Source organism: Callospermophilus lateralis, chromosome 9 (assembly GCF_048772815.1).
Source record: "Callospermophilus lateralis isolate mCalLat2 chromosome 9, mCalLat2.hap1, whole genome shotgun sequence".
NCBI lineage: Eukaryota > Metazoa > Chordata > Mammalia > Rodentia > Sciuridae > Callospermophilus > Callospermophilus lateralis.
The window spans coordinates 21,675,300-21,814,332 of NC_135313.1; the positions used below are offsets into that span (position 1 = coordinate 21,675,300).

The 139,033-nt window shown below is 35.6% G+C and overlaps 1 protein-coding gene across 1 annotated transcript; it reads left to right on the forward strand.

The window, feature by feature from the left end:
- The first annotated feature begins 38,711 nt into the window (after positions 1–38,711).
- Positions 38,712–107,943, forward strand: Bard1 (BRCA1 associated RING domain 1). The gene is made up of 11 exons (XM_076865773.1): positions 38,712–38,898; positions 48,744–48,800; positions 54,071–54,219; positions 64,566–65,527; positions 74,402–74,482; positions 75,895–76,067; positions 84,528–84,636; positions 89,733–89,865; positions 90,414–90,506; positions 104,191–104,288; positions 105,272–107,943. The coding sequence occupies exons 1-11, from the start codon at positions 38,756–38,758 to the stop codon at positions 105,602–105,604; spliced, it is 2,331 nt and encodes a 776-aa protein (XP_076721888.1). The 5' UTR covers positions 38,712–38,755; the 3' UTR covers positions 105,605–107,943.
- The last annotated feature ends 31,090 nt before the right edge of the window (positions 107,944–139,033 follow it).

Genomic DNA, 139,033 nt, shown 5'->3' on the forward strand with positions numbered 1-139,033 from the left:
GGATCTCAGTAAGTTTTCCAGGCTGGCATTGAACTTGGGATCCTCCTGCCTCAATCTCTAGAGTAGCTAGGATTATAGGCATGTGCAACTACACCTCATTGGTCCAAAGTTCTGAGGCAAGACATCACTTCAATGAAAAGGACAAATTATTTACCACAATCTTCCACCGTAAAGAAGACGTGGTGCTTTAGCCTCCTTGAATTTGGAGATATTCAATCATTTGGGTTCACTATCTTTTTTTCATTTTTTATTGATTTTTTTTAATTAAAAGAGAGTGGAATGAATTACAATTCTTATTACATATATACATATCTCTGGTTGTATATAAAGTATGTTGACACCAATTCCTGTCTTCATACTTTGGATGATGATGTCTATCACATTCCACCATCCTTGCTAATCCCTTCCCCACTCCCTTTCCCTCCCACCCCTCTGCCCTATCTAGAGTTCATCTATTCCTCCCATGTTCCCCCTCGCTAACCCACTATGAGTCAACCCCCTTATCTTACATTTCTTGCTCCTTAGGTTGTACAATTTGGAGGTGTATTCTTCTCAGTCTCTCAAAGGATCCTGACTAAAATGGAGCCCTGGGTGTCTATAAGAGCAACCAACTCACTAACTCTGAATCTCAGATGGACTTTTCTCCTTACTTTTTTTCTCTGCACTATGCCCTACGATGCATTCTGGTGACCTCCTCAATAAGCTATCTCTAAATCCTTGTTCTGCTATTGGAGGAGCCTAAACCAAGATAGTTGATAAAGGCAGAAACAAGAAAATTAGTTACACAATCATTAGAGTAATCCAGACAGGAGATAATGATAGCTAAGACTGGTAGCATTTGTAAAAAATAATGCTAAGTGAAGCTAGCCAATCCCTTAAAAACAAATGCCAAATGTCTTCTTTGATATAAGGAGAGTAACTAAGAACAGAGTAGGGAGGAAGAGCATGAGAAGAAGATTAACATGAAACAGGGATGAGAGGTGGGAGGGAAAGGGAGAGAGGAGGGAAATTGCATGTAAATGGAAGGAGACCCTCAGGGGTATACAAAATTACATACAAGAGGAAGTGAGGGGAAAGGGGGAAAAATATAAGGGGGAGAAATGAATTACAGTAGAGGGGGTAGAGAGAGAAGAGGGGAGGGGATGGGGGAGGGGGGATAGTAGAGGATAGGAAAGGCAGCAGAATACAACAGACTCTAGTATGGCAATATGTAAATCAATGGATGTGCAACTGATGTGATTCTGCAATCTGTATATGGGGTAAAAATGGGAGTTCATATCCCACTTGAATCAAAGTGTGAAATATGATATATCAAGAACTATGAATGTTTTGAACAACCAACAATAAAAATTAATTTAAAAAAAAGAAATGGATCAACATAGATTAAAAAAAATAATAATAATTAATTGAGAGATCAACAGGCTGGGGCAAAATCCAAAACCCAGGACTTCCCTATTCCACTTTCAAAGCCCTCCCTTCTTGTCCTTTTTGTGGAGCCGTGAACTTGTAGTCTGGAGCTGCCCAATTCATGAATCACTGTTTGCTCAAATAAATTCTTTAAAACTCTAATGTGACAATATTTATCTTTTAATTCAATGGAGGTGATAGGACGTTGTCACGAATTACTCAATTCTGGATATATTTTGAAGTTAGGTGTATGAAGTTTGGTGTATGATAATAGAAAGAAGTCTGGGGTGTCTCCAAAAATTTTGACTGGATTAGTTGGAATGATCAAGCTTCTTTCAAGTGAGTTAGAAAATTTTCAGGAACAGCATATTTTGTGGGGAAGACATGGAGTTCAATTTTAGTCAGCTCCAGTTTGATATACCTACTAAATATTCAAAGGAGGCTTTTAAGTAGGCAACAATTTACATGAACCTAGGGTTCAGAAAGAAGACCCATACAACAGATACATATATCGGAGTCATTGACATATTAATGATATTTCCAACAATGAAGCTGAAATGACATCATCAAGAGAGTGAAGATGGAGAGAAAGAGAAGACCTGGGCCTGAGCAGGGGAACCCTCCAATGTTAAAATTTGGAAAGAAGAGACACAGATGAAGGTTGAAAGGAGGTTATCAATGGGAGGAGGAAAACCAGGAAGCAGGATGTCCAAGAATTGAGGGGTTGGAAGAAAAAAAAAATAATAATGAGGAAAAACTGATCTGTCTCAAATGCTGTCAATAAGTCAGGTCAAATAAGGACCTATCACTTAGCATTAGTCTTAGCAATGGCAAGATCAGCTCAAGCCTGATGACAACTTTTAGTATCTAAAGATATCTTATGAGGCATTACTTCTAGAGTCCAGAGAGTTTAATATATATCTTGGTATTTGAGAGACTGAATATGATTCAGCCTTTCTAAAAACAATGGCACATGTATGCAGAAACAGATGGTAAGACTTTTACTCTGGCTTGTTTGTAGTTGTTGCCTGAGGTCAGCCATGTCTTTAACAACAAACATTGGGAATAGTATGAATGGCAGATGAACAAATTCCTCTGGGTGCTCTGGAGGAGATAATACAATAACACTAGGCTCTGCTTATCGTGGAACCAGATTAATTTACTGAATGCTTTTATAGTGAATTTTGCTATAAAATAAATTGGATAGTAGATCCTACAGAAAAATACTACCTGAATACCTAACTGCAGAGTGTTTTGGCTTATTATAATCAATGGGAATCTCCTAGATACCCTGGAAATGATGGCTAGATTCAAGATGTGCAGCCACTGGATAATAATGCCAGAAGGCAGTCATCTGGCAGTAAGCACTAATCATCCAATGAGAACCCCAGAGGAATAAAGCCTCCCCCCACACTCAAAAAAAAAAAAAAAAAAAAGCCTCTTACACAAAAAGCAACTGCCCTTCCCAAATAGGAGGCAATATCAGTCCATGTAATCATTTCATCCATTCTCTATTTAGTAAGAAGTTGTGTTAGGCCTAGTTTTAACTTTGGTACAAGTTATAACTTTTTTTTCCTTCTTATGATAGCATTTGATTTAGGTCGAGGAATTTTATATTTCTCCATCAATGCCTAATGACATTGGAAAATGTTGTCTACTTGGTGCTTGCTTATTTTTATTCACCTTCCTTTTTCTTGACAATCACCATACTCAGAATAAAATTGTAATATAATCTATAGGGTTATTACAAAGATAATGTAATATCTTAAATCACTTAGGACATTACTTGGTAAAGAGCTTGTGCTGTGTGAATAAGTGTTACCTCTTCTTTTTAATCTTTACCGGCTAAAGGTTTGTAGGGAAGAAAATATTTCTTTTTTTCACCCATTGCTAGATTCATGTCTGAGGCTCCTATAACAAAAGACAGATTTAAAAAAGAGAAAAACATTCAAATTTTATGTAAACTATGTGACATAGGAAATTTCATAATGAAATAAAGACCCAAGGAATTAGGTTCACTTGTGCATTTTTATGCTTAGGTTTGATGAACTGTAACAGGCAAATACAACGAAAGACCAAAGGGTCTGGTCTGATGTCGTAAGCAGGGGGAACTTAGTGAGTCTAGTTGTTCAGATTCCTCTTAGAGTGCGTGTGTCTTCAGAAATAAGGATATTTCTTTCTTCTAGGTACTGGAAGGGCATCTCTCCAATGAGGACCTTGTGACTTGCTTCAGTGAAGAAGTAAAAGAAGGTGAGCAATGACCTTCCTGCCTTTGTTGGTTTCTTAAATACCAAGGTTTCATATTTTAGGGAGAGACATGCTGACCCCATTGAATTCTACTTTTGAATAGCCTATGTTTACTTGGGTCTCTGCTTCTTGGGACCATGACAATTATAAAATAAAGAACTTATTAAATCATTGTGAGAATGAATATTTTTAATTCTTGGTTCATGGATGTGCACAAATGATGATCCTGAAACCTTCAAACACCTCACAAATTTGTAGACAAAAGTCAGCATAAACCCTGGATCAGACCAGATAAGTAAATCTAAGGCCCTGGATCAGACTTGGGAGTCTTAAAATCTCCACATCTAAGCAAAACAATTGATATCTCCTGAGTATTTGTAGCAATTTCACACTTTTAAGGAAACTAAAACTATATATCTCCCTGCCAATCCCACCCCATCTTTCTCAGATTCATCAGGTCTTATTTTTTAGCCCACACAGATCACAACGTAAAGTCTAAACCTGGATTTTCTTTAGAAGGAGGCTTTTCCATTGAAGGAAACCAGACTATGTCATCCCCATATACATCTCTTACATAGAAATTATTTAGAGCTAGCAAGGATGGTGGAATGTGATGGACATCATTATACAAAGAACATGTATAAAGACTTGAATTGGGTGTCAGCATACTTTTTTTAACATACTTTATATACAAACAGAAATATAAAAAAATTATGGTATATATGTATATTAAGAGTTGTAATGCAAAAAAAACATAGCACATGTATAAAGGCATAAATTGGTGTGAACATACTTTATATACAGAGAAACGAAAAATTGTGCTCTATATGTGTAATAAGAATTGTAATGCATTCCACTGCTGTCGTGTATTTAAAAAAATAAATAAAATTAATAAAAGATAAAAAAGAAATTATTTTGAGCTAAAGGCAATTAAGAAAGAACAAATGCAAGAAGAATTTTCTCTACCCTCCCTTTCCTGCCCCCAAACAGGAGATAATGACTCCTTTGCTAGAGACTACTCTAGACCCATCGGGCCAAACCTGGCTCCAGAGGAATCTGCAAATAAATCTTGCTCCATTTGCTTCCTCCTATATGTTTACCTTCTTCACAATTTGCCACCCTTGGAAGCCTGAAACTACTTTCCTTTTTGTCGTCATTTCTTTGCAAATTTGTTTTTCTTTGTTAAAGATGCTCTCTATGCCAGAGTTCTAATCTGCAGGGTTCAATTACTCTTCAAATTTTCTCGTATGTGACGTGTTGCTTGTATTAATAAACTATTTTTCTCTAGTTAATCTGTCTTTTTTGTTAAAGAACACCAAAAGACAAAATTACAACAGTTAGTTTAAAGATATTAATTGGTTTTATTTGCAAGTCTAGATTCAGGCAACACTTTGTTTCATAAAATAGATTGAGTGTTCCAAGAGCTGAGCAGAGCAGGTTGGTTTCATAGCTAGAAAAGAGCTGAAGAAAGCAGAAACACAAACAAGCAGATTGGTCATTTCAAAATTACTTTCCTTATAAGCTTATAACAAGGAAACAAAACAATAGAAAATAACTGATTAGTTAATATCAGATAACTCTGGGTTATTTATTTTTATTTTGGTAAGGAATAAAACAGAGAAATTATTTAGTTCTGATCATGCCAATTAAAACTAGCCTGTTTCGAAATTTTGGCTATTATCTCTCTCCTGATTTCTTGAAGGTCAGATAACAACTTAGTTTTGGTTTGGTGATGTGGAACCTTAGCAGGAGTGACTCCATTTTTGTTTTTAGTCTGATCTGTTGGGTCCTACTCCAGCAGCTTGTTCTAAAACAACAGCCTCCTGTAATTTTATTTAATAAGAGTCCTCAGCTGAAAAATCTAAGAAAGGTGTAAAGGTAAAGTTTTGCCTCCCCTGAACTGTTAACACCTGGACACTGAGATCTTTGTGGTGTCTGGGAGCCTTGCTAACTGGAGTCGGTCTTTATTCTTGGAGGTGCTGCATATACCAGGATGCTGTGAGTACAAGGAATAAAGTCCTGCTACTTCCAAATCCCTGATTACCAAACTCTTTCTTGGTTTATTGTCTTTTACAAAACAAAACTTTCTTAACACTGCAATACAAACCTCAGGTCCTCATTCAATCTAAAGTCCACCTATGACAGAAAAGGGTGTGAGAGAGCAGGGGGGAAAGCTCTTGGGCTTCTGATCCATATATATATAACTGTAACGATTAATCTGAATTGTGGACTTGATTGGATTAGGAGATGTTGAAGATTAGAGGCTTCTAACTGTGTCCAGTGTGTATAAGAATGATTGGCAGGTGGGATAGTGAATTGAAATAGAAACCCTCCCTAAGTGTGGGCAGGAACACCCAATAAGATGGTGGCTTGAATGGAATAACAGAAGAACAAGGAAGGAAACTGCAGATGCAAGCTCAATTCTTCTTGAATGGGTTCTTGAGTGCTATTGTAATAGCCTAAGGCTATCAGACTCCTCACTCCTTCACTCTTCCAAAGCAGACTCTGCCAGTGATTCTCCAGGGAGTTTCCAGAAGCCTTCCCTCTCAGACTGGGGTAACACCATTGATCTCTCTTGTTCTGAGGCTGAAGCTCTTGGACTGCGCAGCTACTGGTTCCTCCAGCTCTCCAGTCTGCAGAAGGCCATTGTGGACTATCCAGCTTCTGGTCATGTAAGCCAATTTAATAAATTCCCTTTTTATAATTGTACTTCCTGTTGATTCTGTTCCTCTAGAGAACTCTAATACAGTAACTGTGTAAATAAAACAGAAATTAATATCTCAATAGATGATTCTGGCACACAGTAATGAAATGAACCATATCATCTCTTGTCTCTGACCTTCACATGTGCAGCCTCTTCTGCCAGGAACCTATAGCTTCCCCCTCCTTTTTAGCTAGCTAACTCCTACTCACTCTTTACATCTTAGTTTAAACCTTGCTTAGCAAATTTAAACTATGGCTTGATTCATTACTTCAAAGAATCAATACAGATTAGAAATGTTAAGAACATAAGTAAACTTTCTCATAGATGATATTCATTATTACAGTGAGGATAGATGGCCTCCATGGACCTATGAATGAGGAAAAGTTTCTATCAAGGGCTCCTGCTTCCCTCCAGCAACCTCCTCCACCATCCACTTTTTTAGGAGCTGTGGGCTCCACCCTATCCTTCACCCTGTCCCAAGGTCTTTCCCCAGAAAAGAATCTCTGATCTTTCATTTTCATTTAAGTGAAATGTAACTGGATGTGCTAAGTCTCCCAGGGCTGAAGGAGATACTCTGGCGGAGTAAGAGACTTTGTTTCCAAATATAATGGTGTTAAACTGTAAGGAGAAGGATTTTACTTATTTCAGTTCAGTACTGAGTGACTTTGAGCCTGCCCTCACCTCCAACAGTAAAATAATACTGAATATGATTTTCCCAAGGGTTATTTTTAAAAACCAAATGAGATAATATTTTTGAAAATGTCCATAAGTATGAAGTATTACACAAACATGAGTGCTATTATTAGTAAATTTTATGAATTTAACATTCATTGGCATTCAAGACAAATCGGGAGATTTCTTATTCATAACTCCCAGATCTCAAAGTTGCTTTATTCTGTTCTGCATTCAGTAGAAGTTGTAATTCCATGTAGATTTAACAACAGGTTCAGACTAGCTTCATAAAGCAAGAAAACATTTTTCTTTAAGAATAAAACAATACATGTGTCTTGCAAAGATGTTTTTTGTAATCTTTTTGAATTTTCTTTTCTGTCTCAGTGGAAATCTTCTGAGCCTTCCTTTCTTTTGCACCAGAGAGCATTCTATTTTCCTGTATGACTTGAAATATTTCTTTCCTGTCCTACCTATAAACCAAACTTTGATATTTATTAAAGTCATTTCTTCATTTTAAATAAAAATTGATTACCTCCTTCAGAAAAAAAAAGTATTTCTTATAGTCAAATTACACAGATCGCTAGGGTTTTATATTTTAAAAATACATTTTTCTGTCATATCAAACATATGCAGTTCCAATATTAGCATGCATTTCGTATTTCCTGCATATCACTAAGACACTATATTTTTTCTTTGATCAAATATTATGAATTTGCATGATTAAAAATAATCATTGCTAACCCATATTGAAAGTATATTCAAACATTTCCAAATACTTCAAGTTTTCCTTTTAGTAGTCCTTGTGAATCTCTTTTTCCCTGAAGTCAGAAAATATTTTTTAAAGTAGGAAGTAAATTATGCTAAATAAATAAATGAAAGGATATGTTAATTTATTTTCTGTTTTATATTTTCTTTTCCAGCGCTGGGGACCAAACCCAGGACCTCACACATGCTAGACAAATTCTTTACCACTGACTAATAACCCTGCCTCAATTTTCTGTTAAAAATGATATATACTAAGGAAGAGTGTGGCAGCTTTATGGCTAGGTGGTAAATAATACTCTCTGATCCAAAATTAAATGAGCCACTGAGTTTTTGTCACAATGATACACTTAAGCACAATCAATCAATTATTCCCTAAACTAAGCCAACCTATCTCACGGGATCATTTATGTTGTCCACAACTCTGGGTATCAGAAAAATGAGTCAGCATTTTTAGATCCCAAGAGTGTTGAGCATTATTTTCATTCATTTATTCACCCACTATGCATTCAGCAAATATTTTGGGCCACTCACGTTCCAGGTACCCGTTTAGGTGAACAAGTCTGAGCTAAGCCTTCAGGTAAACAAGACACAGCATCTCCTGCCTTCATGAAGATCAAGATCAAGTAAGAAGAGTGTAAGGATATAAAACAAGATAATCATGATGCAGGGTAAGGAGGGAGACTGATTGCAATAGGAAGGGGAAGGCAATTAATTTATATTAGAAGGCCAGGCAGTGTCTCTCTGAGGGCATGAAATTTGTTTCAAGATCTTAAGAATAAGAGACAACAAAGAACCAAGGGAAGAATGTTGCTGGCCTAAGGAACTGATAAGCAAGAACAGCCTTCAATTTCTTAGAGTTTCTGCAAGAAGCCAGTGTAGCTGCTACTGAGTAAGCAGAGGGGAGGGTAGTGAACATTTGAAGTTCAAGGCAGAATAGGGCTTCCTCACTAAGCTCATGAAAACCAAATAAAGAGTTTGGGTTTTACTTCAAGTGGGGGAAGCAGCCATAAGAGAGTTTATAGCAAAAGGAGCAAAAAAGGGACTGGGTCTGTTTGCCCTTACAAGATCACTCTGGCTGCTCTGTGGAGAATAAAGTATCAGAGTAGAAATTCAGAGAACTAAGAGTGAAGTTGTTGTTGTAGCCAAGGAGAAAAATGGTGGTAATTTGGACCAGGATAAGAGTGAGGTAGAAAGAGACAAGTTAATGGATTTTTGATACATTTGAATACAAAGGCAACAACTATGAAATAAAGGTTAGATATTAAGAGGGGATGAAAGAAAGGGAGTAAAAGGGAGAAATCAGAGATATCACTTAAAATTTTTAATCAAGGCGGTGTGTTGATGGTGTGCCACTTACTGAATTAGAAGGCCAAAGTAAGGATACATTTTTGATGGAAAATCAAGAGTTCCAAGAAAAGCATGGACCACAGGCTGGAGAAAGTAACACACTAAAATAATATAGCGATTGGATTATAGAATAAAACATATCAACCAGTGCTGGATGAACTGCAATTAAGCAGGCAAGAAATGTGGTTATTCCAGAGTATCTTTCCTATGCACAGAAGACCAATAAAGGAGCACAAGTAATTTAATGGGCTGTAGCTTAGGGAGTACAGTGATTATGTTTAGGTGGAAAAGTACAATGGAATCATGGCACATTTTACAGAATATTGTAAAACAATGATACATTTCATTTGGTCATATAAAGGAATATTTTGTTGGCAGAAAAACTATATATATATATATATATATATATATATATATATATATATATATATATATATATATATATATATAATCTTGAAAAGTACATTTCTCATAGTATATACTGAAGAAATATTTGCTGAATGCATACAGTATGTATAAAATAATTATGAGTACATGTGCTCATGAAAAAGGCAAGTAAGCATCATTAACTATTTATAGTTGTGTCTAATCTAACTTGATTGTTAGACAAATGGTAGCAAATAGCAAAGGTGAACATAACAGCAGGTTTCCAGAAAATATATAATATGAAAACCACTGGGATAATAGAATTCATTTTGAACTGGAGGAAAAACTAGATCCAGGTATCAGTTCTGCATAAATTATTTAATTTAGGACTCTCAAACATAAATGTCTACAGCCAGGCAGAAAGTAGGTGAACAAAAGGGACCAGAGGTATGTCCACTTATGGATAATTTTTCAGATTTTGGAAATCTTGCACATACATAATGAGATATGTTGGGGATGGAACCCCCCAGTCTGAACGTGAAATCCGATTGACTTATATATCTTATCTACCTAGCTTATAGGTAATTTTAGACATTTTTAATGTACCTGCATGTTGACTACATGTAAAGGGTCGGCCCTTCCCATGGTAAAATGTGGATTTTCCACTTCTGAGGTCATGTCCATACTTTTTTAGTCTGCTTTTGCATCACTGTGGACCAAATTCCCAATAAGAATAATCTAGAGGAGGGAGAGTTTATTTGGGACTCATAGTTTCAGAGACCTCTGTCCATACGCAAGTGACTCCTTTGCTCTGGGCATAAGGCACCCACTGGAGAAGGATGTGGCAGAAAGAAGCTGCTTCCTTGTTGGCAGCATGAAAACAGAGGGGAGAAGAGAAGCAGCCACAGGGAAGACACACCCTCTAGGACACCCCCAGCCAGTGACTCACCTTCTCAAGACACATACCAGTTGCCTAGAGTTACCACCTAGTCTATCCAAAGTAAAATGTACTAATTTGACTTTGGCTTTCATAATCTAATCACTTTACCTCTGAATAGTTCTGTGCCTCATAGTCAAACCATAATAATACTCAAAAAGATTTTGGATTTTGGAGCACTTTGGATTGTCAGATTAGAGATGCTCAACCTGTATTGGGAGTGGTGACCATGGGATAAACTGAGAGAGGCCACTTTCTTGGATCCAGGGGGCATACATTTCTCTGCTCTGGTAGATAGTTATTGCAATGCTATAACCTCATACTGCCGGATATTCCCATTTTTCAAAAACTTTTTTAAACACTCCAGTTTTTAGAAAATATATCAACTGTCTAAATCTATTCTTGGACTCTTAATTTTGACCTTGGAATTCATTTTGGGGGCTTTAGATTATGTAAATACATGACAGTGATGTACAAGCTAAATACTATTCCCCCCACCATGGTTCATAACACAAACTCCTTTACAAATTTGATGATATTATGGGCACTTTGCCCAAAAAAAAAAATCTCCAAATCGATGACATTTTGGATAAATTTTACAATGTTCATAGATTCACTGAAGATTGTTAATAAATTATTAAAAAATGTGGATGTGTAACCGATGTGATTCTGCAATCTTTGTAATGTTTTGAATAACCAATAAAAAAAAGAAATATATGACAGAGTAAAGAATGTCACAGAAAATAAAAGAACAAAGCGATATGAAATAAATAAAAATAAAGCAAAGGCATTGTACATATCTACAACTAAAAAAAAATTGGTAAGACATAATTACATTGGGTATCCACCTCAAAAAAAAAAAAAAAAAAAAAAAAAGAATTACATGGACTCATCTTAAGATTCCCTGGTTGAAAGAAATACAAAATCAAAGTATTACAATGATGTCTGTCTTTTTTTTTTTTCTTTAATTTCTGGGAAGCTCAGATCCAGTTCTGTAGCTTAAATATTATAATTTTATACAATCTTAAAATATCTGATTTTTGGTTTGACTTTGCTCCTTAGTCTTGGCCTTGTAAAAAAATTCTTTTATTACTTCTACTCTCTAAAATTATAAACTATGTTTCAAATATAGTTGTCTAGTTTATTGACTCAAATTTTGCTGCCCATCCTTACACAAGAAATAAATAAGAAATGATAGTGAATCACATTATAAGTAATGCTAGTTTAGTCATAAAATTTTGTATCAAAATTTTTTTAAAAATAAGAGTAACCATGAACTTGAGACAGTTTGTCTTGGCATCCTCAGGCCTTTCTTTTCTGCTCTCATTTTCCCTGTATTAGTATCCCTCTGCCTCTCTGAGTGTGGCCTCAACTGCTCAGAGTTCTCCACAGGGCTGCTGTCCCTTGGCAGTAGTCTAGGTCTCCGACTCTGTGGGGTGAACCCCCTTAGCCTCTGCTGATGTCGCTGTCATTCAGTAGAACTTCAGGAGCACTTTCTGATCCTATGTCTCAATCTTGACACTTCATTTCATTCTGCTTCACTGTGTTATTATATGTTCCACAACGCGATTGTGTCATAGGGCTGCTTAATGTTTGGTGTCTTGTCCCTCTTACAAGCTCCATAGAACTGAGCAACGGGTTCAGGATATGTAACAGCTTAGTAGTCACAGATTAAGTTTGATGGAACTGCTTCTGTTTCAAAGCTTCCTATTTTTCCACTTCTTTTTTCCAAATAGGGCAAATCACTCAACGAAAATGTCATTTTTAAAATAAGCTTTCACCTGCTGATGCAATGAAACCTGGATCCACAAGGGAACCTGAGGATTTGGGCAGATGAAGGATGTTCCTGTCTGGAAGCTGTAAGAACTCATGCTGCAATGGCTTTGACTGGATTCTAGGGATGATTAAGTGAACACAGATCACTGGGAGCCGAAGATTAACTAGAGAATATGTTCTTTGCTATAGAGTAATAAGCTGGGAGTTTATGGTTTCTGATAATTTATCAATCCATTTTACATTTTTATTAAACCTGTGTTATTGGAGTACAAGTTATTAGAATTTAGATGTAGCCTGTTATTCATTGCAAAACATAGCCTTCAAGTAAATGCTAATATGGCTTTTAAAGGTTAATGTTGCCAGTGTCAGATTTTTCTAGGCAGCAGTTTAAAAGGCTTGACATTTGCTGAGTAGCCCCTGAGAAAGTGCTTCTTATTAAAAGTGCACCTCCTCCCAGAAAGTGCAGTTCCAGGAGCTAAACTCAGTGCAGCAAAGAGTAAGTGCTATGGTACACAAGGCATCCTAGTGTGGGGAGAAAAAAAGTGCCTATATTTAAGAGAGTGGAGACAGAGATTAGATTTAAAAAAAAAAAAACAACAACTGTACTCTGCTCATTCCCCACTGTAAAGAACCCAATGTGGACAGGTAACAAGAGAGTGTAAAGAACAACCCCACACCCGCTATAAGGCCCTGGGAGGACCAAAAATCCTTCCTGAAGGAGGTTACAAAGCATCTAGTGTTTCAGAGACAAGTTAGACTTTTTGATTGATTGATTCATTGATTGATTGATAATGGTGTACTGGGGATCAAACCCAGACTCTGTGTGCTCTGTCACTGAGCTAAAGCCCAACCCCTGATGTTTACATTTCTGATATCTATCTATACCACATATGTATCGTCCATTGTTTCTTATTTAAAAAATATTTCTTTTAGTTATAGATGGACACAATACTTTTATTTTTTATTTGTTTTTATGTGGTGCTGAAGACCGAACCCAGTGCCTCACACATGTTAGATAAGCACTCTACCACTAAGCCACAACCCTAGCTCCTCCACTATTTCTTATATCTAAATTTGTATTGTGTTGCTGGACACATAGCACATGCCTGTGCCTGGAGCCACCCTGGAGATGAAGAAGAACATAAGTTTGAGGCCAGACTTGGCAACATAGCAAGACCCTGTCTCAAAATAAGAATTTAAAAAAAAAACAAAAACAGACTAGGAACATAGCTCAGTAGGAAAGTACCCTTGATGTTTTAGTCAGCTTTTTTGTCACTGTGACCAAAAGACCCAACAAGGATAACTTTAGAGGAGGAAAAGTTTATTTGGCGCTCTTGGTTTCAGAGGTCTCAGTTGGCCCCCACAGATGGCCAACTCCATTGCTCTGGACCTAAGGTGAGGCAGGTCATCATAGTGGAAAGGTGTGGAGGAGGAATGCCATTCAGAACACAGCCATCAGGAAGCAGAGAGAGCTCTTGCTCACTAGGGACAAAATATAAACCCTAAAGTCACCCCCAGCAACTCTCACCTCTTTCAGCCACACCCTACCTGCCTAAAGTTACCACTGTAGGATTAATACACTGATTAAATTGAGGCTCTCATAATCCAATCATCTCACCTCTGAATCTTGTAGTATTGTCTCATACATGAGCTTTTGTGGGATGTCTAATATCTAAACCTGAATACCTGGATTCAATACCCAGTAAAATATATATATATATTACATATATATGTAATACATATATTAAATATATATATATGTATTAATTTTCATCTAAGCATCTGAGGATGGATATCATCTTAACTGACCAACTTTATATATTCAAAACACTAGAGTTTTAATCAATTCTTAACTTACACAACTGAAATATTGTGCACTTCTCCAATTTTATGCCCAGAGCAAAGGCTTGTAGAAATACCTTTAAAGATGAGGTGTACCTGTGCACAGGTGCTGTGACATTCCTCAGACTTCAAGGAACATATTCTATTACTAGAAGTTTATTGAGTGCTATAGTTTGAACCTTCATTGTCCCACAAAGGCCCATTTGTTAAAGAATTGGTCACCAACCTGTGGGGTATTAGGAGATGGTGGAACCTTTGAGACATGGGCCTCATGGAAGGAAGTTAGGCCATTATATGTGTGCCCTTCAAGGGGACACTGAGACTCTTGCCCCTTCCTGTCTCTCTCTTTGTGTTCTGATTTTGAACAGTCATCCTTTACCACATGTTTCTGCCATGATATACTATGCTGCCACAGGCCCACCGCAGCAGGACTAAGCAACCAAGAGCCCAAATTAAACTTTCCTCATTTTAAGTTGATTATTTTAGCTATTTTGCCACAAGGAAAGAAAGATAACTAAAATATTGGGCAGGGGGTGTAAAATGGTACATGGGAAAGGATGGAGGAATATTGTTTAAGCCTCACAAAGACTCTGAATGTTTCTCAATCTAAAGATTTTAACATAGCTTTGAAAAGAAAAAAAAAAAAATGTTTCAGACTCTGATATTGACCTAAATTAGTACAAATATAAAACTAAACCTAAATTTCTTAGGTTCATAACTCTTATAAACTGAAAATAAATGCACAAATAAAAAATAGAATTTCAAATTAAATATAAAATGTACAATGAATGTAATTTCAATGAAAACATTAGTATATATACTATTTGTTTGCTAATACAAAAATTATGAAACACACTCAGATTTTACATTTATATGTACATTTTTGGTGGGGGGAGGGTAGTACCAAGGATTGAACCCAGGGGCCTTACTTTCTGTTATGATTTGGATGTAAAGTGTCTCCCAAAAGCTCACACGTGAGACAATGCAAGAAGGTTTAGAGGAGAAATGATTGGGTTGTGAGAGTCTTAACCCAATCAGTGATTAATCCCCGGCTAGGGATTCACTGAGTGGTAACTGAAGTGGTAGGGTGTGGCTGCAGGAGATAGGAATTTCAGGGTTGGCTTTGGGGTATATATTTGTATCTGGTGAGTGAAGTCTCTCTGTCTGTACTTCTTGATCATGTTGTGAGCTTCTTCCCTCTGCCACACTCTTCCACCTTGATGTTCAGCCTCACCTTGAGCCCCAAGGAATCGAGCCAGTCTTCTATGGACTAAGACTCTGAAACACGAGCCCTCAAATAAACTCTTCCTTCTCTACAGTTGTTCTGGTCAGATCTTTTAGTCACAGCAGTGAAATAGCTGACTGAAACACCTGCTGAGTCAGATCTCCAGTCCTTTTTATGTTTTATTTTTAGACAGGGTCTTGCTAAGTTGCTTAGGGCCTCATACTTTATTAAAATTTTGTATGAGGTCATACCTTGTTGTCATTTCATTAAATCTACTTTAAATAAGTACATAGAGCCAGTTATTGGGGAAGAAAAAACATCTATAAGGTGTGTCTCCTATTCACTAAGTTGCTGAGGCTGGCTTGAATTTAAAATCCTCTTGCCTCAGCCTCCCAAGTTGCTGAGATTACAGGCATGTACCACTATACTTGGCACAATTTTTAACCTCTGTAAAAATAATACAGAGAATGTCAATTCACTTTAGTATTAGTAATTTATTTTAAGTTATTTATTTTTATAGTATCTGATATTGACTCCAGGGGCTCTCTGAGCTACATCCCATTAATTTTTATTATTTATTTGGGATAGGGGCTCACTAAATTGCCCAGGCTGGCTTCAAACTTGCAACCCTCCTGCCTCAGCCTCTCAAGTCACCGGGCTCATAGATGTGCACCTCTGTACCCAGCTAGTATTAGTAATTTTAAGAATGTGCTTGCTATTTGAAAATAAAAAGACCTCATACTTTATTAAAATTTTGTATAAGGTCATTCTCGATTGCCATTTCATTAAATCTACTTTAAATAAGTATATAGAGCCAGTTATTGGGGAGGAAAAGAAAATATCTATAAGGTTATTTACTACATAGAAATGGGACATGCACCTTGCGTCTCTGTTAGTTTCCTACTACTGATGCCCAAATTGTCACAAATGTGGTGGCGTAAAACAACACATACTCATTCTCTTTCAATTCTTAAGGTCAAAAGTCCAAAATCAATTTTTTCAAGTTCCATTACTGAGAAGCTGGTATTAACTTTAGTTTGCCTTTAACTCAGTACATAAAATAAAAATACAACATAGAAACAGCATGAAATTGCATGACAGTACTCAACCGTAAGGTGGCCTTCCCAGTGATCCATAACATGCTTGTCTCAGTTGATTTTTCAGACTATAACGCTATTAGCAGTCTCCAAGGCCCAGTCTAGCAGCTATGGAATAAGCATCAACAAGTACAACTGTGAATAAAGGACTTCCGACAGAACTGCTTCTCAGAAGGCGGCTCTGGGCACTGCAGTTTCTCAGGGGTGTGCAGTGAAATTGCAAGTTTAATTGCATATTTTTTTCAGTAAAAGGAAAACACATTCCATGATTATGAGTCAATGGAATAATGAGGGTCACTAAGTAGTTACAATTGAAGAATACCCAATACCAAAGAAGAATACCCATATTCATTAAATCTTATTCATTATCAGTTAAGCTGTGTACAAGGTTAAACATATTGCTGAGCACTTATGACAGAGAGGGAGGTGAGCTGAACTTGAGAAAAATGTCCAGAAGCTTTTATATCTTTATTGATTTTATTGTATGCAGGAGGTTTCTTCTCCTTAGAAGAAAGGAAGGGAAAAATTGTTAAGGAAGGAATAAATGCAGAATCAGGTAAAAGTGAGAGAAGCCCATAGAAAAGACCAAGTTGCAATGTGTCTAACTTATGCAAACAAATTAAGTTGGAAAAAAGCAAAAGAGGAGATGCAATAAAAACTTAAAATTCATTAATGTTGTGACCTCTATAGTGAGCGGAAGTCCCATTTCAAGCCACAGCATTTACACCTACAGTTCAGGATTTTTTCCACGACAATTTTATACCTGTCATCTATATTGTTAAGAATTTGAAAGCTTTACAGAGATGGCATATGATGACCAAAGATGTTTTTAGTTCCATAGAGATTGTTTGGAAGAAAGATACAGTACTTACCATAGTTCAACATTTTCATATTTTTCGCCATGTACTTCTCATGCTAATGTGTAATTTTTAAATCCCCTTAGGAAATTTTAAATAATTTGATAATTTTATATATACTGCTAAGTTTCTAAGAACTTACTAAATTTTGATATGCATGAACTAACCCTACTGTGTAGTTGAGTTTACTGAGAAATTTAATTCAAAGACTAACAATCACTGAGATTAAGATAACATTTTTGTTTGTATTACTCCCCAAACTATAATTGCATTTTAGATTGTCATAATTTATAATTATTTTTCCTACATATATCAAAACTTAACAAAAGTTAAGATCAAACTTACAAGTTGACTAATGATTTTTACCAATTTAAATTATCTTAGCAAAACACAATTAAAATAGAAAATATTTTATTGTTGACAAAGTATAACTCATACTTAAAAGTAGATAAGCAATTTTTCTCTACTTTATCTTTTGTAAATATTAAGATGAATAATTGACTTACTAAAAACAAGGTATGTATTCCCAAAATTTGTTATTATGCCTTAAGAATAGCATAACAAGATTTCTAACGGTGAAATGATAACATGCTTCTAGGTTACATTTCCTTCCTATGAAAGTCTAGTCATTTATGTAGTATGTTTGGAATGACAGGTCATTCTTGATTACTCAGAGATCAGGATAGTCTTTCTCATGAGTTTTCATTATTGAATTTCTGGAATCGTACAAAATTGTGTAGGGAAGTAAAATACAAAATACATACAAAGACATAATACAAAACTAGCCACCAAAAAATTAGTTACCAATCAACACAGAATTCTCTCTGACAAACTGTAGCTTCTAGATTTCCCGTAGCTTAAAGCATCAGTAGCTGGACAGCAAAATGTAAAATCCAATTAAAAGTAAATAATGCAAACATTACAGGAGATGTAATTTCTTGAAGTCATCAAAAGTACAAATGGAGATCTGTGAAAATCACAAGCAAATGAGAGTAAACCACTCAACAACTGGAAAAGAGAAGGACACCGGTATGAGTATCCAAAGAGATTGATTTGAATATCAAAGGATTAAGACAAACCCTGAGAAAGATGTGGATTGAGAATGCCATTTTATACTATCAAAAACATTTTTAAAGTAAAATAGCTGTATTTTTTAAAATAAACTATTTTTTTAGAACAGTTTAAGATTTATAGAAAATTTGCAAAGATAATACAGTGAGTTCCTATATACCCCATACTCATTTTTCCTATTTTTTATATCTTATATTAATATGGTATATCAGTTCCTATTACTTAGCCAATGTTGATACATTATTGTTTAACTAAAGTCCATATAGATTTCCTTAGTTTCCTATCTAATGCCCTTTTTTTGTTACAGTATCTTTTCCCAGATACTACCAATATATTAAGTTACACTGTCTCCTTTGGTCCTCTCAATTGTGATAGTTTGGCAGAATTTCCTGTTCAAAATTATTTTTTTAAAAAACTGGGTATGGTAGCTTGGGAAGCCAAGGCAAGAAGATTGCATATTCTGGGGCTGGGGTAGTGGCTCAGTGGTAGAGCACTTGCCTAGCATGTGTGAGGCACTGGGTTTGACTCTCAGCACTGCATATAAATAAATAAAATAAAGGTCCATTGACAACTAAAAAAATTTTTTAAAAAAAGAAGTTTGCATATTCAAGGCTAACATAACAAGATCCTGTCTCAAAATTAAAACTAAAAAGGGCATGGGATAAAGCTCAGGGGTAGAGTAGTCCTGGGTTCTATCAGCAAACAAACAAAAAACATTTCTTTTGCAATGTTAGAGATACAAACCAATAAAATTTTAGCTTTATTTTTCATTCTAAAAACCATTTACTTGTAGTTATAAACTGAAGGTGAAATTTGATCATTTATTTTCACAATTTTTATTTTCTTTTCCATGCCAAAGATCCGTCAAATCTTTTTAATCTTCCTCCTCTTCTTTCTTCTCTTCCTTTTCCTTCTTCATATTTATTATGAAAATTTGGCCCACAGGTTAAGGAGGATCTACCTTAAGTGAACTTTTCTCAGAGCCAAATAGTGTCAGATGATGCAGACCATCTGCACAATCACAGAACAAACGTCGAGCCAAAGCCATCTTGAAGTTCAATGTTCTGAAAAAGAGGAAAGGGCAGGCACCTTTGGGACAAAGATGATAGCAACTGTTCAGGATTACCATCAAGTTTTTGGAAGAGTGTCCAAATCCTGTGTCCTGTTACCAATTCTCACTTCTCTTATCACTGGAGGAATGTCATTTAAAAAACAAATGTGACCAGTAATATATCCTTCCCTGCACCACCTTCTTCACTTAGAATTCTAAACACTTCTTCAAGGTATTTCAAGCCTAAATAATACATCCATTCAATCTTATGCATTAATGAAGTTTATTTTTTTCCCCTTTAACCTTCTGATAGCTTGCTTCTCTTAACTCCTAACTAACAGTAGATATTTCCAGAAGTGCTTGTCTCCTTTTCTCTGAGAACTATCTTCTTGAATGTCTTAGGAATCAGGAATCATGTTTTGAACTGCTTTATATTTCATCTGGTAGAAAGGTACATTTCAGAAATCTTTCAAAATACTTTCTGAACAAAACAAAGTTCATTTTCTACATGAAAATCAAGTTTTAACAAAGCAAACAGTTGTAACTCGAAAAATCTCAGGAGGCCCTTATTGTATTACTGTTTTGTTGTGTGTAGAATAAATCTCTTTTATTCTGAATTTGAACTTTAATCTTTTCCCTATCTGATATATTTTCTTTTAATTCTAAATATCAGAGAATCCCCTTGCCTGAATAAAATTTCAATCTCTTCCTGGACTGAGTAATTGAGAAAGAAGATCTGACTGAATAGCCTTGCTCACATGTTCTGGCTAAGGCCATCTGTACAAGTGAGGAACAAGAAATATTGGTACATTCCTTCCCAGTACATTCTAATGTACCATAGCTAATTAGTACTTGATATTTTGATCATATTTGGTTCTGGTATAGATGTATAATAGAAGTAAGTACTGGGCATAAATTTTAGTTTGAGTTCCAATATTAAGAGGCTATCTATAATTGCAAATCAGATTCTTTAACTACCTTAAAATTTAATCTCAACAGTCTATTTTAAAGAAAATTTGAGCAGTGATATGGCTCCACATTTAAAATGTGAAATTATAACGAATTTTGTTATATTTCACTTAAGTAATTAGGTAAAATTAAATAAAGTAATTAGGTAAATAATCATAATCTTTGATTATGATTATAAACTTTTATAAAATTTTCATGATACTCTTAATTTCACTGATGTAGAATGAATAGCATATTGTATGAGGAAGTTCCTATCCCTTCTAAATTCATGTTGGAAAGCAAAAAAAATGGTGTATTATTTTTAAAAACAATTCACGATTTAAGGTTATTCTTCCTATACTTCACTTCTGTGAGTTAAAATACTGCTTTTCACAAACTTTATTTTTTACTTTTATTATGTTAAAAAATAACAAACTTTGTTAAATAATGCAAAAACAACATTTTTATTCAAAATTATTTTTATTCAAAATATTTTTATTCAAAATTTATTCAAAATTCAAAATTCAGGCATGTTACCAGACCCAACTCCAACTGTTTACCACTCAAAAGCCAATACTCACAAGACAAAAGTAAAAAGGAAATTAATTTATTTAAGGGGTAGACATTCTGAGAAGATTAGGGGGAACTAATATCCCCAAAACAAAGACAAACTGAAGGAATTTGCATTCATGAAAGGGCTTTTATGGAAAGCTAAGAGTTTAGCCAGGTCATAGACAGGAGGCCATGTCCTAAGTTGCTCGCCCAGGTTCTATAACCAGCTCTGTCACTGAGGGCATGTTTCCCTTGGAATATCCTTGAGGTAACAACCAACTTTAAACTCATAGGCCAGTCCCTGTAAATCTTTAGACAAATACATTATTTCCCTGCAAGTGAAATCATCCCACTATTAATTAAAGAACAAGAGTAGAAAGTCCCTGGCCTCACTTGGATATTATCTGAAGAACATCAGTTACTCCAAGCTTGGAAAAATTAAAGATTGTTGATTAGGGGGTCTTGGGACCAGTGCTTATTTAGTTCCTTTTCCTGCAGTAGTTAACTCCACAGTTATTTTCTTAGTCATTTTTAAAATTTAATTTAATTTTATATTTTGGTATGGGGATTAAACCCAGGGGCAATTTGCCAGTAAGCCACATCCTGAGCTTTTTTTAATTTTTAATTTTTAAAATATTTATTTATATTTTAGTTGTAGTTGCACACAATATATTTACTTATATGTGGTGCTAAGATCGAACCCAGGGCCTCGAACATGCTAGGTAAACCTTCTACCACAGAGCCACAACCCTGGCTGCATAATTTCTAATTTAAACACAGGATCTCACTAAGTTGCTTAGGGCCTCACTAGGTTGCTGAAGCTGTCCTCGAAATTGCGATCATCCTTAAAAGCCTTCCAAGTTGCTGGGATTACAGATGTACGCCACTGTTCCTAGCTGTCTCAGTCATTAAATCAGTTTTCTTTAGAATTACAACATGAGACAAAGGGGGGAAATGAAGAATAACTTTACAAGGGGCAATTTGCAAATTTAGAACTAATCTAAATTGGGGTGAAATAAGATACAAGGATGTTGCCATTATTGTAGTTTCAGCCATTTTAATAAATAAACCATTTGTACTAAGTAGCATGAAAAACAAAGTATTACATTCCAAGTACATTCTACTTGGGAAATGAAAGGAATTTCCTTTCTTATCCAAAAAATATAGTGCCATTTTTCACCTTAAGTTTTTCCTTTAAGAAGTACATTACTTGGAATTCATATTGCTCTGTTACCAAGGCTGGGTTCTTTGCTGCCTTGACAGGATATGAAGGTCTTGATTCATGTGTGCATAGAACTAAGCTATCACAGTATATCATAGCACTAATGAACTATTTTACTGGCTTTCTGTCACATTACAAATTGATCTTAAAATATGTTTGCTGTATAAAGGCAAAGACTGCATTACTTGTGCTTCAACACTGCATAAACCATATTTAGTGATCTGGTTTTTTATTCATGTTTGCACGGATCACATTGCTTACACTTCAGAATAGCCAATTGTCTGCCATAATTTACTGCAGAATATTTTTTCCCTATATTTCTAGAATCTGTAACTCTTTCAACCATATGAATTTAAAAATAATGAGTCAGTTTAATCTTACATACTATAATAATATATGTATACACTGTTCAATTTATATACATTTGATCTTAATTTTGATATATAGTGGATTTGTTTTATGCTTACTTAGTTGTAAATTTAAGTGAAGTGCAACAGAGAAATGTATACTGATACTGATTTAGTAACTGCAGACACATTTCAGTTTGTGGGAAAGATGATGTATTTATCTATTTTATTGTCTTATAATGTCTATATGGGTATCCTTTTTTTTCAAAGTTAATAGCAACTGTATTTGGAAAATCAATGGATCAAATACCCATTAAAATGTCATTACCATTTCTGAAAATATGTGAATAAAATCAAAGTATTGGGCTGGGGCTGTAGCTCTATGGTAGAGCACATGCCTTGCAGGTGTGAGGCCCTGGTTTAATCCCCAGCACCACATAAAAATAAATAGAGAAATAAAGATTTTGTGTCCATCTGCAACTAAAAAATTTGAAAAAACAAAACAACAACAACAACAACAAAAAAAAAACCAAAGTGCTTTTGCTATTCTCTCACTCACCAATTAAAACAGAAGACTTCTGTGTCCCCCGTTACCAAAATTTATATGGGAACTTGTCCCTACCAGCAACTAATCAATCAGTTCTGTAGTGCACAGCAGCTAGCTGTCCTCTAATTCAATTCAGTTCTGACACTGTGTATCTGGAGGTACCAGTAGATCCCACAGATTGAGATCTCAATCCCTCAAGACTGCTCCCAACTTTAGGTACCAACTGCAAGCTTCCTCCCTTGGGTTTGACCAATTCATTAGTGTGACTCACATAACTCAAGGGAATACTTACATTTACAGTTTATTACAATGGGTATCACAAAGTTTACAGGTAAAGAGATGTATTGGGCAAGGTATGAAAAAGGGGTGTGCAGCTTCCTGCCATATCCAGGAACTCAGTCCCCCAAGAACATCCATTATCTAAACCTGTCCCTTTCATGTTATATGAAGTTTCCATTATGTAAGAATTATTGATAAAAATCACTGTCCATTAGTGACCAACCTAACCTTTAGCACCCTGTCCCTTCCCCAGAGGTCTATCAGGAGAGCTGTGAATTTTAACCCTGAGTACTTTTCTGGGTCCCCTGGCAGCCAGAGCTCAGGTCCTTTGGTTATGTAAAGACTTTTAAAAAATCACCTCATTATCATAAACTCAGGTGAGGTTGAAAGGGGGTTGTTATAATAACAAAAAAGCTCTTTTACCTTTGAGGCTATTCAGCAACTATCTTAGGAGCCAAGGACAAAAGACTACCATTTTAAGAAAAGATACTTAGTTTTCTAGTTATTTAGAAAAGAAAATAGTAGCCAGATGTGATGATGTCATGCCAGCTACTCCGGAGGCTGAGGCAGTCAGATCACAAGTTCCAAGCCAGCCTGGACAACTCAGTGAGACCTTGTCTCAAAATAAAAAATAGAAAGGGCTGAGTGGTAGAGCACTTGCCTACCATGTGCAAAGCCCTGGGTTCACTCTCTAGTACTGCATAAAACAAAAACAAACACAAGACAGACAACTACCAGATTATTCAAGCTATAATAATCCAAGAACTGGGGCAAAACCCCAAAATATCATCATAGCAAAACCCTATGTTACACCTGGTATGCTTGTCGACAATACTTAAAATATAATACTCATTTGAAGTAATATTTAATTTTTGAATTATGATAAAACATTTAGGAGAGCTGAGCTTATCAAGATTGCTTTCTCTGTGAGGATGTCAATCCTGTAATTTTATTTAAAGAAACAGAATATAAATAAGAACAGAAGAGGACATAGGGCTGTGGTTCTATTTGATTCAAAATTAATTTTTTTCTCTAAGAGAGAAGAGAAAATTATTGTTTTAATTTAATATTTTTTAAAAATTAGCCTTAGGTATGGATTTTTCACCATCTTGTGCTGATGTTGTATAATAAAAAAATTGCCTAACATCTGAGGATATTGCTATTAAAGTTACAGGTTTTTTTGGTTTTTCTCTTTTGTTTTTTTGTCTGCAGTTCACCAACCAAGATAGAACAAGTTATATTTTGTGATTCTTACTCAATACTTCAACTGTTTATTCTGGCACCCTATAATTCAAGAAAGGAAATTTAATTCCTACTTGGAAATGAAACATAGAAGCGAAATTTCAAAGCAAGCCACATTACCTATTGATCATAATGGGAATTGCACAAAATCTTGTGAGGTTTTTTAAAGGAAGGTTTTTATTCCCAAAGGCAATTGCGCACTGACAATTGAAGTTAATAATTTTGTTTTAACTTTAACAAATGTGGGGTTGGCTGAGTACTTATTCTAGTTTGAACAAAGGGAAGTATAATAATAATCTCTCACATGTATGGTTTACAAATTGCCTTTACATAATGTATCCTCATTTGATCTTCACAGCAATGCTATGAAAAGGCAATTATTATTTTCCTTACTTTAGAGTTAATTAAAGGGAAGCACAGGTTGTATACTCTATGAGGCTGTGAGGGTAGAGTTGGTCACTCATTTACCCCTGAGTTTCTAGAACCTAATAGTGACTGGCAGATGGGCAAGTGATAAGCTCTCCAAACCATTCGATGCATGAGATTATTTGGAAAAAATTAAGCATGAAATAGCTTAACAAAGGTTAAAAAAAATAGCAAATTGGAGTGTCTCGGCATTGACATATATTTTTCTAGCTTCAAGAACACCCTCCTGTTTTTTCTTTTCCCTCTGTCCGAGCTCCCTTTGATATTCATGTCTTCTTTTCTTAAAAAATATTTTTCCTCTTTACCATTAAAAATAGTTGGAAAACAAAGAGTGTTTTTATTTTTTCTGATCCTTCTTGGTTTTGATAATTACTGCTATCACAGCATCCACAATTACCTAGAGCAAAAAGCCAGAAAGATGTGAAAAATCTTTGACTTGAAGTTACTGACTGTGAAAACAGAACTCTATTGAGAGGATAATATGATCAGAAAAAAAAGAAAAACTCAGGTAATATGCTTTACCCGTCAGCATTGTCATTTCTTGCCTCTGGCAGGATGAGCCTGCATTTCACCGGCTGGTTGAAAAGTTTTAGAGTGAGACTGGAAAACGGAAACAGCTATTGGAACCTTTGCTTGTCTTAATCTGGTAGCAAAACATTTCCTGTTGTGGGCAGGAATTTGGTTGTTTTTTTTTTTTTGGTTTTTTTTTTTTAACAAATAATATATATCAATAGGTGCATACCTTGTTTATAAATCACCATGGTGTGACCAAAAGGGGCAGGGAGGGGTGGGAGGGAGGAGAGAGGGAGGGAAAAAGCGAGAAGAAGGGAGCATGGCTTCAAATATATATTATATATGATATACATTTATATGATATATATTAATATATATTTATATAATATATTTGATATATTAATATATAACAAATACATATTTATATATTAATATACAACAAATACATATATGTTAATATATAAATAAATAAACACCAACTAGTAAAAATACTAGAAGCCTGTGATACAGAACTCTATGAAGATTAAAAAGATTGGATTTCAGTTAAGACCCTCCTCCCTTCCTTCCTGTCCCCTCCCTTCTTCTTTTTCCCTCCCTTTCTCCCTTTTTTCACCCCTCCCTCTCTCCTCCCTTCCACCCCTCCCTGCCCCTTTTGGCCACACCATGGTGATTTATAAACAAGGTGTGCACCTACCTTTGCTTTCACAGAAGGAACCTGTTGGACATGTAGTTTCTTTACCTTTATACTCAGTTACGTAGCTTTTCCAGGACTCACAAATCTGCAGATTTCAGGTTTGTTTCCATAGCAATCTTGCATGCTGCTAAAACATTCCCTAATTGGCATTTCTTCTAAGGTCTCAGCCACTCAAATCCTGGAACTTTTCACTGGCTGCCTTTTCTTGTTTAAATATGATCTCATGACATCTTGCCTCCTTTGCCTCTTCTCTCTCTCCTTCCTTTCCTGGCCCTAAACCTAGTTTTTCTTTCCTTGCCTCATGAAAAACAGTGTATACATTGTCATGTTTCTACTTTGGGTTTGGCTAATAATTCTCATAGCCAAGGGTCTTATCAAGAATGGTCCCCAAACCATTCTATAAATTTGGTCTGAAATGTTAAGCAAGTAGATTTATTTATTTTTGGTACTGGGGATTGAACTCAGAGGCACTGAGCCACATCCCCAGCCCTATTTTGTATTTTATTTAGAGACAAGTTCTCACTGAGTTGCTTAGTTCCTTGCTTTTGCTGAGGCTGGCTTTGAACTCGTGATCCTCCTGCCTCAGCCTCCCAAGCTGCTGGGATTACAGGTTTGTACCATTGCACCCAGATAAGCAAGTGGATTTTTAAAAAAATTTTTAATTTTTATTATTGGTTGTTCAAAACATTACATAATTCTTGACATATCATATTTCATACATTTGATTCAAGTGGGTTATGAACTCCCATTTTTACCCCGTATACAGATTGCGAAATCACATCGGTTACACATCCGCTGTTTTACATATTGCCATACTAGTGTCTGATGTGTTCTGCTGCCTTTCCTATTCTCTACTATCCCCCCTCCCCTCCCCTCCCCTCCATCTTCTCTCTTTACCCCATGTACTGTAATTCATTTCTCTCCCTTGATTTTTTCCCCTCACATCCTCTTATATATAATTTTGTAAAACAATGAGGGTCTCCTTCCATTTCCATGCAATTTCCCTTCTCTCTCCCTTTCCCTCCCACCTCTTGTCCCTGTTTAATGTTAATCTTCTTCTCATGCTTTTCCTCCCTGCTCTGTTCTTAGTTGTTCTCCTTATATCAAAGAAGCCATTTGGCATTTGTTTTTTAGGGATTGACTAGCTTCACTTAGCATAATCTGCTCTAATGCCATCCATTTCCCTGCAAATTCCATGATTTTGTCATTTTTTAGTGCAGAGTATTACTCCATTGTGTATAAATGCCACATTTTTTTTTTTTTTTTTTTTTTTTTTTTTATCCAAGCAAGTGGATTTTTAAGAGAAAGTTTTTGTACTGGTCTGTAAGTTGGAGGTAGAGCACATGCTTATTTTTTTCTCTCAAGACAATGTCTTGCTAAGTTGCCCAGGCTGGCCTGAAACTTGCAATCCAAGGAACTGGGGTTACAGGCCACCGTGCCAGCCTCCTGGCTTGATCTTAGCAGCATATATACACAAAATTTTCAAATAGTCACATATATAGGTTGTATTATAATTGCTCCAATTACAACTTTATGTACGGTTAAAGGATGGCATGAAGAGAGAATGTAGACAGCAGCTATGCCACACCTATCAAGGAGCCAGAAGAACTGAGTCATTTTAGAAAACTCCTTGGCCACAAATGATCTAGGAATCTCCAGGGGCAATAAACATATGCTAAAGAGACAGGAAAGAGAGCAAGTTGGGTTCAGAAATAATGCCTTAGCATCAAAGAGCCAAGTTGATTTTGACCAATTTGTGAATTCCTGTTTTACCCCTGGTGCTTTTCTGGATACTGGGGATGTGGTAATGGATACATAAAAATCCCTATTCTCTTGGAGCATGGAATTCTATATAGGAAAACAGATAGCAAATTAGATAATCGGGATAAATATTTAATGATATGTGCTAGAAACAAAGGAAAAGTGGACAAGGAAGTGTTCCTCCACACCAGCCCCTGGTGGCTTTGTAGAAAGCACAACCAAACCAAAGAGTCAGTTTCATACCCCACTTCTGAGAGATAATGAAGGCAAAAGGCAATACTAAAAGTATTCTGAGTCGGCCCCAAATTGAGGAAAAAGCATTTCTCCTTATTTTAATAGAGCAGTGTTGATATGGCATTCTTTGAAAGTTAGCAGCTACAGACACTTTTGGACTGGAGGGGTTCTGGAATCCAAAGAAACAAGGAGCTTGCGATCTCGGGGCATGTCAAGCTTCTGAGCCTGGGCAACAAAAATCCTCACGGGGCTCAGAGAAAGCCTGAGAGGAGGGGGAAAAAATCAGGATGCCATGTTGTGAAGGTAGCCGCGTGTTTGTTAATAAATGTGAAACAGCCCAAGATTCCCACGGGATGGTAGTCATGAGAGACAGAAAACCTGACAGAATGGCTAGATGCACTGATGCACTAAATATTGAACAGTGAACTTTCTGTGTGAAGTTCCGACATACCTGTTGGTTGAAACTCGTGTTAAAATAATGGGCAAGACCAAAGTGAAATTTGTTCATCAGTGATGTGAGTGATCTGTTTGCTGAGCCAGTTTTAGATACTACAGATGATATCATCAATGTTTTGGGTCTGTTCACAATGCAACAGCTATAGACATTATAGTGTCTTGATTTAACATCTGAGCAGCCACCTTAGATGTTAACCACCGTCTTATGAGATGTTTCTCCTTCCTGTACTTCCTCTTACCCAAACCCCCCACCCCCATTAGTGACTTATCCCATGGTACCATCTACCTAAACCAATACCATACTGTTCTCTACCCACCTAGCTCTGATGTAAGCACCCCGAATCCTATCCCACAGCACCACAACTACAACTCTAAATCCCTACCCCACAAAAGCTGAACACCTGAACATCTTGGGGCCTTTCACTCCTATAGAGAGATGGCCTTCATTTGTCAGTTCTGACAAATAAACTCTTGTATGTATCTCTGCCTGGTCTCCATCTTTCATTTCTCGCTTACCTGTCTCTCATTCCTCACTTTCCCTTCAGACATGACATTGCTTTTTCTGTGCTGGGGATAGAACCCATGGTCTTTGAGATGCTAAGCAAGCACTCTACCACTAAGCTATGCCCCCAGCCTGGCATAACATGCATTTAAGTCTAATCTGTATTATCAACACTTTCTTCACCTAATTCTAGAGTCAACAATGAACAAAACTATATATGAAGTCCAAATTGATAGCATAAATACTCTTACCATGGCTGATTTCAGGCTACCAAAGTGGTGTCACTGAACATAGGGTTGGCAAGAGATATGCAAGAACAACCCTTCAAATACTATAGTATTTCTGCCACAAAGATTTTAAAGCATGCATATAACATCAAGAACATAGATAATAAGAAAATGTAGTATAATACTTAGAAAGTTATGTATTGCATATTTATAACCATTACTTTAAAAATGATTTAATTCTAAGCTCACATAATATGATTTTAAATGACTATTTTGAGTAAACAGATGGTAAAATTTCTAAAAATGTAATACATGATTCTAGTGAGTCCATACTTGTCAGCTACCACACACCACCAAATGCCGAAGCTATATAAATGTAGATTATTATTAATAAAGTGACAATGTTCAATCTCAAGCTCAAGTTGCCCTGAAAAGCAACTTGAGTTGCTTTAAAACATTTCAGTTCCTTTTTTTTTTTTTTTTTCTATTTCCTTTCATTAGATTAGGGATGTCTCTATCTAAGCACCACATTTTCAAATCTCTCTTCAGGTGAGCAGATAATTATTCAACCATTAGTTGATTCCTGCTAGCTTCCCTCTCCAATAGTGACTTTTCAAAAATTCCTAGTAGCTCCTTACTGCATTTGGCTATGTAATAACTGTAATCACTGCTACCAAATATGTATTAAATTGAGCCAAATGAAATTGCTATTGTCTGACCTTTTTTGACCTACGAAATCAGCAATTTCAAATGCTTAAATCTAATATCTTGGCTCTAGTAGAAACTAGTGCTGTTTCCCTGTCATGCGTATGTTCATATGACTTTTCCTGTCTGAAATAATCTTACCCCTCCCTTCTATTACTCAAAACCTATCTTCCAAAGACTTAATTCCTATTTTCACCTCTCCTACATAGCTATCCATGATCACTCCAATCTTCATTAAGCAATTTTAAGTATTCTCTCCCTTAACCTTTTTTGATACTTATATGTACACCTATGATTGAATATGTAATTATAGTCTTCTCATGTTATTTGTATTGTTTCTTCCATTCATCTTGTCGGGAAGTTGGCAGTCAATTCTCTGAGAGGAGAGACTACAATTTAAAACTTCTTTTGCTGAAAATTAGTATGCACCCTGGTATTTAAACTGATTTGCCTTAAACAAATTTCTTTGACATTGGACTTAATTAAAACTAGGTTATGTAGATACTGAAAGCTCAGACTTTAAGATCAAGCAAACCTGGATTTATTTTCTTCTCTGCTACTTATAAGCTGTGTGTCCTTGGGAAAGTCACTTAACAATTCGAAGCCCCTTTTCTTCTTCTGTCAAGTGGAATGATGATGATGTCTATACTTTTGGGTTATTGTTAGGATTATGTAATGAATCAGGATCATATATATTATTTTCTATAAATTAAAATAAATGGAATTTTTCTCAATGATTTATATAATTTAGAGAAAGGAGAGTTTATCATGTCTGGCTTAATGAAGACAAAGGTGCTGTCATGAAAGTTATTTTTTAAGATACTGTATTTTGGTTTGACTCAACTTCCCAATCTCCCTAAAAGTGGTGTATTTAATACTTAAAAATGATGCATATATGTTTATAGATAGATAGACAGGTGGATGCATATAGAAATAACTACATGCATACCCATGCATGGCTTTTGAGGGGCACAGATATTTTTAAAAGCTGAAATACACAGTGTTCCTGTTCAGTTAAGTATCCAGGAGGATATTGTGGTTACCTAAGAAAATTTTTCTTATCATTTTATTTTATTTTAATTATTTATTTTTTGAGATAGGATCTTGCTGTGTTGCCCAGGCTACTCTTGAACTCATAAGCTCAGGTGATTCTCTCCCTCAGCTTCCTGAATATAGTCATGTGCCTCGAGGCCCAATGTAATTTTATTATTACTCTTGAACCTAGAGTTTTTTGTAAAGTAGTACATACTCTCATTTATTAAGAATTTACTATGTTGCAAGTACTTTGCTAAGTGCATCTGCTTATTTTATCCATACAACAGCAATGAAGTAGTTTCTATTTTCTCTACTTCACTGATGAAAAAGACATGTAAGACATCTTTTGAGGTAGGGAGAAAAGTGACTATGTAAATGCATGTGCAGTAATATCAAGGAGAGATTTAATAAACTATCTCTCACAGAGAGTGATTTTACAATAGTAACTAAATTTTAATTCAGCCTTCTAAACTCTAAAATGTATTGTTGAAGGGCTATTACGGTTCCTCCAAATACTAATAAAGTGAGTCCAAAACAAACAAGGCATAATTTCCAAAATAATATATATGGATGGAAAAAATAAAGCTGAAATGCAATTTGTAATTGGTCACTGCTTTTATGGACAATGGCATATAATCATTCAGCATTTATGTCCATATTTATTGAACACTTATTGTGAACGAAATATACTTAAATGTATAGGTTACTTCTCAGTTGTCCTTTGAAAGAAATTTCAACTATTGCATGAATTTTGATTAAACTGATTACAAAATTTTGAAACACAATGAAGCCCAAACTAGGGCCAGTGCTCATTTCGTAAATGAACATTTTATGTGCAAACAAACAGCTGCTGGGATCCAACAGAATTTAAAACAAGCTGTTTGTAAATTTTACTGACAGCTGTTTTTGGTGATTTTTGTCAACAGAATTTTCCTGCTTTGCATCACAGCATTCTTTTATTACAGTGTCCCCTCGAAGAATAACTTGCTTGCTTTAATCACGTTTACAGAGATTTATGACTTGATGCTTATTCGGTGGTGGAGCTTCTCAACACAAAATGTCACTGAGCCTGTTATAAATTGCTTCTGGCATTCCCACTCTATCTTTTATTTGGCTGGGAGTATTTCCACCTGAAAGTGATAAATTCCTGCTATAACCGCTTTATGTGCTTCAGTAATTACACTGTACAGAAAAAGGGGGTTTCTACTGAGGTGTCTCCTTAAAAATAAGCAAGCAATAAAAGGCAGTGGAATGGGCTGAACTCTGAAGTCTATTGAACAAAAAACAATGACCAGTGAAATATCTGTGTCAGACCAAATTTGATAAATGATCAGGAAGTACAGAAGATACCAAAACCTTTACAACAATTGTTATAGGGACATATTAATGTAACTATGTCCTTAGACTAGTTGTTTTTGATCCTGTGACAGAAATTTGGCAGATGCTTACAAGAATGGAGTAAACATCCTTCCAAAAACCATCTCAAACATCTAGTAGATACTTCTAGAGGCTTGGGTAAATTTTCACTGAATACCAAGGCCTATGTGACATTGTGACTGAATTTGTATGTGGGAAGCAGAGACTGTGGCAGTTCAGAATGGTTCAGGACAGCCCATTGCAGCCAATAACTTGATCAATGTACATAAGCACAACTGAACCGATCAAGAGAAGGTCCGCATTAATCATGATACCTATGGGTGGTAAGTATAGATTGGTTTTGGATCTACGTGGTGTGTTTACATCATAAAAACTGTCTGTAGTACACAGGAGCAAAATAACTGTTTTTAATTACTGAGGTTTTTTTTTTCTCATTGAAGAAGCAAGAAAATGATTTTAATAAAAGATCTCCATGTTAATTAAACAAAAATTTTAAAGATTTTCATTATTAGGTCCTAATGTCATGCCAAGGATGGTGTTAGGAATATAGTAGCTGATGTATTTCAGATGATATTAAAAGTGATTATGATCATTAAATAGGATTTAAGCTTCCTTTCAGGGTTATTACATCATTTTACAAAGGAATTGCTACAGCAAGTATCTCTGTTCTAACAGTTACAAAATGAGAGGCTCCTTCTTGCGTAGAATATGTACTCTTTCATGAGAGAATTTTAAAGCAAATATATCTGGCTTAACTCAACAATGATAAAACCAATCCTAAAAATGGGAAAATATATTGAGTGCTTATTGTACGTTAAGCTTCAATATTATGCATTGAAGTTCAATGAGTTAGTTTATTGTAACCAGCACCTTTGCTTACTAACTGTATACCCAAACCACTGATGAGATTGGCAAATATTAATCCTAAATTTATAAAACATGAAATAAGTTCTCAGGTAGGTTAAACAAAAGATGAAAGACACAATCTTAGTAAATGGTAAGGCCTGGTTTATAACCTGGTTTTGCTTATCTCCACTCTGTACACTTAATCACTATGCCACATTGGATTTCAGGGGAAAAAAAATAGCACAGGGCATATCACTTTAACTTTAGCTAAAAGTATTTTCACACAGGGAGGCTATCTTAGATAATGCACAGAGCAACAGAGCAGACTCCATAGTCCTAGACTCTGGGGTGATTTGTTCCATTCTGTCAATTATTATATTTGATTACTCCTCATCAATTACTTTTGAACTGCATTATCTTTTTCCCCCTAAACTCTAGATTTCCTTTAAGTTCTTGCAAACAAAATTTGTATCTGACAAAGAAGATGAACTCAAAAGTATCAAAGTGCTTGATCCTACTGCATGATACCCTAATGAAAAGCCAGAAGAATTAGTATAAAGGCTGGAATTTGTAAAATATCTTCACGCTCCTTGGGAGGAGAGTCTGGGTATTATGATTATCCCATTTTTCTTGTTAGATAGGCTTAGCCAAGTGAATACAAGAAAGATTTATTACTTTGTAAAACCCTTCACAATACAACAGAAGAAAAAACATTAGTGATGAGACAGTTTTCAACAAACCATAATATTGAGCCTGAAGATTAGGAAAGAAATTCAGGCTGGAGATGCCTTTGTAGCAGAGCAGCACTACAGAGGATAATTGAAGCACTATGTGGAAGAGGGAGGAAGCATGGAGAGAATCCTCCAGGACCAGAGTGTTACTCTGGGGGAGGGTGAATAACTTTGAATCTAACACACTTGGGGCTACTGCTTAGTTGGAAAAAAATAGACCAGGAGAGAGATGGAGCAATAAACCTAAACTTTTATGTACACAGGAAGTCCTTGCAGAGAAAGTCTGAAAGGAATATAAGAGATATCATTAAGCCTTTTTTAAAGTGAGAAGATATTGTTAATGCTGTAAACTGAGCCTGTGCTAAGACTCTATTGATGGACTAAATTTCTTTGCAGAACTTTTTTCCTCTGGGAGAAGAATTTCAGGATTTTATTTATTTATATGTTGATGTCATGAATTGAACCTAAGGCATTCATGCATGTGTTGTATCTCTGAGCTACATCTCCGACTCAAGAATTCCAGGATTACATACAATGTGGTGTACCTGGAAGGGTTGCTGTTTTTTTTTTTTTTTTTTTTTTTTGAAGAGTTGCTGTTACGGTTTAGATATTAGGTGTCTCCCACAAGCTCCTGTATGAGACAATGCAAGAAAGCTTAGAATTGAAATAATGGATTATGACAGCCTCAACCTACTGGGTGCATTAGTCCACTGATAAGAATTAACTGGGTGGTTCCTGAAGGCAGGTAGGGTGTGGCTGGAGCTGCTGGGTTGCTGGAGGCGTATCTTTGGGGTATATATTTGGTCCTTGTTGAACAGAGCTCTCTGCTTCTTGGTGCCATATTCTCAGCTGCTTTCCTCTGCCAGTCTTCGGCCCTGGTGTTCTTCCTCATCCTAGGCCTTAAGGAATGGAGTTGCCTCTTCATGGACTAAGACCCCCGAAACCCTGAGCCCCCAAATAAGCTTTTCCTCCTCTAAAATTGTTCTTGTTGGGTCTTTTGATCACAGCAACAAAAAACTTGACTAAAACAATTGCTCATTTTTTACATACAAATGTACATGGACAAATGAGAAGGAATTGGTTCTTGAAATTCAGGATCTAGTGCTGAATGGATTAACTGGTTCAAAAACACAACCCATCTCCCCTGAAAGCAAAGCACTAGCAACTTGAGCTATAGCAGACTAAGGCTTGAAGGAAGACAAAGGGATAGGAATTTGCAGTGGGAGAGTAACCTTGCTAGTTCTCTTTATGAGTTTACTATGGTTGTCAAGAATGTCATGAGCCTTGAGGAGAGGTTAGAGGGCAATGTACAGGGAGGGAAAACAGGAAACTAACAGGAGAAAGAACTCATTGCACCCGTATAATAACTGATTTATAGTATTGTACAAACAAGCCAATTACAATTGTCTGGCCCCCAAAGTATTTTACCAAAATGTGATTTTTTTAATTTACTCTGCACAATTGTATCCTAACTTAAAAAAAAGAGTCTGAAAAAAATATAAAAGCATCTGATAAAAATACTCCATGGTATTTTTTTAGTAAGCAAAGCAGTAATGGTACTGATTATACATATACACACAAAATCATCTTCATATTAGATACCATTTATTAAGTATTTATGATATAGGTGATTTATATTTAATCTCACTTAGTAATTTCAAACATCTATATGGTAAGCATCATTTTCCCCCTTTTGCAGATAAAGAAACTAAATGCTCAGAGAGCTTGAGATTTGACTTAAATAGTTCCTTATGTGAGATCAGAAGTGGGACTGACTCATGATCCTCAGTTTACTCCATTAACACTGTAGTGTCTGTTCAAGTTTTAACATTTACATTTTCTAGAGCTTGACTTTCCCAGTCCCCAGAAGACTAATCAATGGCTTAACAGGGTTAATAATCAAGGAACAACTTCTTAGGTACCTCTGAGTTTTAAAAAGTTATTTGGCTGTTATAGGCTAGGCTATATGGACGATGGCCAAACAGACTCCATTTTACCTTGAAACTCCAGGTCATGTAAGAAATGCTTCTCCCATGAGAAAACTCTGCCTCTGCCATCCTGAGCCTGCTTAGCATACCCTGCTTAGAAATGCAAATGTTTCTGTTCTTCTTATACTATGTAAAATTGTTCTCTTTTTGGTTATCATTTTTCTTGGGCAATGTACTCTAACCACATAGAATGTTAATGTTTGTCTAGAAGTTAGTAACCATTCTTCGACTTTTACATATTTAGATTCCTTTTGACCCACCTCCCCTTTTGCTTATGATTTTAGATCTCATCATTTTTGTTTATGGTTTTGAATCATGACAACAGCCGCTTCTGGTTAATGTATTGATAGGCTTTACTTGTGGTTTTAAACTATAAAAGCTATGCTCTAACCCCTGGAAAGGGTCACAGAATGCAGGCTTGCAGCTTGCCCTCATCCTGCCAGCTCTGGTGAATAAAGATGGTTCCATCTCCTACTTTAAAATTGACTCAGATTTATTGCTATCTCACCATAACATGGCTAGTTTATATACATTCATAGGTCTAGTTAAAACATTTGTAAGACCTAATTTAGGAGCTGGGAGTATAGCTCAGTGGTGAAACACTTGTCCATAACATGGGTGGACTTGGGGTTTGATCCCTAGTACTGGGGAAAAAAAAAAAGACCTAATTTAGTTTTGTTCATTGAACCTGCACTAACAACTGGATGATTTCGATCCAGCCACTTAAACTTGTTGAAACTTCATAATTTAGTGAAGCTGTTGAAAATCAAAAAAGTCTGGGTAAAAATTCTGCCTCAAATCAATTAATATCTCTGAGCTACACCTGTATCCTCTTATAAAGGACCCTCCTTCCTTCCTTCCTTCCTTCCTTTCTGACATGGGGATTGAATCCAAGGGCACTTTACCATTGCACTACATTTCTGGTCATTTTTATTTTTTATTTTGAGACAGGGTCTTGCTAAGTTGCTGAGGGTCTCACTAAATTGCTGATGCTTAAACTTGTGTTCCTTCTGCCTCAGCCTGGCTGGGATTGCAGGCTGTGCCTGGCAAGTATGCTGTCTTGGTTGGGGCTATTATAACAAAATACCATAGTTTTGATGGCTTCCACAAAACAAACGTATTTCTTACAATTCTGGAGTCTGGATGTACACATGTAAATTTGAGGTAAATCCAAATATTCAATTCAAAACAGATACAATACTCACTCATAGTGTTCCTTGGAGGCTTAAAGCAGGTATTATGGTGGTGGCAGTGGTGGTGGTGATGGTGGAGCAAAGCAGACCTGCCGAAAATGTAGTCCAGTGGTTCTAATCTTTAAGACCTATTTAGAGTCATGCACTACATGTTACAGGCTGTTGCTAACTGGGGATCAGGTCAGACAACCAGTCTTTCGGGGGGGGGTTTGTACTGGAGGGGGAAACACATATACTCATATATGTGTCTATGTATGCAGATTATAATGATAGGAAGCACTTGAAAGAATCTATTTGAGTGGCCAGGAAAGCATCTGAAGGGCTGTGTTGGGAGCTGAGATGGGTAGAATGAGTCTTGGTCAACTTGGGGAAGAGGACAAATCCAGATTCCAAATTGAATCTTTGTGCAAAAGCCCAGAGGCAGCCAGGTCCTTATTTGAAGGAAAGCCCTGTAGGGGTGGGACACTATTAGGTGGGGAATGTTTTGAGAAGCATCATAGGTCATGTGAATCAAAGGGCAAGGAAATATCCTTAGAGTTTGAATAAAGTGCCAAGTTGAATTTTGCATTTGGAAATATTTTAGATATTTCCTAGGATAGGAGGGAACTTGGGTGGACAAGCAGATGCCAGTTGAAGTGTTATAGATCAGCACATGTGAGGATGAGACAACTGGGGCTGCAGAAGAGACACAGAAGTGGGTGCATTAAAGTGAAGGTTGGGGGAAAAAAACAAAAAACATGGACTTGGTGATGAATTGGGGTGGAGAATGGACAGGTGCTCCATTGGTGTTATTTGTAAAACATGACCCTTATGGAAAAGGTAAACACACTCTTTAATAAGCAAAATGCTTATTAAAATTTTATTTGTCATATTGTAAAGTCAGCCAGAACTTCTTAAACATGTATTTGAAGAGATTTTTGCAATTAGTTTAAAAAAATGAGGTAGAAACCTTCCTTGTTTTTAATTGGCTCTTATACTCCACATTGGGGTAGGGAGAAGGAGAAAAGAACAAGTTAGTTTCTTTGGGGAAAAAGAGAGTGCTATCTGCATTGTCACGGGCAAAGCTTTTCCAAGTTCAACAGTCGGCAAAACTTTTTTTTTCTTTGTGGTGCTGGGAATCAAGAGTGCTTCAAGTCCACGCTAGGCAAGCGCTCTACCTAGGCTACACCTCCCGTCCTAAGGGGCACTCTTTATAGTTAATGGCAACGAAAAGTTTCTCCATTGGTGATTTTCAAAGAGTCAAATTTGGGCGAGAGAACCATGGACTGGCAAAGTTCCTGGGCTCCACCTCTCCCAGCGGCCGGTACCACTTCCCGCCAACTCCAGGCGCGCCTCCGCGGCCCCTCCCACCCGGCCCACAGCGTGCCCTCGCGGCCCCTCCCCTTGGCCCCGCGCGCCGGGACTTGCAGCGCGATTGGGCCGCTCCGCCCCCCGGCGTCACGCCCGCCCGCCCAGACGCGGGAATAGGTCGACCCGGTCGGTTCTCCGGCCAGCAGTGTGCCCCACGTTGCTCGAGTCCGCCCGGCCCTTCGGCCCCCGAGGAGCCCTTCCCGCGACAGCGAGGCGATGCCGCGCAGCCGGCAGCCAAGGGTCCGCTCCGGGAACGAGCCTCGCCCCGCGCCCGACATGGAACCGGCGAGTGACGGGGCTTGGGCCCACAGCCGCGCCGCGCTCGACCGCCTGGAGAAGCTGCTGCGCTGCTCGCGCTGGTAAAGACGGAGCCTGGCTCAAGGGTGTGGCCGCGGGGGCAGTGGCTCGGGGCAGAGTCGACCCCCGAGCGTCCTCTCCCACTTCCCGTTTCCTCCTGAGGTTCCCGTGCGGCTTTCGGGCCGGCGTGCAGAGTTAGTCCTGCCCCAGCGATCTGGCGTTAGTCGTCCCCGCCCAGGTCCCCATTCCCATCCCGGCCGGCTTTCAAGCCTCTTGCTCCAAACCGAACTAAAACGGTAGTTCTGGAACTTTAGCGGGCTGCAGAAGTGCCTGGGGTTGTGGCCAAAATTGTGGGTCCCTGGCTCCACCTCCGGGGTTTGAACCTGTAGGACTGGGGTGGGGCTGAGACTCTGGCGCGTTTTAGGGTGCCAGGCACGGTTGGGACGCCCTTGAACCCGGAATGCCCAGGGCTGGGGCCGCAATGGAGGAACTTGAAGTTTGAAGGGTAGTTAGTCTTTGCTGAGCTGGCCTTTTTGACATTTTCCTCATAACAACTTTAGGGGAAGAGTGGAGTGTTGGAGACGCTTGTTAGGGCCTTATTGACAGTGACGATGTGATGGGCACCACTATTCTAATTTTCCTTTCCTTGGTTGGATCAAAGGCCTGGGATATCCTGTATCACCGAGCCACATTTCTAGCTCCCCTCTTAAGACTGTGTATTCGTTCCAAAGGCATCATTTAAACGACTGGTGTTTCTTGCTGCTGCTTTTCCTGTAGCCCTTTCTAGTATAGAATCCAAGAAGGTTTGTGAGTTCCAACAAGGGCTTTTTCATATCTTTAAAAGCATTTATTAAGCAACTGTTGTATGCACAGTTGAGTATTTCTGCATCAGGATCATCCTGGCATACTTTCTGCTTTTAACTGTCACAACAGTATTTCCTTTTGGACTTCGTTTTGAATTTTTTCCCCTTTGATTTCCAACTTGTAGAATTCAGTTATTGCTGTGTTACATGCACAGATATTTTTTCTTTAAAAATAAAAACGACTTAACTGTCACAGAAATTTTGCACTTAATATTTTGTTTTACAAAAACTTTATATCTAACAAAATGACATCATTAGACTCCTAAGAACAATGGCATTTTTGCTAGAATGAATATATGAGGATATTCTGAGTTGTGTGTCTTTGTTTTCCCTAAACATAGGGTCATTCATCTGAGAATAACAAATTTAAAAGTAGCATTTCTAGTTGCAATAATAGAAGCAGTTGTAGTTCACACCCTAATAGTCAGTACTCTAAGTTAAACATTTAGATGACCAGTTTCTGAATGGAAACATAGCATTTCACTTACTTAGACTGTAGACTGCCTGAGTTCATGTTCCAGCTTTGACACTATTGAATGACCCAAGAAGTTCATTCTCTGTGTGGAAGTAATGATGAGCTCATTCTCCTGCAAGAATTTATTAATAATAATTATAATAAATTTTATTGACCACCTGCAAGGTGCCAGATACTGCTCTGGGGACTTTGTAATAAACAAAGCAGACAAACAACTTTTATAGACCTTATATTCTGTGTGGAGAGGGGAGAAAATAGATTAAATTATACATGTAAATTGTTGAGTGGTGATTATCATAGAGTAAATGATAACTAATAAGTGTCATAAAAGTACAAAAAGATATCTCTGCTTCTGAATGAACTAAACAGGAAGAGCCAAAGGTCTGATGGTAGCCATCAGTACCTAGGCCCAGATTTTTTTTTTTTTTTTTTAACCATAGGTTTATTTAGGAAGGTAGATACACACTCAAGGGAGAATGAATAAATCTCATAAAAAGGAGAAGCCTTTGGGGTAAAGCAAGGAATACGCATTCCAGGGAGAATGTGGGCCATCTTCAGGGGGAGAGATAGCCCCAGATTTTTTAATATCTCTCATCTAGTTGGTGAGAGAATAATAACTGAATTCCGTTTTTTTTTTAATTTAATATTATAAACCACCAGTGGATGAACTGTAACTTTTTTAGAGTGTATATTCTCATAAGGCTCCACAGTTTTTTTCTGTAAAGTGTCAGTACATATTTTAGACTTTGAAGCCCTTTTTTCTATTCTTGTTTTTGTTTTTTTACATCCCTTAAAAATGTGAATACCATTCTTTGCTTGGGAGTTGTATGAAAACAGGCTGCTGGCTTGATTTGGCCCACAGGCAATATAGTTTGCCATCTCAGTTTTAACAGGAAAAATATCTTTAAATATAAAATTTTTTTTGATCCAAAATTTTATATCACATGGCACTTAATATTTAGAAATGATTTTGCTTTCCCCTCTTGAAAGTTTGGAACTACTTATAGTGAGCAAAGATGGCCTGTTGTACCTTACCTTAGGGGGAAAATATATTCTTCTTATCTCTGTCTTTGCCCTAGTAGCTGTGTGACATTATTGCTGGAAGGTAGTGACTCAGGGTGGCCTGCTTCTTTCTTGCTTTCATTTGCTACCATTCAAAGCAGTGTCATGTTATTTGAAATTGTGTCAGTATGTCCTTTTACAGAGTTTCAAAGTTCTATCCAGTGGGCTAGTGATTACCCCGATTACCCTCACATTCAGCTTGCAGCTGTCATCTGTCTGGTGTTCCCAGCTGTCACCTGTCTTGTGTAGCACATTGGATCTGTTTTGCAGCAAGCATTACTTGCTGGTGAGGGTGAATTGGCTACATTACAGGGCATCCTTTCTTGGCCTTTAACATGAGTATAGCTTCAAGGTGAAGCTGATGAAAGTGTTCAAGAGGCCAGATGTGACATTTGTGTTAGGGCCAAGTCTCACAACCAGATAGAAGCTATTTAAAGATTTGGAAAAATGAGGCAGGAAGACCTTATCATTTGAGAGGCTGGCAGAGAGCATAGTAATAATGTATTTCTACAGGAAGCAGGAAGTAGTAATAGGAGCTGCCCTATAAAAGCCCCAGGCATTATATGGTGGAGTTTTGTGAATTAATTAAGTACCTCTTGTCATAAATTGTGGGTAGGGTGGTTTGGACTTACGACCATTGTGTTTTGGGCCTTTGTTATTATTTTTTGCAGTGTTGGGATTGAACCTAGGGCCTCATGTGCTCTAGGCAAGCACTCTTAACACTGAACTTCATCCCCAACGCTATATTGGGCTTTAAAATTTTTTTTTTAGTAAAAAGCTAAAATGTGATTTTATAACTTTTAGAGTAGGTGGGTCTCCCCTCCCCCAAATCACCCTTGTCATTTAAAAGGCAATCAAAATTAATTTAGTATTGTTTTATATTTTGAGGCAGCCTAGCTCAATGGTTGTTTGAGCATGGATTCTAGAATCAGACTCTCTGATTTAAAATCCTTCAATGACTTTGGCCATGTTATTTGATCTTTGTATGCTTCCTTTTCTTTATCTGCAAAATGAGCTAGTAATTGTTTTTACCTTGCCAGGTTGTTATGGGAATTAAATGAATTAATACTCATAAATAAAGGATAGATTTCCTGACTCCAGCATTCAGCTTTTATCTTTCTTTAGGAGTTTTGAATGTTCAGAGGCATTCTTAACGGGCCAGTGATCCTTTAATGGAATGATTACTCCCCTTGGTTTGCTCTGGTGCTGGTTATTCATTAGAATAACAAGAAATCACTGAAGCAGTATATTAGTTAGCATTGATGAATTTTATACCCTTACAGGATGTATACTTAATTTTAAGGGGTAAAATGTACACACAGTTCAGGGTATATTGTGATGAAGGCCAAGGGGATGTGGAGAAGCATACTTTGGGTGGGGGTCCAGTGCAGGAAAGCTTCATGGACTTCTGAATTAGTCTTTGAGGTATGGACAGATTTCTATATATGGAGCCATTTCTAATAATGAGAGGGGGGATTATTAACAAATGACAGTGTGCTAAAAAGAATTGTAGGATAAATGGAGCTAAGACAGGATCAGATTGATACAGATTGTCCCATTTGTTCATGTAGTTAATTTCCTACAGAGAACAATTTACATAGCTTTCCTGGACTCTGTTGTCTGTCTCTATAATATGAAGAACAGGGACTAGCTACCTTTAAAACCTGCCTGCACTTTGCAGGTTTCATAATTATTAGTGTTATTGGGTGTAAAATATTGGTAAAACTTTTTATCAAAATTTAATGTAGGGCTGGGATTGTAGCTCAGTGGTAGAACATTTGCGTAGCATGTGGGAGGCACTGGGTTTGTTTCTCAGCACTGCAAATAAATTAAAATAAAGGTCCATTGACAACTAAAAAAATATTAATGTACACAAAAAAGGAGCACACACATTGTTGGTGTTCAGTTTGCATCATATCCTCCAAATTTGAATTTAATGTTTTGTGGGATTTATTTATTTATGTGATATTTTGATTGATGTTTGTCTCCTTCAATTATACTAAATATTTCATAAAGACAGGTTTACATTTTTGCCACAGTGCCAGACATGTAGTGTTTTAGTGTTTCTTAAATCATGAAAAAATTTAGATCAGGTAGGATCACAATTACAAAATGGTAATACCAGAATGACCTAGTTAATTCACCTGAATCTGCAGGAATCCTTTTGAGGTTTCTGGGGTTAATTACTCACACTGAGCAGAGACTTAGGCCTCAGGGCATTTGTAGATCTAGGTCTTTCTTTTGGGAGTTAGAGCTAAATCCACCATACCCACAGTTCTGTAATGGGTGAACACCCAGCTAGCATGACTGCTGGAGAAACATACAAGACATGTGGACACCCTTTCTTAAATTTTTTTTTTACTTTTTTTTTTAACAAATTATTTTGAGATAGGTCTTTTACTTTTTTTTTTTTTTAAACAAATTATTTTGAGATAGGTCTCCATGTGTTCCCTAGGCTGGTCTCAAACTCCTGAACTCGGGTGCATGCCACTGCACTCAGCTGATGACCCTTTATACTGTCCCCCATAGCATAGGAAATGACTTTACAAGTGAAGTTATTGTTAAGCAAGTCTGGGTTCAGGAGAGATTTTAGGATGGCAGTAGGAAGTTTGATGCATATAAATGCTGATTGAAGGACCACTTTAAGGGGGAGAAGGGAAGAGAGAAATGCCTAGGTGTGAGCCATGTACACTTAATATTTGAATGTCAGGTGGAAGAGATGGGGCTTTAAAAGATCAGGAAGAGGAGGAGTTACTTAGACATTGCTTTACTTTGGAGAAGAGAGAATAAAAGACAGAATAGCCAATACTGTTTAAGTCAGGCATACATAGTATTCTCTGAGACTGAAATAGTAGATTCTCCTATAGTAATTAGATTTTATATTAATTTCCTGTTAAAAGACAGACTTGTTGCCCATTTGACTTTTGGGATATTTGACTCTATCATTCAACATTTATTGACTATAAACAGTTTGATAAGATTTTGAATTTTGCCATGTGATTTACTTGAATCTTATGTAAAAAATAAGTATATTGAACAAGATGCTTCTATGTCATTATCCATCACTATACTTACTAAAGACTTTGTGTATTTATTCTCCTAAAGATAAATATAACAAATTATTTGATTGGTTTGGAGAGCCTGTACATTTTCATATAAAACACATTGGTCCATGACTTAAAAATACTTTGGGGATTCTCTAAAATGTAAGAGCACTGAGGTAATTGTCCTGCCTAATTTTAAATAGTATTTGATTTCTTATAGGAACTTAGGGAGCCATTCAGTTAAAAAATAATTCTCAGTCTTGTAATCTAAACTGAGTCTTTTTTTCTTTTCAAGGAAAATTTTATATCAGTAGGATCTTTTTTTTTTAATTATTTGTTCTTACAACTTAGTTCTTCCCTAAATTATAATCCACTGACTGCACTGATGTAGCCAAATCAACTTAAAAAGTTTAGAAGTATGACTGAAGATGGGAAGAAAGTAGTTTAGTTGAATTTTGAAGGTACAGAAATCCTGTTTCATGCAAGTAAATGTCTTACTCATTTGGATTTTTTTATTCTAATATTTGTTTATATAAAACAGAAAAATAGATAAAGGATAAAAAGGAATTGCTAATACAAACACATTTTTGTAGTCTTCTATTTGGTTTATTCATTAAGGATTTACTGAAATTTGCTTTCATGTAGCACCATGTTGGGCAGGTAATGTTGGGTTGGGGAGCTCAGATAAATGAAATTCAAGGTTTCTTGTCTGAAAGGCTATAGTCTATTTGGAGATAAGGAAAATAGAGAATCAGTTAAAATTTAAACAAACAAAAACCCAACAACTTAGTTGATAATTGATAATGACATGGAATGGAATGCTATTGCTCATATTTTTTGGAACCTTATGATGTTTTATTCCTTTCAAGTCATATATTAATTTGGTTTTTATAACCATCCAGCTAGATTACAATTTCCTTAGGAAAGAGTGACACATAGTCAACTTCATGATCTTTAAGTTTCTGGTGTCTGATGCGAATTTTGCATAAATGATGGCATGGAAACAAAACCCCAAGAATTCCTGTGCTTATTTGTTTAGCATCATTTTTATTAAGTGGGTAATGTGTTGGACTTGGATAGTTGCTTGGAAGATTGGAAGGTAGTCTGAGCCAAGTCCTGGGGCTGGAATTGAACATAAGATACTTGAGAATTGTTGCAGACACTGGTTTCACCAGAGTAGAACTTTTGTTAAGGAGCAGTGACAGAAAAGATGGCATGGGTAGAGTGTTGGTGATTATGAAGAAAATTTTAATGTTACATTATTTTTTCCCAGTACTGGAGATTGAACCCAGGAGTGCACTGAATTATACCCTCAGCCCCTCTTGATTTTTATTTTGTGACAGGGTCTCAGTTGCAGGACCTCCTAAGTAGCTGGGATTACAGGTGTGCACTGCCATGCCTGGCTTACTGTTAAATTTTTAAAAAGTGAAAATAACACACACATAAATTCCTAATGGAATTAGTTGAATTACATTTGGCCTGGGGTTGTAGCTCAGTGTTAGAGTGCTCAAGGCCAGTCCCCACCACTGCAGAAAAATAAAGTTGGTCGCATTTAAAATTTTGGTCAGTAACTCCTAGTTGTAAAAAAAAAAAAAAAAGTTCTTTTATTTCATGGCATCTTCTCAACTAAAAGCCCTAGCCATTCTCAAAAAGCCTGGCTTTGGTACAGATTGGTGCCACCTCTGTGCATTGTCTGCACTCTATCATCTTCTCTTGAACGCCATTGAGAATTGGCACTACCCAGTCTCTGCCTGGTCCCGAGCATACAGATATGCATATGCTTTTCATTCATATTTCCCTCATCTATTAACAACCTCAAAAAAGCCATCTAGCTCACTAATTAGAATAATTAGTTCTACTGATCAGTTATTCATAGATATTAAGTCACTGCTAATTACATGATAGCATCTTATTGCTAGGGTGAAGGGTAAGAACTATAGATAAAGGGTTCAGACTCATCTGAAGAAGTCAATTTAAAGTTTTGGAAGCAGAATCAAGGCACTGAATGAAGAATCAACAGAGAAAGCCAGGAGGCTGAGCCTGCATGGAGGTGGGTGTGCTGACATCCAGAGGTAGGAAAAGTAACAGCTAAGGAAAAGCTAAAATGGGAAGGAGATGGAGTCTGCTGGTGTAGAGTACTTACTTTAGAGCTTTTATTTGTTCAAAGACTGGGAGGAGCTGGGTCAGAAGGTAGAATGGGAGGCAGAGTCAAAAGGAAGTGGTTTTTAGGTAGGGGGAGAGATTACCTGTGCATATTTAGGTATGAGTGAAAGAAGAAGCATAACTAATGGTAATCAGTTCCTTTAGGACACATGGAAGATTTGGAAACTAGAGACAAAGTATTCCATCTGAAGAAGGAAGAATGAGTGAAGACCTTGGGGAAGGGGAAGATTACTAGTGAAGTCATAGAAATGTGTCTAGGTTGTCACAAGCTCATACCATTGAGTCCAGTAAGGTTAAGGAGGTTTGGAAGCATGGTGATTGTTTTAAATAGGTATCTATTGGTTTGTTTATTCAAGGATCATCTAATTCATCTAATACATCACTTTGGTGAGATACAAAGTTGAAGAAGATCCCTGTTTTTTAGGGATAAATTTGTGTATCTTTCTTTTTATCATGGTTCTTTATAGCCTGAGCAGGCAAGGAAGAAATAGATTCTAACTTGTCTAGCTTTGGAGACTGGTGTTCATCAGTGTTGAAGAGCTCAGCGGTATTAAAGTACTGGTAAAAATGGTTCTGAGGAGTTAAACCTGCAGCCTATGCTGGATAGGGAATGCAGGGAACTACTAGGCTGAACAGAATCTTCTCAGGTGGGGAGCAATTGGGATTGGCAAGGGTGATGAAATTAGAGAGAAAGAGGAAGGGTATTTTGATAGGAGAAAGTGTGATAATATCACACTTAGATTTTAAGAGGCAAAGCTTACAGTGAAGTAAAATTCAGCACACTCTATTGAAAAAAAGGGGTTAGTTTTCGTAGGTCAAATAATGAGCAAAAATTTTAGGGCAGTTTGAATATTGTATAAAAAAGATGATCTTAATTGCCAGAATCACAGAAGTCATATTTTTAAATGTATGTTCTATGTAGTGTGGCGGAAAAATCAGTTATTGTGAGTTTTTAAAAAGTAATGGGTTTTATAATGTCAGTGAGCACCCTTTTCAGTAGCCTGAGAAATAATATTGTGGCTGTGTACTCAGTTCTTTGTGTTCTTTCTGAAAGCTCAATTTCACTTTAATGTTTATATCTATTAAAATGTGCAGTGTGTTGCATTTGATCTTTCAGGAAATGGGCAGGACTATTTTTATTGATATGTGGTATGTGTGCAGAGGTAATTGAATAATGATGGTATAAATACCTGGAGATCCTGGGGTTGGCATTATAAACCTAGTGCACATGATGTCCATTCACGGCCTTACTTCTCTGGGTGCTCCTGCCGCATAATATGCACTCGCTGTAGTGATGTGTGTTTTTGATGTGTGTTTATTAGGTAGTACCGGCAGCTTCTTAGCACTATCAAAGTTAGCAGGTATTTGATGGGCAACATTGGGAATATTTTGTTTCTGTCTTCTCTAAATGAAGTGAATGTCTATGGACTGCCAGCTTGATGATTTCTGTTTGCAGTTGCTGAAAGAACAAAGCAATCAACTTGCTGTGAATTGAGAGTGACTGTTTTTTTGGGGGGCAAGACATCTGTGAGAAATAGATGGCTACTTAATTGTCAGAAATACATGTTTGTGGGGCTGGGGATTTGGGTCAAGCGGTAGCACGCTCGCCTGGCATGCGCGGGGCGGCGGGTTCGATCCTCAACACCACATAAAAATAAAGATGTGTCCACCGAAAACTAAAAAATAAATATTAAAAAATTTTTCTCTCTCTCTCTCTAAAAAAAGAAATACATGTTTGCTTAGGGGAATCTGTGGATTCTTATGGTCAAGGTGACTATATGTCCTAGTTTTCTTGGAACAGTCCTAGGTTGCATTTGTTGGTTACAGTTATCAACCACCCAAGAAATTTAATTATCAAGAAATTTCTCCGTTGGGCGATATATTATGTCATTGTGATTATTGGGTCACATTTTGAGATTTGTGGTCTTTACCATATTGTTTTTATTGTTTGGTGAAGATGGACCTTAGTAGGTGAAAGAAGATACCAATGGTTAGTTTTATCACCAAGAAGTTTAGAGGTTTAGTGATGATTAAGCAAGGTCATTCCTTTGACTTACATTATAAAAAATGTTACCACTTGCACTGGGTTTTGATAGTTTTCAATTTGAACTCAGCAGTCATACTATGAGCATATTTAACTAGGGGAGTAAAAGCTTTTTAAATGAATTTATTCTTAGTATTTTCTTTCTATTTGGTGAAAGGAAAAATGTGGTATTGGACCTTGTTTTTAATGAAATAAATGTTGGGCATGAAATGTTCATAATTTCTTAAGTCTTAACTATTTTCCTTTGTTCAAACAGCACTAATATTCTGAGGGAGCCCGTGTGTTTGGGAGGGTGTGAGCACATCTTCTGTAGGTAAGTAATTAGGCCTATATATATATATTTTTAAATAAATATATTTTTAAATAGCTAACCATTGTATAATCATGTTGATAATGGTACTTCATGTCTGTGTAACTTTCATAGCCTGCAAAGCAACTTACTGTGCATAATCTCATATGGATCCTTATAACTGACTTAATTTACAAATAAAAATTAAGCTCCAAGAGTATAACTTGTCCAAAGACACAAAGCTTAGTCCTTTGCTTTGCTACTTTTTGGGGAAGAATTAATGTCTTTTATATAATTCAAATGCCTTTTTTTTTAATCTAGACTTATAAATTATGAAAGTCTAATTCTTAGAATTTTTGTGTCAGTTTCCTGGGACTGCTGTAACACAGAACCAAGAATGGATTGGTTTAGAACAATAGAAATTTATTGTCTTCAGAGTTCTGGAGGCTGAAAGTACAAGATCAAGGTGTTGAGAGAGTTTATTCCTTCTGAAGGTTCTCAGAGTCTGTTCTTGACCCCTCCTTGTTTCTTCAAGGTTGCTCACAATCTTTGTAGTTTCTTGGCTTGTAGATGTATCTCTCTCTTCCTTCTTTGCTTTCCTGTTCATGGCATTCTCCCTTGTTGGCATGGCATATTTCTTTCCCTGGTCACATTTACCCTTTTCTAAGAATACCAGTTTTAGGGATTATGCCTCACCCTAGTAATTTCATCTTAATCATCTACAAAGACCTTGTTTCCAAACTATGTCATATTCACAGGTACTAGGGAGTTGACTTCAGCATCTTTTGAGGGAACACAGTTCATATAATTGTATGGAATCAAGTCCATGTTATAATGTGAAAGGCCCTGGTTTATAGGTTATAAGATTATATTTTTATCTCATTTTGTTTCTTTGTCAGGAGAAATTAGTTGCAGAGTTTAATGTCTTGACCTAAGCATATAATATAGGCTCCTTTGAATGAGTCTTTTAATTATTTCTAGTTATGTGAGTGACTGTCTAGCATGAACAAACTATATTCTGAAGTTTGAGTATGTATGAAAACAATTTAATATGTGAATTCAGTGATTTGAGGATACGTGGGAGGCAGTATGCTTGGGGGCTCATTTTCTTTCTAGAAATATATCCATATTACTTGAGGGTACATACAGTAGGAGGAGGGGTTAGGAGATGGTATTATTGCCTACCTGATATCTCCATTTGTATAATGAAACCGCATTTCAAACTTGTTATGTGCACAGCACATCTCTTGATAATCTTCCCTTCATCCTGTTCCTGCCTGGGCAGTCTTCATTGAAGACTGTCTTTGCTTAAGGCAGAAAACCGCAACTCATACCTGATTACTCATTCACCTTATCCCACATGATTAATTTCTATCAATTGCACCTTAAAATGTGCGCTGAATCATGAATTTTCCTACTTTTTTCTATATTTGCCACTGAAAATCTTTTTTGTTTTCCTTCTCCCCAGACTGTTGTAATAGTTTCATACCTGGATTTTCCTTTTTGGCATCATTACCTCTTCTCCATTTTCTACTTTATTTATTTATTTTTAGTACTAGGGATCTAACCCAGGGCTGCTTTACCACTGAGCTACATTGCTAGCCCTACTTATTTATTTATTTTTTTGAGACAGGACCCTGCCTCCAACTTGGGATCTTTCTGTCTCAGCCTTCCAAGTCACTGGGATTATAGGTGTGCTATGCCTGGCTATTTCTACTTTCTTGTCAAGTGTTCTTTTAAATGTGTAAATCATATCCATATTATTGCCCTCCTTAAAATCCTTCAGTGGCTTTCTATTACAATTAGAATAAAATCCAAACTCTGTATGCAGGTTCACAAGAGGCTGTATAGGAGCTATAATCCTGCCTGTCTGATGTGGACCTCATTTCCCTGTGACTCACATTATTCTAGCCACTTTCTCCTTAAACACTCTAAACTCGCCCCGGGGCTTTTGCACTTGTTATTTCTTCCTTCCATGTGGAATATACCTTGAGTCTGACTTTTCATGAGCTATGTTTCAGCTGAGCTGTCACTGCCTCCTAAAATACCTTCTGTGATCCCCTTAAGAATTCATCCACTCCCTGTCCCCACTCTGTAGCAAGCACATCTTGTTTCAGTTAATGCACCATGGGTTTGCTCACTGTGTACAATAGGTCACCAACAAAACTAGTAGAACATAATGAAATTATATGTAAAATGTGTGTGAGGAGAAATAATCCATACCTTTAATCAGATTCTAAGGGGTCTATAACTTAAAATGGCCAATAAAAGATTAAAAGAGAAATGAGAATATCTTGAAAGAGAAAATGATTCTGTGTATATAACATGAACAGAGGAAAGAATCCATTCTGTGCAGTTAGGATTTGTTGTGATTAGATTATTCCAAGCATTAGGGCAGGTGTTTAGATTCTTTGTAGATTTTTTAAGTTTCATAAAACTGATAACCAGTGAGTTTTAATAGATGATTTTGATATAATTCAACTGAAATAGAGGTAGGGCAGGGTGAAGAGGTACAGATTTTAATATTAAGTGTTGTGGTAATTTCAAAGTATGACTGACTCTGTCCACAGTTCTCTTTCTTACATTCAATCAAAAAGATCAAAATATTTAAAAAAAAATTCCATTCCTATTAAACATATACAGGATTTTTTTTCATTTTTCCTGAATAGTACAGTCTAATAATGACTATTTTATAACATTTACATTGTTTTAGGTGTTACAAATAATAGAGATGATCTAAAGTATATGGGAAAACTGAGTGGGTGGCATGCGGAGGAGTGCAAGTTCCAGGCCAGTGTCAGTACTCAGCAACTTAGCATGAAGAAAGAATGAATACAGGAGAATGTGTTAGGTTATATGCAAATATTATGCCATTTTATATAAGAAACCTGAGCATTCAGAGATTTTGGTATCCACAGGGTATAGGGGACTGCAGAAGTCCTGTAACCAATCCCCTGTGAATATTGAGGGATGGTTATATGCTTGTGCCAATCCCTGATAAAGTATTTCATGTGTTCTCTTTAAGGTATAATTAATTTAAAGCATGTGGCAAGAATACTCAAACTTTTGGTCTCAGATCATTTTATACTTTTCACAATTGAGAAGCATAAAAAGCTTTTGTTTGTGTGTATGTGTGTTTGTGTATGAATTGATTGTATAAAATGGAAACTTTTTTAAACATAATAATTCATTTAAAATAACAATAAGCCCATTATGTACTAACATAAATAACACTTTAAAAATAACTATTTTATAATCCAATTATTATACATTTTTGCAAATTTCTTTAATGTCTTGCTTAATAGATGACAACTAGATTCTCATGTTTGGTATAGTTTTTATTCTGTTCTGATGTGTGTCATTTTGATTCAAATATGTAGGGAATTCTCACCTTATGCATAGTTGTTGTTGGAAAAAGTCATGTTTTAATAGCTCTTTTAGGTAAACTATACCAAAACTTGACAAGTAGAATCTGAAGCTATATGTTTTTGGACTGTCTGCATTAAATTCCATTGGTTTCTCCAATACTTTGAATTGATCTTTTGGCTCACTGCATTAAGTAGATCTATTGAGAAATGATGTATTTTTCAGAATTCTGGATTGATGTTTATATAATAATTTGAGAAAGTTATAAAACAGAATACAATTGAACATTCCTAATCCAGAAATCTGATACCCAGAATGCTCTGAAATGTGAAACTTTTTGAGTGCTGACATGATTCTCAAAAAGTTTTGGATTTTCATATTAGGCATGTTAAACTGATAAAGTCTGTACAGATATTCCAAAAGTCCTAAAACTCCAAGCTCTGAAACACTTCTGGTTCCAAACAGTTCTGGTTTCAGATGAGGGATGCTTAACCTGTATCTAAAATATAAAATAGCCTGCTCTAAGTAGTATTGTAATGTTGGAAAGTGACTTAACTAACTGGATCTCATTTGCTTCATATGAAAACATGTCAGTGGTTCTTAAGGAATGGATTTCAGATTGTATTTTACTGTTATTCCTCAAATGTTGTACACAAAAATCTATTTAAATTGCTTGGGTGTGTTGGGATCAAAAGAGTTCTTTTTCTTTATTTTGTAAATTTGTTTTTTTTTTTTCTGTTCTGATTTGAGATAGTGTTCACTATGTAGCCCAGACTGGTACTGGGCTCAAATGATACTCCTGCCTTAGCCTCCTGAGTATCTAGGACTACAAGTCCACACTGCTGTACCAGGATCAAGTTAAGCAGTGTAAGCAAACAAACTTAAGGAGTTGCTTTGGTAAAGAATTTGGGCATTTATTGAATTAGATTATCTCAAAGGTCTCTTCCAGCTCCAGAATAGTTGTTACAGATTCATTTTTAAAGTTTTTTTTTTTTTTTTTTTTGTGGAGGGGGGAGGTGTTTTGTGTCAAAAATAATGCTAAGAACCAAGGATTAAAAAAAAAAAAAATTGAAATACCACAGGTTTTGTCTAAGGATAGTTCATATTGTAGTGATCCTTTGTGCCTATAAATGAATGGGTTACATGGCAGTATAGTGCTTGGGGAAGACCTGACTTTTACAGTTATTATACATCCATGTTAACTAACACCTATCTCTATCTGATGAGGCTAAAGAAGGAGTAGATTTATAGGATTCTGGAGTTCAAAAATGTGCCTCAGGGGGCATTGTCAAGCACCATTACTCTTTTTAAAAGTTTTTACAGGAATCTGTATTTATGTTCATAAAATTTCCAGAGGGTTTGTAATCCCAAAAGTTAGAAAAACACTTTTATCCTAATGTTGAGACTGTAACACTCAGACAATTGAGGTAATTGAATCTACAGATTAACTTATCTGAAAGAACCAAATATCTTTTCTCACAAACTAAAGCCTTAACATACTTGTCCAAAAATGAAACTAAAGATACTTTCCAGTCTCTTTGCACTAGTTTTAGGCATTTCCATGAAGTAGAGTGTTCAGCTTTAGGATAGGAGAGGTTGAGATGCATGGCTACATTGACTTAGATACTGGATCTGTTTATTTACATCTTCCCTTTACCTCATCCTTTAGCAGCTGTAGATTTATTTGCCTGATCAATGTCAGTCAAAGTCAAGTCTCTCATAGCAAATTACATCAACAGCTTTAGATTTAGATTTAGATTTTGTGTGTGTGTATGTGTGTTTGAAACTATCTAAAACACTAATTGAACAAATTGGCTGTTACATGTTAGAACAACCTCTGCTGTTTACTTCTGCTCAAAATCCACTGTTTTTTAATTTTGTTTTGTTGGAGTTCAGATTCTGATGTTTCTTTATTTTTTTAATTTAAGTGATTGTGTAAGTGACTGTATTGGAACTGGATGTCCAGTGTGTTACACTCCAGCCTGGATACTAGATGTCAAGATCAACAGACAGTTGGATAGCATGATCCAGCTTTGTAGTAAGCTTCGGAATTTGCTACATAACAATACGCTTTCAGGTGAGAAATCTCTCTCTTCCTTGGTTAATCAACTAATGAATTGGTATTACTCACATAAAGCATCTTACCAGAAATTATGAATGACATTTCAGACTTTATGATCTATAGTGATTGTTGTTGTTTTGTTTTTTGGGGACTCATTTTGATAATTGATAGGAAACATTGATCAATCTAAATCCCTTATTTAGATTTAGATGGGAAACCAAGGTCCAGAAAGGTTAAGTGATCTTGCTTTCAGTCACTTATGTAGTTGGTAAGAAAAGCAGGAAAGATAGAGTCCATTCCATTTGATTGTCAGTCCAGCAACTTTTTTTACTACTTCATATTGGCTGCTTTTTACAGTTATAATTTCTGTGGAATATATATAGAATAGTGATTTGGGCCTTAATAATGCCTAATTCACTTAAATATACTTTTGCAAGATAGAATACAGCTTTCTTCCGTGGATCACTTTTCTAGACTGAATTAATTAGATGAACACATTTTGAAAGAGCAAAAATCTAATATTCATTTTCTTTTCTATTTAAATGGGGGTTAATGTTTTTCAAATTGTTCTTAGTCTCTGTGTATTAACCATATATCTTTCCGTTGGGCTTTCTACTGAGAACTAATTAGCTGTGAAAAGAAAGGAAAGTGTTTTGAATCTTCATAATTGGATATTGGAGTTATCTTTTTATTGACCATATCATGTCATTTTAGTGTGTGTATATAGGAGAACCTTTTCTTGCTTGGCAGGATGCCATTACTGATTGATAATGTTCATATAAAATTATTAAATATCTGTTTTTCAGTCTTTCGTTCTTTGAATTCTGTCCTGATATGTTATTGTCAGTTAATAAAGGTGAAATTGGAGAAAATAAAGAAATGAGTTAAATAGGTAATGTTCATACTTTTAAGAAGAATTTAAATCATAGTCTACCTTTGACGAGTTTCATCTCATTATCTGGATCATTGTATTAGACTTCATTTTTTATGATGAAATATGCTATGATGATAAAGTTCTTATTTTCAGATACAGTTGTCCACAATTTTTTTCGAGGTGCTCTTTAAAAAAATAATATTATAGTTATAAACCTCTTTTAAGAATATAGAGGGGAAAAGTTTTGTCATTAGTTTTCTGGGCTCTTTTTCTCCTTATTCAAAGATGTGCTCGATGTGTTTATTTTCTAGTTGGAAAGATTGGTGTGTGATCTTGCCTCCCCCACCATAGGCACTATGGATTGATGCAGGGATTCTCAGGCAAGGGTCTGTGCATCTTAAGCAGTGTTTGGAGTTGGTCAGGAAGGATCAGTGAGCCCCTTGATTCAATTGTACAATATGAACAAATTTCATGTTAGTGTGAAAGTGGCTTCATAAGATTCTTAAGAGTGTGTAGTATGTTAAGATAATTTGCTGTGCATTCACATTTTGGGTTTTATCTTGAACTTTTTTTTTTTTTTAACTCTTTAAACATTTACTTCTTCAGTTTTAATACACATGGATGCTATTTGGGGCATGGGGAGGGGCTGAAGAGGGGCAGGTTATAGCCTCTATTGGGATCAGAATGTCAACAGTATTACTTATAAATTATATTACATCAATTTTATTTACTGATCTAGGCAGCCAGAGGATGGAAGGATATACAATGTGACGTAAACATATTCATACCAGGGGTGAGGGATGCTAGCAGGAGACTCAGCTTTTTAACATTAAAAAATGTATAAAGTATGTAGCAAAAGTTACAGAAAACAGACCAAACAAGCAAGTTTCTTTTGTTAGAAAATACTTTGAGACTCTTTGACAAAATTCTTCTAGTTACTGTGTAGTAATGTATCCATTTATTAGAGATACTGTAACAAAGTGTGACAGACTGGATGACTTAAAGAAGAGAAACTGGTTGTCTCAAGGATAGGAGAATGAGATCAAGGTATATGCAGAGTTGGTTACCTTTGAAGTCTGTGTGGGAGAATCTGTTCTGGGATTGACTCCTTGGCTCAGAAATGGCTGTCTTCCTGTTCACATGATGCTCTCCTCGTATGAATGTTTATCAAATTTCCCTTTTGTCAGATGTGGTGGCTCTTGCTAGTAATCCCATTGACTCAAGAGACTGAGGTGGGAGGATCACAATTTGAGGCCAGCCTGGGCAACTTAGTGAGATCCTGTTTCAAAATAAGAAATAAAAAGGACTGGAGATGTAGCTTATTGGTACAGCACCCTGGGTTCAATCTCTAGTACCAAAGGAAAGAAAAGAACTTTCCTTTTTTTTTTTTCCCCTGGAGTACCGGGGATTGAACTCAGGAACACTCAACCACTGAGCCACATCTCCAGCCCTATTTTGTATTTTATTTAGAGACAGGGTCTCACTGAGTTGCTTAGCACCTTACTCTTGCTGAGGCTGGCTTTGAACTTGCGATCCTCCTATCTCAGCCTCCCAAGCTACTGGGATTACAGGCTTAAACCACTGTGCCCAGCTGAATTTAACTAATTACATCTACAATGAACCTGTTTCCAACGAAGGTTATATTCTGAGACACTAGGGTATATGTCCTCAACAAAGAACTTAGGGGACAAGTAAGGGACAACAGTTTAACCCCTAACAAGTAACAATGACTTTTTTTTTTTTTTTTTTTTAAGAGAGAGTGAGAGAGGGAGAGAGAGAGAGAGAGAATTTTCATATTTATTTTTTAGTTATTGGTGGACACAACATCTTTGTTTGTATGTAGTGCTGAGGATCTAACCCGGGGGAGCGCGCTACCACTTGAGCCACATCCCCAGCCCATACAATGACATTTTTAATAATGATAAAATGAGACGAGGACCATGCAACCTTAACTGCCCTCAATTATGGCATACGGGGATCCTGGGGACCTTGGGGTACAAAAAAAAACAAGATCCACTCTTCCAGAAATTTTACTGTACTGAGTCGTTTGAGTCATTGGTATAATTTTCATATTTTATAGACTATGCAATATGAAATGCTCTAATATTTCATTATTAAAAAAAGGTTTAGGAAAATTGAGTTTAGAACAAGGTTCTAGGTGACATCTGAGGCCAAAAATACTATCTCATCTAAGTGTAGGTGAAGTTGGAAGAAAGAATTAATGGTAATTCTTTTTCTAAAGGCATTTTGTGTTTATTTTCCTTACTATGATGAGTGAAATGCAAGGCCCTGGGTTCCATTGCCAGCACCAAAAGGAAAAGGTAATAATCCCTTCAGTCCTCGATAGAACTTAATAATGCTGTCTTCAACATTATGTTATTTTAAGATGAATCAGAACTTCACTCTTTCAGATAAAGCATAACCAGTATTTTAGGAGAATAGGGAATCATCTTTAATTCTCTCATCCTGTAGGTGAGTAGACTCAAGATCATTTTTTTTCTTCCAATTAGTGCAATTTTTTGTTAGAACTTTTTGTTGAACTGAGTTGGGTGAAAAATGGCAGTGCTATTACTGATATCATAGAGACTAAACTTAAGTAAAATAATATTAAAACAAATTCTGATATTTTGGTTCACATGATTCCTTTTGTATAATGTAATACCCTTTTTTGCTATTTTGATAGATAGTAAACCCATAGAATAATTAAACTGAAATGTATCTATCCAGGTATGTTAATTCCATGTACAAAGCTTTTTAAAATTTTAATATAAATTGCATCATTACAAGTTTGTCTACTTAAAGTCCTCCCGGAATATACGGGCCTTTAGGAGTATGTGGGATTTTTTTTCTGGGAGTATATTCCTTTATTTCCTTGTAGTTTATCTCGTTGGTACATTTAATGCAGTCCTCTGTGTTAGTTTATCTAGTAAGTACTTTTAAAACTGAAATGGTAATAAGGTGTACCATATAGCAGCTAAAAGGAGACAGTAATTGCAAACAAATGATGTCAGTCCTCTTTATATGAAAATGATCTCATTATAAGATAAGGGTGTTAGATTAAGTGACTCTTAAGGTCTAGCTCCAAAATTGTATAATTCTGTTAAATCACGTGCTGAAGATGATGAATTAAGTGGAATAGTTAAACATTTCTCACTTTTTCTCTGTCTTTTTAAAAACCATGTAGTTCACAATTTATCATCCAAATGAACTTTGTTACTTGCATTTACTATTAAATATATAATTACTGTAATTAAGGTGGGTAATTAGGAAGAACTTGTCAAATCATGGACATAGTATATGGTATATTGAAGATAAAGAAGCCTGATTTATAGTAATACTTGCTTAAATGAGCTTCCAACAGATTTTTCTTGGTTCAGTGTACATTAAAGAGAAGAGGTTGTCTTTCATATTTTTCTGATGGCCATTTAGGGATAATTTTACCTTATTCTTTATAATATAATCTTCTTTGTACTAATAGAGTAAAATTTTAAAGTTTTTATTTTCCCTTGAGCCTTATCATATTAAATTAGACCTTGCAGGTGCTGGTTGAGTTTTATGAAACATGTTGGTGTTGGTAACATTAAAAAAAATGCTTTGATCAAGCTTTCATGGGTTCACAGTTTTCCAATTTAGAGAGAGATGCCAGTCTTTCTGGAGTGATTATATAATGTTTCATATGTGCAGTAACTTTTTATGATAGATGAAGATGAGGGCCTGAATAGCTGTGTTGCTGTTGTTTTTTAATAAATCTAAATACTTCTTATAAAATAATCATTCTTTGGTGAAGGTGTTAATGTTACACAGATGATAAGAAAAGTACTTTTCTTTGATTTTTTAATAAGGGACCAGTTAGTCAAAGAGATTTCTCAACTTTTGTTGTGAAACTTATAATAGAGAATAATTTGAAAGGCACACAATGTACATCATTATAATCCTTTGATGTGGATTAATGATAGTGAAATCACATTTTTCTAATTGCTTCTCTTTTCTATAGTTTTATTAAATTTTAAGAAAAAACTTGGCCAAGCAGCTCCTTAGTAACATGTGCATCTCTGTTCCTGTATATTTTGTGGTGTGCTCTGAAATATTTAAATTCAGAGAATAGAATTCTTTTAAATGTCATCATTAAGAAATTTGCTGTGTAGAGAAAGGAACAATATTTTTCTTTATGAAATTAATATGATAATTTATCATGCTTAGAATCCTTCACCCATAAAAACAGTTATAGCTGTTAATTGTATGATTTATATTCTGGTGGTAGTATTGTAGTTGCTTTTTACAGTTTTATCTTAGATATGCTGTGTAAAAGTCACCAATCTACGGTCATGTTAGCAGTTGTGGTCCTTGCATAGTTATACCAAATTAGGTAATTAAAATTTTTCGAGCAAAGTAATTATTACAAGATGATCAATAAAATTATTATGTTTGTATACATTGCAGAAATAGATACTCTTGTCATACATTTCTTTATAAGTTACGAAACATGTTCATCTGATAATGAAATTTGTTTCCTTTTTAGATTTAGTGTTTTTAGTCAGTTGAGTGTGTTAGTACACTTGTAAACCTTAATTTTCTTTTAAAAACTCAATTCTGCATTTTGTAAGATTATAAACATTGAGGACTTTGGGATTTGACTTATTTTTATTGAAAATGTCATCATCTGTGTTTAAAGAAACAAATTTTAAAAGACCAAATACAGGTTTTTACAGATTACCTGAAGGTTAACCTTTAAATTTTTGTAATCCTGAGTCTGTCTTTAAAAGTAGTCCTGGTAACATTTCCTTTTGACCTTTCCTCTAGTCTTGAGATTATATCAGAAGTGGCTTGTTTTTCAAATCGACTTAGTGGTGCAAAGAAAAGATCTTGTTGAATTTAGATGTAAAATCACATTGTGAATGGATGCCTCATTCTGATTGTTTTAGTTCCAAGATCCTGTCTTAGTAACACTTTGTGGATCATATGATGTTCAACTATGATATAAAAAAAAAATTTGAGCTGGCAAGTCAGTACAGTATGTACTGTGGTACATACTGTAATCGTAGCCACTCAGGAGGATTGCAAGTTCAAGGCCAGCCCTGTGCAACTTAAAACCCTGTCTCCAAAAAAAAAAAAAATATATATATATATATATATATATATATAGGCATGCAGTTCAGTCTAAAGTACCACTGGGGTCAATTCCTAGTACTGCAATCAATCAATCAGTAACCTGATAGAAAGGTTAGGAGAGTCTTTCCTTATTCGGATACATACTTCTGCATCTAGGTGAGTTATTGGTTTTCTGTCTTCAGTGAAATGCTTCCTTTTCACCAGAAGGAAGTAGTCATCTTTTGGGAGTATACTTGTTTTTTTTTTTTTTTTTTTCCCCTTCCGGTTAGGTAGGGATCAGGTTTGAAATTTCTACTGAGTTAAAGAGTAATCATCTATTTCTCAAAATCAAATATTTTTCATTTCTTACCTTTTACTTGGTAAGTCTGTCTATAAAGATGGAATTTTTGTACTCGTGGATTATGAAGTAAAAGACATAAGACAAAAGAAGTGACTTTGAACTTTATATAAATTGAAACAATCTTCTGATATGGTAATAATTTTTTTTTCATGGTATTGTGGATTGAACCCAGAGGCACTTTACCACTGAGCCACATCTACAGCCCTTTTAATTTTTTATTTTGATACAGTTTGTGTTACTAAGTTGCTTAGGGCCTTGCTAGGTTGCTGAGGCTGATCTTGAACTAGTGTTCCTGTTTTCTCAGTCTCCCACTTTGCTGGGATTACAGGCATGTGCCACTGTGCCTAGCTGGTGTATTAATAATTTTAAATTGGTAAACAATAAAACCATGGGGTTCTCTGAATAAAGAGTGACTGGAAGGAAATAAAAATATATGATAATGATAATATACTTTGTAGTATTTCTAGACATGATTGTTTATAGTTGTATTTTGTTTGTTTGTTTTCTGCAACTGTGACCAAAAGACCTAACAACAGCAATTTTAGAGGAAAAGTTTGTTTGGTACTCACAGTTTCAGAAGTCTCAGTTCATACAGCAACTGCACTGCTCTGGGCTTGAGGTGAGGCAGAACACCATGAAAGGGAAGGGTATGGAGGAGGAGAGCAGCTCAGGACATGACAATCAGGAATCCCAGAGAATTCTGCTTACCAGGGACAAACTACAAACCGCATGGCCACATTTTCAGCTACATACAACTTACCTACAGTCATCACCCAGTTAGTCCTATCAGTAGGTTAATGCGATAATTAGCTTAAGGCTCTCCTAACCAATCATTTTACCTCTGAACTCTCTCTCTCACACACACACACTCTCACACTCTCTCTCTCTCTCTCTCTCTCTCTCTCTCTCTCTCCCCCCCTCCCCCTCTCTACCTCTCCCCTTCCCCTCCCCCTTTTAATTTTAAATTTTTAAATTTTTGGTACTGGGATTGAACCCAGGGGCACTTAACTGCTGAGGTGTTTTGTTTTGTTTTGTTTTTGAGACACAGTCTCCCTAAATTGCTTAGGGCCTTGCTAAATTGCTGAGTCTGGACTTGAACTTGCAATCCCTTCTGGGATTACAGGCATGAGCCATCTTACCTGGTTGTGCATTTGCATTGAGCTTTGGGTGGATACCTCTTATATCTAAACCATAATAATGAGAACATTGAAGAGTTATTCCCAAAAAAAATTTAAAAATTAAAATTATTTTGTGTCTTTAAAGTAACGAAAGTTCTTAAGAATAAGCCCATTTGAAAATTTTACTTAGCACATTTCACACAGAGTGGCTGCTATTAGTCCTTAAGAATGAGGTGCACCAAGTATGGCTGTTAGCATTTTTCTTAAAGAATCTAATGTTTAGAACTCTGTTCTATTAATTTTTTTTTCTTTTTGGTTCTGTAATGTAGGAGTTTCTTTTTTGTTTGTTTGTTTACAAAATTCTTGGCTTGAATGAGAAATGACATCTGAGGAGGAAAACATGTCAAGTAGTTTCCTTTTAAAATTCTTAATAGGACACATAAAGCATATCCCAAATGCATGCTAAAAATATATGCTTTACCACTGAGTTGCAACTGCAGCCTTTAAATTAATTCTAATGTCTCTTATATAAATACTTTTCAATTTTGAAGAGGATATCAAATAATTTATTTATCAATATATACTGGGCATTATCCTTGTATTCACCACTGTGCTGCCTGACCTGGGTTGATTTTATGTATGTGAATATGGATAGGAGGGGCAGGAAGAGCGACTTCAAGGAAAAAAGAAATTCGCTGGGTTTTGTTTGTTTGTTTGTTTGTTTGTTTTTGTGATACTGGTCATTGAACACAGCACCTTGTGCATGCTAGGCAAACATTCTACCACTGAGCTATACCCCAGCCCCAAGAGATTTTTTTTTTTTTTAAAGAAAATGAATGGTATCAAAGGCAAAAACAAAATAAGACAAAAAGGAAGTTGGCTGTCAGAAAAGTGGGTGGTTTGTACAATTTGTTGGATAGGAAAAACTTTTACTATACTGTTTTAGGCACAAATTTATTCACTGAATTTATCACATTTTTTGAGACTTATCCCTAATACTCCAAACTTAACAGATTTTAACCCTGTCATTTTACATAGATTTCTATGTCTTTTCATTCTCTATTAGAACCATAAAGTGTATGAAGGAAAAATTTCCTCTCTTCTCTACTATATCCCTAGTGCCTAGAATAATGTCTGGCATATAGTAGATGCTCAAAATATTTAATGAATGAATGAATGTTTTTTTTTTTTTTCAATCTACGAGGCATTGTGGATCTCATTCCAACCCAGTGCAAAGAAAGGATATATTTTATGCTGTAGAAGCAGTTGAAGAAGTTCTATTACTAATTTGCTGAGTCTTTTTTATTAAAATTTTTTTAAACACTTTATTTTTGTAGAGCAGAGTTAGTTTACGGCAAAACTAAGAAGAAAGTGCAGAATCCTTATATCCCCTTTGCCCCCATTCATGCAGAGTCTCCCTTATTATCAACATCCACTAGAGTAGTGTAGTTGCTGTAATTGCTGAACTTATGTTGACTCATTATTCTCAACTAGTCTATAGTTTACATTAAGGTTTACTCCTTTTTTTTTTCATTCAAAATTATTTTACTTGTTAAAATTATACACATTTTGGTGGAACTGTGTGATAACTCAATATATGTTTACAATGTATAATTTTCCAATCAGGATAATTTGTATTTACATTTTCTTTAACTTGTATCATTTCTTTGTTTTAGGAATTTTTCCGTCCCTTCTAGTTCTTCAAGAAATATATCACAAATTTATGTCAACTGTAGTCACCCTACTGTGCTGTAGAATATTAGATCATATTCCTCCTTTTTTGATACCCTTATGCAGTCTTCTATCTCCATACCTCTACCCTTACTAATTTGTAGTGACACTCTTTTACTCTCTACTTCAATAAAATCAACTTTTTTAAACTTATTCATGTGAAAGAGAACACATTTTTTTTTAAATATCTGGCTTATTTCACTTAACATAAAATTCTCTAGTTCCATTCATATTTCTACAAATAACTATATCTCTCTTTAAAAAAAAAAAACAACTGAGTGATATTCCATTGTGTATGTATACTGTACTTTCTTTATCCATTCATCTGTGAGTAGATACTTCTTGGGTGAATCTATGTCTTAACTATTGTGAATAGTCATTTCTTTGTTGTACTGATTTGATATCCCGTGGGTATATACCCAAAGGTGGAACGACTAGTTCATGTGCTAGTCTAGTTTTAGCTTTTTTTTGGTACCAAGTCTTCAAAAGAAAAAGAAAGAATTATGTTGAATTTTATCAAATTTTTCTTTCTGTATCTATGGAGAACATCACATGATCTTCCTTTAGTTTGTTGATATAGTAAATTATATTGATTGATTTGCAATTTTTTAAAAATTAAACACTAATTATTTTCTGCTTATTAAATCCTATATCTGTCCTTTTCTTCTTTGCTTTCGTTTTGTTTTCTTTCCTTTTCCTCCCCCATCTCCCTCTTTTCCTCCCTTTCTTCCTTTCTTTAAGTATAATTTGAGACAGGGTCTTGGTAAGTTGCTGAGGCTGGCTTTGAACCTGTGGTCCTCTTGCCCCTGTCTTCCACATCTCTGGGATTATAGGTGTTCACTTCCACACCCAGTTGTTTCTTTCTCTATTTTATGAGTGTATTTCCCTCCATATCTTTTATCGCCCTCTGTCATATATATTTCACTTATTTTTCTGTCTCCCTTCAGTTCCATGTTGAGTTCTCGCTTTTCCTCTAGTTTCTACTATGGTGTTTACCACAAAGAAGGATTTAGCAAATGCTTGTTGAATGAGTGTCTGCCTTCTTGTAAAGAGTCCATAGTCTAGGAGTGAGAAAGAGGTACACAAATACAAATTTATGTACCTTAGAAGAACTATAAACAAAATTCTTTGTTAGCTCAAGATGGGAAAAGTTAGTCCCTATAACAGATCTTTTTCTTTTTTCTATCAGATTTGAAAGATGATACATCTAGAACAAATATATTCCGTGATTCGGAAAACAAGAAGAATTCAATAAAGATGTGGTTTAGTCCTCGAAGCAAGAAGGTCAGATATGTTGTGAGTAAAGTTTCAGTGCAGACCCAGCCTCAAAAAGTAAAAGATGATAGTACTCAGCAAGCCTCAATGTATGAATTTGTTTCTTCAAGTCCTCCTGTAGTTGTTCCTAAGAGGGCTAAAAAGGCTTCTACAACATCTGCAAAGAAGCAAAAAAAGAAAACTTTAGCTGAAATCAACCAAGAATGGAATTTAGAAGTGGAAAAAGAAGCTGGAGAACTTGACTCCAAAGAGGAATTTAAGGAAAGGGTGGTATCCTTCTGTAGCTCACCATCAGTTATCACTAGTCCACAGATAAATGGTGAAATAGACTTACTAGCAAGTGGCTCTGGAACAGAATCTGAAAGCTTTGGAAGCTTAACTGAGGTCTTTTTACCATTGGCTGAGCATATAGAGTCTCCAGACCTTGAGGGGAAGAATGAGGTGACTCCTGAGGAGAAAGAGGTCACTGATAGTGATCTTACAACTAAGGCAGCTTTGGTCTCTGGTCTCCCTGGCAAACGTGGGTGTTGTCGCAGGTTGTCTGGCTCCATGTCTAAGAGATGTAAAAGCAGCATTCCAAGCACCAGTGGAGATTTCGTTAAGCAAACAGTTCTCTCAGAAAATATCCAATTGCTTGACTGTTCCTCCCCACCTCCCAGCAAACTTAAAGGGGATGACATGACGAAGAGGAAAAACAGTAATACATCAGATGAGTCCATTAGCCTTTCACCATGTACACCACCATCTACACTGAATAGTTCAAGTTACAGACGAATGATGTTGAGCCCCTCTGCGAGGAAGCTGTTGTCTGGTAGCTTGATGATTGGGAAAAGAAACCATAGAGGAGAAACTTTGCTTCATATTGCTTCTATCAAGGTAGGATGGTTACTCTGAAGTGCAATCTTGGAGTGAAATTGTGTAAGGCAGTTTCTGTTTCTATAACAAATACCTGCTGTGATCAGCTTACAAAGAGAGGTTTGTTTTTGCTTTCAGTTTTGGAGGTTTCAGTTCAGGACCAGCCCCAGTGCTTTGGGCCTGTGGTGTTATAGCATGGTGGGAATGTGTGATAGAGCAGAGCTTTTCACCTCATGGCTGGGAAGTGAAAGAGGAAGAGGAAGGTGCTGTTGTCTCACTGTCCCCTCTGAGGGCATACCCCCAGTCACCTAAAGATTGATTGCTCACTAGGCCCCATTACTCAAAGTTTTCATCACCTTCCAATACTATCACACTGGGGACCAAGCCTCTAACACATGGACCTTTGAGGGACATCGAAGACCCAAACTATAGCAAAGACCACCCTTAAGGCAATTTCTTTGGGGTTTGTGAAAAATATCCTAAGTTTACTAGGATATTACTGCAGATACCATACTTCTTCAGAACTGGGGAAGCGAAGTTGACAGGGACTGTCTCTTCACCTCAATTAGAGCAGTAATCCTTGGGTCTGGGAAGTATGATGTTATATTATAGGAGAAAACTAGTATTCAAATATTGCAGCTTCTGCTTTGCCAAGTACTTTTGCTGTTGTCTGGTTCTGTTTTCATCATCTTGTTTAACCATTCCTCCCAAGCTTAATGAATATAGACAATAGCTAAATTATTGCTGGCAAGATGTTTTTACCTGGCAAAAGAGCTGGAGGCTGTGTGAGAGGGGGCAAGCTTCTGTCTCTGATGCTCCTTGTGGGCCCTGCCAAAATCTGGAACGTTGAAAGATGTATATTTTTCAAGTGACCCTGGGCATTTGACTATCACAAATGGCTCTATAGGTGGGCATGGTGATGTATAATTAATCCCAGTGACTTGAGAGGCTGAGGCAGGAGGATCCAGGCCAGCCTGGGCAATTTAACAAGACTTTTTCTCAAAAAATAATATGTACTGGGGATGTGGCTCAGTGGTAAAGCACCTTGGGGTTAAAGTCCTAGTATCAGAAAACAGAACAAAAACAAACTTCGGAAGTTTGCCACAAAGGAGCTACCTGTGCCTCACAGTCAGCCATTTCTTTTACTAGCCATTCATCAAATTAATTTTCTAATTATTGCCTCAGTACCTGGGATGGCAGTGCAATTCTTTGGAACCTGGACAGCTTTCTGAGAATGAGGTGCACTTGTGTTGACACAGTACTGCCCATAAAAGGGGATAGTAAGCTCAGTAGTCTTATAGACTGCTCTGATTTCTTGCAAGTAAGTGATAGGAAAAATAATGTGTGGAGCTTAGTCCTAAATTAGAGGAACTCGTATGTTCTTTCAGTAACTTCACGTGGAAAATTCATGAAATCTTTAGATGGATAGAGAACTGTGGGTGGTGTAGAAGGACTCCTTTGGAGGTTCCTAAACATGAAGCTGGTGGACAACATAAAACATCTGGGAAAAACAAGCTGTGGACATTGAGTATGCCCAGCAGTTCCTGTATTTTTGTGTGGAGAAAGGGAAAAACACAAAATGAGCATTTCTTAATTGTTTTTCTTCCCCTTTACTTTTGTATTAATGTAGACTACTGTGTTACTGTTGCCCTTCAGGGGCTGGGTGAAGGGGACCTGCAAATCACCATGATAGGAATCTCATATTCTTTAGACAAATCAAGATTTTTGACATTTACTATGTTTAGGTTTTATTTTTACGAGGCATGACTTATAAAATCAGGATTTGGGGGGGGTTATTGTTTTCATATGTATGCATATTATATCTATGCACATGATCTATTATAATCTTAATGTTACAGTGTTGTCAGTGCTTCATAGACATAAGTAGTTACTGTAATAGTATTTTTTTGTTCATTTTTCTTACCAATAGATATGAATGTAACCTACTTTAGTTTGTGTTTTGCATTTTGGAAATTTTTCAAACCACCAGGCAAACATCCACTTATGTTAGTAGAGAATTTTTCTTCTGATTCTAAGGATAATTTTTCTTTATTAATGAGGGTATTCTGAGCCTAGGGTCTAGGCTAGGCTAGGTTTTGGTACCTCACCCCCCTCATTTTTCTTCCTTTTTTTTTTGTGTGTGTGTGTGTGTGTGATACTGGGGATTGAGCCCAGGGTTGTTCTACAACTGAGCTACATTGTCAGCCATTTTTTATTTTGAGACAGAGTCTCACTAAGTTGCCCAGGTTGGCCTTAAATTTGAAAAGTTTCTGAATAGCTGGGATTACTGGTGTGTTCCACTGCACCCATTTTAATAAACCCTGTCTTAAGGAGGTAGAGTAAATATTTACAGCTTTGCATGCCATGTGGTCTATGTCATGACTGATCAACTCTTCCATTCTAGAGCAAAAGCAGCCATAGACAATAATATATAAACCAATTAAACATTATACTCAAAGTCAGATTGGCCCACAAGCCACAGTTTGTGTTCTTTTGGTCCAGGCGTGGAAAAAAGCTACAGTAGAATATTAAGATAGGGAAAAAATAGTGGCATGATCCTGTCTTCGTGAACTTTCTTTGTTGATATGTTCATGATTGATTCGTGTGAGTTTTGTCAGCTTACTTAGAATCTTACTAGAATTAGATTTACCCATTTTGTTCTTTTGAACTTAAATTATTAAATGCTGTTTTTCTTATAAGTTGGAAGGCTCTGATACAGTACATAAAGTTTGTTCATTTCTATTGTTTTAAAATCATGAATTAACAATAGTTTTTTTTTGTTTTTTCACTACTGTAAACAGAATGCATATCCCCCACCTTAGTTTGATCTTCAGTGAGACATATGCTTGGGAAAAACAATGGATTCATCATTATATTTATTCTTGTAGAAAAATATTTTCATCTTATTTCATCCTGATTTTCTCATTTGTAGCCGAGAGTGACCAATCTGGGTGTACTAGAAAACCAAATATTGTAATTCTGCTATCTCAGTTATGTTTTTTACCCACCTACTTCAGAAAAGGATTTGAAGGGGCTTTAAAGTTAAAGCTACCATAAAATGGAACAGGGAGCAGGGAAAAAGGAAAGAGTTGCTACTGCATAATGAATTTAGATTTGGTGACTCTTAAGGCAGCCAAAGGAAATGAAGGAAAGTAGCAGGTTTTGTGTTGTCAAAAGATAAGGTTTTTCTTGGTGGTTGTTTTTCCCTAAAGCATATTGGTAGACTTGCAGTTTTCATAGTTATATGTAGTTCTCTTTGGTTCAGGAGGTGTGGTTGCCTGTGCATACTTGGTATGTATATTGAGAGGACACAGAATGTAGCAGTAGGTGTACTGTTATGTTGGGTTGTTTAGGTTCCTCTGCTGCAATTAGGACTTTGCAGAATGATCTCTGAACTTGGGAATCTTATTAACATTAACATTCTTTAATATCTTGTACCAAACTTATATCTAGGCATCATATTTGGCATTACTCTTTGTCTTTTTTCTCTGATCACTTGTGTTAGCTTTCTGTATAACAAGCTTTAGTGACTTAAAACAGTGCAAATTAATTTTCTTACAGTTCTTTGAGTCAGAAATTTGGTATCAGTCTGATCAGATTAAAATGAGTTTGTCAGTTGTGTTACCATAGGCTTTAGTGAATGATCTGTCCCTTGCTTATTTGGGTAGTTGGCAGGAACTGCAGAGTTCTTAGTTTCTAGCTTTCAACTGAAGGCTGTTCCCAGGTTCTAGAGTCTATCAAATTCCTCAGTTGGTGGTATTCTTCCTCTGTCTTCAGATCCAGCAATAACAGGCTGAGTCCTTACATGCTCTTTCTGATGTAGCCAGGAAAGGTTCTGTGCTTTTAAAGACTGATTAGATTGGGGCCACTAGCACAGATGAATCTTCCTTCTCTAGGTCCACATCCTTGGTCACATTGCAGTGTTCCTTTTCTATGTAAGCTAATATATTCACAGGTATTGAGGTTTAGCATGAAGTCATTTTGGGGAACAACACCACAGAGTTAGCTCCCTAATTTCTTTCATTGCTTTCCTATTATATTTGCATGACAACTAGAGTAATCAGAGAGTCAAAACTTGGCTTCTCTGCCCACCCCCATAATTCTATAACCCTCTTCTTATATCATTATAACCCATGTTCCTATTTGAATATCTGTCACTTATACCTAAAATGCTGTTGAAAACATAATATTGTGAGAGATTGATTAACACTCATATTGTTCATTCTTTTGATTTAGTAAAACATAAAATACTAAGACTATAAAGAAAAATTTCCATTTTCTATTATGTGATGACATAGTAGTGCGTGGGAATTTGTAAGTACTGGAGTCAACATCGCTGTCATCCCAGGTTCTCTGGCACAGATTCTTAACATGGCCATAGTCACTTGTAAATCATGCCACAGCACTGAACAAGTGAGATAGAATGGCTCAAAGCTGGCGTGCCATGATGTATTTGTGATTCAAACATAATAGATTATATTTTGAAGGCAACTTAAAGGCATTGTCTGCTTAAACTATAACAAAGCTGGTGGAGATCTGCTGAGTAGAGCTGAGCAAATCCCTAGGGAGGTGTCTCCTTCAGGGTTTGACTTTGAAACTCACTATACTAATAAGTCACATCATTTTTATATGTCCTGCATACTAGCTTCATGAGAAAGTAAAGGACATGAAAGTAAACTGGCATTTATGATATGTTCATGATTTTAATTTGTGGAACACCTTGGAGTCAACATTCTCGTCTTCCAGTGAGTCTCCCACCATTCACGTGCAAGTCTGCTTTTATAATAGTAGTGATTTATTATAATATTGAGTAGGTAGTCGGAATCATTTATGAAATTATTAAGTAAATTCTAAGAAGTTAGAGAAGTGTTTAACATTTTATAGTGCTATCCTAGATGGCTTTTTTATTTTTAAAACAACATCTCATTGCTAAAAGGAGAAGTTTTAGCTACCTATCCAGTTTCTTTTTGTGGAAATGTTTAACTATGCTGGGTAAGTAATTTTTATTGTAATGTTCTCTACTGATTTTATGAAGATCTTTATTAGTGATATTTTAGAAGAGTTACCTTTGTAACATGGAAAATAATTTTGTTTGTATTTTTGGAAAGTTAATTTATATTGCTAAAATATGCACATATCTGCAATATGTGAGAATATGTGAAGAATTTTTCCTTTCATTGAAAAGTTAGCATATAAAAATTCAGTGGACACATTCTCAGCCTTTAAAGTATTACTGGAAAATACCAAATCTGTTTTAAATTTCTTATAAGCCTTTGTAAATTCTTTGCTTGGATGATTTCCCTCCTGCCCTCTTTTTAGCTGTGGTTTAAGGAAACCTCAATTATTCTTCTAAGTTATGAGGAATAAGAGTGAGTGCTTCTTACTCAAAATATTCTTTTAGAGAAGAAAGTAATTTAAAGAAATGTGAAGCAGAAGTTAATTTATTTCCTGGAAACTTCATATCAGTTCAAGCCTATCCAGTTACATTGGACCCTATCTAATTATCATAATTTTATTTATGTGCATGACTATAAATTTACATAAAGTAGAAAGATGAAAATATGACAAACTTTTAAGTACTAGAGAGGAGAAAGCAGATTGGGTATAAGAAGTAAGGAGTTTGCTAATCAGTTATACATTTCAAGGGGTGAAATATTAATGGAAGACACCTTTAATAATATGAAGAGGTGACATGAAAGAAAATAGTGACTTAAAAGAGATTTCTGTGTTCTCCAGACTGTCACTCTGTTTCTATTCTATTTTAATGTTCCATATGACTTCCATTCTGCACTTGTGTTTATATTTTCTGGACTTCTTTAGGTTATGCTTTTTGTTATTACCATGTAGAATCAAAGCAGGGGAACTTTTGAGGAGGGTTTGTGTGTGCATGTGTATTTTTATGAATACTTTCATGTTGAAGGTAAGGAATGTGTATGGTTCTGGCTGTTTATCTCTTCAGTGTTCAGGGGATTGCTTAAAATAATTCAAATTTATTTCTTGGTAGATATTCCTGAATTCATTTGGAACTGACTTGGGTGTAGAACAAAAGTTGCTAAATACATGTTATACTGGAAGAACAGAATTTGCAAGCTAAGGAGTTTTGGGAAAATGTCGGGGGGGGGGGGGGGGAGGCGGTTGTAACTAGGATAATCAGTTTGGAATGTATATAATGCTTACTTTTAGGTCGGTTAAACCTTTAACGTTGTTTTGTTTTAATTTAAGACAATAAAAACATGATGCATGTGAATTTATTTTAAAACCTTAAGCTACCTTCTAAAGGTTCTGTACTTGAGAAGTAGCCAAAATATGAAAATAGAAATAATTTTTTAAAAAGCAAAAAATTCTTAAAAATCAAATGTTAATTATATTTAGGGGATTAGTGACTTGTACACATCAACCCAATAGAGGAAAACTTTCATTTCAAGAGTATTGGCTAAATATAGTTAGGTAAGAGTAAGAAGTTCTGGTGTGCTGTTGCATAATGGGATGAGTATAGAAGATGATAATGTGTGTTATAGATTTCAAAAAGGTAGGACAAAATTTTTTTAATCTTTTCACCATAAAGAAATGATAGGAGATAGATATGTCTATCTAAATTTAAACATTATATAATGTATACATATACCAAAGCATCATTCCCCATTAATGAGTATAATTTTTATGTTTTATGTCTCAGTTTAAAAAATATAAATTAAGCTGGGCATGGTTGTCTGTTATCCCAGCGACTCACTAGGCTAAGGCAGGAGGATAGCAGGTTCCAGGCCTTACGCAGCTAGTGAGACCCTGTGTCAAAAATAGAAAATAATGGAGGATGGGGATGTGTCTCAGTGGTTGAGCACCCCTGGGTTCAATCCCTGGTGCACAAAAGAAAAAAAAATACACACACACACACACACATATAAATTTAAAAAGTATTGGGGGTAGGAGATTTCATCTCCATTAAAGAAGTGTTGCACAAAATAATTCACAACATTGTATATGTTTTTTCTGTCATATGTAGCTTGTTTATTTAGCCTTCTTCAAAATAAATTCAGTGATTTATCTTTTTTTGGTGTGTGTGAATTTAGTTAAACTATACCTATCCTGTTAATCCTAAACGAACAGATTTAGTTGTATTTGCTGTGACCTGAAATGGTGTAATTTCGAGAGAATTTTATCTTCATCTCACTGCATAAATGCCATTCTTCTTCCTAAAGCCTGACATTGTTTTAAAAAGAGGCGATAACTTTTATTTTATAGTTAGATGTTTCTGGTAGTACTAGGGATTGAACCCAGGATCTTGTACATGCTGGCCAAGTACTCTACACTGAGCTACATTCTCAGCCCCCAACTAGAGATTTTTTAAGAAGGCTTTAAGAATTGACCAATACTGAAAGAAAGAGGGAGGGAGAGAGGGAGGAAGAAAGAAAAGAGAGAAAGAAAGATGTCAGATATCTTTGCGTATTATATTAAGGTCTTAGTTTGGGGAAAAGGAACAGTAGAAATTTGGCCTAGTTTAGCTGAGTGGTGGAATGTGTGTCCCCAGCATGTGTGAGGGCTTGGGTTCAATTTTCAGTCCTTCCCCCAACCAAAAAATAAATAAATAAATAAATAAGAGTGAGATGAGATATTCCCTGAGATTAATTCTTTCAGTCTTAATTTATTTACCAGGGTTCACTTTCATTGGAGGTTGGCAACATAGTTTCCAATCTATGTCTTTTCTCAAAAGACAGCTTCTTAGTTCCATTCACCTATATTCGGATTTAGTTAGATCAGGATACAGAAAGTTCAAAATTGGAAAGGGATTTAATTTTAATAATCATTTAACAATGAAAAGTACCTTAATAACTTAAAGATAGAATTAGTATTGTCTGCCTTTAATTTGTTTTCCTTGTCTTGTGCCTTAATTTAATTCACCTATTCTTGATTTTATTCATCTTTTTCAAAAACAGGCTTTGATTACAAAAATGTTTTTCTTATTTATATCTTTTTTTCCTTTTCTCTCTACTGTATCCGTGAGCTGATATTATAAAATAATTGCATATACTTCTAGAGTGTTGAAATAAGGATTGAAAACCTTTTGTGTAGTAGGAAAGATTTTGTAAGGAATATCATAGATTTGTCAAAATTTATTTTCTGTAATTCAGTTAATTGATAATAGGTGATGATTTTAAATCTTGAACTCAGGAATAAACATTGAATGTTTATTTCATGTGTTGTTTTGAATACGTTCTTCTGATCCCTTTTCTGCCATTTTAAATAGCTACTGCTTCTGCCCTGAAATACCTCTAAGCAAATAAGGTGAATATATAAACTAAATTAATGTGTTAGGATAAATAAAGTAAGTGCCAATAAAGTAACAGATTTTGGCAGTTTAACATTGGCTTCACTCAGTACCTTTCTTGGCCAAAAATAGTGTTTGTTTTAAATAATACTCAGATATCATTTTCACGTATGCGCAGAAAGGATTTTTGCACAAATGAAATGACAACTTTAAAAACTTCATCATGATCAGATGGTCTTTGGCCAGGATTATTTATATAGTATCTTGAGATGAATTTTGAATATGGGTTGCTAATAAAAATTTTGTACTCCATATTTAAGGATAGACAGTATAATGCAATATATTGGTACTATTCATACATGCATAGCCTAATATTTCTTAGTTCTTGAGCAATAGATAGTAGAGAAAAGATTTAAGCTTAACTTTTTCTTGAAGAAGATGGAATCTTTAAAAAAACAAAAAGCCCAAAACCGTAAGCATCTTCCTTATGTTCTTCATACCTTTTTCCCTCCCAGCAATACTGGGGATTGAACCCAGGGCCTCCTGAATACTTGGCAGTCACTGTACCACTGAACTACACCCCCAGTTTTTGATATTTTTTAATATGTTTTTCTTTTTCATTGTTCTACTAGGGTGATGTTCCTTCTGTTGAATACCTCTTGCAAAACGGAAGTGATCCAAATGTTAAAGACCATGCTGGATGGACACCATTGGTAGTTTTCTAGTTTGTTTTGTTTGTTTCTGGTGCCGGGTATCTACTTTTTTTAATTCTTCTTCTCTTTATGTTCATAGTTCTTAAAGTTTATAGTTTTATGATGTCCATATATCAGCCTCTGCCATCTCTATACTCATTTTAAACTGAAGAATTTATGTTTTCATTAAGTATAAAAAATAATTATTTTCCATCTTAACTTTTCAGTTTTGACAGACAAGAAATCGGCTGCCTTTTAACTACCTTTAAATTTAGGAATCCAGTTATACTACATTGCTGAATTTAACTAATGTATAGAGTTAATGAACATCAGGATTCGTTCTATAGCATAGCATGTCACTGGAACCTAATTAAGTGTCTTAAGTCTTTACTTGTTATTACTATAAAAGCAATGTGAAGAATACTTTGGAAAAAGAATGATAAAAATACTTGGAAACAATTGCTATATGCATTAATTACATTAAGACAAAAGCATGATATTTGAATGAAAGCAGAGAGTGTCAGCAAATGAGGGTTTTTCTTTATCCTTTAAACAAGAAGTTAAACACAGAAGTTAGGAGGCTGTCATTAGGCTATGGTAGTAAAGATCAGTGGGTAATTTCAAGGATCTGATGCCTAGTTTGAGTTCCTTTCTCCTAGTTACAGACTTAGACATGTTGAATGTAGTGTTGCCTATTATGAATTGATATGTGCTAAAGAAAGCACAATATACCAGAGATTTATGAGAATACAATATAGTGAAATTGTTGGCAGCTCATTAGACATAAAGAAAGATTTGCATGTAATATATCTTTGAATATTCCATTGTTAGCAGTTCTGTTATTTATTTAGTAAGCTGTTTTGAAAGCCTACTGTGTTAGTTCTGTTATCACTGACACCAGCCATCCAACAACCTCTAACTTTAGCAGAGAACTTGTCTTTTAAATAACTCTTAGGCCATTCACTCTGCTGAGTGCACATGTCTGTGTGCTGGTCTGCCATTTAGTATTGACCTGATACAGTGCATTTTCTTCAGCCTTAGAGAATTTCAGATTTTATACATTCTCTGGTTGTTAAATACCAGGTCTTTTTTCCTTAGTGCTCTAAAAGTATTGTGGAACAATTGAGGAGCTATAGTTGGTTTAAAGCTGCATTATCTTTAAAACAACAACAACAACAAAGAAGAGTGCCCTTCTTTTCCATGAATTGCACAGATTTTGATTACCACACTTCTCACCACAAAGATGATTTATTCACAGTGACTTTTACTCTTTCATCAACTCTATAGTCTGTATGAGTATTTAGGTAAGGATAAGTTTACTGACTGAGGTTTCCATTTATTTCTCTAAGTACGGTGGTATTATATTATCCTTCACTTTTCCTCATCCTTCCCCCTGCCCCCACTTTTTTTGTTGTTGTTTTTAACTGAATTAGCACGAAGCCTGCAACCATGGGCACCTGAAGGTAGTGGAATTGCTGCTGCAGCATAAGGCATTGGTGAACACCACTGGCTACCAGAATGACTCACCACTTCATGATGCAGCCAGGAATGGGCACGTGGATATAGTCAGGTTGTTACTGTCCTGTGGAGCCTCCCGGAATGCGGTGTAAGTAGTCCTCTTAAAAATTGTTTTTAAATTGACTTGTAGTTCCAAATCAAGGTGCATGATGAAGCAAAGACTGTTCTACCCAGTTGATTTTTCCTCTGTTTTCTAAAAGTTAGATGTGACCATTAGGTTCCATATTTCAAATCAGCATGTGTGCTCTTTTTCTTGATGAGACTTTACATACTGGAGATTTGCTATATTTTTTCAGAAACCATTTGGAAACTTTATTTTATGGGCAAATTCTCTTAGTGTTTATATTCTGTAGATTGATTCATGCTTATTTATAAAAATTTATAGACTTAATTATTTTTTTGTGCTCCCAGATTCATTAGAATTAGTTTAAATATTTCATTTCTTCATGCCTTTTTCTGCATATTTAGTATAACAACAGTTAAAATATATAAGATTTCAGATATTAGGCAAGTGCAGTAGAATTATTTCCTAGATTTTTCACATTATTCAAATGAGGCTCTGAGTAAATTGTTTTGCAGTGTCAGGGCACAGAGGCACATTAGTGAATGCTGGCGGCTGCATTTTAAAATTGCTATTGTCAAGAGTATCACAAGCAAATGCCGTATGTAGATTTTATATCTTTAATCTGTAACTTGGCTCATGTCTCGCTATATATTATTTTACTCTTTTCAGTTAATTAGGTAGTTGAAATGAAAATGTCAGAATTGCCTCTCTGTGCCCCAGTTGCTTCTATAGGTTTTGAAAGAGCACACAAAAGTCAGGCTTACCCAGTTTACAGAGGAAATTAAGAATTGGAAAATATAGAGCTTCTAAGTTGTAATATTTTATAGGTAACAATTTAACATAATTGAAAAGCAAAATAATAATGCAAGAATGTACCATACCTTAGTGCTGTTAGTTTCAGTAAGTGTGTCTAATCTCCTTTATTTCTTTTCACAAGTCATAAGATAGTTGGGGGTTGGGGCATACTCAAGGGATATATATATATTTTTTTTTTTACTTTTTTTCCTCTGTGTGTGTGTGTGTATATATATATATATATATATATATATATATATATATATACATGAATCTAATAGAGATATCTATGTCTATATAAGGACCTAACAGATTTGACCCTCCTGAGGGTGTAGCAAGCCATTTGATAAAGCAAATGGTTTCTTGGGTCAGGTGAAACTGAATAGTTTCCATCCTGGGGTTCTTAAATCAGCCATGACTACTATAATGAATGGAGCACTGGTCAGGGTGTTAGGGAATCCAGCTTTTATTTGTGACTCCATTATTGACTTTATAGCCTCAGGCAGGTTAATTTCTATGCCTTGGTGTCCTCACCTATAAAACATGGGTGATGCCTGCTGCTTTTCTATTTCTTCAAAGCATAGTGAGGATTAATGAGCCAAAACACAGAGCCTGTCTTTGTGGTTTGTACACCATGATTCTTCATTGTAGTGTGAGGACTTATTAATATACAAGGAGTGGGTATGAGACAGTGAATGAGCCTGCCTTCACAGGTGTCTTCTCAGAGAGGACAGGCACTTGTTTTAAATATGCTTACCTAAAGAAGTGACAGACTTAGGTTTATGTATAGCCCAGCACTGTCCAGTAGTCCTTTCTCTGGTGATGGAAATGTTTATATCAATGCTGGGCATTCAGTAGCCAGTAGCCATCTGTAGATATAGAACACTTGAAAATTAGCTATCACTACTGAGAAACTGTACTTTAAAATGTATTTAATTTTTAATTAAATAGTTACATGTGATACAGTTGGGAAGAGGGGTTTATTTAACAAAAGAAGATAGGATTGATACTGGATAAAAAGGTCTCAGTTAAAAGTCAGATGCAGTTGTTAATGTAGTTCTTGGGCATAATAGTATGGTCTCTGTTTCTAAACATTGTTATATATTTTATAGACTATTGATTATCATTCTGAAATACTGTCCCTGTGGTTTTTTGCTTTTTGTTTGATAGTAGTTCTTGTTCACCTACCAGTGTCCTGCTGGCCTCCTGCTTCTCAGATTGTTTTTTTTTTTAATTCATTACCCATTCTGATGCCTGAGTATTTTCAAAAAATACAAGTTCTGTCAGATTAAGTATTTGCTTAAAACTCTTCACTTCCTCCCTCATAATGTTTTTAAAATAAACTTTAAACTCCAAAGTATGATTTTTAAGACCCTATGTGGTCTGACACTACTTACCTCTTCAACCTTGTCGGTCTTACCACTGAACCTCTTGTCCCCCTTTCCTATAAGAATTTTTTTTCACTAGCCTTTCTGAATTTTTATTTCCTTAAAATGTGCCAGGCTATTGTGGAAAAACGAACAAACAAAAAAAGCCTTTACATATGCTTTTAGTTTTTCCTCTGGAGTATTCATTTTGGTAATCAATTTCTCATTCTTTTGAGTTTCATCTCAGATAGCACTTCCTTTTGGTTGCCTTCCTGATTCCTCATGTTTGTCTATAGTGGTTCTCCCTGGTCACACAGTTTAAGTGCTGGTGTGTTTACTTTATATTATCTTCTTTTTAGATTGCATGTTTTATGGATCAGGGATCATGTTTGCCCTTCCAGGCTCAGCCAAATGCCTAATATAGTCTATACATACAATTATGTGTGGAGAGAATCATTAAGTGTTTGAACAAATGGAGATGTGGTATACTTTTTCCTCTTTTGATAAAAAGTCAGATGAGATAAGAGAGAAATTGCCTCCTTTTGCTACCAGCTTTACTGTAAGTGTGACAAGTATGTTGAAAACCAAGTTTCTATAAGTAATACTCTTTTTTTTTATAGTAAAGGATCTGGTTCCTGGTGCTTGTTTGAATAAATATCATGTGTTCCCAGGGAGAATTCTTCCTCTCTTGCCCTTCTGGCATTGTGGTATGTTATCTTTTGGGGATTGTGACTGCCCGAGGCGATTCTTGTAGTATTACAACTTTTAAGGCCATTTTATCCCCCTCTCCAATTTGCCAGTGTTCTCAAGTTTAAAAAATATTGTACTAGGATTTTGGTTGAAAATGAGTAGGAATATAGATTGCAGTGGATTATTAAGGTTACTTTTTCATTCAAGACCCTGGTATGTTTTAAGTCTTCTGTTTCATATATCTTACAAAGTTTTTAATCTTTTGTATATGTGTGTGTGTGTGTGTGTATACAGATATGCATAACTATTTTTTGAGTTTATTTAGGTATTTGGTTCTTTTGATGACCTAGTTAATTTAATGCTTTATTAATAAATATAGCTTACTTCTGATGTATAGGAAAACTATTGATTTTAGTCCCTTTCTTTTCTATCCGGCCAACACCTTATATTAAGAATATCATTATGATTTATTAATTTTCATTTCTTACTACAATTGTCCAAGCATATAGAAGAATTATTGTAAAATAATGGTGATAGCTTGTTTGCTTTGTCCTTTTTGTAAATTCTGACTGTAAGTTTACAATCAATTTGACATTGATATTATAAATATTGATGTTTTTTATTGTCCTGTGGAAGCTTCCTTCTAGTTGTTTACCATTATTTTAATGTCTGTATTTTATTAAATGACTTTCATATTATATGAAATGATCCTGTACTTTTTGTGTGGTGATGTCACAAATACATGAGACCCCATCATATATTTACTGTTGAACCATTCTTGAATTCTTAAGATAAACTTGGTGTGGTATATTGTTGTTATTCTTATCATCATAACTATTCTTTTTTTTTTTTCTCTTTTTCCTTTTTTGAAACCGGTCCTCATTTTGTTGCTGAGACTAGCTTCAGATTCCTAGTTGCCGAGCCTGGCTTCAAATTCTTAGGCTCAACTCTTCTCCTGCCTCAGCCTTCTCAGTAGCTGGGACTGTATGCATGTACCATGGCACACAGTTTCTTCAAACAAATATTTATGTCAGTTCACTAGGAGTTTTGCATAATTATAAGTTAGAATAATTTGAAAATTTTTCATGTTTTGCCTTCAGATTTTGATATCAAAATTATACTCTTAGTTTTTTAAAAGTAATCAGAATGCTTTCAGTCTTTTTTCTTCTGGATCATGAATAGAGTATCTTACAGAAATAAGCTTGTACCCTGAAGTGGTACAACATTATCTATTTTGATAACTTACATATTATATGATTTTTAGAGATCTCTCCAATTTTGTTATTAGTGGTATTACTCTGAAATATCAATTAACTAATAGAGGAATCAAGCATTAAAGAGAAGATGGACTTTTTTTTATCCCACTGAATTTATGCTTACATAGTTCCTGTGGGACTATAAAAACAAACTGCCTGTTTTGCAGTTTTAGCTGAGGCTATGATTTTTCAGGAGGATGCCCAAGAAGATTATTGTACTGGTGGTTAGCACTGAACACAGCAATGAGGCAGGGTCTGTAAGGAAATACCATCCCTGTTTTATTTCCCACATATATAATGTTGACATCACAAACCCTTAAAACTTGAAATCTTTCTTTATGTATTTTTTAATCAGATGCTGTGGTAGTCTTTTTGTATACTGAATGCTAAAACAACATTGTTTCTGTTTTCACATATTTCAGGGCCCTGTAGCTAAAATATTTTTTTGATTTTTGTTACACCAAACATATAAGGAAGCAATAGTTCTGCTGAAAACATGTTTGATAAAAGGACCATATTCTCACACCATATGCAGATTTTACTCAGTATTTGGTACAAGGTCTTCTTTTACCTAACAATGGGGATACATTCTGAGAAATGGCCTTATTAAGTGATTTCATTGTTGTGTGAGCATCCTGTCCTACATAAACTAAGATGGCTGTGATATCCTTAGGCAGTATAATCTCACAGGACCAGTGTTATATATTGGTCATTTGTTGACCAAAATGGCATAATGTAGTGCATTTCTGTATTTTCATTGAACTTTACAACTTTTCTGCTGCTGTATGAATTTTAGTTTGGTTCACCTCTAACAGAAATAATTCAAACTATAGAAAGGAGTAAAATTTTTGTAATATAGTTCTGGGGGAGAGAGGGAAAAAAAAAAAAAGACAAAATCCAGCCTCGAGTTATTTTAGATGTCTTTAGGAGAGAGAAAAACTTGTTAGAAGAGGACTGGGGGAGCCAGATTAGAAAATTTTAAGGTTCTGGAATTAGATTGTAATGAGTGATGCCCAGACCACATGACCCTAATAGTGGAGGCAGTGCTTAAGAACTGTCTTTTCAGTAGTGTTTTATAAAATGTAAATATAACTGAGAACCTTTTTGTAGCCCAGAAAGTGGGGAGAGTCAACAGCTCAGTAATATATTTAGGTAACTGTTAACGGAAGACCAGATATTAAATTAAAAAAAGAAAAGAAAGAAAGAATGGAATATTATCACTCCAAAGCCAATTGAATTAAAAAACTTCTTGAATATAGGGAGGAAATTTTGAAATCTTGTAAGGCATGATATCCAAGAATTAACCATATATAGCACAAATTAAAAATATAGTCGACACTCTTTATTTGCCATCTTCATTATGTAATTTATAGGTTCTCAGTGATGTCTTCCCAACTCAGTTTTTTCCCTTAGAGGCTATGCTCGGATGATGAATTTTTTTATTGCAAGGTTTTGGGGCCCTGAGTCGTTATGGAGGGAATGACCATGCAGTAGAAAGTCATGTCTTTATTTCAGATTTTATCTTTTTTTTTTAAATTAATTTGAACATTTTTCCATCTTACTGTGAAGTCACATTTTAATAGCTTTTAATGTATTTTCAGCTTTTGTTATGTAAGCTTTTTAAATAATGCTAATTCATTTAACTCTGAATTTACTTGTTTTTTGCTCAAGTAATTACCTTTCTGAGCTAAGAATTCATTGCCCAAGAGGAAAGATTAGTTCTATTTTAATCTCAGATATTGAGAAAAATTTTTATATCTTTTATAATATTTATTATCTGGGAATTTTTGTATTGTTAACTGTTCAAAATCTTGTTGGCCATCCGTCTGCCCCACTTCTTTATGTATATCCCAGTGCAAACCCAGGACTAAAGTTCTCACCCTTGTGGAAAATATCAAATGCTTTTTTTGTTTGTTTAAAATAACAGCTATGTAGGATTTAGAATTTGGTATTTGGTCTGCTATTAACAGACTTTTCCTTGGCAGAACATTGAATTCTTAGCTAGAAAATATTATATGGATCATTGGACCTATTAATTGTCTTCCTGTGCTAGTTAATTCTCTAAAAAGTGAAATCACCTACAACAAGGATAATTTATGTTTTACAGCTTTAAGAAAACGTGTTAACTTTTTTCAATGATTGTACTTTTTTCTGTTCACAATAGGCAAAATGACTTGAAAAATTAAATCTTTATATTTACAATTTTGTACTTGTTCATAAAGGATTTCATTTATGGACCATGTTGGCTTTCTGTCATGGGTGACGGGTTTAGCATTAGTAAAAATGCCTTTTTTGTATTTGCTTTTGCAGATTGGATGATCTGGGTGTTTGAGTACAAGTTTAAATTTGTACTTTTCCCTTTTTACTTGTGTTTTTCACTCAGTGCACAGGTGCAAGCAGTTTCTACTGTGTCATTCCTGTAGGGAAAAGGACATTGAAGGGTTTTACCTGCATTGTGAACTTTGCCCTTGGGGTGAAGTTGAAACATTAAACACTTCAGCTTAACCCTTCCTTTCCATCAGTGTTGGTGATCAGAAAGAATCCTGTTAGGAAAAGGATTTTCATTTACCTCCTTACACTCTTTAGATTGTACCAAACAGAAAATGAAAATTTATTCTCATTGTAATATTCAGAACACATGCTTGTTTACTTTTCCCTTACTAAACTTGCAAATTATCATTATAAATCCCACATGAAGTATATCGTAAAATTGAGGGAAATGAAATACTTCAGATATAACTTACTATGTTCCCTTACTTTCCTTTTTAGTCTGTCTTCTAAAAATGCACTTTGACAATGTTAAGGCAGTGACTCAGACAATATGTCTGCCAAGCACTGTTTTAAGTGGTTTTGATGTATTAATTCATTTCATCCTTGTAATTTTAGAAAATAGGCTATATTATTGTTTCCATTTTACAGATGAAGAAACAGAGGCACAAGAGGCTTAAATGATTTGTCTAAGGTCACATAGCTTTTGATTGGCAGAGCTGGAATTTAAGTTTATGCAGTCGGGTTCTGCAACCCCTGCACTTAACCAGCGTACTCTGTTAGTGCCATCTCTCCTGCTTATGGCTGCTTAGGAAACTGTTCTGAGGTGGAAGTTCAGTTCTTGAACACCACCCCTTTGCTTTTACATAATGTGGCTGCAGTTTACACTCCAGAACGCCTCTTTACCCATCACCCCACTCATTCCCTGTGGTGCGTGTCTTACTCTCTTTCTTCACTTTCTCTTTTCTTATCTTCTGTTTCTGATTTATTGTTCTACTTTGCTTAAAGGCCTTCATATACACTTTTCTATTCTTATTCTACCTTCTCTTCATTCCCTTTTCAGGCCTTGGAACCTTCACCAGACTGCAAAGTCCCTTCTGTTTGCTTTTCTTTATTTTGCCCATTGAGCTTTGTGAAGGTAGAATAACCTTTTATCTCATTGGTTCTTTAGTGCCTGGAAGAGTTCTTGGTACATTAAAAAAAAAAAAAAAAAATAGCTATTGAAATTGAATACATGAATATTTTCCAAGCTGATTACAGACCATATGTAAAGAAGTGGAATAGATAAGAGTCTTGAGGTTGTAAAAATTACTTACAATTGAGAGACAATGGATGGACAGCATTGAATCTTACTGGAAAGAACAAGAGCATGTTATCTTAGTCTAGTCATTGGAAACTGTTCTTCTCTATTTTCCTGTCTATAAAATAAGGGGCTCCTACTGTGATGTAAAGTCTCTTCAGTGTAACACTGTATCTTGTGAATCAGTGCATGCTGAGAAGTCTACATCAAATTGCTCTCTGGACCACAATGGTTTGTTCTGTGATGGCTGTGATTATTATAGATTAGAGTATATATATGTATTAAAATTAATTTTTAAAGTGCCATGTTTTCTGCTTTATTAAATTATTTGTCAAGCAGCATAGTTTTCCTTCTAATGGATCTAAATGCCTATGCTGTGTTATCTAATTTTGTATTTGTTTATACAGACTATAGAGCCTATAATAGCTATAGTAAATGATTTATATTTGCATGTGAAAGCATCTCACCCGTAGTGATTAATGATTAGGAAACCATGTTTTAAAATGTGAATATGAATACAGAAAACGAGAGTTGTGGAAAAATTCAAATATGAGTTAAAACATATTCAATTAAAAATACTCTGTGTAATGATTTGGTGTCATATTGAAATTTCACATCTTTCTTCATTGAATTCAGTAGCTTTTGATACTGGATCCATGTGCCTAATGTGAGTTCTGAGTCATTTATTTTCATTAACGTTGTGTATCATTAAGGTTGTTAAAACAATTATTCCACCAGTACATCCATTTTGTTAAGAATCAAGTCACACATTTTATTTACTTAGACCCATCTGCATTTATTTTACCAGTAACATATTTGGTCTTCGGCCTGTGGATTATACAGACAATGAAAATATGAAATCATTATTGCTGCTACCAGAGAAGAATGAATCATCCTCAACTAGCCATTGCTCAGTTGTAAGTATAGATTTAGCTTTGGGACATTTATATCTTTTATTGAAATTGGTTATGAAAGGAACATAATGGAAAAATTTCCAGTTAGCAAATGGCTTTCATTCACCAAACAATTATTGAGCACTTCCTTAGTATTAGCTACGGTGGATTCAGAGACAATCAGAGTAAGACTATCAAGAAATATTTATTGAACATTCTCTGTACTTAAGGCAGCATTCATACAACAATGAATATGACTGATACAACCCTTACTTCAAAGAACTTGCCTGCTAGTGAGAAGCAGAAAAGAGACAGATTGAATAGATAAGTTCAGGGGACTTACCTGCTAGTGTGAGATAGAGAAGAAAGATAGACTGTGAATGTGTAAATATTGTAAGTATTATGGGGAAGGGAATCTGTAGTAGTGTACACCAATTTTATATCAAACAGAGTAGGTTGTTGGATATGTGATTTTGGCGTAAGGAGAGAGGTACAAGTGACAAAGATATAAGAGATAAAGTAGAAAGAATACCTTTTCCTTAGGAACCCACAACTAAGTAGAGAATACAGATATAAAATTTTACTACACATTGTAATAAATTTATAATAGAAGCACTAAAAAATGTACAATAGAATCATAGAGAACGTATAACAAAACTTCAGAAGGGTTCAGGAAGAACTTCACAGAGAAGATGACAGAAGTTGTCTCAGTCTTCAAGGTAAGAGTTTTAGCAGGCTATCTGTTAGAATGCTGTTAGATACAAATATTAGAAAAACTTTACACAAATGATTAAAGTTTTTAATTTATTATCTTAAAGGTGATCCCACCATAGGCTAGCTCTGCATTGTTTTACACAGCAGTTAAGGACTGTACCAAGGACCCAAATTCTTTCTATTTGCTTTGCCATCCCGTATTTGTAAGCTGTGTCCCCTTAGTGGTCATAGGATCATCTCCACAATTTCAGATGTGACAGTGGCCACCTGTAAAAGAATCACTAAAACTTTTCCCAGGGATCTTGTTGTTAATTTCCCCAGTGTCTGATTTGTCAGAACCAGTACAAAATTTGTTTTGACATAGCTTGGGCTTGGAAATAGGGTCAGATCTTAAAAGGTCCATACCTGGACTTTTGGTAGTGTGGAAGCAGTGAGGAATGGGTTTTGTCTGCAACAACGTTGTTCACTTTTATTAGTCTTAACATCGTGAAGAAAGCAGTTCAATTTTAAAGAGCAACTGCTAGGAGGAAAGGAGACATAAAGAACCTTAGAAATTCAAGGCACTGTACAGTGTAGGGTGAGAGGAACTAAGGTTTGTTAATGTGGAATTTGGGCTAAAGAACTGGGTTGGGATCAGCCTGTGAAAAGCCTTGAATTTCTTGATAGGGACTTTAGACTTACTGGGGACCTTTAGTGTGTTTAACTGTAATGGGGTGGTCTGGAGGACCCAGTTGTGAGAAGGAAGAGATTGAGGCTGACAGAGAGACTTGTGGTAGAGTTCAGGTGTGAAATGGTGAAGCCTGGAATTGAGGGTGGTGGTAATGATGTGGAGATGGAGAAAAGAAGGCGTTTGAGAGAGAAAGAAAGAGTTGGTGGACTTGCTTTATCTTGGTAACTGCTCAGATGAGGGAAGGGGATAAACTGAAGGAAACACCATTCCCAGGAGACTTCCTGTCTAGGTAGGGCAATGGATTAGTGATTGATGCCTTGTTGAAGTTACAGAGATGGCCGAGGTAGTTACAATTTGATGTGGTCATAGGTTCCATCACAGGCTAGTTTCTTTTATAGTTGCAAGCTCTTTATCTTCTGCTTTAGACTGCAACCTTATAAATGTGCCCCAAATTATAGTTTTGGAAATGAGCTAGAAGAGAACCTAGAAGTCAGCAGTTTAATTTATTCCTTTTACAAATGAGAAAACTGAGACCTAGAGAGGTGTTGCTTTGCCTGGGGTTATTAACCTGGCATTAAAAAAAAAATATTTCTTAATGGACCAGTTAGAACTCAAATTTCTTAAGTCTTAGGTCAGTTCTCATTCAGTTCCACCATACTTAATAACTACTTAATGCTACTTATTTTATTCATTTATACTTGAACTCTCCTGGCAGAACACAGCATATCAAAGTTGTCATTTGTCAGTGTTCCTTTTATGTAAAAGCTGAAGAAGGATCATATTAAATGTGTCAGAAATAAAGATATCTTTATGGTATTCTTGGAGTCTGAGGATGGTAATGCCTTCAGAAAATAAGGATTTTTATTATTGAATATGAGAAATCTGTACTGTCATGTGGATATGGCCTGTGAGTATCATTATTTACTGTCTTAGTGGTTGATAACGAGGCTGAAGAAAAACCATTACCTGATCACAAGTGTAAGTTGAAAGCATAGCTTCTTTATGTAGAACCCTTAAGATGTGAACTCTGGGATCTGCTGCCCCCAGGCATTTTCTGCTCACCTTTTTAAGCCACGGGGGCTGGGCTGCCTTTGAGTCCACCAAGTATGTTCTCTGTCAGGTCTTTAGCACTAGTTGTTTTCTTTGCCAGGAACAGATGCGGGGAGCCAGATGTTCTTGTGACCTATTTCCTCATTTCCTTCCAGTCTGACTGTGCCACTGCCTGTGAAAGAGCACCTCCCAAGGTTGCTCACCCGCTCCCTCTGTATTGTCATACCACAGATTATCTGGTATCAGATGTTTTTACTGAATTGTTTTTTTTACTGAATTGTTTTTTCCCCCTGCTCCAACTAGAATATAAACTCTGTGAAGGCAGGGACTGACTATCTTATTTACTATATTAACTCTGGCATTAAAAACAGTTTCTGGCATATATTAAGGGCTTAATAAGTATTTATTGACTGTGTGCAGGAGCACTGTAGTGCCCTCTTAGAGGCATGCTTGTCCCTAAAATGAGCACAAGTGCTTGGTGGCTGGGTCTGGAATCCTTTCCAAGAAGCTGATTCAGGGAATATCAGGTGAAGGGAAGGGTTGATAAGTATTAGTTAATGACTATTTGAATGCATTGCTTTGAATCTGAGAAATACTCTCTGATCTTAAAGACCAACAAAACTGCTGGCCATGTTCGTTTGGGGATTTCTCTGCCCATGATCCCTTTTGAGCAACACATTTATTTTTTTATTCTTTCCAGATTTTTAACTCCATTTTTATAAACTCATCACTAATAATAAAATTATCTGAGAAAAGTACCACATTGAATTATTATTTGAGTAAGAGTGAGTTTAATGCCGCTGAACAAAATGTCTAATTTCTATAAAATCAGGGTATTGAGCTCTTGGATTATTTCTTGAACCTCTTTGGAGCCTCATGGTTCTGAGACCCTTTCTTATTCAAATAGAATCCCCAGGCCCCATGCTCAGTCCCTCCCTAAGTCAAACGTGTGGCTTTGGCAGCTGTTTGCTTTATATTTTATTATAGCATTCCTTCACTATGAGAAATTAGTTTCAATTTCTGTTTTTTATGGAAATTTAAAAAACTATGATGGGAAAATGCTTGACCCACTTTGGTAGTTTTCTTGGTACAGATAGTATAACATGCTATATTTAGATATGATATCTTTCCACTTTTGTGTTTTGTGCAGTGAACTAATTTAGCTGAAATAGAGTTATATAAGTTGAAGAGTAATGTATTCTATTTAGAGCTAGTTTTATGGCACTTATTTGCCTAACTCAAGATTTTTTGACATACTGTTTTTTAATATTATCATCATATAGTAATTGAACAATTATAGAGTATATTGAGTGTACTGAACATTTTCATGTTATAGGGTGTTTACAGTGTTTAGTCATGTTTACATCGTTTTATAATTTAGTGACTAGGAAAAATGCTTATAGAAATGCGATTGTAAATTGGTGTGGAATATGTACCGTGTCCAGTAAAACTGTTGCTATTGGAATTTGCAATGAATAAGTAAGTATGCTAGTTGAACTTTTAAGTACTGAATACTATTATTTTTAAAACAAAATCTATGCAAATCTTTTAAAAAATGACTTATATGCTTGCTTAATACATAGTAGAATCTCATTTAATCTTTTTTAAGGGAATGAATAATGAATTATTGATATTAGCCTATTTATAGATGTAGCCACCGATTTAGGTATAATATGAATTATAACTGTTGTGCTGTGTGAAGTGAATACTGACTTTCTCCCAGCTTTGTGGGCTTGTGCCTTCATCATTCTTCTTATGTACTTCAGAGCTCTGGAGAGCCCAAATGCCCAGTGTACATACATACACAAAGGGCCCCGTGTCTCATGTTTGAAAAGGACAGTATTGCATTTGGCATTTTATCCTTTAATACAGCAGTACTGATTTAACTTTCTTCTTCACTGGATTATTACTTCTGTTTCATCAGGTAGCTTTTGGAAATTCATTCTAATTCTATTTATTAAATTTCTATTAGCTGTTCTTTAGCCACTTTGTCATTGTTTCTTTGCATCTTCCATTTCTAATCTTTAATGACATACATTGGTGTCTTCTCTTTATTTTTGTATCTTTTTGTCTCCTAAACTCTAAATATAATTGTTAAAATAAAAGTGTAAGTCTTTGTTAGAGTACTACTTCCTCTCTCATGAGTGACATGGACTTCTCACTGTTATGGATCCAATCTCCTAACTTGAATTCTTTTTTCTATTTTCATTTTTCCTTAGCTTTAATAAACATTTGTCTTCTTTGAGGCCATAAAGCTTCAGTGTTCTTTGACTTTACAGATAATCTCAATTTCAACTAAATTGAACAAGTTGAGTTTAACTCTGTTGAATAATTGGAGGAGGCAAAGAGAATTGATCATTTTAATTGATACTTTGGGTTTACCAGTGACAGACTAAAATTTTAAACCCAACAGAGAACTGGTTTGACAACAAGGAAGAACGATGTCCTGGGTAAAGAGAGCTAGCCCAATTTATGTTTTCTTGGCAGGAAAATAAAGGAACAGAAAAATAGTTACTCAAATATGTTGAGCATCAGGGACAAGAGTGTAGGTTCATTAGACGTTATTGGGAATTATTAAATAGAGTAAGTGAAGTAATGAAATTCAATCTTTTATCAGGTAACATCCTGTTGAATGTCTCTCTCTTTCTAAATTTTACTGCTGTGGCATTTCCTTTTTCACTAACAGGTGAATACTGGACAGCGCAGAGATGGACCACTTGTGCTTATAGGCAGTGGACTTTCTTCAGAACAACAGAAAATGCTCAGTGAACTTGCAACAATTCTTAAGGCTAAAAAATGTGCTGAGTTTGACGGTACAGGTGAGAATTTTGATTTTATTTTTAGCAGAAAAAAATTTTAAATAGTTAATCACTTTGGAAAATTAACTTGGTTAACTTGGATATGCTTTAACCATTGAGATATATACTTTGTATCTTGTAACAACTTAAAATGTTTTCGTAGTAATAAACTACTTACAGGTTTAATGTTACTACAAAATGTGAAGTTTGAAACCTTATACATGTTTTAGGACAGTATGTCAGAAGAACAAATTTATGGATTTGTCAGTGACATTAGAATGCTATGTTATGCAGTAATTCCTCAGTTATAATTTGAAAATAACAGAAAATTTGCATTTGCTAATGTGACTTCAACTTTACTATTGGTAAACTATTGATCTAATTTTTCATGTTGATGGTCAGATTAGAGAATGATATAAAAAGTCCTTTATTTGTGTATAAAAATTCAAAAACTTTGAAGAAAGTTCAGGTAAAAGTTAATAAAATGTACCAACTGGTTATTTTTTTAAAGGATATTAATTACTTTGGTTTATATCTCTGTTTTTCTTACTACTATATTTGTGTTTTAGTAACTCATGTCATTGTACCTGGTGATGAAGTTCAGAGTACTCTGAAGTGTATGCTTGGAATTCTTAATGGATGCTGGATTCTAAAGTTTGAATGTAAGTATTGGAGAATCTGGGAGAATTGCAACATGCATGAACTAATGTAGTTTACTTTTCAAAGTGCATTATTAATGTGCCTAGTTATTTAAGGAACATATGCTAATTTTCTTACCTCTTGTTAGTCTCTGTATTTTGAAAAAGCTTCTGATATTAATGCTATTATGTATATATTTTTAATAAAATGTCCACAAATATATTCTGATTTTTAAGTCTTTTTTTCTATAATACCAACTATTTATTTTAGTAAGGAGTAAATGGAGTACATTGTAGACTTTCCATATTACTGTTAAATGATGTATTTAACTTATCATACTCCTGTTTTAAATATACTGTGTAAGAGGTCTATGAAATGAAAGTAGTTTATTGCTTTCCCTTTAAGATTTCTAAAATATTACCTACCTGACTCTGTTTTTTTTGTTCTCTTAGTTTTAATTCATCATTTTTAGGTAGCTGTTGAGAAATTTAGACTGTATTGTACTACCAGGTCTGGGGTAAATAATTTACATAATTACATAAATAGGATATTTTACCCGAAACTCCACTGAAAATATGGCCCTCTTTCCTTGTTATTGTCAGTCAAACATCAGTACTTTTAATCTGCCTTCCATCTCTCCTGCTGTCACATGTATGCCTTTTTTAACCTTGCATTCATGTAGGACTTTAAAAAAAACTGAAACCTCATACTTGGTTATTTTCTACTCCTCAGTAGCTAAGTATCTCTACCTTTGATGTAATAGCTGAAGTAGGACAGTGGATTAACCTACCTTTGTTAATAAATTGTTTAGAAAAGATTAGTGGTTGCAAAAGAATACCATGGGAAGTCTTGTGATTATACAGTTTAGGGTCTTGATCATAGTGATGTTTATGGTACAAGCCTGCACGTGTGATAAAGTGTCATAGTTACATGCACACACACTAGTGTATATGTAGTTGCTGTGAATTGTGTTGATGTAGGGTTGTTGATAGCGCTAGAGTTGTTGGAGGGAAGGTAGCTTGGAACTTCTCTGTGTGCTTCTTTGTAACCTCCTGTGACTAATTATTTCAAAATAAAAAGTTGAAGAATAATGGATATAATTAGTGAAACTTTCTTTCTAAGAAATAAATAGTGTAATAAAATTCATTTAAAAAAACATTGTTTTATGGCTTTGTTCTTTGAAGACTTCATGGTATAATGCTTAATTTATCAAGATTTTAAAAACCTTTTTTTAAAAAATTATTTATTTATTTTTGGTACCCAGGATTGAGCCCAGGGGCACTTTACCACAGAGCTAAATCTCCAGTCCTCATTATTTTTTTATTTCAAGACAGAGTTTTGCTGAATTTCTGAGGCTGACTCAGACTCCTGAGTCCCTGGGATTACAGGCGTGTGCTACCAAAGATCTTAGTTGTATTATTTAATCCGAGTTTGAAATTCTTTGGTTTGTAAACAGTTTCCTTTGTGTTCATGTCCTTTTCAAATGAGGCTTCTACTTTCTCTTTTCGTTGATGCTGTTTCCCACTGATATGGTTGAACCCACCAAAGTGTCTTGTAACTAGCAATTCCATTCCATCTATCCTCATTAGTTTCTGTTATTAATTCCTCCATGTTCTGACCAGTTTGAGAAATAAGTGATTGAACTAATTGATCATTTGCATAGGGGAATAAAAAAGGTTTCTTATTATGTCTCTTTACATTTGAACTTTCTTTTTTCTTCCAAATCTGTGGTCTTATTGAGCCTGAATGTTTAAAAACCTCACTTAAAATGGCACCATGACTATGAATTCTTTTCTCCTGTGCCAGAAACTTTGCCAGTACTTATAAGAAGAAATAGAGTTTCACAATGATAAAGTCTCAGTAATAAAAAGGCCATGTGAAATTTTGAGTGTTAAGTTGTTTGCCACTTTGAGTCTAGTTTTTAAGAATATGCTGAACATTGGTATTTGGTTACATAAACAGGCTACACAATACATTTCTATAAAATCTACCTTCTTTTGGAGATGTGAGTTTTGTCACTTCATTGACTTGGCCATGTTATTTTCATAAAATTGCTGATGAACTCAAGCTGACCTAATATTGTGCTGTGTAGTGATTCTCACAGTACCAATTAACATCTTCTAATATCAATGATCTTTTTAGGATAGAGGGTAATTGGAATATCTTACTGAAGTTCATATCCTTATATTTTCTAATATAAAGTCCAAAAGTGAAGTAGGCTGAAGGTTTGAGACAACTACTTTAAATAGTCACTGTGTTTATGAAACGAAGGCAAAAACTCTCAAGTACCTTTTTTTCTTATATATATATTTCTCACAGTTTCTATATTGTTCTTAGTGTCAAGCATCTCAGTTTGGTTTGAAAAAGTGTTTCAGAGCTATTCAAACTATCTGAAAATCATTTAAATTAAAAGAAAAAGAAGTGGACCAAAACTTTCAAAATTAATTGTAAAGATGTATGACTTAATAAAAACTAGGTCTCGAGTTTGAGTGTAGGCCCTAGCTTTGTTGGTAGAGAAACCTGTATTTTCCCATAAATCAAATAATTCAAGAGGAATTTTATTATCAATTTTTTTCCTTGAGATACTTGACTAATTTTACAAATTAACAAAGAATTATTCAAAACTTTTTGATCCAGTAGTTCAGAATTTAACTATTTTCTGTTTTGCCTTACTTTGTTAATAGCTCTTATTTTCCATATGTAAATATTTTATATATTATATCTATTTTCCATATATGTGTATGTGTATATATGTGTGTGTATGTCTTAGAATGGCATAGTCAATAGACTTAGCAGGAAGATTCTGAGACTAGGCCCTCATTATACTGTTGTACCAGCCATACTGTCTCATCATATTGTTTAACAGGTTTTTTACGGGATAGTTTTTATCTTATATTTTACAGAAACTATAAATAGGGAAAGCTCCTTCATTATGATCATAATTGTGGGGGCGCTGAGGATGTAGCTCAGGATAAAGCACCTACTTAGCATGTACAAGGTGTGGGTTCAGTCCCTAGAACCACCAAAAGAGGGAAAAAGAAGATGTCAGATCTGTGGATAAGATTCTGCCTCTGTTCTAGTATGGATGCTAATTCCTCATATGCTTCTAATAACCACCCTTGTAGAAGGTGAATTTTGGAAATTAAACAAATGACATGACTAAAAGAATAGAAATTACATAAATAAGATATTTTATAAATCTATAATGAATAATAAGTTGAAACTGCATACCAAAAAGTGCAAGCTTCACCTTCAATAAGTATTTTTTACCCACTGGTTTCTTTAGTACACTATTTTCAACATTTTTCTGGCTTAACCTCTTTAAAAAAAATTGAATTCTGCGTCTTCATTTCTCACCTCATTGTGAAAGGCAAGCAGATGGCTGTCATCTTTAATGTTCTCCCTCTTCCCCTTTTCTCATCTAAGTTTAAATAAAATTGCAGCTGTGGAAGTTTTAAAAGTCTTAGCACCTAAAGGAGTTGCTAGGGGAATGTGCCAGACATTTTGCATTGGACTTGTGTCTGACCAAGGAAGGGCCATTTTTTGTTTTTGTCTTTGTTAGCAATGGACCCTAACAGACAATCATTACATCATGGGATTATAACTAACTTCATAGTCAGCTTAACAAATTCATTCTTTTCTGCTAAAGTGAGCTTCTTAAATGGATATTAAGAGTGTTTTGGAATTCTAAAGATAAATGTAATTTTTATTCAATAATGTTCGCTAATTATTAAAAAAAAAAGATAACAAAGTGTTTCTATAAATTAAGATTGATGATGCAACTCTATGCTTCCAGAAGACCTCCACTAACGATTCTCTAAGAATAAAAGAAAATTCTTTAACAGTCCTACTTTAAAAAATTTACCATAAACAAGTAATACAGGTAAAAGAAAAAGAAATGCTAGCATTGTTATTTCTAATAGCAAGAAGTAGGAAAATAACCTCAATATGAGAGAATAAAGATTCTGGAATGCTTTAAGGTATTCTCTGAGGGATGGGTCTGTGGTTCAGTGGTAGAGTGCTTACCTAGCACTGGTGAGTCATTGGTTTCAATCCTCAGCACCACATAAAAAACAAATAAATAAAAAGGTTAAATTTTTTCTTTATTTTTTTAAAGTTATTCTCTGAGAAAAGTTTGTATTTTTATACAAGTAAAACAAAAAAATATTATAAAAACAGGATTTTTTGAAATTAAAAAACATAAAACCAATTATGTCTTTCTTACAGAATAAATTGTGTATGCATGTAGGCAAAAGAAGAAAAGTATAGTAGGTTGGAACATTACTAAAGAGGCTCATTTGTTTTTAAGAGTTTTGAAAACAGTGTGTGCCTATTAGTTTAAATTCAAATTCTGTAAAAATAAATTCAGAATTTCAAGTTCTAATATATTAGATAATATATTTTCTTTTTAGTCTTTCCCAGCAATTAATTGAATAGGTAAGGGCTTTGGTCTTTAAAAAGGAAAATTAGAACCTGCATCTGTGGATATCTACCACTTAATTAATATACCAGATCTTTTATACTTGTTAATGCAGGCCTAGAAATACATTTTCATATGATTTTACTAATCTAAGATTAGAAATTTATACTCAGAATTTTAATATATCACCTCCAAAGAATCATGAACATAAGTTTTCAATTGTTGGAGTTTGGGACATTAGACTGATGAGGTTGTCATTAGACTTTAATGACATCTTTAAACAGACAATTTTGGTATTATTTATTATATAAGGTGTGAGAACTGATACTCAAGTTTTGCTTAAGAAAATTTTATAATAGTAATATATTTTTAGTGATACAGTTTACTTCTTAGTATGCATTAAGTAAAATAAATTTAGCATATTATCTTAAAAGAAAAAGTATTTTATATACTAAATATATGTACAAGTAGAATAGTAGCTTAAGAAGTAGCCTAAAATAAATAATTGTTCAATAGAATTTATATGGAATCACAAAATCTACTGATCCATGACTGTAATTTCTGTGATATTTCAAACTAGATGTTTATGATGGAGTGAATTGAACATTTAGCTTTTATTTTTCAGTTTCAGCCTTCATTTTATTGTCTTCTGACACTGTTTTTTCAGGATTTTGTATACTGTGTTTATTTCTCTATTCATTTCGTTGGTACCCAATTTGTCAGAAATTGCAGTGATGGTATAGTTGTTCTTTCTCTGTTTTCGTCTTTGTTGTAGGTTTCTTCTTGTGATTTTCCTTTTTTCTAAACTTTAGTGATTTCATAGTTTACTTGGCTAAAAACCTAATGTAAAAACATTTGCAAAAAAAGAAATTATTTTATTTTACAACCCAGATATTGATTATGATTAGACTCTGAAGAGAAATTCCTGTTTATTTTACTTATATACTATTATTTTGAATGACATAAGTTCCTACTTTGGATCTAATGACATGTTTTATTAGGACTTTTGGTTTTGCCATGAAGTGATGTTTGATTAAATTTTTTTAAAGGACATTTGTTGTTATCCAAGAGTGATACTTAATTCTGATTACTGATGCTATTTCAGTTACAAATAACTGGCAACTCCCAAACAACAACAATTTGTTAAAATATGGATTTATATATTGTTCTAGCCTTTGAAGAGATGAGTACATTCTGTGACCTTTTATATAGGGTTAATCCCTTCCTTTTGGATACTTGAAACAGATCTTTATTTTGAAGCTTTATTCCATCTTCATTTTATTCTCTGATCATATTGCATAGATGTTGATTCATGAGCTCCTTTTTCCTATTTCCTCTGCGTTGTATGTTCCTTTTTGTTTTCCCCTTCTAAAACTAGAAGTAACCAGGCTTAATATAAATCCAAGAACATCATTAGTGATTCATACTGCTAAAATGGAAAGTATGCTTTTATGAGGTAGGAGGCAGGAGTGGTTACTAGTGATATAGAATAAATAAATACCTCTCTGTATAGTATAAGTTTCTTTTTTTAAAAATTGTACAGCCCTGAAATTTCTAAGCTACATTAATATGCAAATATTCTAGGCTTTGTGAAGGTAGCCAAAGCTGCCTTAATGAGTTTAAGTTAATGACTTTGAGTCAAGTAGTATGTTGGGTTTGTATATATATACATATAAAGTATTAAGATCCCAGGGTAAGGAAAGTTTACGTGAAATGATGGATATGATCAGGAATAAATCTGGGCTAGAAGAATCTCTTCATTTTAGTAGCTAGGTTGTTGCTACTATTATTTATTTTTCAGTCAAAATCTTTGAACATGTGAAAAGAAAGAAGAAATAAAGCATACATTTTATAAAGATAATGGTTTTTTTGACACATTTTAAAGTATGTATCATTCTGGCATATGAAGAAATCTATGTTTTCATAAATAACATTACTTACTCATGTAGTCATTTCATTTTGGAAATCACTAGCTGAGACAGCTAACAAAAATGTGACCTTGCATTTGCTCCTTTTTTTTTTCCTTCAAAAGGGAGAATAAGAGTCTGTCTTTCTGATGAAATATTTTGGTAGCAGATGATGGACTAACTGTGAACTTCATTAAAACATTTGTTACAAATATTAAATAGTTTAGTTTCATAAGTATTTTAAATTGGTAGAAAATGACTTTATTAGTTTTAAAATCTTATATAGAGAGATTAAAGATTATGATATTTACCATACCTTAGATGAGTTAATTATTAGGAATTTGTGAAAGTTCTCATATTTTGTTTTAAATGGAAATAGGTTAAGAATTCTTGTTACAGATAGCTTAGCTTTTACTGAGTTAATAAAACCTTAAAATAACCATTATTTAGGCCTGGTAAATATGTAGTGTTTGGTAGATTCTTCCATTTCATTTGATATTAATGTGTCATCATTTAAACTGTTAATTTTAAAGCATCTCATTTTCTTTTTTTACTTACTTAGTAAATTAGTTCAGTTGGTTTACTTCAAAGGAGGTTCATTGGAAGTTGTATAGATTTGTGACTATGGTAATGTCTACTGAGGAGTATGTCCTCATTCTGAAACCTGTAGGGTATAAGTTAGAGTGGCAGCTTTGGCATCAGTCAAGTTAAATGAGCTCATTGATCCACAGAGGCAAAGCCAAGTGCATTATCCCTCTCACTGTACCATCCTTTCCCCCTCAAAGTAGTCAGCAGTTTTTGCCATTTTTGGCATACTTTTTGGCTAATCTCTGAAAAATAATTTTTATTTCTATTAAGTACTTATGTGATTTATCATAAGAGAAGTTATAGTTCCTTGGATGCTCTGTTTTTTTATGACTGAGAATAAAGATTTAAGGAAAAAAATGGCTCAGGAGTTGGAGGATATGAGTTTTCATTTCAGTTGTTTCACTGGGAAAGCTGCTTAAATCTTTTATGATTTATGGAATCTATTTGATCCCTGTAGGCATCCGAGTTGCAACCCTTGGACTAGATGTCACTCTCACTTTTCAAAAATTTTTAAGATTTTCTGTGCTATGACAGCAGCTCTACCAAAATACTTTGTCACCATTCAAACATGTTGCTTTAGACCTAGGAAATAGTTTCTTAGTTTTTAGGGGGGAAAGAAAGAACTATTTTTTTTCCATTCATCTTTAGTTGCTACTAGGTAGCATAAGGAGTTGACAGATTGTTACTTATAGTAAAATAGTATCAGCAGAGTTTTTTGGTTTAGTAAATATAACTAGAGTACTGGATTTTTCTGACCTTACAGAAAATTTTCAACTGCCACAGAGCTGACATTTGTATGAATGCAGGCATACGCACACTATAAAAGTAGCAGTGCCTTCCCATTGGAAGTGCCACGTGGCTCTCTTGATGTATGCCATTTTATTTCTCTTGCTGCCATACTTAACCAAACTCTAATGTCTGTTCAGGCTACATTCTTTTGACTGGCTGGTGGCACACGTTGTTAGGATCAGTTGACACCATTTTAATGTGTTAATTGTGATAGTTTAAATAACCAGCCAGATGAACCCATAAAATGGATAAGCAACCAGCATAGGTACAAACCACTTCCTTATTTCTGTAATTAGATATTATCTACTTCTGATATAGTAGGTATCAGAGCAGCTTTTAGTGTTTGGTCCTTGGCTCTGTGTGCTGGTGTACTCATTCACCTAAAGAAACTGTTGCAAATACTCTGTAAATATCCTTAGGAAGGACATTTAGGAAGGGGACTGCATTCCAAAATGATTTAAAAAAAAAAAAAAGAAGAAGAAATGAAAATTATTATCATATGTAAAATAATGAGTTTAAGTTAATGATTTTACTACATTGGTAGTACCTTTTGGATTGGTATTTAGTATAGAAACAGTATATAATGTAATGCCATTGAGCACACTGGCAGTGTTTCTAGGATGGTATTTTGACCTTGTTAAAATTTTTATTTTGAGTTTCATTTTCAATATGTGTTAGAGTTAAATCTTTTATATTAGATTCATTAGTTTTTTACTTAGTCGTTATTAAAAAATTTGATACTAAAATTTATTATGTGCAAAAAACAATTTATAGAATATTTATAAATTGCAAATACTAGGATTCGAAAATTCGTCTTAGCAAATTCAGGTGATATGATTATTCTGTTAAAAACAATGAGGGAAAGAGATTTGAGCCCTATGACATAGGCAAAACCAACAAATTAAGACTCACATGACAGGGAATTATGAATGTCCTGGGTGTATTGGAATATATATTAACCACTCCAAGTTAAGGAAAAACAGTCTCTTGACAGAGCTCTGTTTTCTGAGACGTGGAGTATTAAGTTATTAAATCTTCTGATATTATATATTAAGCAATATTTTGGAATCACCAGTTAAAGCAGCTTTAAAGCTTTGGACATATTCACAGTCATGTCTTTTAGAAGGTTTATTTGTGTACCAGAAAGGTATATTTTAATGTAAAATGCCACAGGCATTAGAAAACTGAGTCGACTTGGGTTCCAGTCCCATTCTACCACTTACTAGCTAATGGTTTAAGTCATTTAACTTCTTTTGCTTCAATTCTCTCCCCTGAAATAGAAATAATATACAGTAAATCCTCATTGTTCAATAATTCTTTCTATTTTTGAATTTGTATACTTCGAAAATTTTGTAATCCCACAATCGGTGCGTTGCTTTTGTAGGCATAGGCAGAGTAACTTAGACTTTTGAGTTGCCAAATGAGCACGTTCCCAGCTAAGGTCAGAGATGTTCTGCCACCTTTCTTCAGCTCTTACTCTAAACAATGAAGTATCCCTTTCACACTTTTAAACAGTGCATGGTTTTCAGAATTCTGTTCATTTTTGTTCATAATTTCACTGTTTAAAATGGCCCCTAAATATAGTGTTGCTGTGTTCCTATAGTCAAGAATCGACCTTTCAGAGAAAACACTTGTTAGAAAAACTTTGTTATGGCCCAAATTGTAGAGCTCTTGGCTTGAGTTTAATGCTTATGGATAAAAACAATAGAATGAGTAAGGTTTTTTGTGTGTGTGTTTTTGTTTTTTTTAAAAAAAAAAAAAAAACACAAACACATTGTCCTGAGTAATACCAGCTACTGAGTAGACTAAACCTCTGGAGTATTGCAAGTTTGAGGTCAGCCTCAGCAAATTTGTGAGGCCCTCTCTCAAAAAATACAAAGGACCTGGGATGTAGCTCCGTGGTGAAGTGTCCCTGGGTTCAATCCCCAATATTAAACAACAACAACAAATCGCAAACACACATAAAGCATGATTAAGTTTTGGTCAGTAAACAAAAAATGTTGGGACCAATTACAGGAGCCTAACCCTGTATTTACTCTTAAGAGCAATAGTTCAGTGTCCTCAGCATTTTTTTTTTTTTTTGAGAGAGAGAGAGAGAGAGAATTTTTAATATTTATTTTTTAGTTTTCGGCAGACACAACATCTTTGTTTGTATGTGTTGTATGTGGTGCTGAGGATCGAACCCGGGCCGCATGCATGCCAAGCAAGCCCGCTATGGCATGAGCCACATCCCAGCCCCGTCCTCAGCATTTTTATAGAACCATGACTGCTGCAGATAATGAATATCTACTTTAACAATCTTGCTGGATTGGGGGAATGTTCTAAATGCTTACAACTCAGATAGTAGTAGTTATTGTAATAATTTTTATCAGAGTCTTTCCTTAGAACAAATAATTGTATCTTTGGTCATTTTAAATGAGAAGTCATTTTAAAAAGAAAGTATAATGGAATAAATTGGGCTTTAATTTTGTTTTTCCTTTAATTTAACTGGAAAGTTATGAGTATATGATTTAAGCAGATTTTCTACACTTTTAAAAAATATATGTTCTTTTTAAATTACTTGGGTGAACTTATGATTGTGATTATTGTGTTTTGTGAACAATTAATGTTTGAGTATTAGACAGTGTTTACACATTCCTAGTACAATAATGCATTCTGCTCCTAGTGTGAATATTAATGTAACAGATTCAGAGTTTATATAAAGTGCTGCTGCCGTGATGGTTCTCCACTAATGAGAATTTATGGGAAGAAAGTTTTGTCTTAGAGGATTTACAAGTGTAAGAAGAATAAACTTAATAAATAAGCAAGTAAATTTTGTTCACATTCTACTGTTTGTGCCTAGAGAAGTAACAATAAAAAAACTTGACTTTCCATATTTTCTTACTGATATTCTGCTTTTTCTTTCAACGTTGAATTTTTTTTGTTGTTTAATACCATAAATAATAAAGATCTGCATCCAAATCACTAATACTTCTAGAATATTTTATTGGCCATTTTTAAATATTGAAGATACATTGGTCCTACATTATTTTTAGAAACAGTTTTACACTCAGATGTCATTCTTTCCTTTGCTGTTTTATGTACCTTGACTTGAGCTTTTCTTGGTGGCATCCTTAATATCCTTAGCACAAATTTTAATGAAAAACTAAATTTTATAATGGATTGCTTACCAATAAATGAAAATAAAGCAATAAAATTTCACTTTAAGCACCCAGTTAAAATAAAGCCTTTCGATTTTAATGGAAGTGATCAGTTAGATTATGGAATTAAAGAGTGGCAGGAAACAGTAGGAATATAAAAAATGAGTAACACTTCCCTTCTTAGGGGCAGAGACTAACTCTTTTGTACATAATAGGCACTTAATAATTAAGGTACAGGAAGAGCACTACAGTGAAAAGCTATTTTGTTAGGAAGTAGTTAGCTTCAATTTAGCCATATTACCAGTGATCTTAACAAATCACTTTATGTTTCTGCACTTGACTTTTCAAATCAATAAAATAAGAAAGTTGGGCAAGATCATTAGGATCTTTTCTAGGTCTTTAATCCCATAATTTTAAATATTTTCAAAATCCAAGTGTTCAAGGAAGACTTTGGAATAAATATAATAAATAGGTTCAAATATCCCATTTTTCCTCAAAACGTATTAGTTTTTTCAATTTTTGTCTCTTACTGCAAGTTCTGCAGATTGATTCATGTAGACATTGATGAAGTTTCATTATTTTGTGAGTTTGGGATAATAGAGAAGAAAGTTTAAAAAGAGTTGTCTCATAAAGTCGAGCTCAGCCTAAAGTGAGATGTTGTTGACTTTTGCAAAGCACTGAGTTTGTCTTATACAGCATCAGGTTTGCTCTTAAGGTAACTATCATAGGGCAGGAGGCAATCTGGGACAGTTCTGATGCTTTGAATGATTAACAAATGCAATCTGGGACAGTTCTGATGCTTTGAGTGATTAACTTTTGTTTCTGGGCCACCCTTCAGTTCAGAAAGGAGCCCTTTTACAGATATATGCCATTTATAAGCTAAGAGATTCTTCTTCTGCATTGGAGTTACTCTACTTTTGAATTGAGTAGGGATTACCTGGACAGAATTTTATCACCAACATTTTTCAGGTTTTCTAATATGATGTTAAATCATTTTGTTTCCAGCATATATGCATAATTCACAACTGAAAGTAGATATTTATGTAACTGTTAGTTTTTTCTGGTTAAGTTTTAAACTAGTAGATATCAAGTGATGAAAGATACAACATTTTTACATAAAAAAAAAACTTAAAAATAGCTAAGAATTTGAACTATAATTCTGAAGTCTTATTGATGCTGTGTATTTTTTTAAATTTTTTTCCTACAAATCCTCATGGAATTTCCTCAATGATAAAATTGAGATTATTGATCACAATAATGTCAAAGACAAATAACAAATGATTTGAAGGCTTTGTTTTTCTCATGAAGGTAATTATTACACAATTTAGTTTCTAGAACACTTCTTGCGTTTTTATCCACAAGAATCTCTGTGAATGAAGTAAGTGATATTGTTAGTTTCATTTTTTCTCTTTTCATAGGTTAGGAAGCTAAGGTTAAAGAGTTTAAATAATATTCCAAAGAAAATGATTGGGATAACAAAGTCATTTGACTTCAAATCTTAAATTGAGTTTTTTCTGTGCCATCAAATCTAGGAGTATGGTAAATATATATACATGGCATTGATGTATATATATTTACCATTGATGGTGCCTTTCAATACACTAAGATGTGGTCCTTAGATTAAGCTGCTTGGGTACTCCTATCTGATGATCTTTGGCATCCAAAGACTCCTGTCATCTCCAAACTTAGCTAGACAGTTGGTGCTGGCTGTTAGCAGGTGGTCCTGCTTAGGACTTCTCCTCCCAGGAGCCCATTAGAGGAATGACTTTAGGTAGCATCATGCTGGGCACTGGTTGCCCTTGCTTTATAAACTGAATCTGAGCACACGTATGCAAGCCATCAGAAGACTGTTCTTTTGGGGCTGGAGATGTGGCTCAAGCGGTAGCGCGCTCGCCTGGCATGCGTGCGGCCCGGGTTCGATCCTCAGCACCACTTACAGACAAAGATGTTGTGTCCGCCAAATACTAAAAAATAAATATTAAAATTCTCTCTCCCTCTCTCTCCTTTCTCTCACTCTTTCTTTAAAAAAAAAAAAAGAAGAAGAAGAAGACTGTTCTTTTTCTTGTGAAGCCCAACCAAATATTCTCTAAACTAGTGACTTCAATGTCAAATCCCAGGCAATAAACGCTGCTTTTTTTTTTTTTTTTTTTAAACAGGTACTGTCAAACCTCTATCATATGACTAGCTATGTAGGTGCTGTGGACTTAAGCATTTTTCCTAATGTTGAATGCTTTGCAGTCTAACAGCCAAAAGGAGCAGTCAGATGATAAAGTGCTTAGTTCAGATTATTGTGTGCTGAACTCAATGATGCCACAGCCCTCTGCATTCCACCCCCTCCTTGTGGTACTAAAGATTGAACCCAGGACCTTCCTTATGCATGCTAATAAATAAATGTTCTGCTACTGAGTGAACTCCCAGCCTTTTATTTATTTTGAGGCAGGATCTTGCTAAGCTACCCAGGCTGGCCTCAAACTTGCTGTCCTCTTGCCTCAGCCTTCTGAATAGCTGTGTGATGGACTTTTTTATTCACATTAATTTGGGTAATTGCTATTGGTAAAACTGTTTATATCTTTTCTTGTTTTTGAAATAGTGTATTGGTTTAGATTGTTCACAAAGGAGTTTAAAATTACTGTTTAGTACTAACTCATTGCTTAATCCTGAAGGAAGGATTTCTTATATTTTCTTTATATGGAATATCAGTTTTGCTATATTTTGGCCTAAATGAAGTTTCTATTTCAGAATAATACTGAGAACAACCATCAAAAGGAAAAAAAAAAAACACTTTAGTAAATTGTCTAATTTCAATGAGAGAAAAATAGTGTTCACTTGATATTTATTTTGATTTGTCCTTGTATTTTGTCAGGGGTGAAGGTCTCTCTACAAAACAAAGTATGTGAACAGGAAGAAAAGTATGAAATTCCTGAAGGCCCACAGAGAAGCAGGCTCAACAGAGAACAGCTGGTATTTTTCTTTCCATACTACTTTCATTGTTCTTATTATGACTTCATATTATTATCACCATCAAGAAAAACTTCTTCTGCCCTTTCAGCAAGTACAGGTGACTGATTAAAATTTTAATTGTGCTTATTTCAAGCACTTGATTCTGAAAGATGATCACGATGTGCAGTAAAATCCAGAAGGTAATAATTTCATACTGTTAATGGATTTTTGGCATCTTGAACATTCCCATAAACCTTTCAGAATCTGAGGTAAATCTCAGATACAGGAAGTAGCTTGAAAGAAGACTTACAGCTGCTGCTCGGATTTAGTTACCATATGTCTTTATTGCTACATATTGCAGTTTTAATGGATAATATTCCATTATCATATTGATATATATAAATAAATGTATTAGAAATGACAAAAAAAATTTAGTGGAGGGAATTGTGAAACTTTATTTTTCTGTAAAGCACACAGAAGTATGTCTTGTAACTAATTGAGTTCCTAGCCATCATTTCATAATCTCTGGAACCCTTAGGTCATACTACCACTATGGCTGTCCTAAGGACCTGAAGTTGGAATTATGCAGGGATCTGATATGAGTGGGCAGAATTGGATGGTCTTTATAGTTTAGTCCAGTGTCCCTGAAGCATATCTCAGATATTCTAGGCCTAAAGTCCTATCTCGTATGCATAAGCATACTGATAAAAGAGGTTTGATGAACATTGTTTAAAAAAATACAAAACACACTTAAGCTTTTAGGAGAGTGAAAAGGTATTGAGATGGTAGTGACTGATTGGTTAGAGAAAAAATTATAAATAGGAAACTGTTATTTGCATAAGTATTTTTCTTGATCCAATTAGTTCAGTTGAAATACAGCTTGTACCAGCACCTCATTAAGTAGTATCTTAGCTGCTCTTGACCATTATTTTTATCCTTCATTCCTGTGCAGTGTTTTTAAATATTTCAATCAGCTTTTAACAAAATTTTCCTTGTTATTTCAGTTGCCAAAGCTATTTGATGGATGTTACTTCTATTTTGGGGGAACCTTCAAACATCACCCAAAGGACAACCTTATTAAGCTTGTCACTGCAGCAGGGGGCCAGATCCTCAGTAGAAAACCTAAGCCAGACAGTGATGTGACTCAAACCATCAATACAGTTGCGTACCATGCCAAGCCCGATTCTGATCAGCGCTTCTGCACACAGTATATCATCTATGAGGATTTGTCTAATTATCGCCCAGAAAGGGTTCGTCAGGGCAAAGTCTGGATGGCTCCTTCAAGCTGGTTTATAGACTGTGTTATGTCCTTTGAGTTGCTTCCTCTTGACAGCTGAATATCATACCAGATGAACATTTCAAATTGAAGTTGCACAGTTGTGTGAACCTAGCACAATCTTTGATCATTCACATTTTTACAGATAGGTAGAGTCATTCACATTATTACTACTACTACTACTACTTTTTTTTTAGTTTAAAAAAAAAAAAAAAAGATGCCAGATTAGAAATTCACACTCTGTGTTTAGCATTTAGATGCTGGGACCACTTTTAAAGAATTTTTCTTTCTGTACCTAGGATTATAGCTCAGTAGCTCAGTGGCTCAGTAGCTCAGTAGTAGAGCATTTGCCTAGTGTGCACAAGGCCCTGGATTTGATTCCCTAGCATTGAAAAAAACTTTTTTTTTTTCTTTTTAAGATGCCTGTTTTTGATTCATCATGTGCTTCTACTCTGTCAGCTATCAAAGATTAATGAGAGGCTATGATAACTGTTGGTTAAATCTGTAAATGATATCATCATACTCTCAATTTTTTAATATTCTTTGATGTAAAAAGTCCACACCTGACATCAGTAAAAATTACTTTCCATCCTTTATTAAGTAGAGTATTGTCAAATGATTTTTTTCTGCATTTAAAAGAGAGTACCTGGTCTAAATATGCCAGCATAGGTGTTAAATCCTCCTATCTGCAATTGTCTTCATTTTATATTGTGTGTATTTAGTTTCTTATAATTTTCTTGAATATCTGTTTCTTAATTTTTATCCTTTTTTAAATCTTGTATATTCATCAGGAAATCATGCTTTGAACCATGGCAGCATTGTTTTTTTGGTAGTGAAAATCAATGTTAAACCTGTTGTACATATTGTTAACTATCACTTTATAACTGTTTATCTGCTATCTGTATCTATTGTCTATGTGTATATAGAGTATTTTCTCTGACATATTTTAGTGTCAGCATTCCTTAGAAGGTGCCACCAATCCACAAAATTGTCAGTCAGATGTCATTACCTTAGATTAGAAGTAGGTTTTTTGTTGTTTTTTTTTCTGGTAGACCTTGCTAGGTATTGCTAAAATAATTTTTTGTGTTTTGTTGTTGTTTTTATTTTTGTTTTGCAGGGCTGAGAATTGAACACAGGGCCTTGAGCATGCTAGGCAAGTGCTTTAACACTGAGATACACCCCCAGCCCTGTCTAAATAAAAATTTTAGGTTGGCATGTAGGGTAAAAGTTGGAGCTTATTTGATTTAGAATGGATTTTTTTCCCCCAAGTAATACAAAAGGGCATAGCATTAAATGTATAGGTAAGCATGAGAAGGGATTGCTCCCGATACCAAAACAGTCTATTTTGCATAGTGGTCAGGGTTAGGGCCACCCTGGGGAGTTTGCTTTATGTAGTCTGAATATTCTCATTGTACATCAACAGGAATAGAATACATAATTTTAAAACATTTTTTAAGAAGAAGAATTTTTGCCTGTTATGGGGACATACACCTATAATCCCAGCTATTCAGGATGCTGAGGCAGTAGGATCTCAAGTGCCAGCCTAACCTGGGTAATTTAGTGAGACCCTGTCTCAAAAGAAAAAGGAGAAGAAACAGGATTCTTTATGAAAATTTTCTTAGAAATTGAATGTACTTAAAATATTACAGGCGAAGGAGGTGCTATGAGACTGCCACTTTGGTCTCTCACAAGCCAAAGAGAACAGTTTGATAACAGTGGAATAGAATATTCCTAATTTTTAAATACTGAGAATCTATGAGGCTAATTAACATTTGAGACTTATTTGAAACTTGGAGATTCTGCTGACAATTTGAAGATATGTTTTACGTCAGTTCCTTTTTTGACATATTACTTTTTTCATGTTAACACATGTGTTAGGTGAACAAAAATAATATTTTTCTGACCCTGACATTACAGGGTGAATTAGCTCTGAAGCTCTCTCTCTCTCTACGGCCATTAATGTGTTTGTTCCACATTTCATTCTGATGGAGAATGATGAACATCATTGCACCAAATGAATCTGAGGAGTTGGATAATGTCTGGCCTAAATAATTTATAACTCTGGGATTCGGTTGTCATTTTTGATTTATAACTTATTTTAAGTCACTTTCTGCTGCTTATGATCCTAGGTCACATTCCCAGACAGGTTTGTATCTGTTCCTTGCATCTGAATTCCTTTTTTGTGAAAACACTTTGGAGTTTCCTGCTCACATTCCTTCATTCATTTTCTAGGTTTATTCTCCCTCTCTGCTTTCTTTCTCCTCCTCTAATAAGTAATATTTTTGGTTTCTTTAAATATTTATCTTGACAGCAGTTGGTTTATGTTAAGCTCTTGAAACCTGGAGTTATTGTGTAGATATACTTGTAATTATTTTCATTTTTCAATCATATCTAAGCTTCCTTTTTATTTACCAAAAATCATTAAAGTTATTTGTGTTTCCATGTGTGTATGTCTTCTGTAAATGATTTATTCTGCACTATTGAAGACTGAGACTCAGCGTGATTTGTGAGGAAATCTTTTAGCTTCTTGAACGTTAATACTTTTTAAGTAATTGTACTTTTTAAGTGAAGTATATTAGATCCTTCATTATGTTAAATAAATTATTCTGAGTAGAGTGTAACTGATGGTTTGGAATCTTCAAGAGCACCAGTCACACAGCCGTTTCTTCCTGGTTCCATTGGAGTCATTTGACCTCTCACCTTTCTGCCAAGGCTTCCTGCACGTGCATTCTGCCTACTTGTGTCGCTTTTCCTCTTCCCCTGACCACCGCTGCTTTGTAATTATTCATTTGTCTCTACAAATGCTTTATCATATCTAATTGGTAATTCTTTTCTTCTGACTTGCTAAAATAATGGAAACCAGATAGGAAGCATATTTAGATTTATGACAAAAATAATATGAGAGTGTAGTGATGGACCTGAGCTAGACACTTGAATTTTTATAGACACATCTTGCCATTTATTTCATCTGTCTCAACTTCTTCTGAGCCTGTTTTGTGAATTAAATAGTTACGTGACCTCTGCATAGATGAAGATTATGTTTTGGGAGGCCTGTTATTTCCTGTGGGAATAAGACTCAGGAGTAGGCGGGTGGATCGGGGTAGAAAAAGAGATAATTTATGTTTTAAAGGATCATGGAACTCATTATAGTCACAAATGTCTATTCTGTTTCCTAACCCGAAGAAACTAAAATGACAAGAAATAATGCTTATTTAATAACTAAGAGCCACTAGTTTTTTGAAGTTAGGTTGAAATACAAATTATAAACTTAATGTATGAGCCTGTGTATCAACCTCTTTCAAAGGTATGTGCATCAGACTACCTTTTGAGTGAAGATAGAGCAGTTGCTCAGTTGAGAGCTAAGTCTGTCTAATATGTTTGGCTAATTAAGCTGTGTCCTCCCTTGTGAATTAGGAATTGGCCATTATTTACTTCCTTTGGTACCTGAGAATTTCTAAATGATGATGCTGGTGAGGTGGGAAAAAAAGTCCTCCTGGGTTATTCTGACTTTGACTTGGCTTCAATGATTAACTACTAACGTCCAGCTTCTGAGGTGGGGGTTTCCTGCACAGGCTTTTAAGTCTGTCAGACCTGTGTTTATCATCTCTTTTCTTTATCTAACTTGGGTCTAAAGTTGTAAAGTGGAAGATATACTGTCCTGTATGCTGAGCACATCCAAGGCACTTGCAGGATCACCCTTCAGGACCTCTGAGACCAGGACAGTTCATAAATGTCGCTTGAAGCAGCTCATGATGTCTGGTTGGCTTCTATCTCTGATGTCTTTTCATCCATCTGTGCTATTGTAGCCATCTGTAGCCTCCTCTGCCCATTCAACTCAAATTCTGTTTAGCTTTTATGCCCTGAACATATTTACTGTGGACACCAAGATGTCTTAGGCCTCCGTACTTGAGTAATGTACCTTAGGAAGCCCTGTGATAACTTTTGTCAGCATAGTCACAAACCCTTTCTGCCACCTCAGCTTGAGCCCTTATTATGATGGATGCCCTTGGGGTGACTTGACTTTATACTTCCCTCTAAAAATAAATAAAGCAGGTTGATTTACTTATTTTCCTACTTTTGGTTTATAATTTGTGAGACTTGCATTTTCACTCAATACTAGTTTGTCAAAAACCACTCCCATTTGCCTACTGCCTAAAATAATGTGGCCAAATCCATGTCCAGGGATCATAAACTAATAGTTTTGTGTGGCCTTCATAGTATTAAAAAACACTGAACACCATTGACAGGGCACAGATACTCCATGCCACAATTCCAACCACTCCTTACTCTCTCCATTCCATTTATTTATTTAATTAAATATTGCGTTAACCCACAATTCAGGAATAACAACAATTAACATTCTTGTCTTTTTTTGAAAGTATTTATACAGTCAGCTCTCAGTATCTTTGGGGATTTGTTTTAAGATCCCCTTGAAAACAAAAATGTATAGATGTCCAAGTATTTTACAGAAAATGGCATAGTCCAGTGGAGAGTCACTTGAGCCCGTGAATTTGAGACCAACCTGGGCAAGGCCCTGTTTCCAAAAACAAAAGAACAGATGTGGTGGCACGTACCTATAATCCTGGTGACTAGAGGCTGAGGCAAGAGGATTGCAAGTTTGAGGCCAGTCTCAGCAAATTACTAGGTCCTGTCTCAAAAAGGCTGGCTCCAATACTGGACAAAAGAAGAGCATAGTATTTGCATTTAACTTGTGCATACTCTCCCATATACTGTACCCACCTCTAGATTAATACAATACCCAGTACAATGGCAATGGTTGTCACACCGTCTTGTTTAGGCATAATGATGGGAAAAGGTCTGCATGTTCAGTACAGATGGATTCTTTTATATATGTATATTTTACATCCATGATTGAATCTGTGGGTATAGAATTCATGAACATGGAGGACTAATCATATAGCTTTTATAACTAAGAGATTAAAACTTTCTTTTGGGGGGTGGGGGGTAGTACTGGGAATTGAACTCAGAGGCACTTGACCACTGAGCCACTGCCCGGCCCTGTTTTGTATTTTGAGTCAGGGTCTCACTGAGTTACTTAGCACCTTGCTTTTGCTGAGGCTGGCCTTGAACTCATGATCCTCCTGCTTCAGCCTCCCAAGCCACTAAGATGACAGGCATGTCCCACCACGTCCGGCTACATTTTTATTTTCTGTATTTTATCATGTAATTAAACATAATTTTCAAATAATTGAATAGTATGTTATCAAAAGAATGTATCTTAATTTATTTAATCAAGTCCTTGCTATTGAATATTTGGATTATTTCCTTTATAGTAAATCTGTATAGAACGTCTATATAATAAGTTTTAAATGTTAACCAAAGTCAGCATCTGTCATTTGTGCAGAATGCAGTGTACGTGCTACACATTTTAAGACCTATAATTATGTTTAAAATATAAAAATTAGAAAATGAGCCTTAATTGATTGCCATGATCTTCATGAGTTGATGAGACTACCTGGAAGCTTCAGAACACCAGAGCCCTTATGGATTAGAAACTAGTCAGAAAGAAGAAAAGAAATCATCTTCTTTGGTAGTGACCTGAAAATCAATCTGCCCCTGAAGGGCTTTTGTGTTAAGATGAGAATCTAGGCCTAAAAACCCCCAGTGACTTGCCCAAGGTTGGACTGCTCACTAATGCCAGGGCCTGTGTTAAATACAGGTTTCTCTTCCCTTTGCCACACCACCTCCAAGAGGATATTGGGTTTTGTTCTGTTGGTGGTGCTATGACTTGAACCCAGGGCCTCATGCATGCAAGGAAAGCTATATCTTCAGCCCCATATTGGGTCTTTAAAAGCATTTGCAATGGAGTGAGTCTGTGATCCAATGTCCACTTGGATGAACTTAGGCCTGGGACAGTAAGAAGTGGAGATGGTATTCCATATTTGCTGTAAATTCATCTCAATTTCAATAAACATTAAAAACACTGTACTTTGATTATGAGAAAAAAAAACTAGAACTTTTAAAAAAATTTGCTCAGACACAACCAACTGATGACTTACCAGCTAGAATTTATTTACCATCACTAAATTAAGCCATCTTTGAAAACTCAATTTTTAGGTTTTTGTGTGTGTTGCTTTCCTCTGCAACTCACAGGAAGTACAGAATACACTCCATTCAGTTACTGTGACTCAGCAGCATGTCTCACATGGGAGGCCATGCTCTCTAGTTGTGGGTAGAAGGCACAGTGAACTGTTTTAGTCAGCTTTTCTACTTATATAACTAAAAGACCTGACAAGAACAATCAGAGGAGGGAAAGTTTAATTTGTGGATCACAGTTTCAGCTGTCTCAGTCCATATATGGCCAACCCTATTCTTTGGGGACCGAGGTGAGGCAGAACATCATGGTGGAAGAGCGTGGTGGAGGAAAGATCCGAAGCAGATACTAAGCTCAGCTAACAAAATATGTACCCCAAAGGCGTGTCCCCAATGACCTACCTCCTCCAGCCCCATCCTACCTGCCTACAGTTAATCATAATCAGGGAATGAATGCACTTATTTGGGACCAAATCATTTCACCTCTAATCTTTCTTGCATTGTCTTACACAGGAGTTTTTGGGGGACACCACATATTTAAACCATAACACACACCCTCAAAAGCTAAGAGGATGCAGAGAAGGATATGGTTTGAAAAGTTCTCTTGGTGATCTTAATGCATGTTCTTAACCACAATTGCAAGATACTTCTTTCATTTATTGTTGGAATTACCTGTGAAATGGTTGCACCATTTAGAAATTACATTTCAGATTCTAGCATTGGTTGTAATGCAAAATGTGTATGTGTTTGTATTATGTATTATTATATTATGTATTCAACCCATCTAATTGCCCAAGACATATCTAAAGTGAAGATATATGGGTGTGCCAGTTCACCAAAGCTCCGGCTGAGGTTTTGCTGAGCACCCGCAGGCATCTGTGTATCAATAAATTGCCTCATGTTTTTTGCAGCCAGTGTCTCGTGCATTCTTCCTTGGACAGGGACTCGGAGGGTCTTTCACTGTAAAGATTTTTTTCCTTCCCCATTGAAAGACAGTGAGTGGAAGGGACCCAATATGGCTGCCGGCAAGGAGGCAGCACTTTCAATGCCTCCGCAGTAACGGGAGCAGAGAGGACCATTAATTCGCCTGCATGCGGCCTGCTGAGGGACTTCTAGCAAAATTCCGCTGAAAGGAGACCTGCCGGGGTCAAAGAGGGGTCACTTTGTCCCAGGCGAGTGAAACTCAGCAGGAACTCACGACCAATGCCGAACTCCCGCTGCTGCCCACACTTTGCAGCGTACTTACAAACGGCCACAGCCTGCTTGGGCCCCAGCCGGCCTAGCGCAGAGGCGGTTCGGCGCTGCAAACGACCACCCCCTCCCCCCCGCCGGCTCGGCGCTGTGAACAACGACCCCCACCCCCCCACCCCTGCCCCGCCGCGCTCGTGTGAACAGCTCCCGCAGGGGGCGCAGTCCCGCCGGCTCAGCCGAAAAACCGCTGCTCACACATTGCAGCGAGCATACGGAAGGCTGGGTCCTGCCTTCCCAGCTCTGTGAGCCGCCTTTGGCGGTTTGGCACTGGAAACAACCACCCCAACCCCCAACCCCGCGCTCGTGTGGACAGTCCCCGCCTGCCGGGCGCTGCTAAAGGCCCCGCCCGCCCGGCTCTTGCACGGGGGAATCAGGAGTGGCGCGGGACCCGCGGCGCGGAATTCCGGCTACCGCTATCACCAGTGCTGACAACTGAGGTCTCTCGCACCAGCTTCCAGGGGCGTGGCTACCAGAGGGCAAGCAAATTCGCTGGGGGTTCTCAGCCCCAAGCTCTACAAACTTAGGGTCCAAGGGAATGGCAAACAGGGAGAATGTGCCCAGGCGTTCTTGAAAACAGGGCTCACAGGAACAGCAGACTTGGTGTGTAGCCAATATTGTGGTGAGCATCACCGGTGCACTCAGGATTAGAGACCCGCCCAGTCCAGGAGGAAGAGCTGCTGCACAGCGATTGGCTCCCGCCTACTGAGAGGAGAAGCGTGGCCCGGTGGGCACAGCTCCACCTACTGGAAGAATAGTGAATCGAACTCTAAGACTGCATGTATTTCCCCCCCCCCCCCCCTCTGGTCTCCTGTTTTATTCACACTATGGATGATCTCTCTCATACCAGAATTGTAGTTAACAATCTGAATTGATGAGTCTAAAAGACTGCATGTATTAAAAATTTTTTTTTCTTTTTATTGGTTTTGTTTTGTTTTTGTTGTTGTTTTCCCCAAATTTTTTTAATTCATTTTATTTTATTTTTTAATACTAATTTTCATTTTTATTATTGCGATTATGATTTCTTTTTAATTCTTTTTAATTTTCTGTTTCCTTTCTCTCTCTCTTCTTTTCTTCTGTCTTTGCATTTATTTTCAATTCTCATATTCCCCCTTCCTTGAATTCTGCCTGCTTACTCTCATTCTCTTTGGTGACTTATTCCCTCCCCCTATAATACCTTTCCTCCCAAGCAGCAAATAAATTTATAGGAGTAATCAACAACTCAGTAGTCAAACAGAACAAGAAGCAATATGAAAAAGCAAGGAAGGAAAGGAGTACAAACAATGCAGGAAGGCCTAAATATCCAGGAGAATATAGATTCATCAGAAAAATGGTCATATAAAGACCTCAAGGAATACCTTAGACAGATGGAATGGAACCTTAAAGAGGATACGAGACAGCAAATTCAAGCAGCAAAAGAACACATTGAGAACGAATTACAAAAACAGATAAAAGAAGAAGTTAAGCATCTTTATCAGGAGATAGAGATTATAAAAAAGAATCAGACAATAATCTTAGAAATGAAGGAACTTATAAACCAAATTAAAAACTCAAATGAGAGTATCACTAACAGAATGGAGCAAGTAGAAGCCAGAACATCAGATAATGAAGACAAAATATATCATCTTGAAAAGAGTCTAGCCAACTCTGATAGGCTGGTTAAAAATCACGAGAGAAGCATCCAAGAGATATGTGATAACATTAAAAAACCAAATTTAAGAGTGATCGGGATAGAGGAAGGCAAAGAGATTCAAACCAAGGGAATGTGTAATCTACTACATTAAATAATTACAGAAAACTTTCCAGAAATAAAAAAGGAAACAGATATACAAATTGTAGATGCATACAGAACACCGAGCATACAAAATCAAAGTAGACCAACACCAAGACACATTGTTATGAAGATATCCAATATACAGAACAAAGAGAAAATATTAAAAGCTACAAGAGAAAGGAGGCAGATTACATTCAGGGGTAAACCAATAAGGTTAACAGCGGATTTTTCATCACAGACACTGAAAGCGAGAAGATCCTGGAACAACGTATTTCAAACACTGAAAGACAATGGATGCCAACCAAGAATTCTGTATCCAGCAAAATTAAGCTTCAGGTACGACAACGAAATAAAAATCTTTCATGATAAACAAAAGCTAAAAGAATTTGCAGCCAGAAAACCAGCATTGCAAAATATCGTGAGCAAAACACTACACGAGGAAGAAATGAGAAACAATAACCAAAGCCAACAGTGGGAAGTGCCCCAGTAAAGACTGACGGAGGGGGGAAAGCTAATCATGGAGAAATAAACTAAATTTAAAAAAAAAAAAAAGAGAGAGAGACAAATAATCAAACATGGATGGAAGTACAAACCATATAGCAATAGTAACTCTAAACATTAATGGTTTAAACTCTCCAATAAAGCGACATAGACTGGTAACATGGATTAAAAAAACAAATCCAACAATATGCTGCCTCCAGGAGACACATCTGACAGGAAAAGACATACACAGGCTGAAGGTGAAAGGTTGGGAAAAAATATACCATGCACACGGTCCTCGCAAACAAGCAGGTGTGGCCATCCTCATATCGAACAAAATCGACTTCAAGACTAAGTTAATCCAAAGGGATAAGGAAGGCCATTATATACTGTTAAAAGGAACCATTCACCAACAAGACATAACAATTATCAATATTGATGCACCAAATAATGGTGCTGCGACATTCATAAAACAAATTCTCCTCAAGTTCAAGAATCAAATAGACCACAATACAATAATTATGGGTGACTTCAACACACCTCTCTCACCATTGGACAGATCCTCCAAACAAAAGTTGAATAAAGAAACTATAGATCTAAATAACACAATCAATAACCTAGACTTAACTGACGTATATAGAATATATCAACCATCATCAAGTGGATATACTTTTTTCTCAGCAGCACATGGATCCTTCTCAAAAATAGACCATATATTATGCCATAGGGCAAACCTCAGTAAATATAAAGGGGTGGAGATAATACCATGCATTTTATCTGATCATAATGGAATGAAACTGGAAATCAATGATAAAAGAAGGATGGGAAAATCCTATATCACATGGAAAATGAACAATATGTTACTGAATGATCAATGGGTTACAGAAGACATAAAGGAGGAAATCAAAAAATTCTTAGAGATAAATGAAAATACAGACATAACTTATCGGAATATATGGGACACAATGAAAGCAGTTTTAAGAGGGAAATTCATCGCCTGGAGGTCATTCCTCAAAAAAAAGAAAAACCAACAAATAAATGAGCTCACACTTCATCTCAAAGCCCTAGAAAAGGAAGAACAAAACAACAGCAAATGCAGCAGAAGGCAAGAAATAATTAAAATCAGAGCGGAAATCAACGAAATTGAAACAAAAGAAACTATTGAAAAAATCAACAAAACTAAAAGTTGGTTCTTCGAAAAAATAAACAAGATTGACAGACCCTTAGCCATGCTAACGAAGAGAAGAAGAGAGAGAACTCAAATTACTAACATACGGGATGAAAAAGGCAATATCACAACAGATGCTACAGAAATACAGAAGACAATTAGAAATTATTTTGAAAACCTATATTCCAATAAAATAGAAGATAGTGAAGACATCGATAAATTTCTTAAGACATATGATTTGCCCAGACTGAGTCAGGAGGATACACACAATTTGAACAGACCAATATCAATGGAGGAAATTGAAGAAGCAATCAAGAGACTACCCACCAAGAAAAGCCCAGGACCGGATGGGTATACAGCGGAGTTTTACAAAACTTTTAAAGAAGAATTAATACCAATACTTTTCAAGTTATTTCAGGAAATAGAAAAAGAGGGAGCTCTTCCAAATTCATTCTATGAGGCCAACATCACGTTGATTCCGAAACCAGACAAAGACACCTCAAAGAAAGAAAACTACAGACCAATATCCCTGATGAACCTAGATGCAAAAATCCTCAATAAAATTCTGGCGAATCAGATACAAAGGCACATCAAAAAAATTGTGCACCATGATCAAGTAGGATTCATCCCTGGGATGCAAGGATGGTTCAATATACGGAAATCAATAAATGTTATTCACCACATCAATAGACTTAAAGATAAGAACCATATGATCATCTCGATAGACGCAGAAAAAGCATTCGACAAAATACAGCATCCCTTTATGTTCAAAACATTAGAAAAACTAGGGATAACAGGAAATTACCTTGACATTGTAAAAGCTATCTATGCTAAGCCTCAGGCTAGCATCATTCTGAATGGAGAAAAATTGAAGGCATTCCCTCTAAAATCTGGAACAAGACAGGGATGCCCTCTATCACCACTTTTATTCAATATAGTTCTCGAAACACTGGCCAGAGCAATTAGACAGACAAAAGAAATTAAAGGCATAAAAATTGGAAAAGAAGAACTTAAATTATCATTATTTGCGGATGACATGATTTTATACCTAGAAGACCCAAAAGGGTCTACAAAAAAACTACTAGAACTAATAAATGAATTCAGCAAAGTAGCAGGATATAAAATCAACACGCATAAATCAAAGGCATTCCTGTATATCAGCAACAAAACTTCTGAAATGGAAATGAGGAAAACCACTCCATTCACAATATCCTCAAAAAAAAATAAAATACTTGGGAATCAACCTAACAAAAGAGGTGAAAGATTTATACAATGAAAACTACAGAACCCTAAAGAGAGAAGTAGAAGAAGATCTTAGAAGATGGAAAAATATACCCTGTTCATGGATAGGCAGAACTAACATCATCAAAATGGCGATATTACCAAAAGTTCTATATAGGTTTAATGCAATGCCAATCAAAATCCCAAAGGCATTGCTTGTAGAAATAGATAAAGCAATCATGAAATTCATATGGAAAAATAAAAGACCCAGAATAGCAAAAGCAATTCTAAGCAGGAAGTGCGAATCAGGCGGTATAGCGATACCAGATTTCAAACTATATTACAGAGCAATAGTAACAAAGACAGCATGGTACTGGTACCAAAACAGGCGGGTGGACCAATGGTACAGAATAGAGGACACAGAGACCAATCCACAAAGTTACAACTATCTTATATTTGATAAAGGGGCTAAAAACATGCAACGGAGGAAGGATAGCATCTTCAACAAATGGTGTTGGGAAAACTGGAAATCCATATGCAACAAAATGAAACTGAACCCCCTCCTCTCACCATGCACAAAAGTTAACTCAAAATGGATCAAAGACCTTGATATCAAATCAGAGACTCTGCGTCTGATAGAAGAAAGAGTTGGCTACGATCTACATATAGTGGGGTCGGGCTCCAAATTCCTTAATAGGACACCCATAGCACAAGAGTTAATAGCAAGAATCAACAAATGGGACTTACTTAAACTAAAAAGTTTTTTCTCAGCAAGAGAAACAATAAGAGAAGTAAATAGGGAGCCTACATCATGGGAACAAATATTTACTCCTCACACATCAGATAGAGCCCTAATATCCAGAATATACAAAGAACTCAAAAAATTAGACAATAAGATAACAAATAACCCAATCAACAAATGGGCCAAGGACCTGAACAGAAACTTCTCAGAGGAGGACATACAATCAATCAACAAGTACATGAAAAAATGCTCATCATCTCTAGCAGTCAGAGAAATGCAAATCAAAACCACCCTAAGATACCATCTCACTCCAGTAAGATTGGCAGCCATTATGAAATCAAACAACAACAAGTGCTGGCGAGGTTGTGGGGAAAAGGGTTCTCTTGTACATTGCTGGTGGGGCTGCAAATTGGTGCGGCCAATTTGGAAAGCAGTATGGAGATTCCTGGGAAAGCTGGGAATGGAACCACCATTTGACCCAGCTATTGCCCTTCTCGGACTATTCCCTGAAGACCTTAAAAGAGCGTATTACAGGGATACTGCCACATCGATGTTCATAGCAGCACAATTTACAATAGCTAGATTGTGGAACCAACCCAGATGCCCTTCAATGGATGAATGGATTAAAAAAATGTGGCATCTATACACCATGGAGTATTACGCAGCACTAAAAAATGACAAAATCTTGGAATTTGCAGGGAAATGGATGGCACTAGAGCAGATTATGCTTAGTGAAGCTAGCCAATCCCTAAAAAACAAATACCAAATGTCATCTTTGATATAATGAGAGCAACTAAGAATAAAGCAGGGAGGAAGAGCAGGAAGAAAAGATTAACATTAAACAGAGACATGAGGTGGGAGGGAAAGGGAGAGAAAAGGGGAATTGCATGGAAACGGAGGGAGACCCTCATTGTTATACTAAATTACATATAAGAGGTTGTAAGTGGAATGGGAAAATAAACAAGGTGAGAAATGAATTACAGTAGAAGGGGTAGAGAGAGAAGATGGGAGGGGAGGGGAGGGGGGATAGTAGAGGATAGGAAAGGTAGCAGAATACAACAGTTACTATTATGGTATTATGTAAAAATGTGGATGTGTAACCCATGTGATTCTGCAATCTGTACTTGGGGTAAAAAAAGGGAGTTCATAACTCACTTGAAGCTAATGTATGCTAATGTATGAAATATGATATGTCAAGAGCTTTGTAGGGTTTTGAACAACCAATAAAAAAAAATTAAATTAAATTAAAAAATAAATAAATAAAAAAAATAAAGTGAAGATATATGGAATTTGCTGTACAATGTGATATGCCTTAACGTCATTCCTGTTCTTATTTTAATAATCATTTCCCCTTTTATGTGAGTGCTGAAATTTTGACACCTTGTGGTAAATTCAGATTATTTTTCTGGCTGTGGAAGTAATGATTATCATGTTTGATGTTTAATTTATATTAAAAGAGTTCATAAATTCTGAAAAGTAAATGAAGTCTATGGAGATAATTTTTTTTTCTGTTGACCTTTCCTTTGCAGATAGGTGACAGCATAAAGAGCAAGCAGTTGACTTTTTCAGTAAGTGTCCTCTTATTTAAAGTGCCATGTAGAGATTCATGTGTCATTTTACATATGCAATTTTATCCTTTAAAAAAAGACAGACCTGGTTTTACATTTATAAAAGGAACTTGAGTAAGAGTCTGATAATGATCCACTGAGTAATTTGTACATTGATTCATTGAATATTTATCAAGAACCTCCTATTGGGTATCATCAGACTTACATAAGACATGGCCACAGTCCTCAATGGATTAACTACACTCCAATAGGTGCTATTTGGGGTAAAGCACGTACCAGTTAACCAGCCAGGAGGAATGCCTTGTAAGAGACCTGCACACTAGTGGGTCAGGACACCCTTAGCAGTCTACCTTGCTGTACCTGATGCACTTGCTGAAAGAACCAACAGGTGATTGTTCTGGCCATAATCAGGTATTTTGGGAAAGGTACCTAAGACTTACTTTAAAAATAAGTAAATTAATATTCACCATAATATGGGCTAAACATTTTTTTTTATTTCTCTCGAATGATACTTGTAGTTTTTGCAGAAAAGAATGACATCTTATCAATATTTTATTAGAGGTTTTTTCCTCCAATTAGGAATTCAAGTCAGAAATGGAAACTGCAGCTTGCTGAAACCATGAATTTAAAATGAGGGTTTTTTTTTTTTTTTGCTATTCATGTTTAATTTGCTAAGTTAGCAAATTTAATTTGATAATTTAACCAGTAGTTAAATCTATCCAGGTTTATTTCATCTACTTTTAAAAAAATGCATCTTTTTAGTATTCGTACCAATTTTCTATGAATTCAGATATAGTTGTTAGAAGGGAAGGGTTTTTTTAATGTCAGAATAGCTTTAAAATGGATTGTTGGGCATTTAAAAATTATTATGTAATAAAATAATTTGTGTACATGTTTTGAAAGTCCAATAATGCTTACAGATTTAAACTTAAAAATGTGTCTCTGGGGCTGGGGATGTGGCTCAAGTGGTAGCGCGCTCGCCTAGCATGCATGAGGCTATGGGTCCGATTCTCAGCACCACCTAATAATAAAATAAAAATATTTAAAAAATGTATCTCTTATACCTCTCATAACCTAAGCCCAGAAACAACCACTTTGTACAATTTTAATAGTCTATTTTGGTATTTACCCTCTGCCACAGTCTGGCTGGGTGAAATAACGGGGGTTGGAGGGGTGGGGAGGTGGCGGGGGGGGGGGGGGGGGGGGAGTGACAAGGAACTTGTGAAGGTTGATACAGCAGGAGCCGGAGCCACTTTATTGCAGGACAGCAGAGGTATATATACTTAACTAATTACACACAGCTTATCTTAATTAACATAAACTAGATACAGCAGAAAAAGGAATCCTCATCATCTTAATGATTACACACAGCTTAACTTAATTGACATAATCTAGACACAGCAGTCAGCCATTAAGGAATCTCTATCATCTTAATGGCTCGCTGGCATTACTTCTCAAACCACTCCTCTTGGCAAAGTGCCAGGTGCCATCTTGACTTGTCTGTGGCTCTCAACAACCCTCTACGTAGTAAGTGTGGCTCTATTACATTTTCTTGATTCATTCGTTTTAGATGTCTGTTGATTCCTTATTGTGGTAGATGGTTTGGGCACTCTAAAATTCCTTCTCTGTCTCCCCGTTTTACCAATAGGTAATTCAAATCTCTTTTCAGAGTTTTCATCATTATTTCTATGAGTATATATGGAAATATATGTTGTTCTTTCAAGTTGTTTGTAATAATTGCATTTATTTCTTGTAAACCTTTGTTTTTCTTGAATTTTTAAATCTGCATTTCAATGTTTGAATGTATTTCTAAATCTTCCTTTATTAATTTTGACATCTCTATAAAAAGTCTCATTATTTTTAGCAAAACAAATCTTTTAAAAGAATAGATTGTTTTCAGTTTTTCCTTGGACATATCCATTCTGAAGCCCTCCGTTTTCTCTCCCATGTGGACTGGCTGCCTGTGAGATCTGTTGCCTACTTTTCCTCCTGGGACTCCCCTTTCCCAGACCCTGGGAATCAATTCCTTCTCTTTTCTATTGGATTTCTTGTTTTCTACTTTACATCTGTATTTTGTTGGAGTTTATTTTCTAGTAGCTCATGAGAAAGAATATAATCAGTAAATATTTATGTGAAAGAGGTTTTCATTCTGTCATCACATCTGTTTGACTTTACATAATTCTGAGGGACAATCACTTTTTCTCGCGGTAGGGTTTTATAGGATGAATCACCTCTTCCTATCTGTGTTTCCCCACCCAATGCTGGCACTTGGGTTTGACCTTACTGCCATCATTTATTTTTATCCACTGGATGTTGAGGATTACATTAGGTTGCTTATTATTTTATTATAGTACAATTTTCAGACAGAGAAAGTGGCAGTAGAGGAACAGTGTCTTTAATGTTCATACTCATTCTTTTGAAAATCAGAAATTTTTCCTTTTTTAGGTATTGGGACAATTTGCTAACAAATCTTAGCAAACATTTGAGCCTTTGAATGATGGTTGTAAATGACTGAAATATCCCCCGCCTAGAAAAGGTCAGTGATTATGGGGCTGGGGATGTGGCTCAAGCTGTAGCGCACTCGCCTGGCATGCGCAGGGCGCTGGGTTCGATCCTCAGCACCACATAAAAATAAAATAAAGATATTGTGTCCACCGAAAACTAAAAAATAAATATTAAAAATTTCTCTCTCTCTTAAAAAAAAAAGAAAAGGTCAGTGATTATATCAGTTGTATTCTTCATACAAAATATCAGTATGTTTATAGTAATCTTTTTAGTAGCATGCCTTTTTTCTGATGTGGTACCTTCCTTGAGCTAATATTACTGGGTTGAGATTTATAAATTTTGTAATTATAACTCAAAAGTTAAGGATGCACTCACAGAAAATCTGATCAAATGCAAATGTAAGTCATTTAGGTGTAAGAGATGAAAGGGTTTTTTATTTTTATTTTTTATTTTTTTTGTACTTAACTTCTTTTTTTTTATTGTTGGTTGTTCAAAACATTACATAGTTCTTGATATATCATATTTCACACTTTGATTCAAGTGGGTTATGAACTCCCATTTTTACCCCATATACAAATTGCAGAATCACATCATTTACACTTCCATTGATTTATATATTGCCATACTAGTGTCTGTTATATTCTGCTGCCTTTCCTATCCTTTACTATCCCCCTCCCCTCCCCTCCCCTCCCCTCTTCTCTCTCTACCCCCTCTACTGCAGTTCATATCTCCCCCTTGTATTATTTTTCCCTTTCCCCTCGATACCTCTTGTATGTAATTTTGTATAACCCTGAGGGTCTCCTTCCATTTCCATGCAATTTCCCTTCTCCCTCCCTTTCCCTCCCACCTCTCGTCCCTGTTTAATGTTAATCTTCTTCTCATGCTCTTCGTCCCTACTCTGTTCTTAGTTACTCTCCTTATATCAAAGAAGACATTTGGCATTTGTTTTTTAGGGATTGGCTGGCTTCACTTAGCATAATCTGCTCTAATGCCATCCATTTCCCTCCAAATTCTATGATTTTGTCATTTCTTAATGCAAAGTAATACTCCATTGTGTATAAATGCCACATTTTTTTAATCCATTCGTCTATTGAAGGGCATCTAGGTTGGTTCCACAGTCTTAGAAAATTTTCAGTTAATGATGACACAAAAATATAAGTCAATCAGTAGATGACCAGCTGGACATTTTGGAAAATGGATTATCAAGTAGAAAGCTAAACAACCCACTAGAGGGGAAAAAGAAGAAGGAGGAACAAAAAAATTGAAGTTTGTATAACTGCTAGTCTTTAATTTCTCAAGAATTGGCAAATAAGCCATTTCTCTTTACTGCAAGATAAACTTGTGGTTTCGTGGTTTTCATCTGTAAAAAAAATATATATATATAGCCATTCAAATTTCATTACATGTGCACATTGTGGGAGTTATGAGCAATAAACCAATTAGCCTGTTTTAGGTCTTAAATAATCTGTAGAAATATCATATTTAAGCCAGTCACCGAGGTGCAGGCCTGTAATCTCAATGGTTTAGGAGGCGGAGGCACAAAATCCCGAGTACAAAGCGCCAGCCTCAGCAAAAGCAAAGTGCTGAGTAACTAAGTCCGACCCTGTCTCTAAATAACATGCAAAATAGGGCTGAGGATGTGGTTCAGTGGTCGAGTGCCCCTGAGTTCAATTCCCAATACCCCACACCCCCCAAAAAAATATATTTAGGTGGTAGTCTATGGGGAATACTATAAATATTATGATTTTTGAAAGAAAGGAATCCATAGAGCATAAAGGAGGAATTCAAGGATGCAAATGTCCTTGATGGGATCATTCTGACCCAAATTGTCAGGCTGTGCTTTGTGTCAGGAAAAAATGAATTAAACTCTTGATCCTGAGCCATTTCCTTCTCTTGTTTTGAAACTTTTCCAAAATTTTATTCCTTTATAAATCATTGCCATTTGTAGGTGAACATCAAGATCACTAAAAATAGCATACTGCTTCAGTTCTCATCTTGTTTAAAATGTTATCTCACATGTAAGCTAAAAGGCTACACAATTGGAGCACCAACTTTTATCCCCTTTGATTATTGGATTTTCTTTTGTTCTCCATCTTGAACTGGGGTGTTTTCTTCTTGCTAATTCAGTCACTAGGTATTTTAAATGGGATCTTCCCTAATAGAAAGGGTTTTGCCTTCATGCCAGTCCTTACATAATGAATAGGAGGCTGATTGCATTGTCCTGGGCTTACTGTTGTTTTCTGCTTCTGCTAGGCTTCCATTCACACTAATACCACCACTCCCTTGCTCTCCTCTTTCTTTTTTTTTTTTTTTTAAACCCTTGTTGACTGTTCATTGGCAGTCAGTCTCAAAAATTCTGAGCTTATATTCTCTCATTCATTTTCAGCTTTTTCATCCCAGAGGAAAAAAGGGTTCTACAAGATTCTTGGAATTGCCTTCAGAAGTTAACCTACTTCCATGAATGGAACACTACTACTTCTTTTTTGTTCACTTGCCTTTTAAATTATTAGATTCCTTCCTTCTCTCCCTCACTTCTCCCCAGAATTTGACTTCAACATTCACTCAAAACTGCTCTCAAGAGTTTTACCAAAATTTTTATTTTTAGGTGAGAATCAGTGGCCCTTGGCTCTGTGATCAAGTTGGTATAAGCTTCTTAAAGCAAGGACTGTGGAGTTATTATAGCAGTGGATGTTTTCCCCACAGGGTACCTGCTGGGATCAGATACTGTTATGGTTTGGGTCTGGAATGTCCCCTAAAGGCTTATGTATTGAAGTCTTGGTCTTCAATGTTCTGAGATGTGATTTTGAGGAAGTGATTGAATCACCAGGGCTCTGACTTTATCAATGGATTAATCTATTGAGGGGTTCATAATCTGACGGCATTACTGGGAGGTGGTGGAAACTGTAGGCACTGGGGTATGGTTGGAGGAAGAGGGTCACTGGGGACATTTCCAGGAAGGGTACTTCTTGTTTATGACCTCTTTCTCTCTCTTATTCCTGGCTGCCATGAAGTGAGCTGCTTTCCTCCACTACACCTGTCTGCCTTGATTTTTGCTTTACTTGAGGCCCAAAGCAATGGAACTGGTCAGCTATGGACTGAATCTTCTAAAACCAAGAGCCAGAATAAATCTTTCCTTCTTTAAGTTATTCCTATCAGTGACATAAAGCTGACTAACACCAATACTGTTTTCATTGTTATATATGATAGTAATTCTCTCAACTTTCACTTCCTTCTTTTGTCCTATTTTAAAGATGAGAAAACAGACTCAAGTAACTTGACAAAAGTCATACAGAGTCATGCCAACAGATGACTCAATAGCCCAAACTATGAACTACCACCTTCATTATCCACAACATTTCTGAACCTAGATGTGGTTATCAAAGAGTCTTTGGTGCACAGAATATGCCCCTGAGCTCACTGGCGCAAGGTCTCAAAAGTCTGAACGGCAGTAAAACAGGCATAGAGGTTAATGATGGGCAAAATTTAAGTTAGAAATATTAACTTGAAAGATCATGGCAAGAAACTTCATGTCTGTGCAAGGGGAAAATGATGTTTTGAAGGGCCCTAAAGATTAAATGGAACCTATAAAGTGGGTGGCATAAAGAGATCAATAAATAACATGGTATCTGTTTAAGGAGTAGATCAGTCACATGGATCTAAAAGATAGTGCCCAAACCAGACAGGGAATTATTTTTTTATTATGTAGCCTGAAGTCCAATGGCAAGTGGTCCAAGGCTGGTCCAGTGGCTCTGCTTCTGTACTTTTCATTATTGTTACAGGGTAACACTAAACATTGTTACAAGAGTCCCACTAAAATTCTGTCACTTCTGTATTTTAGACTTAAGGAGGAGAGGGCTAAAGAGCCCACCAACTCTGCAGTCACATATCAAAACTGCTTCCTATGTCTATTGGCCAGAAAGTCACATGGTCATTCCAGCTGCAAAGTGTTGATTCTAACAGCAACAACAAAAAAATGGAGCTGTTAGCAAGGAAGAAATGTGCTAGAGAGTGTGGGTGTGCATGTCTGGATGTGTATGCACATGATGATTGTACGTGTATATTATATTCCAGAAGAGCAGCAGAAAAAAAACAAACACAAAGCTGAACAGGTTTACCACCAGCCCCAGTAGCAGCAGCTAGTAGAGGCCAGAGAGGCCACAGGGAGTAAGTTGGAAAGAGAATGAGAAGATGCTTCAGCTACGTATGTTAACTGTAATTAATGTAGAAAAAAAAAAAAAAAAGGATCACAGTCCTTTCAAAAGAATGACATACAAATATTTAAGAAGAAAAAAAAGGCTACATTCAGGTCTTAAGAAATTGCTTTAATTGGTTAGACAGAGTAATAACAAAGCCTCTTTGCTGGGCTTGAACTCCACAACGATTCACTACCTGTCACCTTATCCTTTATCCTTGGACAACTTTGTAAGTGAGTATAGATCTGGAAATAATGTGGAATCTTCTCTCAACCTTTCCTACTCCCATGGGAAAAGCAAAGCAAAACTATGGAACACTCACTTAATAGAAAATGGCCATAGTCTTGTCTTTACTATAAAAGACAAGAGCTAGTATATGATGATGGACCTCATGTAGTTGGCTCGGAGTATAGGGGTCATAAGGAACCCATTTATCATCAGTGTATCCTTTTCTGGAGTTATCCTTTCTTTGAAGGTGTCCTATGCCCTAAGATGATCTAATGAATCAGTTGTCATTCACCCCATGGATGTTGATTTCACTAGCCTAGTTGATCTATGCTGGAAAGTAGACTTTCAATGCCTAGGCTTCATTGGTTATTCTCACCCTGAGCACATGATCAGATCACATTTACATTGCATTTAGGTGTAATTGTGATTATGAAGTTAGCCTCTCCTGAGGACAAATGCAGATTCAGTTATTCTAAGCACATTTCTAAGGTTAAGATAAAATAGGAAAATGGCAACTTTACAGAGCAAGGCCATTTTAATGATATTGAGTTTCACTTAATCCAGTTGGCAATATTTAATAGCTATGGTTACACATAATAGGTAAATGAGATTTTTAAAACCCAAATAATGGATTCAATAAAGGAAACTATATGCATTCCAATGCAAGATGGATGAAATAGAAATAGAAAGAAAATATAACCTATGAAGGATACTGTTCAAGTTCACTGCTTATAGTAAATATCTTATAATGCTGGGAAATGGACTGGATGAAAAGGATAACTATGACTCTTCTCATTGTCTTTAAAACACGAAGGTAGTATGATTTCAATACACCTGATATTAAGAAAGTATATTTACCTGTATTCTTTTTTTTTTTTTTTTTTTTTTTGGTGCTCTGAATTGAACCCAGGGCATCCTGCCTCCTGCCTCCTGCATGCTAAGCACATACTACCACTGAGAGTGAGAGAGAAAGAGAAAGAATACACATTTTTCTATCTTCTGGTATTTATTTTTGCCTTTTTATATGATAGGCCATTCCAGAGTTCTACCTTGTCTATTAAGTTAGACTACTTACCAAAAAATGCAGAAAAATAATGTATTCCATCTGGTACAAAAGGAACATTAGATAATTTGGCGAAGTATTTAAGTCCTGGGCAGTCTTTGGGTTTTTCCAGAAGCCCAGAACCAAGTCTAAGTGTGTAGGTTTGAGTTGTCATTGCCCTTGGAGGAGTACTTGTGTCCTGCAGTGAAGAGTTGAGCTGTTTCACTGTGGCAGTGATTGAGTCTGCCGGCTTCGGCTGCTGGGTTTTTGCCATTATAAAGATAAGGGCCGATGCAATCATCCTTAGGCCCGTGATATTTATGTAGATGTACTCTCCATGCCTTGAAGAATTCTGCTTTACCTAATTTTAAATCACTGCTAGGCATGATTGGGCCAACACAATGTTTCTCAATTTCTTGGAGCTTTGCTACATATTTCTGCCACATAAAAGTCAAGGATTTTATTAAATTAAATCTCTTTCTCCTGATAATGAGATCTGTGACTGCCACTCTTATATCAGAGCACATTCTTATATCTACGACTTGAGATGTCAAGTATTTCTGTCTCTATCAGAATAAATCCCAGCATTTCTGAAACAGGGTTCAAATTTAACATTTTACCCTTTATTTATGTTTATCTTACATATTTAGAGCATGACACTTAAAACATTGTTTTGTTTTTCAACAAGGAAAGTTCCTTTTGCTTGTGCATCATTGCCGATGATGGTGACTCTGAAATCAGAGTTTAGTCAGCAATACTTTTGATTCATGAGGCAGAATAGCAGGCATTTTGCTCTTCTGTAGCAATATTGGTTCTGCAGGGGAGGTGGTAGTAAAATATTTATTTTTCTGAGTAAACTAAGCAGACATGAATCAGAAGACACACGGGAAAGAAATATATGATCTTCTGAGATGCTGTTTTTGCAAAGGCTCTTTTTGACAATAACCACACTTTATATCCCTGTCCTTTACAATATTCTGTAATTTCTAATGCAACATAAAATAAATTTACACTTTCCTTATAAAGACAGCAGTTGTGGACTCTGCTATCAATCCCTCAATTCAAAGTATATTGTGTGTTCTAAAGCAGACTGGTAGATCTGCAAGCAAGGTAGACCAGTTGTTGAAAATTATGTGGAATCCCCATTAGACTATTTACTGTTGGCTTGTCCAGGCCTTTCAGCATCTCGTTTTCTTAACTTATATTTCACAAATTACAATCTCTAGGCATCCCATGAGGTTGCTTTGACATCAAGTAAGATAATGCATATATAAATAGCTAGGCTTCCACAGATATATGAAATTATGGCTTAGGAGGCTTTTGACACTCTCCTACCCTTTGTAAGTTCAGGGCTTATTCCAACTAAGCTAAAAAAATGTAGCTGATAGCTGTACACAGTCAAGGCAGACAAAGTAAATGGCTGTTGCAAGAAATGGGAAGAGTTTTTGATGTCATATAAGTCTGAGGTCTGATATCTTGGAGGTAGATAGCATTTCTAGCAGCTCCCAAAGTCAAGTATAGATTTGCAATAATTGAAATTATTGTTATAATATTTACAACCTACCTATATTTGAAATGCTTCAAAGACACCAGATAATTGAAGGTAAATAAAATCAATAGCATTTTTAGGGAATGCCTTACACTGTATTAAAATCATGGAATGTTTTTGTTGTACACAAAGGCATAGTTATTATGTAGTTCTGATAATAGTTCAAAGTGTTTATTATCCTTCTTATAGATGACTTCATAGTAGTAAGTAATTTCCTGAGAGAGATGGTTTACATTCTTAAATAAAAAAGATATTCTTAGATGAAATTTCTTTTTATTCCTAAGCCTCATAATGTTTTTAGTCTCACAGAAGATAGAGAATATTTTCTTGAGCTATTCTTTATAGTTACATTACTTCAGTGGTATAGGGGAATCATAAATTGCTATCAAGATTAGTAGATTTTTAGTCATGCATAGATTCCCTATCACTTTTACAAATTAGAAAGTGGGGCTATAAATGGCACAGACTATTAAATTCATGAAGTAATCACGAGAGGAATCTAAATAATGTCTATAGTCTGAAGGTTTGTTCTTTACAATGTAGTAAAGATATGTAAAATTCAAATTTGGCTCTGAACTTATACACTTGCAAAATGCTACATAACAGTACAGGAAATATGTTTTGAAAAGTAGTCAGAAATCAAAGGTCAATTCAATATGACTAACAAAATAAGAGATTGCCAAAAGTGATTTTCTTTTTCTTCCTTCCTTTTTTTTTTCTTTTATTATTGGAGGAAAACATTCTATCTGTAAATGTCATTCTCCTTAAAATGCTCAAGATAATTTCCAGAAGAATAAGTCTTTTATTGAAATTCTTACTGCTTATCAAAAAGTCTTCATTCTCTATACATTCACTTACATTTGACATTATAAATGTATATCTCTTGAAAAGCATCATTTCCTCAATAAATATTTACATAATGACTAAGTCCACTGCTAGTTAAGGCAGTATGAATTTGAAGATGAGATGGGATAATCTTGATTCAGGAGGAGAAATTGGCATTTCCTTATGAATTAACAAGTTTAAGAATTATTATTTTAAAAAGACAACAAATACTTTAGTTAAAGTCAGAAAAAAAAACCAAATTGTATTTTATCACTGATTTAATGTGGTGGTGGTGTGTGTGTCAGTTATATATTATTGTATAATGAAGTAATGTCTTAAAAATATATTGTATTTCACGAACCTGGCTTGACAGGCTCAGCTGGAGGGTTGCGCTCCATATGGTGTCACTGAGGCTGTTGACATTTGTAGATCTGACCGTGCAAGTTCATCCCACTCGTGTGACCAGCAGTTGTATTGGCTGCATGAACCCCCTGGTACATTGATCCTTCACCACATGGTCTCTCAACTTGGCTTAGACTTGTAAGATATGGCAGCTGGCTTCCAAAAGGAGGCATTTTGAGCAGTGAAGGAAGAAAACGTTTATTTCTTTAGGACTCAGCAGCTACACAGCATGGCTTATGCTGCCTTCTGTTGATTGAAGCATGTCACAGGGTCAGACAAGTTCCTGAGAGAGGAAACAGAGTCAAGATCAATGGAAGGAGGGGGCCAAAGAATTGACAACAGTGTCAACCTGCTACAGGATAAAAGCTTTTACGTTTGGTGAGAAGTTGTCATGACCTCCTATAAATTGATTCACACCCTATCATTTAGATATTTGGACTAACTATCATACCTCAGAGCATAAAGATTCAGAGCAGAGTTCCTTATATACATAGAACATTATGACTTTTTGATCTTTCACATGGCTTTGGAATAATGTGTTTTTATATATATATTACATATTTATGTAAAAAGGCTGCAGAATAATTAACATAAGTTTATAAAAATAGAAGAAAAACTTCAAACTTTTAACTCATGGGAGCTCATAACAAATTTCTAAGTGCAGTTTATAAATACAAATTGTTTGTGCTCACCATGTAGTTAGACTTGGTGGACTGACAGAAATGTTCATATTGTTACACATACTCCTCATGGCACAAATTCCTAGGTGTCTCTTATTATTTGTTTTCTCCTCCTTTCTTAGTGTAGATTTATACATTTTTAGCTTAAGACTGCACTTCCAAGTGTCCATGGAGTTAGTTATGTGACAGAGTGACAATGCTCAGTCACAGGAAGTGCTGATAAGCCCCTTTTGTCTTCTCTCATGTCACTGTTTAAAGGGGAGGGGACTGCCAGACAAGGATCCTGTCCAGATGTCACCCAGTGAGAAGATGAAAAGAATCTTGTTACCTGATGCCATAGTGGTGCATCTGTGCCAGGCCAAAACTGCCAACACTGAGGCTCTTTTATGTGAGAGAGGTAAGGTTCTGTTTTGCATCAACTACTTTAACTTTGGACATTTTTGTTATAAGGAACCAAGCCTAATTCAAATTGATCCACCTGATAAGCAAGTCCTCCATCCTGGACTTAAACTAAATAAAATCCAGTCAGTGTTGATGACTATCTTCTCTATAAGTGATATGCTAAACATGGTTCTCAGGTTTTGTTCTTGTTGTTTCACACACACACACACACACACACACACACACTTTTTTTTTTTTTTTTTTTTGGTCTTTTTGGCCTGGCACTAAGTGATTTAGTGCCCTTAAGGGAACAAACAAATAAACTAAAAATACCATAACACCACTATCATGTGTATATGTACTCATTTACATGGAAGGAAAATGAAGGAATCTTTTTTTCCAAACTGATTTCAGATTAGTTTTTGGTTCTTGCTTGCCAAGTCATAATTGGCTAAACACTACACCAAAGAAAGCTGATTCTTGTGTTTGTTGCCTTGATGATCATAGCACTACTAAGGGTCCGAAGCAGGAAATGACTTAAGTCTAATTCAAATCAAGTAGAATGTGTGTGTGTATGCGTGCGCCTCCATGTGTGTATGTGTTGTTGGAGATGAACCCTGGATAGTGTACATGCTAGGCAAGCACTGTACTCCTAGCCTACATCTCCAGAAAGTATTTTTATTGTCATATCAGTATGACGAGTAATAACATCCATTATTTGTACAAAGAAAATTATGCAACATTTTTTAAATATAGTAATATTTTTAATACTGCTCTGAACTTAGAATTGTGATTTACACTCATAGTACTCATTCTTTTTAAATAGAAGACTTACTAAGATGCGTATAACCTTAAAATTCATTCTTTTAAAGTATACAAATCACTGAGGTTTAGTATATCCACAGAGCTATGCATCCATCACCGTCATTTAATTTCAAAACATTTTCATCTCTCTAGAGCAAATATTCTTACCTATTAGCAATCATTCCCCATTTAGACCTACTCCTTCCTTTTCCAAACACCAATATCCTTTCTGTCTCTCTAGATTTGCCTGTTCTGGTTATTTTATATCACATATATCATATAACATGTGATCTTTCTGACTAGCATAATGCTTTTAAGTTTTATCTATATTGTAGTATTTATCAGCACTTTGCTCCTTTTTATGTTTGAGTAGTTCCACTGTATGGATATATGATATTTTCCAATTTGTTAGAAGATAAATATTTGATTTGGCCGTGTCCCTGAAGTATGATGTTTTTAAGTCCTTTGGGTAGCGACTGAGGAGTGGAATAACTGGGTCAAATGGTGGTTCCATTCCCAGTTTTCCAAGGAATCTCCATACTGCTTTCCATATTGGCTGCTCCAATTAGTAGTCCCACCAGCAATGTATAAGCGTGCCTTTTCCCCCACATCCTCACCAACACTTATTGTTGTTTGTATTCTTAATAGCTGCCATTATGACTGGAGTGAGATGAAATCTTAGTTTTGATTTGCATTTCCCTAATTGCTAGAGATGTTGAACATTTTTTCATATATTTGTTGATTGATTGATCTTCTTCTGAGAAGTGTCTGTTCAATTCCTTGGCCCATTTATTGATTGAGTTATTTGTTTTTGGTGTTTAGAACTTTTTGAGTTCTTTATATATCCTAGAGATTAGAGCTCTATCTGATGTGGGAGTGGTAAAATATTTGCTTCCAAGATGTAGGCTCTCTCTTCACCTCACTGGTTGTTTCTTTTGCTGCAAAGAAGCTTTTAGTTTGAATCCATCCCATTTATTGATTCTTGATTTTAATTCTTGCTCTATAGGAGTTTTATTAAGGAATTTGGGGCCTAATTCAACATGATGGAGATTTGGGCCTACTTTTTCTTCCATTAGTCAGTGTCTCTGGTTTAATACGTAGGTCCTTGATCCACTTTGAGTTGAGTTTTATGCATGGTGAGAAATAGGGGTTTAAGTTCATTTTGTTGCATATGGATTTCAAGTTTTTCCCAGCACCATTTGTTGAAGAGGCTATCTTTTCTCCAATGTATGTTCTTGGTGCCACTGTCTAACATAAGATAACTGTAGTTTGTGGATTTTTGTCTCTGTGTCCTCTATTCTGTACCATTGGTCTTCCAGTCTATTTTGGTGCCAAAACCATGCTGTTTTTGTTACTATTGCTCTGTAGTGTAGTTTAAGGTCAGGTATACTGATGCCACCTGCTTCACTCTCTAGCAGCACAATTCACAATCACTAAACCATGGAACCAACCTAGACACCCTTCAGTAGATGAATGGATAACAATAATATGGTATACATACACAAAGAAATAGTGTTCAGCATTAAAAGATAATAAAATCATGGCATTTACAGATAAATGGATGGAGTTGGAGAATATAATGCTAAGTGATGTTAACCAATCCCAAAAAAACAAATGCCAAATGTTTTCTCTGATATAAGGATGCTGATTCATAATGGGGTTGGGGGGAGCATAAGAGGATTAGATGAACTCTAGATAGAGAAAAGGGGAGGGAGGGGAAGGGGGGGACATGAGGGTAGGAAAGACAGTGGAATGAGATGGACATCATTACTCCAAGTACAGGTATGAAGACACTAATGGTGTGACTCTACTTTGTGTACAATCAGAGACATGAAAAATTGTGCTCTATATGTGTAATATGAATTGTAATGCATTCTGCTGTCATACATAACAAATTAGAATTAAAAAATTTTAAAAAGAAGAAGATAAATATTTGAGTTGTTTCCACTCTTTGGCTCTTATAAATCATATTGCTACAAACATTTATGTGATGTTTTTGTGTAGATATAGGTTTTCATTTCTCTTGGGTATACAACTAGGAGTAGAATTGCTGGGTCATATGTTAATGCTATGAGATGATAATTTTAGGAATGGTCAGAGTGTTTCCCAAAGTTGTCACACCATTTTACACTGCCAACAGCAATGCATGAAGGTTCTGATTTCTCTATATATTTCATAATACTTGTTGTCAGGCCTTTAGACATTGTAGTAGGTATGAAGTGATCTTCTTCTCACGCTCTTCCTCCCTATTCTGTTCTTAGTTGCTCTCCTTATATCAAAGATGACATTTGGCATTTGTTTTTTAGGGATTGGCTAGCTTCACTTAGCATGATCTGCTCTAGTGCCATCCATTTCCCTGCAAATTCCATGATTTTGTCATTTTTTAGTGCAGAGTAATACTTCATTGTGTATAAATGCCACATTTTTTTTATCCATTCATCTATTGAAGGGCATCTAGGTTGGTTCCACAGTCTAGCTATTGTGAATTGTGCTGCTATGAACATCGATGTAGCAGTATCCCTATAGTACGCTCTTTTAAGGTCTTCAGGGAATAGTCCGAGAAAGGCAATAGCTGGGTCAAATGGTGGTTTCATTCCCGCTTTCCCAGGAATCTCCATACTGCTTTCCAAATTGGCCGCACCAATTTGCAGTCCCACCAGCAATGTACAAGTGTACTCTTTTCCCTGCACCCTTGCCAGCACTTGTTGTTGTTTGACTTCTTAATGGCTGCCAATCTTACTGGAGTGAGATGGTATCTTAGGGTGGTTTTGATTTGCATTTCTCTGACTGCTAGAGATGGTGAGCATTTTTTCATGTACTTGTTGATTGATTGTATGTTCTCCTCTGAGAAGTGTCTGTTCAGGTCCTTGGCCCATTTGTTGATTGGGTTATTTGTTATCTTATTGTTTAATTTTCTGAGTTCTTTGTATACTCTGGATATTAGGGCTCTATCTGAAGTGTGAGGAGTAAAAATTTGTTCCCAGGATGTAGGCTCCCTATTTACCTCTCTTATTGTTTCTCTTGCTGAGAAAAAACTTTTTAGTCTAAGTAAGTCCCATTTTTTTGATTCTTGTTATTAACTCTTGTGCTATGGGTGTCCTATTAAGGAATTTGGAGCCCGACCCCACAATATGTAGATTGGAGCCAACTTTTTTCTTCTATCAGACGCAGAATCTCTGATTTGATATCAAGCTCCTTGACCAATTTTGAGTTAACTTTTGTGCATGGCGAGAGAAGGGAATTCAGTTTCATTTTGTTGCATATGGATTTCCAGTTTTCCCAGCACCATTTGTTGAAGATGCTATCCTTCCTCCATTGCATGCTTTTAGCCCCTTTATCAAATATAAGATAGTTGTAACTTTGTGGATTAGTCTCTGTGTCCTCTATTCTGTACCATTGGTCCACCCACCTGTTTTGGTACCAGTACCATGCTGTTTTTGTTACTATTGCTCTGTAGTATACTTTGAAATCTGGTATAGCTATGCCGCCTGATTCACACTTCCTTCTTAGAGTTGCTTTTGCTATTCTGCGTCTTTTATTTTTCCATATGAATTTCATGAATGCTTTATCTATTTCTACAAGAAATGCCATTGGGATTTTGATTGGCATTGCATTAAACCTATAGAGAACTTTTGGTAATATCACCATTTTGATGATGTTAGTTCTGCCTATCCATGAACAGGGTATATTTTTCCATCTTCTAAGATTTTCTTCTATTTCTCTCTTTAGGGTTCTGTAGTTTTCACTGTATAAATCTTTCACCTCTTTTGTTAGGTTGATTCCCAAGTATTTTATTTTTTTTGAGGATATTGTGAATGGGATGGTTGTCCTCATTTCCATTTCAGAGGATTTGTTGCTGATATACAGAAATGCCTTTGATTTATGCGTGTTGATTTTATATTCTGCCACTTTGCTGAATTCACTTATTAGTTCTAGTAGTTTCTTTGTAGACCCTTTTGGGTCTTCTAGGTATAGAATCATGTCGTCTGCAAATAGTGATAATTTAAGTTCTTTTCCTATTTTTATGCCTTTAATTTCTTTCGTCTGTCTAATTGCTCTGGCCAATGTTTTGAGAACTTTATTGAATAAAAGTGGTTGATAGAGGGTATCCCTGTCTTCTTCCAGATTTTAGAGGGAATGCCTTCAATTTTTCTCCATTCAGAATGATGCTAGCCTGAGGCTTAGCATAGATAGTTTTTACAATGTTGAGGTAAGTTCCTGTTATCCCTAGTTTTTCCAATGTTTTGAACATAAAGGGATGCCGTACTTTGTTGAATGCTTTTTCTGCGTCTATCGAGATGATCATATGGTTCTTATCTTTAAGTCTATTGATGTGGTGAATAACATTTATTGATTTCCGTATATTGAACCATCCTTACATCCCAGGGATGAATCCTACTTGATCATGGTGCACAATTTTTTTGATGTGTTTTTGTATCCGATTCGCCAGAATTTTATTGAGGATTTTTGCATCTAGGTTCATTAGAGATATTGGTCTGTAGTTTTCTTTCTTTGAGGTGTCTTTGTCTTGTTTCGGAATCAGGATGATGTTGGCCTCATAGAATGAAGTTGGAAGAGCTCCCTCTTTTTCTATTTCCTGAAATAACTTGAAAAGTATTGGTATTAATTCTTCTTTGAAGGTTTTGTAAAACTTCGCTGTATACCCGTCTGGTCCTGGGCTTTTCTTGGTTGGTAGTCTTTTGATTGCTTCTTCTATTTCATCCATATAAAGGGGTGGAGATAATACCATGCACTGCCGCAGCCCGGCTGGCTGGTCAAAATAACCGGGGTGTGTGGGGGGGTGACGATCAACTTGCGTACATTGATACAGCAAGAGTGGGAGCCGTTTATTGTAGGACAGGAACGGTATTTATACATTCCACATAGGTAATCTAATTAACAAAAAATAGATACAGCAGTCAACCAATAAGGAATCTCCACACTTAATGGCTCGCTGGTGTTACTTCACAAACCACTCCCTCTGGCATTTTGCCAGGCACCATCCAGACTTGTTTACAGACTCTAACATTTCTCTGGCAAAATGCCAGGCGCCATCCTGAGTTGTTTACAGACTCTAACAATGCACTTTATCTGATCATAATGGAATGAAACTGGAAATCAATGATAAAGAAGGAAGGAAAAATCCTACATCACATGGAAAATGAACAATATGTTACTGAATGATCAATGGGTTACAGAAGACATAAAGGAGGAAATCAAAAAATTCTTAGAGATAAATGAAAATACAGACACAACATATCGGAATCCATGGGACACAATAAAAGCAGTTTTAAGAGGGAAATTCATCATCTGGAGGTCATTCCTCAAAAAAAGAAAAAACCAACAAATAAATGAGCTCACACTTCATCTCAAAGCCCTAGAAAAGGAAGAGCAAAACAACAGCAAATGTAACAGAAGGCAAGAAATAATTAAAATCAGAGCAGAAATCAATGAAATTGAAACAAAAGAAACTATTGAAAAAATTGACAAAACTAAAAGTTGGTTCTTTGAAAAAATAAATAAGATCGACAGACCCTTAGCCATGCTAACGAAGAGAAGAAGAGAGAGAACTCAAATTACTAACATACAGGATGAAAAAGGCAATATCACAACAGATGCTACAGAAATACAGAAGACAATTAGAAATTATTTTGAAACCCTACATTCCAATAAAATAGAAGATAGTGAAGACATCAATAATTTTCTTAAGTCGTATGAATTGCCCAGACTGAGTCAGGAGGATACACAGAATTTGAACAGACTACATCTCACATTTCTATATGAATCTGCTCATTTCTGCAAAAAGAAAAACAAAATAAAGGAAGGAGGGAATAAAAAAAGAAAAAAAATGAAAAACTATATGAAAACTAGCATTTTGGTAGTGACTGCTATGAATCTGTGGATTAATTTGGTGGGTATTGTCATGTTAACAATATTAGATCTTTCAATTCATGAACTACAACTGTCACAATTTTGTCTCATATGTTAATTCTATTTCATGTGCTTTTTTCTTTTCTACAAATATATTGAAAGGGCTCATGGGCTGAAGCCTTCAATTAGTGTCATAGCCCTTCAATCATTTACTGTCATTTGAAAAGGGGCCAATAAAAAGGGGAGACAAGCAAATGCATAACTGAATTCCATCTTGGACAGCTGACCTATGACTGTTTTGCAATGACAAAATTATTCCAGTGTGAATGTACAAGAATGCAACTACAAATTCCACTGCTACATATAATCATAAGGCACCATTTTTTTTTTAAGTTTATCCCAAGTGGATGTCTCCCAAGTCTTCTCTCTCTCCCAAGAATCAGCTGTGAATTCTGCTCTGATTTCTTTAAATTATCTTGATAATGAGATTTTCCAGGGTGGTTTCTATTTGCTAAGATGCTTGCTAACTGGTAAGAAGCATATTCTTACCAAGAAGCATCTAGAATCTTCTTTCACTGTATTTGCCAAAGGTTTCCTAATTTCTGACAGTTATATTTTCCCTTCTTTTTAAACAATTTGTTCCATGACAATAGAATGCACTCTGACACATCATACATAAATGGAGAATAACTTCTCATTCTTCTGGTTATACATGATGTAGAATCACACCAGTCATGTAGTCATATATGCACATA

What these genes read in the sequence shown, in the direction of transcription:
- Bard1 (XM_076865773.1), top strand. Translation starts at nt 38,756, where the DNA reads ATGCCGCGCAGCCGGCAGCCAAGGGTCCGCTCCGGGAACGAGCCTCGC. An exon ending in ACATAACAATACGCTTTCAG is followed by an intron (nt 54,220 to 64,565) that starts GTGAGAAATCTC and finishes TTTTTCTATCAG; the next exon opens with ATTTGAAAGATGATACATCT. An exon ending in ATGCTGGATGGACACCATTG is followed by an intron (nt 74,483 to 75,894) that starts GTAGTTTTCTAG and finishes TAACTGAATTAG; the next exon opens with CACGAAGCCTGCAACCATGG.